Below are 115,458 nucleotides of genomic sequence, written 5' to 3'. Positions count from 1 at the left end.
TCCTAGTCCTAGCCCCCCTGCTCCAGCAGGTCGCAGAGAATGGGGGTGAGAGAAGACTCCAAACCTCCCTCCACCCGCTCATTGTAGTGTTGATGCATGTGTGTTCTAAGGTGCATTTAAAACCCAGGAGGGCATGGAGCTACCTGCCAGAGAGCAGCAGGTAAGCGCATGGTCCCTCCTGCTAGCCCTCAATGTCTACGTGTATTTAAAATTGAGAGGTGGGCAACGATGCCAGGGGTGGGGTGTACACCCTGATGGTACTTTGGACTCTGTGTATCGTGCCCACCCCCAAGATCCTATATGTATGTGTAATGAGAGTGTGAGTAATGTGAATGTCTAAGTTGTGGGATAAAACTGAGGCAGAGGCAGCCAGAAGGGGACAGGGGGGGGGGGGGGGGGGGGGGGTAGCCTCCTCTGCACCCTGGTGACATACCCCTACTCCAAGGCCCTGCATGTGTGGGTGGTTGTGGTGGAGCGGGAAGAGGGAGGCAGCTGGAGATGGGGAGGGAAGGAAGGGAGGGGCAAGTGACCCCTCCCTGGGGCCAGCTCCCCCGCTGACCCCAGTAGGCACCCCCATACTCCGCGACCCGCCAGGGAAAGGGGGCCCAGGCCCATCCAGACCGGGCCCAGTGCAGCAGCGCCGCCCGGCCCCACAGAGCCCGGGACAGTCCACACAACCCCACCACAGAGAAAACTGCACCCACCCCACCATCCACTCATCTTCCAGACTACATAAGACAATAAACACCCAGGCTGAGATCTTCCTCCACCTCTCCTGTATCTCCCCCTCCTGCAGAGAGAGCTCCTGAGGAGAGGAAAGCTCCTGCAAGATGTGACAATCTCCCCCACCAGTTGAAGAGCCCCCCAGGTGGCTCGACGCACCGGCGGCACCCTGCTCCAGGGCCGGGCCCCCATGCACCCACCCGCCCACAACCCCGGCAATACACCAACCAGGACCCAAGCCCCCGAGGCCCGGTCCGGGTCCCAGCCCAGAGACGGAGCGCCCCCAGAACCTCACGCCCATCCCGGACCCACCCAGGGGCAGCCAGGTTGCCAGGTCAGTAACCCACGTCCGTCAGCACAGACCCTCCCCTAGCCCCGCTGCACGCAGCCGCGAGGAAACAGTCACCTGAGAGCCAACAGAGCCCCTAACCGGACATGACCGCTACCCCGGGTTGAGCCCCCCAAGGAAGATGCCTCCGGGGAACCCCCCGACGCCCTAAGCCTGTCCCTACCCCCACACCAATCACAACAGTGAAGGCGGGACCAAACTATGACCCCCCACCCCCACTAGGTGATGGAGCTGATCAAAGGAGCCCAGAGCAATTGATCTGATGTGGTGGCAGAGGCTGTATCAAGACTAATGTAATCTAATAGATAATTTCTATATTGGTTAGAATTAAGATTGTTTTTATTTTTCCAGTTCATGAGGACTGTTTTCTTGGCTATGCATAGGGCAGTGAAAACCATATGGGCGATATTCTTTTCTGAAGTGACATTATCTAAGCTGCCCAACAAACACACTAAGGGGGAAGTTGGAATGTTACATTTCAGACACTTCGATAAGTCTTCACATATCTCGCGCCAAAACTTCTGAACTGGTGGACAGAACCAAAGAGCGTGGATATAATTGTCCGGTGAATTGGTTTGGCAGTGTGAGCAGTTGTTGGTAGACGTAAAGCCCATCTTGAACATCCGATGACCTGTATAGTGCACTCTATGTAATATTTTGTATTGAATTAATTGAAGACTGGGATTTCTAATTAGATGAAAGGTTTTTAAGCAAATCTGAGACCAGAAGTTTAGGTCTAAGTTAACTGATAAGTGCGCCCCAGCTACATTGTAGCTGGGCTGCACTGACAGAGGCGAGGCTGCTGGGCATTGGCACCACCGGGCCCTCTGTCTTGCCCAAGGACACAACGACCGAGACTGTCGGAGCCGGGGCTCGAACCGGCAACCTTCCGATTACAAGACGAACTGCCAACTCTTGAGCCACGATCGCCCCAGAGGATGTTGCTTGGAGGATGAAGTCTGTTTCTGTTTCTGTCTCTATGGCCAATCCTTCTGATTAGTTAGGGCACACCAGGAGAGATTCACAGGTAACAATGATGCTGCCAGCTGATCCTGCACAGTCAACCCGATAGCAGTACCAACCTAGAGAGACTAGCATTGTGCATGTCTGTACGAGGTGGGTCACACCACAGTTTCTAGCTTTTCCGAACACTATCAATATCACTGGATGACTTTTCATTGATTGGACTCGGTGCTCTGAGGCTCTGAAGCACATGCTATGCATCATGTTCCCATTTCACCTTATTTGGCTGTGCAGTCAACTAATAACACGATCAAACTAAGACACATTAAAAAGAGATAAAATTCAAGTTTTACGTATGTTTTTAGATTTTATGTCTGAGTAAGTTTAATGAGATAGCAGCAGTGACTGGTGATATAAATTGGGAGATGGGGAATGGTATCTGATAGTGAGGAGTAGTAGCAGCGATGCCAAGTAAGGGTTAAAGAAGTGATGGAATAGTCTATAATAACTAATAACTACAATATTTTTTAGGTCATGACAGTATATGCAGCCATTAACTGTTACTCATGATTTGTCTTGATGTGATGAAATGTTCGCAAATGAATGAGAAATCATCTGTCATTCATAAATGAAATGTTTTGTAGGATTTGAAATTTTTTTTACTAGGTTAACTAACTATTAAAATTGAGCTGAAGCAACTGACAGCAGCACAGTGTCCGAGAAACTGAATCTTGCAGGATGTTCTGGCCTTGCGTCGCATAGTTGTTCCAGTTTCTCCTCTCTGCTGTGCACTTTGTCATCAGCTGTGGGAGTTCTCCTTCTCCTTTTCCTCATTAGATTTTTGGTGATGTATGCAAAAAGTGGCTTTCTGATTACAATGTGCTGCTTTGAATATACATAAGAACGCACGTGCACAGTGGAAGTGTAATAAGTAGCTGCTTGTTACGGTCATGCCTGCTCGGCAGCTCACCACAAAAACCACACAGGTTTCATGTGCATGCAGTTATCAGCATGTTTTCTTAAAGTTCAGTGAGGCATATTTTGAAACCCTCCTCTTCTTGCTTGTTTATTACATTCATATTAGTGATAAAATGCAGTCTTTTTTTTCCAGGGTCAGGTCAGACTCAGGTTAAGCTTTTCTGAAGAGTTTCGGTTGAGGATGTGGTCTTGAGAAAATTTGACAAACTTTGATTTTAACACAGGAAATCAAGAGCGTGTGTTAACTCTGTTTGTACCCTTCACTGATTTTTGATTTTCCTCCACCCTTCCTCTCTCGATGACTGTAAGCGTGAAGCTCACCACCGTGCAGAGTAACATCCTGAACCCTCGATTTACCAGCAGGTGATCAAAGAGAAATGTCCCAACCCAAAACCGAGCCCCTCTCAAGTTAAAGGAAGTGGAGTCCTCTAAATAGCAAAGAAATCCTCGTCGAAGAACTCCTGTGAAACCCCGACACCGTCTCTCACCAGCTTGGATGAACTCAAACAACTTTAGCGAGCCCAAACATACATACAGGGAGTGCAGAATTATTAGGCAAGTTGTATTTTTGAGGAATAATTTTATTATTGAACAACAACCATGTTCTCAATGAACCCAAAAAACTCATTAATATCAAAGCTGAATGTTTTTGGAAGTAGTTTTTAGTTTGTTTTTAGTTTTAGCTATTTTAGGGGGATATCTGTGTGTGCAGGTGACTATTACTGTGCATAATTATTAGGCAACTAAACAAAAAACAAATATATACCCATTTCAATTATTTATTTTTACCAGTGAAACCAATATAACATCTCCACATTCACAAATATACATTTCTGACATTCAAAAACAAAACAAAAAATCAGCGACCAATATAGCCACCTTTCTTTGCAAGGACACTCAAAAGCCTGCCATCCATGGATTCTGTCAGTGTTTTGATCTGTTCACCATCAACATTGCGTGCAGCAGCAACCACAGCCTCCCAGACACTGTTCAGAGAGGTGTACTGTTTTCCCTCCTTGTAAATCTCACATTTGATGATGGACCACAGGTTCTCAATGGGGTTCAGATCAGGTGAACAAGGTGGCCATGTCATTAGTTTTTCTTCTTTTATACCCTTTCTTGCCAGCCACGCTGTGGAGTACTTGGACGCGTGTGATGGAGCATTGTCCTGCATGAAAATCATGTTTTTCTTGAAGGATGCAGACTTCTTCCTGTACCACTGCTTGAAGAAGGTGTCTTCCAGAAACTGGCAGTAGGACTGGGAGTTGAGCTTGACTCCATCCTCAACCCGAAAAGGCCCCACAAGCTCATCTTTGATGATACCAGCCCAAACCAGTACTCCACCTCCACCTTGCTGACGTCTGAGTCGGACTGGAGCTCTCTGCCCTTTACCAATCCAGCCACGGGCCCATCCATCTGGCCCATCAAGACTCACTCTCATTTCATCAGTCCATAAAACCTTAGAAAAACCAGTCTTGAGATATTTCTTGGCCCAGTCTTGACGTTTCAGCTTGTGTGTCTTGTTCAGTGGTGGTCGTCTTTCAGCCTTTCTTACCTTGGCCATGTCTCTGAGTATTGCACACCTTGTGCTTTTGGGCATTCCAGTGATGTTGCAGCTCTGAAATATGGCCAAACTGGTGGCAAGTGACATCTTTCAAGCCTATACAGCTTGGAGTAAGACAACATGCATGAAGAGGATGAAGTGGACAAAATACTCATTTGCCCAATAATTCTGCACTCCCTGTATATATACAGTTACACAGAATTACAATAATTACTCAAAAAATTTACTTAATTACTCCCAGGAGAAAGTAATTAATTACATTACTCGTTACATTACTTTCATGTTACTGTAAAATAGCTGAAACGCATTGTCTCAAAATTACTGTTTATCAATACAACAGTAGAACTGGGTGGGTGATATATATATATATGACCCGGAAGGGGTGTGTTTGGAGGCGAGGTCCCGCTCCTGAAACACAAATCCCTAGCCTAATCTAGAAGAACCAATTCTTGTAGATTCCCATCCCTACTCCCAGGCTCATAGACAAATGTATAACATTCATTTTGGAATTGAAATATTCCAATATTCCAATTCTTTTCAATTGATTTTTATCTTCTGTGGGTGGCATGAGTCTATTTCTTCAACCTCCTTAGACCCGAACTCTTCCATGGCATGCATTTTTAATTTCTCTTTGATATTTGGGCACGCTGGGCTCTGATGAATGTAAAAACAAAGAATTTCAATCTATACGAGTCTTTTTGGACTGTCAGGAAGACATCATGGACTTATTGGTGTTGCCGCATTTCTGTAGGTTTGGCTACAAACAAGGCATTTTGTTGCCTTGTACCTGTGACATGTGCAATGACAATAAAGTTGAATTCTATTCTATTCTATTCTATTCTAATAAAGCATGAACTTTCAAACATTGTGCATGGTTTTATATTTGTAATGCAATAGAGTTGTGGGTATTTTGTGATATTGTCTGATGTAAGCTTTTCAGTTGATTAAAAATAGACGTGCGAGACAGTTTGGCAATCTCTTGCTAAATATATGATGACAGTCCTACCTTCTAATAACACATATTTAAGAAATATTAAAGGCCTCAGTTTCAAATTGTGGTCAAGTCAGCCCACACGTGGAGAAGCAACAACCTCAGTTTGTATCTGAGGCCGTCTCTGCTGCTGCAACAACAGGAAACAACGTCTTCTCCCCTCCTCTCGTCTCACTGCACCCATGTCTTCCTCATTTTTATTTTTTATTTTTTCCATTGTGCTTTAGTAAACACCCCACTTTATAACAGCTGCTGGGGTCCCACACAATGAGGTTTATCAGACCAGTCGACAGCTGAGGCTGGTTCTGTTATAAGAGTGTGCGATCTACTGTTTGAATAAAATCTTTGTCAAATTTTGTGCGACGGTAGCTATTAGTACAAGCTCGAGCTAATTCAGTTTTGGTTGTTACACCAAAAATGAAAATTAGTCAAACATTATATTATCAGTCATCAAATTTCACAACATTAAACAAGGCCTTGTAAGATTGCAAGGCCTGCGAGTATAACATATCACATGAAAGGACATGGAGAAAGCTTGCCCTTTGGTGCAGGGGTTGCTCTCTGTAAGTACTCTTGTTATGGCTGAGCTCAGCTCGTGAAAAACAAGCCCCAGTAGCAACTGACTCTGCAGAAAGTTGGCAACTTCTGCCTCGGATCCGTTTACCCCACTCTGTGGCTTTACAACTGTTCATAGCTGCAGTGCTGTCGTTCCCAATCACTTCCATTTTGTTATAATTCTGTTCCAAGCTGGAATTCACCGAGTTCCTGAGAGTGACCCATTGTTTCACAAATGTTTGTAGAAGCAATCTGCATGCCTAGGTGCTTCATTTTATACACCTGTGGCCTTCGGAGTAACTGGAACACATGAATACAATGAATTGGAAAGCTGAGAGAAGACTCTGCAATATAGTGTAGGTCAGAGTTGCTAACAAACAAATAAGCAAATTAAAAAAGAAGAATTAGTGGTCAATGAAAATGATCTGTACTGGACTGAAAGTGGATGAAAAAGCAGCCACTGTCCAAAGAATTTCCTCTTCTTTCTTTTTTTTGACTTGTGTTTTACACTCAGAAAGCCGGGAGAACTATTCCACTAACCGCTTGGTTAGTTTTTACTTCCTTTTGTTTGTGTCTTGAGGTTTGAAGGTGGGGCTAATGAAGTTTCACATAGTTTCATTTTCAATGAATCTAGTTTTGAAGTCCATTTAAGAGTCCTGCCATCTATAATCTCATAATTCTCTCCAGATCTTATTTACTGCTTTGTGGTAGTGGACCAGATGTCTGGGATTCAGTACCTGGCTTACTCGTGGGCTTTTGTCATCACACAGACTGGTTTTGGTAAGTTGTTTTTTTTTTTTTTTTGCACAGCTCAGGCTGGCAGTTTGATCGTTTGCTTTTTTCTGTGAGGCTGAACCGAAAAGTCACTGAATAATTTCTGGGCTAAGCCACTTTTTAAAAGTCCTGATGGATAATCTCTTACATTTGTTATAATATGATGTTAGAATATACACTTTTCACTGCTGTTTACTGTTTATTTATATGTATGTACTGAATGTATACCATTGTATGGTATTACACAAGCCCAACTTTTTTGAAAATGCGCTTTTAAGTAAACAGAGAGTTAATTTATATAGTCCTTTTCAAGATGAGGAACAGTTACAAAGTGTTTTGCATAGGTATCAGTAAAAATCACCCAGGAAAGCGAAATGAACACACACAAACTGTGCAAAAGGTCACAAACCACAACCCAAATTTCTATTGAACAAAAGTTTTAAGCTACTTTTCAAAAGAGGCCACACAGTCACGGGTGCAAAGCGTGAGTGGTAAGTTGTTCTAAAGTTCTGGAGTGAAGTTTCGTCCCTGTATGTAGAATCACAAGAAGGACCCTATCTGAGGGCCTAAGAACCCAGCTAGCTTTGGTCAGACGAGTAATAAAAAAGCGAGAGGAGACAGAGATAAATTACAAATATATTCGGGCTAAAAATAAATCACGTGTGGTTCTTCTCTGTTTGTGATGCCTTTCTTTTTTTTTCCTTTTTTAAAATTTTCATCAAGTTTGCAGTGAGATTCACTTCTTGAAGCAGTATGAGGGTGAATCCGTTGTTCTTCCCTGTGAGATTGAACAGAGGTACCCAGCGCCCCTGGGAGTCTCACTCAAACGATCCTGGCTGGTTGAAGAAGAAGTGCTGTTCAAGTACACCAAGGAAGACTTTACAGTTAAAAATTCTGCTGACAAAAGCCGCATTAGCGTCAGGGGAGACCCGAGCCTTCATTCTGTGAATATCACCATCTCTCAGCTGAACGCCAGCGACACAGATCGCTACTACTGCGAGTTTGTCGTGGAAAATCTTTCCTCTGCAGATGACCGCATACGTGGAAAGATGGAATTCTTCCTCCTTGTTGGTGCTGGTGAGTGCAATTTTGTTTTTTATTCAAACTAGAGGGTTTTTTTTGTTTATTTCCAGAACTGTTGAGTATAAAGGCAAAAATCTCTCTACTCTTTTCCAAAGTAAGTATGTGGTGCTGTTGTATTGGGAATTGGACTTGTTTGTCTAGCACATCAAATCAAGTCGACTCGTCAGCTTCGTTGTTGTGCTCATCAAGCCTTTCCTAAACCGTTTTTGCTTTGTGGCAACGGCACTTTATCCTTTTGAAAGAAGCCATAGCCACCAGGGAATATGTCCATGTCCATGAAAAGCTGTACATGGTCTGCAAAACCGCTTAGGCAGGTGGCATGTGTCAAAGTAACATCCTCATGGATGCCAAGACCTGAGGTTTCCCAGCAGAACATTGCCCAAAGCATCACATCGTCTCTGTCATGTTGCTTTCTTCTAATACTTCATCCTAGTGCCATGTGATGTAAATGAAAACGTGATTCAACAGACCAGGTCACCTTCTTCCATTGTGTCCAGTAATGATGCTTTAGTGATTTCAGCAGTCGACAGGGGCACTCTGACTGGTCTACACACAACCAGCATCGACTTTCTTTTTGGCCAGTTTGAGTTATAGTACCCGTCTCTTGGAGTACAAAGCATAAGACGGTGTCTCAAACATCTTGAAAGTTCAGGTCTGATTTTAATATTTGAGTTGCCCAAGTTTCTTCTCTTTTCATAGATGCAGTTTTTTTTATCAACTTTTTGCGTAAGAATTTGAAATTAAATATAAATTTGCTCATTAACACACGGTGCCAGATTCATACACACAGCAACAATATCAAAAGATGAATTAAAGTGTGAACCTAGCTTTTTAAAAGTTTAGGAAAAATCCTTACTGTTGGTACCCCTGTCTGTTACTTCACGTTGTTTGCCTTTCCCTCTGGAGATGGAGCTGAGGACAGAGGTCAGCGGACATGGAGGTGACAGAGATGTGTGCCTGGGGTTCAGCCATGCTCCCCTGCCTCCCCAAACATGGAGGAAGGCTTGGCTTGGGAGGGATGACTCTAAACAGGCAGTCTTTCTCCTCTTTTTAGTTCCCAGAGGGTCCTGGATAACTTTTAATTGATTAGATCAGGTGCTACGGAGCACTTAAAGGCTCTAAAACATAACCCCTGTATTACAACAGCACCGTTTGCCTTTTTACAAGTTAGTCTGTGGGCATGTGGACAACTGACGAAACAAAGTCTGTAAATGACATCAAATGAGCCAGTGTTGTATGTGAGAGACAGCTTAAATAAGTAACTGTACAAATACGTCTGGTGACACTGCTGATATAAATGGGGATGTATGACTCATTGTCTCGAATAGTATACAGTAGTCAGGGATTTTTGTATCAGTGATGTGTGAGAGTTAACCTAATTATAAATAATGCAATAGACCTTTTGGATTGTAAAGAAATAAACATTCAATAATTGTTCAAAGATGCACTCGCCATTTTTCTTAATGTTATTACATTTTTGCAGATGGCAATAATGAATGAGAAATCATCTGTAACGTATTCACAAGTCAAATGTTTGTGAAGGAGTTTGTGTCGTTTTGAGATTTGGAGTATCAATCAAGAATTGTGCCAACTGTGCAATAAGTATGATGTTAGCACAGGGTCAGAGGTTCTGAACGTCTCTGTCTGGTTCCTCGTAGGATGCTTTGACCTTGTGCCTACAGGTGCTCAGTTTGGTGGCTCCAGTTACTCCTTTCTGGTGTACGCTTTGTCATCAGCTGTGGTTTTTCTCCTTCTGCTCTTCACTGGATTTGTGGTGATTTCTAAAGTGAGTAGCTTTTTATGTGCCACTTTGAATATACATATATACACGAGGCAAGAGGTGGAAATGTGTCACAAGTATTTCCACCTACACTGCCTGTTTGTTGCCATCAAGATCCTCTGCAGCTAACCACAGAAACCCCCACTGGTTTCAAAACTTTGTGCAGCCAGTTGGCACCTTTGAGTTAAACCCCCTCCTCTTCTAGTTTATTTCAGGTTATTTGAGCGCTAATAAAATGGTATTACAGTCATGTCTGAGTTAGGTTAACACTTCTTCTTAAATTTCCACAGAGGATGCTGCATTGAGAGAAAATGATTCATTTTGATTTCAACACAGGAAATCGTGAGTGTATGTTAATTCTGTCTTTTTTCTCCTCCTTTCACAATGACTGTCAGTGCAAAGGATCTCAGAGTATGAAGTCACATGAAGCCGATGTCTACGAGGAAATGGGTAGGGCAACACCTCCCAGTCAAACACAAGCACCTGCCCATCAGAGGGAAATAACAGAAGCTTCCCAACAAAGTAAACTTCACCTGGGGAACCCCTATGAATTTCAAGAGGTGCTCTCATCAACATCATAAACTAGAGTGTCCAAAAACACTAAACTCCAGTTAGTGTGCAGAATTCTTATATCTTTTAAATCTCCTGCATATTGCTAGACAGCTTGCATTCTGACATTTTTTTTTAACCTTATTATAAAATAACTTTGGCTGCTTTTGCTGTGATCATAGTGATTAAATGCTCTGTACATTACTGAATTTTATTCTGCACTCCGTTACATATCCCAGTATACATATCCTTTCCAGTTACTTAGCAGTTGTCTCAGATTGGAGTAGATAGTGGTAAGTTGATCCGTTTTAGCAGACAAAGAGCCAAATAATCTGTCAAAGGGCTTCGTTCTGGTGTGCGGTGACTCAACTTAGCAGGAAGCCTGAGTTGACAAAGGAAGTAGATAATCAGTGTTGCAATACTCGTTATCTCTAACTGAGGTTTTTAGGTTTTGTGAAGACAGACAACACAAAGATATACTGAACTTATCTTGTAGTACATTCAGTCACCTTTTTACACGTTAAACTGAACATTTGGGTTATATAACAGGAAGAAGGAATGAAGAATGCATGGTTACATTGTAACACTGGTTCTTTGAGTAAGTACACTAGCCAGTATAGGTGGAAGTAAGCGGCTACATATGGAATGTGAGTGAGTCTCTTCACTCAGAGAACCAGCATTACAATGTAACCATGCAATAATACAATGTAACATTTTGAAGGAAACCAGTAAGAAAATGTTAATGGAAAATAATCAGACGTGAATTGAATCTGGCGGGGTTTCATCTAAAATGAACACCACACCTAGCCCTGCACCAGTCCAGCACAGAGGGCTGCAAACATCACCACAACACAGAAAACTAAGCAGTTTATCCTAAAGCAAAATGAACAGCACAAAATTATATTTCAGCTAGCTCTGAAAAAAAGATAGAAATCTGTACTTGTTGCAGGGAGAAATGGGAGAAATGTTTCATCACTCATCCAACTGATTTCTTCAGTCTCAGTTGACCGCAGGTTTCCCAGCTTTATAAACCGAGCAGTTGCATAACATTCAAAACTAGCATCATTGCCTAACAATAAGCCATTTTTGCTTTTATTAATTTGAAACCGTCATGACCGTTAGTGTTGTCATCAATATAGTTAAATATAATAAATATAGTTCATGCAAACAGTCATGGCAAATTACCTGTTAACAATGAGAAACTGTTGTGGCTCAATTTTTGGCAGTTGTGCTGATTTTGATTGTTTTGCAACTTCATCTACACAACTGTACTGTTTATAGGATTGAGGACACTTGCGATGAAAGGAAATTCTAACACATATCAGAAATTTTACCGTCGTTGGGACAAGGTCGGTGAATACTCACTTCTCACCAATTGTGTCATGTGTTAATATGTCATTTTTTTTTACATGCTGCATCGTACTGTTTTCTAAATGTGTTTATTTGCTGTGGTTTACTGTAGCTACCACTGTTTCACTTACTATCCCAGATTTGTTTGTGTGAGCATTGTGTTGCAGTTTGCATTAAAGTCATTTTAAAGCAAATGCAGTCTCAGTTTTTTTTTTTTACTATGTTGCAGGTTTAAATGTTGTTTATTCCTTTGATCATACATTTGTTCTGAGACTCCAAAGCCTGATTTCTTTTTTTAATAGCAGTTGGGCTAAATCAGGTGGCGGTGGGCTTTTTTCTTTTGTTTTATCACTTAAAAAATACATTGCTATGAACATTTGTCTCTGTATGGTGCTATTAAGTTACGTAGCAGTCATCAGTTAGTGAGTGTCATTTAATTGTAGGTTTACTGGCTTTAGCTACTGGCACCAGCTAAACTAACTGTGTGTGTACAGACAGCCCTATAAAGACACAGTCAGTGGTTTCCTCAGATCAGGAGAAGTGAAGTGAGGCTGTAGTGCCCAGAATGTGTTTGTTTCCAGTTACAATGAGTTATTTTGGTCTAAGTTTCACTTCATGTACAACGCTCACCTCTGGGAGGTGAGTCTGTCTAACCCATCACACTCCGTGAAGTCGTACATAAATTAAATGTTCTGAAGGATTTTACATCACTTTGACTTTCAGTCAAGAACTGAACCAAATTATTAACTAAGAAAAGAATATTCAATTCAAGTTTATTTATATGGTGTCAAACCACAACAACAGTTATCTCAAAGTGTTTTATAATGCAAGGCAAAGACGGGCTGGTTCTTGTATAGTGCCTTAAACAACAACAGCCTCATTCACTTATTCATACAAGTATGTTTTGTCTGCACCTAAGTTCTAACATTTTCAGACATCCATACTCCAATGAATGTATCAGAGAGCGAACAGACAACCACCAAAGCTCCAATTAGTAGATGACCTGCTCTACCTCGTAAGCTACAGCCAACTCTGCAGTTTTAAGATTATTGGTAAAATAAATAAATACATAATAATAATAAAATAAAAATAATTAAACAAAATCTTAAAGATACAGTAATTTTTGAGATTATGTAATAGAAAAAAATGATGTACTCATAACTATACAATGATTAGTGTGTGATTATGTGCTACAACAAATTGATGTGCTCATAAACTAAAAAAAAAGAATCCATTTAAAATACACAGGAAAGAGCGCCGGTCTGTGGAAGCTGCTATGTTGTCCTGCTATTTTAAATACAGCAGCTGAGACGGACACGTTTTGCCTGATCTTGTTTTATGTATCTAGCAAGAGATCGACCACTTTCAGACCTATTGTACACCTTATAAGTTTTTTTTTGTTTCTTTGGGGGGGGGGATTAAACTGCTTTCAAACTATGTATGATCATTTAAGAATTGTACATGCTTATTTTCATCCTCATCATCAGAGCTGTAACACATCAAAAGATGCCTAAACATTATTATTACTTACTTTGAGACATGCCACCCTTCCACCTCTGGACAGCTGACAAGTGGGCTAGACAATAACTTAAAACAGCTGGTTTTAAGTTATTGTTATTGGTGCTACATAAATAAAATTGAATTTAACTGAACTGAATGGAATGTCCAATGTTAGATCCACTTCAAAGAAAGTTTCACTAATATCAGCCAACAGCAGCGCTTACTAACAAATGTTCAGGATACCATCACAAGCAGAAGTGAGCTTCTGCGACTTGTATTAGTTTTCACGCATTTCACCTGGCATTGCCAGCTGAGGTAAACAGCCGACTAACAGCCTGCATTTACAACAGATAAACTACCAAAACTACCACAGTGTGTTTTTCCCTACAGCAGCCACTGTAACTAGGATTATGCAATTAAATTGGAAGGGGTAAGAAACCAGAATTCAGTTGGCTGCAATCGAAAGGTGCTGAGATTTTACACATTGTACCTTCAACATAGCTCTTGGCTGTTACTTTGGAGCATTATAAAAATGTTCACCAGACCTTAAAATCTGCACGTATGGAATCACAAGTAAAATATGCTAAAAACAGCTTTAAAAGTTTGATTTTAGTTGCCCCCCAAAAAGCTTTTTTTCCCTTCTACTATTAAAAAAAACATACAAACAAAGAAAAAAAAAAAAAAAAAAAAAAAAAAACAGGACAAGATACAAAATAACAGACAAGAAAATTTGCAGTTTATTAATATAGTCCGAAAGAAGTTCCATGGAAACATTTTTTTTTTCTTCGGTGCATGTCTTTAACAATCACATTCTATGAGGAGAAAAAAAAGAACAACATTAAAAGCCACAACTTTGTATTTCAGTTACAGACAATTTCACTTTTTTTTTTCTTCAAAGTAAAGAGAAAGGCAAAGGCAAAGTACCCCCACTCCCACAACCCACCCGCCGTCCTCCCCTTAAAAAAAACAGACAGCCTTAAAAGTAACGGGCTTCTTTTTGTTTTTTCCTCAGTACAACCCACAGTGCTTTAGCAGAAGGATAAGCGCTCATTGGTTAAGGATTACACAGCATGACGACGCAATGTAAAATTTTGCTAAAACATTAGATGACAATGGGTGGGATGGGAGTGGAAGAAATTTCAGCAAAAAACACACACAAAAAAATGAAAACCCTCCATCAAACCCTGAACCCCAGAGTCTGAGTCGACAAACGCCGCAGTACAGCAGCAGGGTTTGGACTCCTCCCTCCCACTTGTGCATAGATCATGATCCATTAAAAACCAGCTTTATTCCTCCTCTTCAACATGCCTCTGAAAACCATCTGTTACATGTTAAGAAATCTCTCAGCTATTGAATACCTGTCACAGGAACTGACATGTTAACAGGCAGGAGAGATGATTTTAAAACAAACAAACAAAGAGTGTCTTGCACGTGCTCCTGAACTACAGGATGGAAACTCAAAGTCAAAACATACAAATGCATTTTCCTGTCACTGTCATAATGACAATCAAACCACTGATCGCGTTTAAATGTAAAGCAATTTCTACTTCAAATTTCACATGTAAAGCGCTCCACTTTTCTCAAAGTTGATTCTTAGTCTTATTTGGTAAATATGTGACTTGCTACGAACATTTTTTGTTGTTTTAAAGAAACAATGGTACTCTCTATATTCTGTTAAACTCATAAACTTCAGTGCTTTCTTGGAGTTTAATAGTTCTCAGTTGCTTATTTTCACACGAACATCAAACCTAGAAATGATGGAGTTGGTATCTGGAACCCTGGCCTTCCTGAGACAAAATCCACATCTTTTTTTTTTTTTTTAAATGAGTGTGCAAGATAGTGAGTAAACTGCGTTGCAGTATTACAGAAAACATAAAATCACCATGTAACACATACAGAGATAGTCCATCGATACTAAAAGAGAAATTAAAAATTGAAATATGACAACACTGATCAATCCCAGAGTTCTGAAAGTAGCATAAATCTTCATTTTGCAAGATTTTCATGTCCATATTTGATGGAAGATGAAATTTGTCCTTAAAAACAAAAAACGAAACCAAAAAACATTCCTGTTTCCTTGAACTCCGATAAATGAAATGCTTTGTAAACGACAGGTGGCTTTTGCAAAATAAAAAAAGAAAAGATAGGCACCTCTGAAATGAGTCTTATAACAAACTCACCTCCCACACTTTATCCCTTTCCGTCTCTCCATGAAGTTAAAATCGGGATTACTAGTCCTTCTACAGCTATCTATGGCCACAGTTCTTTGTTTTGTTTTGTTTTTTGTTACTCTTTTTTTTTTCCTTTTATCATTTTTTTTTGCACATTTTTCTTTTTTAATTTTTTTTTCCTATTTCCTTTTTTATATAATTGGAACAAAATGGTGCAATACTCAAGATAATCCTTGTATTGGATTATTCCACAATAAAAGCCACTATAAGGTAGATAAACTTTTTACAGAATGGAAAAACAAAGTCCTTGAGTAAACATGTACACATGAATTGTCACCATCGCCCCTCCGTACTTAGACTCGTTTAACTACGATTAGCTGAGTGAGGGGTAGAAGACACTCAGTGCAACGTTAGAAGATAACAACGTCTATCAGAATAGTTTTTGACAGATCATCAACAATAACAACAACGAAAAAAAGAAGATATAAACAGACACAAAATATAACGTACTGAGTGGAACATAACAGCAGGCCACGTGCCCTGTACACAGTTTCTTGAGCACACATTCATACAAACATCTGACTTTCAAGCACACATCTAAGATGACTTTGTTTTTTTCAAAGATTTTGTATTTGTAACTTAATGCAATACACATCTGGTGTTCTCTAAAAGCCCCTAAGTGTACCTGTCAGATGGAAAGAACAAAAAAATAATAATTACTGACTTCACATTATGTTATTGGCGTTCAATGATTCAAGTATTTCTGTTCAATGTTTTGTTTTGTTTTGATATGTTTGTGATTTCTTTTTTTTTTTTTTTTAATCAACTGGGTAAAATATGCATTAAACCAGGTGATTCAGGTTGGGCTTTTAGGCAGCCTAATTAACAAACAAATAACACACATATACAGTACAAACACTTCATAGTACTGTAATATGTCATCAAAACCAGAACGTGCATATCTGACTCCGTACAAGAAAGACTTTGCTTTCGATCAGTCAAGTATCAGTTTATACCCGACCCAAATTCTTTCCTTTGTCTCACTTATTTGCGGGGAAAATACATATTGCTCATTTTCAGCTGTGTTAAACCAAGACCTTTCAAACTAAAATGAAAGTTTCAGAGGTTACGATCCAAGAAGTCTGAAGAGGTGATACCACACACCGTACTCACAGTATATATATATATAGATATATATATTTATATGTAGTGTATACATATACTGCTATCTAGAACAGAGCTGTAGAGAGGAGAGCCTCTCGATGCTGGTGCAGCATGGGAAACCCCCTTCACTGTCAGGGTTCTCCAGTTAGTACAGGATGCTGGGAGGTCCTCGGCTATTGGGTCTGTCTGAGCTTGGATCAAGGCAGTTACAGAAACAGGCAATAGTGATTTTTGCTTGTGTGCTGCAGGACTGAAAGTCCTGAAAGGTAGCCTTTTCCCGTTTTCTTATTTTTATTATTTTTTTTTAATATATATTTTTTAAGCTTTTTTTTTTGTTTTTTTGTTTCATTTTTAAGACTTTGTACCTCTTGAAATGTGCCTCTCTGCTCCTGCTGATGCAGAATCAGAGAGTGAGGCTGATACAGTGGGCCCAAGCCACCTGGGTCTGTGGAAATGTACAGTTCAGTGGGCCTGCTTTGAGCAGGGCACAAACGTAAAACGAGATAAATACAGCATCCACAAAAAAAAGGCACCCCAGCCACCGCTCTGCTCCTTTAGATGTTGGTAGCAGAGGCTGATGACCAGAGACGTTTCAGCTAGAAGTGCAGAGCTTTTAACATATTATAGATCTTTTTTTTTCCATTTAGATTTTTTAGCATTTTTAAGATTTTTATGTCAAACTTCATAAAAATGACGTTAAAATGCAATTTCATTTTTGGTTTTAAAAAAATATGTACCCGGGATTACCCATCATCAACTGTGCACTGTAGCAAACCGGAACCCCCAACTGAGTAAAGATTTTCTCCTTAGCTTGGGGCATTCCCCACAAAAGCATAAAAAAAAATCTCAGTCGCTTCAGGGTGTGATGCTGCCGCCCTTTTGTTTGATCCCTCCTGTCCCCCCCTACACCCTCTGCAAAGGTCATCAAAGCTCCTCCAAACAGGGAACAGAAGTGCTCTCTATAAATATACAGTATGACACAGCAAATTTATATTGGCACAATACATTGGCATCTTTTTACATGCAATAATGTCTCCCCAAACAATAACAAGAGGCCATCTTTTTGGGAAGAGGATTCAATGCGAGCCTCTTCCCCCCAACAATAAGGATTCAGTTTCGAGGCATGAGGTCTGTACGTCCTGCTGCGTGCAGATGGCCTTCGAAGTTTTAGACTTTGCTCTCACAGTAGAAAGGACAGATACGGAGAGCTGCATCTCATACTTTGTATCATCAACTCCCCTACCCTGAGATCAAGCTGGACAGAAGCGTCTTCAGCTCAGAGAGAAAGGCCGACCTTTTGATAAAGTGTTCTAACTTTTAGATACATGACAGTGTTCTGGTGGCTGAGCCTGACTTTACAGAAACTGCGGCCAGTTTGAAGTGCTGACAGGAGCGCGTGGGGGACAATTGTTAGGATATGCCAAGCTCTGGGAGGAGTGCTCATTCCCAAGACAGCTTTGGCGTGCTGTAAAGGGCCCCAGCCTCTCGTCTTTTTGCATAGAAACAGATATGAGGGCCTGTAGGTGCTTGGTCAGGGGAGGGCTACTGGGTCTTCTTGTGGTGGAGGAGGAGAGGAGGTCATAGCATAGCAGCTAGGCAAAGGGCAAGGGGGGACAGCCTGCGGGCAGGTGGAGCAGCTTGGAGCGGCAAACACCCACATCCCCCGTCTGAGACACCTTTTTTTTTTTCTTACACATCTCAAGATACTACCTGGAAGTACTACAGAATACTGTCAAACGAAGAAAGCATGATCAGTTAAAAACAAATAGACAATCATTAACGGTCTGTAGTATTGATCCTCATTTTGCATTCAATACACAGGATGAACATACAGAGGCACCTCTGACCAAAGTGTTTCTGCATATGAACAGTGAAGGGCTAGTTCAGCAGCCAGTACTTTGTAGACCACTGCATGTAGATAAAAATAACAATATAACACACTGGAAAAAAAAAAAAAAGTCAAATGATCTTTTCCAAAAAATACAAAGTACACTGGCAAAAATTCCAGAAATATGACTATTACATCTTCCAGCTAAAGTGATCTTTGTGTCAAAGAACTGAGAGATGGGAGGTGGGGGAGAGGGCAGGATGACAGCAGGGTCGAGTGGTAGTGGGCCCCTGTTGGAGATGCCGTGTGTGCGGCAGAGAGCCGTGATTGGCCAGTCCCGGAGGATCCGTTTTTCACGCCAGACTGAGAGACGGTCAAGTGGAGCCCAGGAGGAAGTGCTGCGTTGTGGGGCTGCCGCTCGACATCCAGAGGACCACAGCAAAGAGGCACTCAGTGGACACTCCCCCACCTCACCCCACTCTGACTCAACCACCGACTGACCGGATTGGCTGTCCAGCGGGTGTCAGAGACCACTGACACTGCAAAGTCTAGAGCCTCCAAAGAGAGCAAGGATAACAATTTTTGGAGTAACAGTGATAATCACGTTGATATAGTTCAAAGAAGGGGAAAAAACCAAGAGTGAAGTTTTTTCCCCCCAAAAGTCCAATGGTACAGTTCAGTTTTGTTTCCCTTCAGCCTGCTACCAGAGGAACAACGCCAGACACGTTTCCATGGAATAGATACAGTACATAAAAGAGCAGTACTTTTTTTGTGTTGTTTTCATCGTTTTTGCTGCTCCTTTTTGATTTATTGGATTGCAGTTGAAGCGATTTGCTCTTCATAAGTGCTATGATAAAACCCTTAGAACTCAAAAAAAAATCTTAGTCTCTTCTGTTTGTACAGTACCAAACGCAAGGAACACTCGTAGGTCTACTGCATTAGGAGAAACCCCTCTTATTTGGTATTGTGCCAGATGCCCAGAACCATCCGATCCCGCTGTGGTTTCAGTCTCTGTTGGGTGTGGCTGTGGCACGCAGAGAGGAAGTGTGCATTGTTGTGTACCCCAGTGTCACTTTTTAGTACAATTTGCTGCATACACAGTTCAACAGCTGCTTCTTCCTCTTTGCAGAATTTTCCCAACAGTTTCAAGGGGACTGGTGGTCTGGAGGGAATCCAAGTTTTGAAAAATGGGGGTAAGGTGGGTTTTTTTTTTTTTGAAGTTCCAAAGTCTTTTTGCTGAAATCAGCAACATTCAAAACATAAAAGACAAACAAGAAAACAAAAATATTAGACAAACCAGCTCCGGTGGACATCGACTGTGGACGGAAGAAAGGTCTATGGTGTATATTGCACAATGTAACTGTCACTTGAAAGTAGAATTGAGGTTTTTTTCCTCCGAAAATTGGCCGACCATAAAGGCCGCTGGGCTTCATAACAAATCTGTCATTAGAAAATTCGACAAAGCACCAGAAAGCAACTGGGTTCCGATTTTAAAGGTGACCAGAAGGATCCGGGCTCACAGAGGTCAATGATTAGGTGCCACCGGACATACATATTCATAAGGAAATGGACAAACGCAGCAAGGCTGACAAATAATCTTCTCTCAGCTTATTCGTTGTGATGGGTGTCAAAACTTTTGCTTGGATTTAGGCCTACCAAAGAAACAAAACAAAAACAACAAAAAAAACAACTGTGTCAATCCCTTTAAGACAAATTAAAATAATACGTAGATGATTGGTAGTGCCAGTCACGTGGCGTGGCCAGGCCTTCTTACTGCCCGGCGACAAAGTCAGTCACCAGTTGTGTCCTGTACCGCTCGCTGGCTCAGAGGTGAAACTGTGCAAGATTTCAGCTTTTTCTTCAGTTACAAAACAAAAAAAAAGAACAAAAAACAAAGACGGCTTGGGAAGGACCTGGGCCAGAGAGCACTTAAGGCTAATATTAGTGCTGAGAAACAAACATTAACATAACTAGTAAAGGTCTTTGAACAACATCATTGGCCATGGATATGCTGGGAATGGTTGTTGTAAGTCTTATTTTGGGATGATTTTTTTTATTTGTTTTTAGGAGGGAAAAGGAAAGTCTCAGATGGCAGCTTTGATTGCTTCTCCTAAAAAGAAATCCTCCCACAGAATTCCATGAATACTTATGGAAAAACTAATAAAACAGTTAAAAGGTTTCTTTGTGTTGTGTCTCACTTCAGTTTTTTTTTTTTTTTTTTTAATATAATGCATTTTAAAAAATACCAAGAGGACAAAAAGGGCTGTTTTCCCTCAAAAACAAAACAAAAAACGGCAAACCAAATGAGAAAGGGACCAAAGTAAAACAAAAGGACTGGGGTCTGCAGTCTGTGGTAATGACCCCAACCTTCTGATTTACAATTCACAGTTCAAACAGTTCAAATTGATACTGATTATCACCACATGATTTGCTTGGGTTTTGCTCCTGTTCACATTGATTTTTTTTTTTTTTCTTTTCTTAATCCACCCCACCCTCCACCAATGGCTTACATGACATGGTGGCGGTGAGTTAGTTGGTTGGTTGGTTAGTGTGTTGTGGCATCATCCTACATGGACTCCCCACTCAGCAGATCTCCAGGCAGCAGGGTGTTAATAGGGGTGGGGCTCCCAATCACGCGTGCATCCTCTCCACTGGGCGGACCCCACAGGCTGGAGTACTGAGGCACACCGCCCCACAGCAGGTCGCCTCCGCTGGCCTTGCCTCCGCCGGTGCTGCTGCTCCACTGGCCAATTGAGTGGGACTGCGCTGCCCCGCCCATTCGGTTTTGATTGGTTCCCGGGTTGGCCTGCCAGCTCGTGGTGTTTGCCCCCAGCGACTGGCCTTGTGCAAAAAAGCGGTTCACTTCCTCCTCGCCAGCAAACTCCGCCAGGATTGTGGTATTTCCGAGCACGCACCTTAACGCACAGAAGAAGAAGAAAAAAAAAATTATGAATGGTTTTTACGATCAGGAGCAAACCAGACATGACAGATGATTGCTTTTAATGTTATTCAATTGTTTTTGTGCTTAATGCCAACATTACACTGTAACCACATTTAATGCTGCTGATAATGAAAAGTGGGTCACAAGGCTTGTATTTTGTTTCCATGGCAACAAACTATTAGCTAAACCGAATCAGGGAACTCTCATGAGACTCACAGAAATAACAACGTGAGCGTGCAGCCTAAACACGTGTCTCCACACTGCTCTTTTCCCATGATGAACTAATTATCACAACAATCTCTGTAATTTTGCAATACATCTGACCACGGTGTGACTCCCCACCCCCATGTAACTGTCCCAGACACAAAAATAACATTGCTTGGAATTATTGAGAATGTTGAACTGTTCTATTCATGAGAAAAGATACTAAAGAAATCAGGAACACTGTGTTTTCCCCAAGCATTTGTCTTTTTTTTCACTGTTATATTGCCTCAGTAAAAAGTGCCCTTTTCCCCCGTTTTTAAGTCCACTTTTGCTGATGTAAGAGACTTGTGCTAACGCTTACATGTGCAGGGACTTCTGGGCCTTGGCAGCCTCGTCCTTGGAGCTGTAGCGCACCACAGCATTCCCCTGGGTCAGGTTGAGATGGAATGTGATCAAGGGGCCGTGCTGCATACACAGGGTCCGCAGAGTTGAACCATCAATCTGCAGCAAAGAACAAGACATTAGCACACTAAAGTTGCAGTCACAACTATCTTACCATTTTATCTCAAACACAGTCTACCTTCTGTTTTTATTCCTTTTGCTTTGTTTCTTTTGTCATTGCAACTATATAAAAGGTTACACCAGCAGAAATCTACAACTGCAGATTCAAATTTGAGCGGACTAAACTCAAATTCCTTATAATGGCCCAAGGTATCAGTGAAAAACTAGCAAAAAAAAAAAAGAAAAGGAAAGAAAAAAAAAAGAAAAAAAGAAAAGCATACGCACTTGTGGGGTGAGATTCCTCAGCACCAGCCAGCTGCTGGTTCTGTTGGAGCTGTCTGTACTCCATGTGGTTCCCTCTGTAACACGGATGCAGACAGAGTTAAAAATTAAGAGTTTTCTTGGAATAATGATTTGCAGAAATACTTTCATTACAAGTTATTTGACTCAATGTCAAAACTGAATCTTGGTCAGGCACAGGCACGCATTGCAAGAAGCCTAGATGGCTTCTTTCTAAAGAAAGATAAAGTGAGTGTGTATCAATGTGACAGTGCCCTTCTAACAGAAAGAGAAAAATAGCTGTATTCAACATACAACACTCTCTGATATTATGAGACTTTTTCCAGAGCCCTGAGACTCTGGGCCTTGAAGTCTAAGAGCTCAACTACTAAGGAAAACATGACACCAGTTGCTATCTATTCCACACACTAAATTTATTTCCTCTTTGCTGCATAAAGTATAGATCTGTCATGTCAAAACGAGGTCACGCGAAAGCTGGTAAACCTCAAGATGTCAGTTTGGCAGGGTGTGTTCAGGCAACCTTTACAATACCAAGAGTTGGGTTGTGCTAAGTCGCAGCTGTGAACACCACACCTATGCATAGGCAACCATGTCTGTGGCTTGCGTGTAATACATCATAGAGATGTATTCGCCTGTATTCGTGGTCACGGCAATCTGCTCAAATGTCCTGATTTGTCCTCTGTAAATTACAGGCACTGTACGCAGCTTAAGCTCAGCAATTTCAAAGAAATTGTTAGAAGCAACCTGATATTTATTTGTTCATGAAGTAAATAGCCAATATTGCAGTTATGATGATGATACACTGTTCTTTAAAAAAGCAGTTTAACCCACATGATGATCATTAACTAAAGCTGAAATGAAAATGAAAACTAAAACTGGGCATTAAAAACCATTTTAGCCACCTGAAATAAATATAAATGAGACTTCAGAAAAAAAAGAAAATAAGAAAATTACTTGTAAAGTGTGTCATTAAAAAATAAAAAAGGAATAATGTCTTTACTTTATGTTACTATAATCAAATTTATAAACGCAACCAGTCTGAGCAGGCTTTGGGGAATCTGGTTATTGAGACTGTCTACATGACTGTGTTTGTATAGCTTGAAAAGAAACATCATATCGTTATAAACTTTCTAAATCACACAATCTGACTCTTCCTCGTGTAGTAAAAACAAAACTAAAACTAACACCGAATAAAAACTAAACTAAAACTAGACACAATAGATACTGAAATGAGAAATCTCACTCAGGAAACTCATTGAAACTAAAGTCAATTCAAAACAGAACGACACAAAATAAAAACAAGAACTGAAGAAAAATGTAAAGTGGAGTAATCACACACCTGAAGTGCCTGAATCACACACTAAACTGTCAATACTGGTGTTTTTTTTCTCTTTTTCCAATAGTATGCTTATTTTCAATAAAAACTCAGTGATGACGTATCAGATAGTTTCACATCACTATTTCTGATAAAAAGAAATTGAGTGCTCACCAGAGGAGTATGAGCCACTCCAGCCTTGAGACAGACCCAGCGAATTGCCTCCCCAGGTAGAGGAGGGCTTGGTGTTAGTGAGGCCTGGCGGAGGCCGTGATGGGGCTGTGGTGCTGCGTGGCCCCTGTGGGACTTTCCAAAGCTCGTGGGACAGAGAAGCTTGGCTCTGAGAGATGGGCCCTGGGGACCAAGTGGATTTCATGTCAGACAGTTTACCTGTACATGGAGAGCAGAAACAGAGAAAGAGAAAGAGGATACTGTTAAAAAATGTTTTTTAATGTATTTATTTTTTTTATATGTAATATGACCGTTCAACTGGATCATCTGGAACTTCTTTATAGTAGCTTCAAAATGTGGAAATGAACAGCAAAACAAGCCACAAACCCACCTGTCTTCAATTACACCATACTTTGCAAAAATGTCTACAAATAAAAACTTCAAATATCCTTTTTTAAGATTCATGAACACATAGGGTGTGTACCAATGTCACGACCAGTTAGGTGAGGCTTGTTTTTTTTTGTGGGTTTGGTCAAAGAGTTTTGGTAAAGGATGTTTAAGGCGCTGAAGGAACAGGTTTTTAGGTGTGACTGAGGTAAGGACATGTATAAATAAAGTTCAGAGGTTAAGTAAGGTTGAAGATAAGGAGAATTTCTCCATTTGGGCAAGGAAAGGTCAGCAGGTCCACACATGAGTGGGAATACGTGGGATGTGTACCTGAGGCATCTCCATCACAGGACGACAGTCTGAAAGATCTAGAGTAGCCACTGACGGGCCAGTCGCTGCTGATTGGAGGCAAAGAGCCATTCTGAAGTGGAGAAGCTGTGGCTATATGGTTGTAGAGAACAGTGTGGTGAGCAGACACAAACCCCCAAAAAGGTTAATTTCATATATGCTGTGCAGCATGATGGTGGGGGTCTGTGGTGAAGCAGATATGGTAGCATGGATAGGCTTGTGGAAGTGGTTACTAACGTATATTCATCTAACTTTACAAAGCGCGACTTTTCGGTGGGGCTATCGGTCGTACTGATATTTGGGCCCTTGTCTGTTGTCATACCTCCATTCCTGTCTCGCAGCAGGTAACGGTTGACGTCGTGGATGTTGGTGTTGATGGTGGGACCGCTGGGGACGCTGCCAGGGGTCATATTGGGGTCATTCTCGGGGTCGATGTTCTGAAGGCCTTTCCATGGCACCCCTGGGCAGAACTCTAAAACACACGCACACAATAAAGGACTGCTAAAACTTCAAGGTTAGATGTACACAAAGGTGTGAAGCGAGGTGTTACGCTGAATTATACTTGGTGCACTGCAACTGCAGCAACTGGGGTGCGTGAGATGAATTGCAAGAGGGCTTGCAGATAGAGGTCCACTCTGGACAGGCTAAGTTTAGCAGTAATACTGTTTAGCCTACTTTATATAAGAGCTGCCATGTAAATGTGTAAAATGGTATTGTGGTGAACCAACCTGATCTAATGCTATGCTTCGTATTTAAATCTTCCTCTGAATTTTGTAGACTGAATAGCTGCTTCCTTAGCAGCAGCCTTAATTGATGCAATTAAGCAATTACGACATAAGAAAAGTACTGTTTGTATTTTATTAGTCCAGTGAGATTGTACTGCGTTCTAGATAAACACCCGACATGTTCATAAATGCCTTTGTATCCAAAGATTCAGAGACTTTTTCACACAATTTAAAGAAAAACACCTGTCTGTTCTACACCTTTATACCTCTGCATCTCATTCTCACCTGGGGGCCAGTTAATGTTGGTCCCATTGGAGATCTTTTCACTGGGACTCTTGCCCTGGCCCCAGTCAGGGGGCACGAGGGGGCTGGTGGGAGACTCAGAGCTGGAGATTATATTGTAAGGGCTGTATGAGTCCTCCAGCTGAGGAGGCTTCCCAGGAGGGACCAGGGTAGAGGCAGCAGATATGGCACCTGAAACACAGAAGGAAAAAGTAAGAAAGTCACCTGAACCTAGTCCAACTTAGTAGGAAAATATACACATTTTTGCAAGTATTAATATTATAAATGCACATTTAACACCACCCTAAAAATGGTGTCTACATTAAGTCTATTTTTAAGTCTACTGATGCTCCTATTGAGCTTCAGTAGACGTAAGATTAAGATCTTCAATAAACATTTCCATAGTGGGAGAAAAAAGATGAAACTATGAGCTAAGAATAACTGTTTGCAGTCCACAGATTGTTATCTACGTATAAGCTGGAAAACAGATCATGTGTATGAAATGCAGAACCTGACGAAATCTTAAATGCTAAAATGAAAGTAATGCAGTAGTTGACAAGTCTGCGTCAGTTAACTAGTTTCTCAAAACATTACAGAAATTGTTTTTATGGAAAGTAACTGACATCATTACTGAGTGCTTTGTGTACTTCAGTGGTTTCAAACTGACACAAATATAAGACTGCATTTGTCTTCTCGAAAATCACAGAAATGTCACAATTATATTCAAGGATGTGACTGCAACACCTGTCATTGTTATTGGGTGGAACTATGACACCTCAGACTCAGGGATTCTTAATGAGCTTGCAAACAGAACGTGCGAAAAAAAACAAACGCACAGTCGAAAGTCTTGCATGATACAAGTGGCAAAAAGCTACTGTCAGTTGTTGAGTTACTCATTGGGAAACAAGTCAACGAGTCCTAAGTGTGTTAGGAGGTGTGGCGTTTGCAGTAGTGCCTTATAATCACTCCTCAACAAGTGAAGCATGTCTGCACAAAAATCTCAAGATTATTTTTAAAAAGGCGTTGGAAAGTATTTATGCAAAAAAACAACTTAACATTAAATGTCAGGCTGGTTTCATCTAACAATTTTCTCAAAGCCTCTACATTATGTGAGCATGCTTGTCTGTGTTATTGTGCAAAGTACCGTGCTTATTGAGGTTGTTCTCCAGATTTGAAGAGTTGCCAGAGAGGTTGTCCATGGAGTTGGAGTGTGTCCACTGGGACAGGCGGGATTGGGGCTGAGGGGGCTCCTTAAGGGACAGACCCCCAACCTCCATGCAGTTTACATTCATGTTTGGATTCAGTCCAGCTGAACACAAAACACAGGAATCTTTTGTTAATATTTGCACAAATAAAAACAAATATTTCAAACACACAACACAACGATACACTGTTTGATACATTGTGTTGCACATACAACTATAAGACAAAAGATGCAAGCATTTTGGCAATTGCACGATTTTTTTTTTTTTTTTTTTTTAAAGAGTTGCTGATTTATTTTTACTTCACATGACACAAAATCAGGTGCTACACAGGCTGTAATACACAATGAGGGTTCTTCTTTTATTTCTGTGTCATGGGAAAATTTGAGTTTTAAACAAAGTGACCATAGTGTAGTTCTTTCAGCCCCGTGTTGTTGCTAGAGCAGACTCACAGAGAGGGTATGTGCTGTAGGCGCTGGGCGACGACGGCGGCTCTTTGGTGTGCAGTGTATCGGCAAGGCTCGGAGCCTGGTGAGTGCCTGTGAAGGGGTCCAGGGTTGATTTGCCAGAGCCGGGGCCTCCGGCGGGGCCACCGGGGGGATGCAGACCAGTGGAGGAGGAAGAAGAAGAGGAATGAGAGGGAAGTTGTTGCTGCTTCATCAGCAGCGCTTGGTACAGCTGACGCTGGTGCTGCTGGATCTGCTGCTGCATGTTGGTGATTGTACGTGCAACCTGGGAGAGAAAAGGAGGACTGTCATAATTATGTATTTCAAAAGAAAGCACTGGGAAATATAGGCCAGGAGAGCAACAACATTAATCAAATTATGGATGGAAATAATGAAACAAAAGAAAAACAAAGAGGAAGTCGAGACAGTGGAGAATAGAAAGGAAAAGCAAGAGGAAAATAAAATGTTTCAATGTTATAGATAAAGATACGCAAGCAAAAACAAACAGAAAGAACAAGCAGGGGTGGTTTGCAAAGATAAGCTTAAACAGAAAATGTTAGATAGATAAGATTTACCTATATCTTATGGATCTTGTGGGTTATTTTTAACAAAACATAATTTCTTTTACAAAAAGGAGAACAAACTATCGCCTTTTGCAAAATGGAGAAGTTGTCAGATAATGGGAAGTAACAAGTTCCTGTGTTATCTAAACGTTTCAGCAACTCCTGTTGTTACAAAGCACATTCTTTTCGCTGTTGTAATGATGTGACAAAAAATAAGTGAAAAAAAAAAAAAAAAAAAGGAATAAATGAAGTTGGGTCACAGTACGATGGCCCACATGTAGTCACACACATGAAATTTTAAAAGACCTTCACGGTCATACTTTATTTGTAATGACACATTTATTGACTCACTTGCTGCTCTTGTTGTCTAATAGGGCCGGAAACATTGCGCTGCGCCTGCATCATCTGGTGCTGGATTTGTAAACGCTGGTACGCCTGAATCGATGAAGACAAATAAAGAAATACGTTGATGTAAACAATAAAAAAATCTACACTCCCTTTCTCATGCATTGTTAGATATCGTCATTTTTAAAAATGACATATTCATAGGAAGTAAAATCTAATTAAAAAGTCAAATCAAAAATGAAAATAAAGGTCCAGAAGACATATTCTCTCGCACAAGCTGTAAAGGTTAAAGCTGCGCTGCAAATGCAATGCAAAGAGCGATGGCACCTCACCATTTGCAGTTGCTGAAGTTGGTACAACAGGGTCATTTGTTGAGGGTTTATTGGTGAAGTTAAAAGTGCAGGGTTCAGACCAATGTTTTTTGCTGCAAACTGCAAGAGCTGTGCTTGGACCTGAAGCGAATAGAAAAAATGGAGGTGGAACAAAAGAGAGATGACAAGTTAGTCACTGCACATCACAATAACTGTACATAAAAGCACCTTCTGGCAAGATGAAACTAGCCACCGCTGCATTTGTGCAGGATAGAAAAGAAGGGAGGTGAAAGGTCTGGGAGGCAATCTTGCAATTTCAAGAGTTATGGCCACAGTATGTCAACCACATCACTGAAACTGCACATGAGTTTTTAAGTGTGATTTTAAAAAAAAGGTAAAAAGCGATCTACGCTGTGGAGATTTTAAGAGGACAAAGACGACATATTCAACAGAATTAAAATGAGTTAAAAAGCCCAAAATATACAAAATATACACGTGGGGGAAGAAAAGAATCATGTTCCTCGGCCATATCACAAAATCTTCAAGCTTTAAGCGATTGTTTATATGTGTTAGGACTTGACATAGTAGCACATAATAAATCTAATATGCATTATCATGTGTTTGACTACCTGAGGGGAGAGAAACGGAGGCACTTGAGCACGTAGACTAGGCTGGGAGGAGCTGAGAGGTGGCACTGGTGGCTGAGGAGGCTGCTGCTGCATGGCCCGGGTTTGTGCTGCTCCACTACTGCCAAACATTCCACTGGGTATCTGTATGCAGGAATCACAATGGTACAATTAAATATTCAAGAGTACTGCCATGTAATGGCAGTATAAACAAAAAAACGTCAAAACAAAAATACATAAATAAAAAAAAATTTGAAATGAAGAAAAAAAAAGAAAAGGTGAAGTGTCTGCAATATTGCAAAATTTGATTAGGTCTAGATCACGTGTTTTACAGCAGAGCATATACTGAGGGAAAAAGGTGAGAGCAACTGTTTGTTTGATCATAAAAATGTCAGAAATTGCATTTTTTAAATTGACGAAAAACAATCAGCCTGTAAAAGCCACTTGTTCAAATTTCTAACCCCATACTGCTGAAGAGGGCTTTCCTTTCAGTTTGAAAAAAGGCTGCTTGCAGTGCCTTTGTTTGGACTTCAAGGACATCCTGTAGTTTTTCTGGGCCATGCCTGCCTCTAGGGGTGATATTTGATAGAGCATAACTATCTGGTTTCAATGGGCTCTTCAGGCAAGGTTATACACAAAAGTGAGCAACAGAAAAAGGGAGATGTGGGAAAGCATGTGAATAGAGAGATGTGTATAAAACAATTTAACACATCTTTTGTTGCTGCTACTGCAATCTGTATATGGAAATCCCACAGAGAGCACTGCAAATTAGTGGTTGTGCACAGTGATACTGTCTGTATCAGCTGTCCAAGGGTGCAAAGCCCCCCCCCCCCCATACTACATATGTAGTATTTTATACTACATATATTTTAAAAAAAAAGAAAAAGAAAAAGAAAAGAAAACCTGCTTTACCTGTCTGTTCAAGTTTTGCATGGCCAGCCCCGGGTTGCCCTGTCCCAGACCCTGCCCAGGAAGGCTACTATTGGCCAGGGGGAGCTTCAGGCTGGGGGAAGGCAAAAACGGTGATGGGGGGGTGTCGTCTGACAGGACGCCATCCTAGACCAGAGGAAAATAAACAGTTAATGAGGGGAATAAAGGCAGATGAGTGCAACATCAAACATTACACGTTGACAATGTTAATTATATGTGTGTAAAAACATTTCTTGTACTAACCAAGACGTTACAATCTAAAAACCTTCCAATGTGATGTGTTAACATATCATAAAAGCTACAATCTAAGCATATAATTAGAGAAAAGCCTAAAGTTACAGTAAGGGCTCAAACCTTTCCTTTTGCTAAAGCATATAGTTAGGGCTGGATCACGTGACCCTGAATCCTCCCTTAGTTATGCTGCAATAGGTGTAGGCTGCTTGGAGAGTCCCATGATGCATTGAGTGTTTTTTCTTCAGTCACCTTTCTCACTCACTATGTGTTAATAGACCTCTCTGCACTGAATCATACTTGTTATTCATCTCTGGCTCTCTTCCACAGCATGTCTTTATCCTGTCTTCCTTCTCTCACCCCAATCGGTCGCAGCAGATGGCCACCCTTCCCTGAGCCTGGTTGTGCCGGAGGTTTCTACCTGTTCAAAGGGAGTCTTTCCTTCCCACTGTCACCAAAGTGCTTGCTCATAGGGAGTCATATGGTTTTCTCTGTACATATTATTCTAGGGTCTACCTTACAATATAAAGCGCCTTTAGGCGACTGTTGTTATGATTTGGTGCCGTATAAATAAAACTAAATTGAATTGAATACCACCATGCATTTATACCCGACGTACCTTGTCGAGGAAGGCGTTGCGTTCGGAGGGGTCTTTGGAGAGTGCGGAAGGCCGACACACCAAAGGCTTGTTCATGCCATTGCTGTAATCAGACATGCCCATGCCTCGCTTGTCCAGGTCTGTTTTCTTCTCTAAAAGAGCAGCTAGAAGGAGAAGAGGTGATTGCAGAGGTTGTGAAATCTAGCCAAATAAATATATTGTGTCACTATAAAAGAGAGTTTTATTTAATCTCATTAGTGGTAAAAATATATATTTTAAAGAAAAAGGTCCCTCAGTATTCAACCAAGCGGAACTGAAGAGAATGAACTGATTTATTCAAATAAAAACAAACATCTCAGAACAGCAAGCGTAAAGACAAGGTTGACACACGAAAATGCTGGTGTACTTACTCATAGCCTGGTCAAGGTTCATATTGTTGCTCTTCAATGCCTCCTCAGCAGGGTCTCTCTGTGAAGTACAAAAACCTTGTAATTAGCATAACCAGACTGGGATTAATTTGCCAGAAGAGCTGATATTTCATCACTTGATAGTTTTTCCAGCCTGAAAAGGTTTCATTTATAATGCCCCAAAATTTTTGTTTAAGGTCACAATAACCTTTGACCATTGAAATCCAATTTGTTCATTCCACAGCGCTAGTGCATGCTTGTGCTAAATCGTAAGAAATTTCTTCCTGTGTTGAATAAATATCAAATTCCTGGTTAGAGGTCATAGTGACCTTCATCTCTGAGTATCACTTTCAGAACTGATAACCTAAATAAATGATGCCTCGCAGCTAAATCTGCCACCAGCACAGAGGCATTAAAGCAAAAATTCCAGAAGAAAGCTTGCGAGTGCTTTGAGTCTGCATTGACACTTAATTCTAAATATGCAGGGTTCATACCGGAAAGCCCATGTCAGTGAGTTGCTTGATGAGACGGTTCATAATCCAGGCCTCATCTGGCTTGTTGCCCATCTTCCCCTGAAAACAAAGGAGCAAAAATATTATGAATTCAACATTACATGATGTTTCCAAGGTCATAAATGCCACTGTGACAGGCAAGTTCACTGACCTTGTTTGGGCACTTCTTGGGTCCATTGCTCCAGGAGTTACAAGAAGAGCTGCTCTCCTGGGGGGTTGGGCTGTTCCATACATCCCCATCCTCAGTGTCCCATTGGCTGGTAGACATGCCCATCTCTTCCCCTCCATTTCCCCAGCCATCTTGCATAGGTTTGGGGCCTGAAAGAAAGGGATGGGAAATATAGGATTAAGTTGTGAGGAATAAAAGAAAAAAAATCTTCAGTGCATTACTCGATACTATGTGTCCTCTATATTCACAATACCATTTCAGAAGCTGAGCAGCACGTAACTTTAAACACAGCCACTTGGTGCCACTGTTGCTACATGCCAGTCTGCACTTTCTCCCTACACCTCCCCTCTATCGTTTCCAACATTTAAAACCAACAGCACAAATAACCAAGCTCCACTGAGGCGTGGAATTGCTTTAATCCAAGCAACACTCCAGCAGCACTAACAAAAACTTTCAAAATTGGCACAAACGGTACAGTTCTGTAGAAACTTCCCGTTTGTGTTCCCTAACTGAAGTGTGCTGTGCAAACATATTATGGAGCTACTGCCATAAACAAAATAGTGAACCCAAAGCAAACCAGTGCCTAAGTTGACAATTGTGTTCACAGGTTAAAGCAGAAAAACAGTAATTTTGTAAGTCTGAACTAATTGATGGCACTGAATATAGCACTGGTGGTATCAGCTAATCAACTCCTATTATTAACATCTAGCATTAACAATAAATTCTGAGTGTTACCTGGCTTGCAAGGTGCAGAACCTGGGGGTCCACTTCCCCTGCCATAGGGGCCAGAGGACTCATGGCCACCGTCTCCCCATCCTCCTACCCCACCTGGGGGCTTGCCCCAGGCTGAGGTACCATTGTCCACAGCTGATGTTGGAGCTGCTGGCTCTCCCCAAGCAGGTTCTGACTTGGGCTGAACACTTGGAATCTCCCCCCAGCCTGGAAGAAAGGGCAATTAATTAGTTAAAAGAATGAAATCAGCTTCTTTACAGCAGAAATTTTCATCAATTTTAAAACATCATTAGTTAATCCTCTTATGTGCTTCCCTGAAAACAAATGGAATAATACCACTGTTCCCATCAAGGCCAGCATCACATAGCATGAAGGTCTAAAGAGACTAAGCTTTAGTGACATATCAATAAGTGATAGTAACCTTTTCTATTGTATGCTGTGGTTTTTTATAATTATATGCCTTTCACCACCCCAGCCTGCCAAGCTGTGTCTATGAATGTGTAGGTGAATGAGACAAGACAACGCAAAGCAGCAGATTAGGAAAAGCCTAAATTAATGACATCAGCAGAAATGGGCAGCTATTTGGCTTAAATGTGTTTTGGAAGTGTTCATGATGCTCCTTAGTCACTGCAGCACAAATTGCAGACAGCAGATGGCAGTGGTCTCATTCACAATTAAAACTGTTTGCCATTAAAGCTTTGGCAAATATCTATGCTTCACAGGGCTTTTGTTTTTCAAAGACTTACTAGATCTTGTGAAAGTGCAAACTTAAACCTACTATTAAATGCTGATGACAACTGTGAAGATTTTAACTTCTCTGAGAGCAAAAACAGTCACTTTGTAAATTCTTCAAAGAAATTATTTTTGAAAGGAAGGACCATAGTTCCCAAGCTTGTTATAATTTTCTCATTTTATGGGAACAGGTGAAAACAAAATCTCTTTGTCTTTGTCTGTCTCCCTGGCTTGTTAACAGACAAGAAAATCAGTATCCCTTGAATAAAACACACATATGCTGTTAGAAAGAAATACCCACTTTTGTAAAAGTCAGTTTGAAATTTTTAAACATTTCATTGAATATAGTATGGTGGGAGACTACAAGATCAGAAATCAAATTTTAATTCATTTTTGAATTTCAAATACTACTTGAATGTTAAGCAAAATAAGATTTTAGGTCATTAATGTCTAAGTCTTTTAAATACCTGGGTTGGAGTGGGTGGGTCTGCCTTGGGGCCCCACACTTGGATGTGATGCTGCATTGTTGGGCGACCCATTGTTGTTTCCATGGTGTTGCAGGTGAGTTGGGGGCTGGCCATGATGAGTATGGTGGTGCATATGGTGAGGGTGAGAGTGATGGTGATTGTTGTTGCCAGGTCCAACGGAGTGATTGTTGTTGTTATTGTTGGGAATAATCATTCCACCATTCTTACTTGGAGGGGGGCCGCTGTTGCCTGGGTTACTAGTGGGATTGTTACGATCCCACATGTTGACTGTCTTGTTGTAGGCACTGGGATCCCCCCAGGTAGATGTTCCATCGTCAATCTCCATCTTCCTACGAATGGAGGGAGGAGAGGGCTCTTCCCAGCCAGTAGGCTCCATACCTTGGTCTTGTTTGCTGACATTACCCCAGCTAGAGTTGTTCTGCTTCACAGAACTGGGACCTCCCCAAGAACCAATACTTCCACCTCCTCCACTACCAGTGCTGCTGCTGCTGCTTTCTTGTGGCTTGGAGGAGCCCCAGCCACCCTGCACTGGTCCATTGGCACGTGAGGTCTCCCCCCAGCTGCTATTACTCACAGCAGGAGTTTTGCCCCAGCCTCCTCCATTTGCTCCTCGAGGACTTTCCTTCCATCCACCATTTCCTCCGTTACTTCCTTCTCCTTCCCACATGCTGCTAGAGGAACCATTATTCTTGATGTCTGGCTCTCCCCATTCCCCTGTGGTGGAGCCATTAGAACCACCATTATTGTTGCCCCACTTATGGGCATTTTTGGGGCCTTCTCCCCAGCTAGTAGGCTGGTTTTTCACTAGGCCATTGTCCCAGCTGGATGACTTGTCCTCTGATCCCCAGGATGAGGTACCCCCATTCTTGGGACCACTGGAAGGCAAAGGATCTCCCCAGCCACTAGTAGTGCCATTCGGAGCTTTACTGAGTGACTGTGGGGGGTCACCCCATCCTGATCCTGTCTGGACTGGCTGAGATGCTGGAGCTCCCCACCCAGAAGATGAAGATCCTTCACTGTCACTTTTCCCTCCAGATCCAGGCCTCTGAGCAATGGTAGGAGTTATGGTGCCATTGGTAGATGAGGGTCCGCCATTGGAGCTGGAGGCTCCTATGGTGTCTGAGCTGCTACTGCTCTTTCCATCATCAGAGTTTGCTTCTTCCATCTCCCATACAGTGTTCTGTCGGACGGGGGTCTGTCCCCAACCTGTGTTACTCAGGACTCTAGGGTCAAGGTCTTGCCGTGGTAGCATAGGGGCAAATTCCATGCTGGAGGATCTGTCTCTACGCTGGGATCGACCTTCACTGCTGTCTCCGCTGTCCTCACTTGCTGGGGCTGTTCCAAGCTGCTGGCCCCAAGAGCTCAGTTGCTGGTCTTGGCCTGAGCCAGAACTACCAGCATCTATGTTGTCCCAACCTTTAGTTGCTTCTCCACCGCCAGAGGATTTTCCCCAATCACCCCAGCCACCACTTCCACTACTCCCACCACCACTGCCTTGGCGACCCCAAGCAGAGAGGCCTCCAGATGTTGTTGAGTCCCAGCTGGAGTCCTTGGGGGAGTCAGCTGCCTTGGTTTCTCCACTACCCCATACAGAGCTGCCGGTTGTATCCCCATTGAGCTGGGATGACTCAGTGGGTGACTGGCCTCCCCAACCAGTTAAACCATGGATAGGGCTCATAGGCTCCTGAGCTTGTTGTTGTTTAGTGTGGTTTGGTCCATCAGTGTTAAGGTTAACAGGCTCTATATTGAAGGACAAGTTTGTGTTGGTTGAAGGGTGCTGTTGCTCATTTTCTGTAGCACTCATCATGCCAACCCAACTTCCCCCACCGTTATCAGCACCTCCCATGTTCCCATTTCCTAAATTTCCATTGCCATTTATGCCTGGTGGAAGGGATGAAGAGCTGGACACCCCACTGGTACCACCTCCAACACTCTCATGGCCCAGAACAGGCCAGGCTGAAGGGTTGGCATTTGGGTTGAGATTCAAGTTAAAATTGGAAGAGCCCCAGTTATTGGGTGCTCCAACTCTGCCACTATTCATACCATCTTGTTTACCATCTGAAACCCAGCCTCTATTACCTACTAATGCGTTGGTTGATCCAGGTCCTGTCATCATGTTATTGTTAGCTTTGAGAGAGGGGTAGTGGGCCTGCTGGCCTGCTGCGCCTGTGGCCATACTCACAAAACTACTCCTACTGGTAGTAGTGACAGCACTGGTGTCTAGGTTAGAGCTGGTGGAGCCCGAGGGGCATTCTGGTGTTACAGGGTTGCAGGGGTCACTACTGCGGCTGATGGAGGGCCAAGCTTCTGTATCACTCTTGTCAATAATCACTTTGTCCCAGCTGTTGGCACTTGATGGGCTGTCAACTGGTACAGAGGCTCCCCAATAAGAGATCTCATACTGGGCACCAGGGCCACACTGGAGGGATATGTCTAAAGAGAAAAAAAAAAAAGGGGGGGGGGGGGGTAAGAGATTAAACAAAGGAGACAGATAGAGAGGAGTAAAAGTACAGGGAGGACAAGGAGGAGGGGAGAAAGAAAAGAAATTCATAAGTTTAGAGTAAGGAGAATCATGTAATGCAAGTTCACAACCAGGCTACAGTTAGCTTCCTGAACCAATTTTATCTTCTTGGTTAGTTAACGCTAGCTATCAGACTTGGCAGGATGAGATGGTCAGGCTTGCATGTTTCAGGATTTAAAACATAATCAGAATGCACAGCCAAGCGTGCTTCTTGTCATATCAGCTTCAGGATATCCATATATCCTTGCTCTGGTGCAGTCAGCCAAACAGAAACACTGAGATGGAGCCTTTGCTTTCTTTTTACATCGTTCTTTCCTTCTCTTTTTCTCCCCAGTTTTTACTTAACTTCCATTTCTTAAACAGAGGTTACTGATTTACTCCCTTTTCACTCTCTAAAGTCATTTATTTATTATTATCCCATCTCTCACCTATGTCCTATTATACTCATGTCTCCCTCCTCCATTTTTCCCCCCCACCACTTTCTTCACCCTGTCCCTCTCTCCCTTCTGCACTCCTCCAACACCCGGCAGCGAGAGACCCATCCGTCTCCATCGTGGCTTCACTGGCTGGGACTGTGAAGGGAAGCCCAAGTGGAACGTCGTTCATTTATTGGAATGAAACCAGGACAGAGTCTCATCCATCACTCCTTACGCTTTACTGGGCCTACTCCTCCTTCAACTGCACTGCAATAAGAAACCACATAACAGTTCCTCCAAGCTTGTGTGAATAAGTGTGTGTCTATTTGCTTCTCACTACCTGCATATACATAATACTGCACATGCGATTCTGTATATCTAGGAATTATCTGTATGACAAAACTGAAAATGAGGGATTGTCCATAGATTTTGTCCTTCTACTTATGATCTATGATCTACAAATCCCTCACCAAGCTACCAAATCGCAGCTTTTTACAACTCTGATCAAGATGGAATCACGCACAAGCAGATTCGTTAGGCACAAAAGCAGCCACCATCAAATGGTGAACTAATAATAGACTGGGTTGATGCTGCAAAGGGGTAATCAATCTGTGGGAGGCAGCTAATCAATAATCTTATTAATGTTAGTGGGTGAGAGCAGAGAGGCTATTGATCCAGCATCCAAACACTCTAACCAATAGGGTAGCTTCAGGCAAATGACAGAAAAGCTAATGAGAAGTAGGAGCTACGAATATCACCATTGCGCAGACCAACTAACCTTATTAATAATTGATAATAATAAACATTTGTACATGAAAACTAGACATCGGAGTTTGTTTTTTCTAAAGTCCACACTAAATGTAATGTGTTTCTAAAGTAAAACTGTATAGCTTAAGATAGAACCTTAAGACAGGAAAGAAGATCCTATCAAATTGTTGCCATCCTAACAAGACGTTACACAGCACAAGATATAGAAGGAAAAGTCCATTTATTTGAGGTGTGAAGACAAAGACACATATTCTGGCAGATGTATGACTTTTAGATACTTTGAACGTGCCACAGAGGCTGTGAATTACATTTTCACTTATCTCCACTTCCCAGGCAGCCTTATCGTTCAGGGTCATCAGACTGATGACACACACATGCACACCAACATTAATCTACAGTCAGTTTGCAATCAGCTGAAAACAGAAATAACTAATGAAACATCACAACAAAAGTAATCCCCATATTTGCTGTAAGTGTACTTTTCTTTTTACGTTCATTTAAAAGATGCTGGAAAAAAAGCCATGTGTGCCTATCATCAGAAAGTTTTTAAATTACACTTGCCATGGGTTTTCTGACTTCTGACAACAGCTTGGTATTAGGGGTGGGCGGTGTGAACGGTATACGGTAGAAATGATATAAATTTGGCCAACGGTAGCGCATGTTGATGGTGTCATCAAGCTGCACCTATTTTGGTCGACAGCATTGCAGTGGCTGCAAACAACATCATCTGCAAATTATGCTGGGCGACAGTAATAGCAGAGACAAAGCACTTTTGGAATATAGGGAAAGCCAAAAACTGCGCTTCCGTAACATTGATTCATTGCTGAATGAATCAATGTTATCAATCAATTCATGCTGAATTCCCTAACAACTGCTCTATTCCCATGTTGTTGCAGTATATTAATGACTAACCTCGTATTGTGGATGGATTATCTCAGTTGTTCTCCTGACTGAAGTTTGGTCCGTTTACAGCATCCTGCCATGCAATTGCATTGGTCCCTAACCACCAGAAACCCTCACGTTAACTTTTATTGAGTGAAAAAAAAGTTAGCGGCCATCCTTCAACTTCACTGTGCTAATGTTATGCTAATGTAGCTGTTATGCTAACGTAGCTGTTTTGCTAGCGATCACGTAGCACATCATTATATACCAGCTAGCCCAACTCCAGTAACCCTACAAACATCACTGCTGTTTAGTTTTCTGTCTTCATTAATGTTGGAATTGGTAGCAGAGCAGTACGTTTTAATTTTTTTCAGAAATCTCTCAGTCAGAACATGCTATATCATATTTAGGTAACTAGCAAAACTAGCGAGCTAACTTCCTGCTAACTTCTAACTCCGTTAAATGTAATAAATTCGATTTTCATGGATGCCTAGATGTTAAACTTAATTGTTACACTTGGTAAAGCAGAAATGCTGATCATTTTATTAAAGATGAAATAATTTAGACAGTTTTAACTCTCAGTGATGCCGCAGTGATCGTGTGACTTTGGGACCTGAACCAGACGGAGTTTAGGAACCAGATTACTCCGCAAGGCTCCTGACTACGGCAGCCATAATGCTCCGACAATCCATCAAGCTGTGCGCCTTCGTAGCTTACCAAAGTCGTACTAAAACATTTTTGACAGATTTTTGAGTGGCGTGAACCACATAAAATCAGTTTGAGGTCAGTAAGCACAACCAGAATTCGTACATAAGGCACACTGTCGATTTTTGAGAAAATTAAAGGATTTTAAATGTCCCTATAGTGTGTAAAATACTTAATACAGAAGAAAAGAATATATCGCGATATATATCATATTACCGCACATGCTTCAAATTATACAGTGATATGGATTTTAGGCCATATCGCCCAGCCCAACTTGATATAAGAAAAAAGTTTGGGGTCAAAACTCAGAAACTGGTAGTGAGAGCTACACCAGCTTATAAAAACATAACATTAATAATAATAACTTTATTTGTATAGGACTTTTCAAAACCCAGAGCTACTGAGCAGAACTGAGTTTAGCTTACTGATGCAGCCCTCCACAACATACTCAGTTTCTCTTCTGGCCCCTTGGGAAAGTTTATTGTGCACTCCTAGTTTAAACTGATGTAGACTGCAAAAGTAATTGGCCTTATATTAAATTGTTCAAAACAACTTTTTACTACTACCGTAGTCAGTAGGAAAACAAATCCTGATCAGCAAAGCCCACTGATTTACTGTTTTCTCTTTGTCCAACTGTACGTGGTCGATTTCCAAGCAAATAGGAGCACTACTTTATCACTCTGTGGACCCTATCCAAGAAGCTCAGGGGAGGGCAGTCAAAGTAAAACTATTTTGTTCAGTCAGTTCCTTACCACCCAGCATATCTTCCTCCTTCATTCGCACAATTTGAAAATAAAAGATTACTTGACTAATGTAAACTCTGCAAAGCAGTCCTCTTTTATCACACTCAACACCTTTGTCACAGAGGAAATGTACAAAGCTAATTTTGAACAAGCCCCCCCAAACCACACACATAAAAAAATATGAAAGAAAAGGTGACTCTCATGCACATGATAAAAGAAAGGAGGTCAGAGAGCGAGAGAATGGAAAAATACCTGAGAAGTATAGCAGCCTTCGTCTTAAGAGTGCTTACACAGATCCACGCAAGAATAAGAAACAGCAGACATCATCTTAGTACATCTGCAACAGGTTAGTCAGTGAAGCAAAAAAAAAAAAAATCCTTTTGCAGAGGCAGCACATGTGGACATCTACCTCAACAAAACCGGACCATTATTAGCTCCACAAAAGGAGTGTTTACAACAGGATTACAGGGTTGCATTACACTGCAAAGGTTTTAATGTTGGTGCATCTTTGCCAACATGTACGAGTGGACTAATGCAAAACAGCGTTCCTTTCTTTTCACCTTAATGTGCCTCCATTGTTCCCCTTTCAACTCCCTTTCCAGGCATTCCAGAAAAAGGTACTGCTGATTCTTGGCAAATCATTGATTTGCGGGAAGGGCATGAAAGCAAGCTGAATATGAAAAACAAAGGCAAGGGGAGAATTATTTCCATCTACCATTTGCAATCATATGTCAGTAATGTGTTGCTTTCATTCTGGTTGCAATTAGGAGGGCAGCCTATGATTATGCCTTGTGAATGAAAAGGGTCAAAAACGGAAAGGAAAAAAAAGTAGCATCTCTGTAGCTCTTCACGTTTCAAACGGACAGAAAGACAGCCTTTTTGTATGCGTGTATGTGGAGTCTAGCTTATTCTCACCTGCACTGAACTACAGAAATGGTGGACATCAGTTTAATAATAAAAACATCCTAATGTAGGTACACCGACAGTGCTTACTACAAAACACGGACAAGCAGCATCAACACTGCAGTGGAGCTGTGTGATACCAGCCGGAGTTGAAGCACAAATAAGCAAGAGGTGAATTCCTGCTAATGACACTAGCTGCCATCATGGAAATGGGCAATAAGCCAAGAATTAAATGCCTTTCTTCCCCATTTGAATGAAATAAAGGGCTGGGTGACAGAAAGAAAGAAGAAGAGTGCGGTAGAGAGAGATGGAAGACAGTCTGTGGGGGTGGGGAGAGGTCGGTACATACAGTGGTGAGGTAAAAGAAAGGGAGACAGCGAAAGAGAAAGCATGAACAGAATGAGAATAACTGTAGTGACAAAGTGATTCTTTTAGCTTGAGTGTGAGCAACAGAGGCAGCTCGGCTTCTCGGTTAAAATTATGGGATGACATAAACCCAAAATCAAAGGAGGAGGGAACCTTTACTAGTCTTTTGTCACCATACTGACCCTCTCCATCTCTCTTTGAGGAGAACTTTACGCCCACTCACATAGAGGACGGCATGCACATGTTTTTCCGGAAACATAGAGAAAAAGAAAAACAGAGGGGACGGTCTCCGTGGGGTTTAAAAAGCTCATCATTCATGTCTGTTTACCTCTGCTGAGAGAAGAGAGAAAGTAGAAGAGCGAGACCATAGTGACTTCTCTGGTTTCCCTGAGAGAGGCTGCATTAATGAAGCCACTAGGGGGTTCTCTCACTTGTGTGTGCCTATGTGTGTGTCACAGCTTGAGCATATGGACCAATCTATACCTCCGTGGCTTCTTTGGGGCCAAGTGATCTTTTCATTTGATTTTAAAAAACGTAGAAATAACAGATTTATTTTTTTGATGATGTCAGAAGAGGTAAACAACAATTTTATAAGATTATATCTAAAGAATGTAAAAATGCGCAAGTGTTCTAAACGTGTTTTGTTTTTTAAATAAAGCAACACCAAACAGTTTACTTAAGATGTGTTCAAAATCTAAGCTAATTTACCTAAAAATCAAAGGAAGCATTATGAAAGGGTCAAGTGTTTTAAACCGCACCCAGCAGAGTGCCTTCTGGCTACGCGTGCTGTCTGGGTGACCGGCAAACAGCTGTTGGGCTACAGTTCCCACAGTCTTAAGAGACCCCATTCCAGCACCTGCTACTGGGGAGTCTGTCTGGCTGCTGGATGCTCCGGACTACTTAAATGGTCTCCAGTCAGCTGGAGAGATGGGAATGGTGGGTGTGACAGGGGGATGGAAATGGGACAGGGGGTCTCTGTCTGGTGGGACAATTGAATGGGTTGAGAAAAGACGTTGTGTGGGAGGGTGGTGTGTCGAGAGCAGACTGCATTTTAGACACTGGGGATGGGGTGCTTGGATAGCCTGTTGGAATCTCAAGCGTTACAGATTTACACAGAATTCATATAGATTCTACAATAATTAAATTTGACTTTCCAAGCCAAATGTGGAGTGATCAAAAATGTGTCAAAGAAATAAATTTAACATCTTTACAGTGTACTTCTACTAACTAAAACTACAGTGTGAGTACACTCCTCTTTAAAGTGTGAGGCAGACGCAAGGGAGACGCATATCTGAGGGGACACAACTAGGTCAGACTAGAGTACTCTCTCTGCTGCACATTCATTATATCTATATACATGTGTTAGTGTTTGCATGTGTGCAACTACAAAAGTGAACCATCACATCACTGCCACCCTTAGGGCCTCAGTAACCTCACCAGAGGTCAGAAACACTGTCCTCGAAAACAAAATAGAAACACTGTCCCCGGAACAAAGTTCATCTGTAACTTGCAAAATGAAATGAAACTTTACCTCTATATTTGCAGACATTGTCTTTGAGATATAAGCATTTTGACTTTAAAAAAAAAAAAGATGTATTTATGATCAGGAAAAACTTCATTAAATCTATCACAGTCCAGTATTAACTTGTAAATCCAGCAAACATACATTTGCTGGGTTTACATTTTTAGGTGAGAAGTTTTTCAGATTTTCTGCAGCAAAAGTCATGTTTGAAATGAAAGAAGCCACAGACTTAAATAATTGCTCTGCATTGTAGACTTAACTTCAGTGTCCAATCCCTAAGTTATGTATCGCAGACGCACTGCAACAACTGGTTACTGGCTTCAGGCTATTGGCTGTGCAGACAGGAAAGAACATGTTGTGGACTGGATGCCCTCAGGACAAGGACATGAGTGGAAAAGGAGGTGAAAACCCAGCCAATGGCTACTTCTGTCACAGGCTGTTGTACAGAGAGACTCCAGGGGAAACCAGAGGTAGGTAAAGGCCAATTAGGACAACAAGTGCTGGACTAGGACAATAATACAGCATTACAACGTAACACACTCAGCCAGGGCATCCTAACGTGTCCAGAGCTCAAAGAAGAAACATATGCTTTCAAATCTAAAGGTTCTGACTTAATGTTTCTCTTAAGAGAGTTACGCCTGCAGCTAAATTTTTTCTTGGCCCACAGCCAAAGAAACACTGCAGTAAATAGCTGTGCATAGAGAAAAAAACATTATTACCAATGTAATAAAAAAGAAATTTGTGCCGACAGATTGAATCTGTTGAATTTTTGCCACCAATTTAATATATTTACTGAGTTTAAAAAATACAGTGATGCAGTTGCCTTGAATTTACTTTCTGTGAAAATTCTTTAGACAATATTAAAATGAATCCATTTTATATAGATTCTGTGTTTTTATATGATGTCATAATATTAGAATTATTTTTTGATCTTCTTATTTTCTTTTTTTTTTAATTAATTAGCTCTATTATTATATTTTTAAAAACAATACATTAAAAAATAAGTTTAAAAAAACTAATAACACTATTTGTGAAACAACATCAAATGGCTACATAGTGAAAAATAACATCCAAACATAGTAAATTGACTAAATAGACTGAAAAGCACAATTTCTGGCAAAGAGAGTGTCACTGGGTGGCTGCATAGGCTTAAAGCCTTTGTTTGATGCTGTGACTGGTGGCACAGACTTGACTACAACAACAACAGCAGCAGCAGCAGAGCATAGAAAGACCAGCTGACTGTAATGCTGAGGACTGTAGCCTCCTGGCTAGCTAACCATACACCGCAGCAGCTGCAGATTTGTTTACTGAGTAATCCGTGTTCGCACAGCAAATTTAGAGACAATAATGAAAACCAGCACAGAGCAGCATGATCAAAAGCTAGAGTGGAAAAAAAAGAGACAGGAGAAGAAGCTCAACAAAGATGCAAGCAGATGCTTGTGCTAGATTCTGCTCAAACAATGTGTGGTGTTCTACAGAGGTAGCCTCACATCTGTGTCTTCAAAGCTACGGCTTGTTACGTTGGAGGATGAGAAGTACCCTCACTTTTGCATCTGTGTACATTAAACAGATGGTTAAGATTCCTTTAATAAATAGAAGAAAAATAAAAAGTGACTGTATGAAAAATGCTCATGTCCAAAACCAGAGAAATATAGTTGTAATATTGATATAAATGGCCATGATTTAAGAACACATGACTTGCTTACAAATACACACAAACCACTGTATAATGAGCCCCTCAAGGCAGGTTCAACATTAGTGAACTTCAGGGCCAACAAAGAGTTCATTAAAAGCCTACCGCTGGTGATTTTAAAAACAGTGCACAAGGCTAAAACCACTTAACCAAGTTCTTCAAACACTAAAATATCCCAGATGGCCTTTGATTACAAAAAAAAGAAAGAAAAAAAGACATAATTGTCACCGTTATAAGTATCATTATTCACACTTGTATGTTTTCATACAAGTGTGCATGTTTTCAAAGCATGTCTGTGTTTTCTACGTGTATACGTAGAAAACACAGACATGCTTTGAAAACATGCATCCAAGTACCAGAACCTCATTACTTCAGAATAGCCACAAAGGGAAATGGGGAAAAAAGCAGCAATCAACTAAAAAAGTCTGAGGCCCATTTTAATATGGTCAGTCTACCCACAAAATTTTAGGTGGCGAGTCTTGTCATTACATTTGCTGACAGAGAAAGTGCAATTATAATCACTGTTTTTACTGTATTGCCAGTACTGCTTTTCTTATGCGTCTCTAAGAAGAAAAAAGGATGCAAAGTTTGAAATGAAGTTACATCTACAAATGCAAACATCTCTCTCTCATAATCCATCCCAAGATGGATAATGGTTCCTGAATGCTTTAGGAGGGTTTTTGTATATCATGTATATGTATTGTATTATTTAAACTCACTAAAATGCACATCTAACAAGGACAAAAGTCACAACATCACCTTAAAGCAACCACTAAAAAATATATATATTTATATGAGAAAGCCATTTGGCCGCAATGTTTTTTACTGGACTGACACAAACCTTGGTGGTGTTTGCTCGCAGTGGACGTGGTAGAGTTTGTGGTAGTGCTGCTGGTACTCGTAGAAGAAGAGTAAGATGCTGAGGGTGAAGAGGAGGAAGAGGAGCAAGAGGAGGAGAGAGTGAGAGTGCTGAGGGCTCCTGCTGGCAGTGGCTGGCCTCTCTTCAGTAGCTGCTTGTGCTCCTGCTGACGGAAGCGCGGGGGCACCTCTCTGGGTGGGTAGCGAGCACTGGCAGAGGACAACTGGCACTGTTGCTGAGGGGGAGTCTGAGTCAGGAGCTGGCTACTGCAGGAGGCGCGCTTGCCATTGCCAGAAGAAGAGGAGGAGGAGGAGAGGGGCAGCGTGGGGCTGGCGGGGTGGTGGGATGGGCCGGGACTGGGCTTAGTGGGAGCAGGCTCTGGCACTGGACAGATACAATACATGGGCACACAAGCATTCACACACAGAAAGACAGATGCAGGTAGCAAGGTATTAATGTCGGGGTTAAGTCACTATTAATACTACACAGAGCAGAAGATATTTATTTGTCTGGGCAGTACCAACACTGAAAAAGGCTGAAAATATAGAGCTATTCTTTTTTTAATAAGAGAGCTGTCAACCTTTTTAACAGAGCCATATGTATAGCCCACAGCATGCCAGCACATTAAACTTGTCATCTTATCAAATTATATCCTAGCATATTTAATGGTCTTAACTACAATTAATGACACTTGAAGTCTGATGAAAAAAGCTTTAAAGACAGTTTACTAAAAATAGATGTTCATGCAGTTTCTGTAAATTCAGTGCATTTCATTTTATTTATGGTACTATCCAGGTAGTGAGCAATCTAACCTTTTCTCTGCACTTCTCCTGTGAACTATCACCTGAAGTTAACTGCCTCATGTAGCCTGTTGTTGAGCATATGTTACTGACCCAGATGCAATCTATGAAAAGGTCAGATTTTTTCTGCTGAAAGAACACCAACACACAAACACGACGAGATACCTCCTTTTCTCCTAATTAAACTCGCCTCTCTATCTCTTCTTTTCCCAGCACAGACACGCACACTTACACACGTTTCCCTTCCCTGCTGGTTTGGCCTCAGTCTGAACCTTTCCCTGTGGTTACACTGACCAGCCAGCCATCTAATCGAGTGTTAGCCTGAAAGGTGTTATTATTAGTAGGACTTGGATAGTCAGCAACCAAACAGATTGGCTTTGCTAAAGTTTTCTCTACAGGGTGCTGTAAGATTACACACTTCTTTATCGTCATGGGAACTGAGCAGCTTGTTGGTGTGAGTCTGTGGCTGTAGCATGTATAAGTACTCTACCTCACAATTTCCTGCTGCACAGAAATATTTGCTTTCATACTGACATCAATAGCTTGTAACTCAATAGCTGCTGTGAATTACAGTTTTTTGGTCCAAGGGAAAATACATGATGAATAGTTGATGATGTTATTTTCTATAGTCCCTGGATAGACACAACCATTCTACACAACAGCTGAGACTGCCTTGACTCAAGGGAGTGGGAGAGGGACAGAAAGACAGTTCTTGTATTTGTAGAGGTAGGATGGCCAGTTTGTTCGAATGAAAAATAAATGGAATAGAAATTAATTAGTCCAAGCTGCAAATATCCTATTATCTGTATTTACTTACATTCTCTTTCTTTATTACTTAGTTAATTAAATTAGTTATGAATTTCTTATTCTTATCATTACTGGCTGCAAATGCCTATCTACTTAAAAATAATTGAGTGATCTCATCTTCTTATATTGCGACCAAGCTAAGAAAAACTTTACAATAATATTTGCATCCAAACATTTTCTTTTAACTATCCGGTATACCTCCAAAATTTAGAATTTAACAGGAGGAAATAAAACAAAAAGAAAATTGCTCATTTTAGTTACATTAGGCCAGAGCTGTGGCCGCAACTCATTATCTGAGATCTATACTTGGCAACTAATGTTATATTTTTATATTCGTCAAAGAACAAACCCATGTGATTGATTTACTAACGGACAACACCCTGGCATGTCCCTTTAAAACTAAAAAATGTGCTGTGTCCTTCCCTACCTTTGCATTCTCTCTAGTCAGGGCACTGCTGGGGAATTCCCCAATATCACTCAGCTCTTTGCCCAAAGAGGGTCTCGTCCCTTGGTTGGACAGACTCTAGTAGTTGTTCTGCTACTGAGATTTGCTGTGAACTAGAAGGCCAGTGCTCCAACCAAAGCTCACTTTGGTGGCAGAGCAGAATAAGGCTTACCAGTTTGCAGGTGCAGTCTAACAAGGTGAAAATGGAGGTCATCCACAGAGGCGACTGCTTTTATTACTCAGTTACATGTCACTTAGCAAATAATATATTTGCAGAGAACCACTTAAGACCTACATTTTCAATATTTAAACATTATAAATGTAAATACACAAATAAACCTATAATAAAATATAATGCAATACGCTCACCTTATTGGGTGTGTTGACAATCATGTTTTTGCATTGGTAATTAATAAACATTTTCTATAGTGATAAAAAGATTCAAGGTCCTGTTTGCCAAAATACTACACGTGTGAATTGGTTGAATATGTTCAACTTCAATTTAAAATTAAATTAGATTCAATTTCAAATTTTACTCTGAGAGTCTGAGAGGGAAGAGCTCCAGTGGGGTGAGATGGTACTATAAGGTCACTCAGATAAGATGGGGTCAAACTGCCCACTGAGATCACCAAACGCTGGAAGGTTATTGCACTCTGACCATAGTTGCTTGCAGCTATATTTAGGGGTTCAGTCTCTCTGGTATGAGAGTCTAAACTACTCCTACAGCAGGCCTATACTGCAGTGGTAGTAATTAACCACACAGTGACATGCACACACCAGCCAACATTACCGCATAGGAGGTTAAAATAAATCAGAGTGCAGAGGTATTCGCTGTGGCTGCCAAAAGCTTGTCCAAAAGCACAGCTGAAAACAGAGGCCCTCTCAGGGTGCCTACCTGCTGAAACACACTAACAGCAGGGGAATTTGCATTGATCTGTATCAGAAAGAAATACAAATTACAACCACTCACTAATATATGTTTTTTTCCTGTAGAGAGTATTTTAAGTATTTGTATTATTTTTATTTGAAATCAAAACATAATGATCTTTAAAAAAAGAAATTAAAAAAAAAATCCACTTCCCATACACAAAGAGTGTTATTCCACAGGCATACAAACGCACATTTAAGGTAAGAATTTTATATTTTGCATAGTATTTGACACATACAGGCAAAAAGACACTTTCATAGTTGTTTTCATCCAATTCAATTGAGTTTTTAGAAAGAGAGAAAGAGGGAGCCTGTGAGAGAGACAGGGATAAGAAGAACCTTCCCCCTTCCAGCAGTATGTGGTTGGCTGTTGGCTTGGAACTGCAGCTGGTGACGCACATCTGATTTAATTCAGCGCTGCCCGCCTGACATTGTCTCAGCCAATCGTACACCGGTATGGTGAATACACGCCGCCCTGCCCCCTTCCCTTTCTGTTCTACCCACTGTTTCCACCCGTTTCTCCCCTCATCTTCCCACCAGCAGGTTACTTCGTAGCCCCAGTGCTCACTCACTCTCTTGCCATTCCTTTTTTCCATGCCTCCTTGTCTTTCACTGCTCACTATGTTATTCTCCCTCAGGGCCTTTATCCATCTTGATCCCTCATCTCTAGCCTTTCTGTCTCTTTTCACCCATGCCTTGTTTCTGTCTTTTTTCCTTGCCATGTTCTTGTTTCCACTTCCTTATCCTTCCACTCTGAATCTCAACCTTTCATTCAACCTGCCTTTATACCTTCTTTCTTCTCTCTTTGGTCTTTCTTCAAACTCCAGCCCAAAGTTTCTACTATACATCTTTTGCTTCCAGTTCTCCACATTTCTGTTACAAAAAGGAAAATCTTTTTTTTTTGTCTGATTAGCTACACACACACACACACACACACACACACACACACACACACACACACACACACACACAACACACACACACACAACAATACAATCTGTTTGTTGTGGTAGTAACAAGGGTACTTTAAGACAATAAATGTCTTTCACACATATACAATAACTATTAAACTTTTTTTTAAATCATGCTGTCAAAACTTCCTTGCAGGGAAGCTTAAAAAAACATCTCTTCTATAACACTTCCAAACTGGATAATGTGTAACCACCCTCAGTGTAATCTGTATTTAATAAGTACATCAGAATTGAGAATGAGAATTAATGCTCTCCTGAGAGGGAAGTAATGTGTGTGTGTGTGTGTGTGTAGACAGACAAAAATGAGACGGCAAAAATGGCTGTCTGAGTGCGTAAGAGGTGAGAAAAATAGTACAGACACTGTTCCCCTCTACCCTGCACAAACATAAATACATTTAATGAGACACGTCTTTTATTTTGCTCAGAGAGATTCCTAATCCATGATGGATGGTTAAGTGCTTTTGAAGAGGTGGGGGGGGGGGGGGGGGGGGGGGTTTACAGAAAAAGAGAGCCAAGGAGAAAAAAATAAAATAAGAGGTGTGTGTGTGTGTGGAAGGTGGAGGGGGTCCCTTGGATAAGTGTATAAGTATAAAAGATTAAAAGAGGAAAGTGAAGCATATGCTGGTTCACTGGGAATGGCAATGAAATTTACTGAATAAATTCATAATTTATAATTCACTGTTTATTAAGCTCTTCTAAAAGGTCCAGTATCTTTTCTTAGAGATTGTAACTCAGATTAAAAAAACAAAAAAGCAAAAGAAAACATTTTATAAATATTCACTCACAAGCAGGATTTAAAAGAATCTGAAGACATATTTACTGGGCATTTAAAATCAAACTACAACTTTTCGACAATATCTCGATAAGAAACTAATTTTTAAAACTGCAAGGAAAGACAAATGGACTATTGGAAATAACTGTTTTACTAGCAATTGTAAATACAAAACTATTTGAAACTTCAACTAGTGCTGTGAAAACCAAATTTAGGCTTTTATGATGTGGTGGTCTGGCCCTTAGTGCCTCTAACTGAACCTGAAAATGAGAGCCAATTAAGTAAGCATCTGTATCAAGTGCCCTGCAAATTCCATTAAACCCTCCAGCTCAAGGACTCTCTGCAACCTCGCACCAAAGTTTTAATTAAAGCAATTCTTTTCACTAAATGGTTAATTACACAATCAAAAGGATCAGTGGCTTAAGAATAGTCTGCAAAAAAAACATTAAAAAAAAAACAAAAAACTTCAGCCGCAAACTGAAGTTTATAACAAAATCACATATAGAACTGAAAATCCACGAATGAAGCACAAAAAGAGGGTATCTGCTATTATAAAGAACTGATTTGCTCCTTGAGCTTAGTGCCAGGCAGTGCAGGTTCACAGATCTCTTCTATTGTCTGCTGAGCCACTTTATTATGCAGCCATGTTTATAGAGGGGGGAGGGACAGACGCAACGCACAGGCTTCTATGCCCTACACGGTGCCAAATTTCTCAATGTAACAACATCCAAGAAGCAGAAAAGGTAAAGAAAACCCCTGGAAGGTTACAAAGTGCATTACACACAATAACTTTTTACAAACTGTGTTCGACTGTGTGTGCTGCAGTGCTTCCTCTTTGCATATGTAAACAAGGCAAAGAAAGAAAGCATGTCTATACCCTAGCAAAAGTAGTGGAACACAGACTAAATTTGCAGGCAATATGTAAGCAGAGGCACTAACACCACAATCACCACATCAGAGTCAAGTCCCTCCCCAGAAATCTGATCAGGACTCCTTTCATTACACTGCTCTGTGCATTTCATCTACAATTCTCACAATTGGCACAATATTCTTGTTTACCTGGAGACGCCAGTTGCTGTAATTTGTTACTTTCTATAGCAAGTGTAATAAATGTCTAAATATAATCAACAAGCATTGTGAGTATAAAGCAGATGGCAATGTTCTGCAAAGAGACGTTGGTTCTACAAAGAAATTAGGTTTGGCTGTTTCGATGAGATGACTCTTCACTTACAGGCAAATGCATGTGCGTGTGTCCGATTTTGCACTCAAATGGTCAAGTGGGTGTGTCTATAGAGAGCCCCATCTGTCTGTATAAGAAAAAAAAAAAAAACCACACAGAGAGAGAGAAAATTCTCACCCCTCACCCATCCTATAAAAGGACCACTACTATAGAGACTGACAGTTGCCTAATGCACCTCCATGTGCCTGTTGTGACCCCTTCTCCCACCACGCCTCTTCTACACTCTCTCCATAATTAGTGCCGCCATATTCTGGCTGTGCCAGGTTCATCTCAGCCGTGTCTCACCTGCTTGTTAGTATTATGACAGAGTGGCCTCAAGAACCCCTTTTTGCTTTTTAACCCTAATACCAGCCAACTTCAAACGAGGTAAAAAGCCTTAACGAGATCGCACTACACCTCTCTCCGAGGTCAGTGCCTGAGTGCAACGATCGGCTGTGAATCCCTCTGGCTCTGATAGCTCCATAGTGTGATTCAAGGTTTGTAAACTTTTAAAGGCTGATACATAAATGAGGAACAAAGTCTGCCCCAGTTATAATGTTAGTGTTATTAGAGTCAAGGGAGCTCAATTTGAGTATCAGTTTAACAATCTGAGCAGAACTCATTGGGGGTCTACAAAAGAATGTTTTCATACATAGGTATTTTATGACTACAGGTCCCAGACATTATTGCCTTACATTTTATACAAAAGACCACTTACATGGGTGAAAAACAAGTCAATCCCCATAGACGTCTATGCCCAACTATCTAAACAATCAAGTACAGAACCCTTAATTATTAATTCTGCATACATGGGAGGCACCCATAAAGTCTTTGGATGAAGTATTGGCTGCTGAAGGTCAGTTTTAAGTCCGACTTAAAACTGGGCTTCCCAAACCTATGGGTCACGGTGATTATGGACATCATTGAACTTGAACTGTAAGTCAGCTACAAGTATAAATTGCCATATGGACAAGATCACCTTTTTGGGGGAGCAAGCTGCCATATGAGGGGGAGACCAGACAGTTTTACAACATTAAACAAACAAATTGGCATAGACCTCGCGCTTCAAAAACAGGCTTAAGTGTCATTCATATCCTTCTCGATACATCCTATTAATCTGCCTGGTATTTGACATAAAGCAGCTCTCCGGTGGGGGAGAACAAGGTGATGGGGGAGGTATGTGAGGCTCTCTTGTCAGCAGCTTGTGAGTGATCATACAACATGAATACGGAGGGAGGAGAGCATTGTTTAAGTCTGAGCGTCCCCCTTGTTTTCCTTTATCGCTTCCCTTGGTCCATTCCTACATCCCTCACTTTCCCCTAACACTTGACATTCATGTGGGGTGAGCACACAGGGGGTAAAGGAAAAACAATTATGCTTGGCAGTCATAAATCCACAGGACGTAATTCACAAGCTATTCACTATTAATTCATTCAGTGTTTAGAAATGTGTTTAACAGCGGAAAAAAAGCAGCCCAAATGTTAAAGTAAATTAGCCTCTAATTAGATTGCAATTCATGAAATTCCATTTGAGCTGTGTTGACGCAATTAATAGCATGTGAAATTGCGAATGAATCCAATGCGGTATTAAAAGGACACACTTGTGTTTATGTGTGTCTGTTGCCACTTTGAAAACATAATGCTGTTACCACCATGGTGACACCGTGTAAATATGTTTCTCCTCGGATGCGGTCGCTGGGACACGTAGAGGGTAATGAAACAGGCGGAAGTAACAGCATGGTCAAAGAGGAGAGTGAGGAACGAGGTACTGACAGACAGCACATTAAATTTCCAACCTTTCATCAGGGAAAAGCACACAAGCAGGAGAAACAGAGACTGCAGATTTTCTGATTATCGGAGAGTAGGAATGTAAGAGACACAGCGTGGTGTTCCTTGTGGCTTTTTGTTTCTAAATGTAGTTTTCTAATTTTTTTTTGTTTTGTATTTTTGAGTTCTGTTTGTCTAACTTCCTGTTTGGGCCATGTTTTCTTACAAATTCAATCATATTTGTATGTCCGCACATGTGTTTGTGCATGCTAAGAGCAATCTTGGCAAGGACATTATTATCTTGGCAGTTTTGCAGTTAAACAATGTAAGCTTCCTTCACTGAAAACATATTGAAAGGCTCCAAGTCGCTGCAATGAGCACGTTTTGATGGCTGTGGGTATCAAACTCACTACGTACCCTGTGTCTCTGTGTATGTGCACATGCTTTTGTCAAGGTTAGTAGATATGTGTAGCAATCAAATCGACTGATTGTGATTGCAGCAGGAGCAAAGATTGTGATGAAGGTGCGTTTGTGCTGGGGGTGAATAATCAGCGTCTCCGAGGTACTGGGGGACCAAGAGGGGGGAGGATGGAAAGGCTCTGTATAGGCAGAGGTCCAGCCTGTCTGTGCGTGTGTGTGTGTGTGTGTGTGTGTGTGTGTGTGTGTGTGTGTGTGTAGGAGGGAGTGGGGGTGGGTTGGGGCAATGGGACACTGCCTCCTGGAACCTTGCATTCTGTGAAGCTCCATGCCTAATAGGGGGCAGAGAAGTTAATTCCAGTGCGCCGAAGCTTTATCTCATTTTCATACATATGAACGCGCCAGGCCGAGATCGATTACCGCAAACAAATTGAAATGCCTGGGACCAGGGAGGCCTGCAGAGAGGAAAGCAGCAAAAGGCAGAGAGGGTGGGGAGTGGTAGTGTGTATGTGACTATGAATTTCTGAAAGTGTATAAGGAAGACAGAATGCACTGATATGGATGGAAAGACACAAATCACTACCGCATACCGATTTCCCCGGTCTTGCGTGCATACACGCGAGCAGACACACACACACTTACACCTCTATTATTTAGTGTCATGCATGAAAACCCATCTCATTCTAGTCGATGCCACGTTCCTTTTAAAAGCTATTGCAGATGGGAGGTTATAAGCAAACTCACAGAAGTCCTGATTTCTCGATTAGTCTTCTTTCACCTACTTTCTTTATCTGTCTGTTTGCATGACTACCCACTACATAAACGCAATCAGTTTCTCATCCCATGTCCTTTTCCCTCTCTATCTCTCATTAAACACACCATAAAATAAATCTCCATGTCATTAGTCCTCTGCTATATTAGTGTCGTCATTGACTCTTGACGGTCATTTTTGGCACTTGTCTGCTGCTCGCTGCTTCATTACTTCCCTTCCTCTTTTCCTTTCTTCATTTTTGCTTTTATGTGGAACCAAAACAGCTCGTTACACTTCCTATTTCTTCTCTCTCGCTCCCTTTTTTCCCTTCGTAACTGTGCCCTAATCCATGGGTTTCTCTCCTAAAAAGAGTTTTCCCCCCTTCCCTTCTTGGCATTTCAATTGCTGCATCACACATCCAACATACACAGTTCATACAGCGCAGCAAGAAAATATGAAGACTGTGCTATGCTTTTCATTATTTAGACATTTATTTGGCACACTGGCTTTCAAATCTAACAATGGAAACATCAGTGTAGCAGGATGTGCTTTATATATAGTGCCTACATTTTAAAGCAAGTTAGTAAAAAGGGCTCCTGAACTGAGCAGCACAGTGAAGATGGCTGTAAAACATGCTTTTCAGAGCACCACCGGTGGCTATAGCACATTTCTGCTCATGTATATAATGCATCTAATTACTTTCAGTGCACTAAATTGGAGGGTTTGGTTTTTAATAAAAAAAAAAAAAAAAAAAAAGCAACAGCTGCAGATTTGCAGGGCCAAAACACATTACTGGTCAAAAGGTATTGCCTCATATTTAAATACAAGATCTCTGAAGACAAATAGGAAGATGCACAAAGAAACAATGCAGGCTTTCACAACACAAAACAGCATGTGACACGTATTGTTGGCCACATCCTGTGGTTAGGTGGACGGCTACAGCCTAACAACATAATCTTTTCCATGCTCCTTGTCTAATGCATTATGCGGATCATTGGTAAAGTTTGAGAAAACAAATAAACGTGCAGCAGTCCTGCTTGCCTTTAATGCGTCATCAGTGACCAAAACATACATTTTCTGTTGTAAATGCCAGCATACATGTGTGAAAGTAACGTATATTAGTACAAACTGTTTCTGGAAAAGATCTCAGTGAATATGTCCTGTGTACAAAAAAGAAAACCCACTATAAAATGTGCCTCTTCACTCCTGATGTTCTTTGTTAATATTTGTGACAAGCCCCCATTTGAGTACTATGCAAGCAGAAGTCATACAAATGTTGAATTGAATTGTAGCCCTAGAGGAGTCTGATATTTTAATCTCTCACTGAAGCAGAAGAACAGTGGCATTAAATGCTTATTGAAATTGGATGCATTCAGCTTTGTAGGCAGCTTTGAAACTTGGTTAATAGGTCAAACTCACAGACAGTGCAGTGAAACACAGGGAGGGTAATTAAATAGGCAGGTCAGAGTCCAAGGCAAGCTGTGGTGACCTTTGTTAAAGCCTCACAGTTTCACCCAGATGGCCAAACTGCTGCTCAAACTGGCAAAGTGCAGGTGCTAAGAGACACACTAAGAAAAAAACCCAGACAGGATGAAATCTTCTGCCATCTTCAATCCAACACTACCATGCATTAACAGAAACCTTTAGTTTAGGTATTTAGCATTAACAGCATTTTTTTAAGTGTCAACACAGGAATAACCTCACTGTGTTGCTAAGTGACAACAAAGCGGGAGGGTGTGCTTGATAATTATCCTCGTCCATGATGTATGAAAATTCAGGTTTGAAAGCAGATCGCAAATTATGGAGGCAATGGAGCATTTTAGATGTTCTTAACTAACAATTGTTCATTCCTTTTAATGCAGACAGCTGGGACACAACGCTTCCATATTTCATTTTATACCGGTATGCATGTGGATGTAAGCTACTGCATTAAAGTAGAACTCTATTTAGAAATCTATTTATAAAACAAAAGCATGCAAATCTATTGGCTGTACAGATTGTTATACATGTCTTACTTAAACAATCCAAATTACAAACTTGTTACAGGAACAAGAACGCTGAGAAACTATTTTAACATCTTAAGAAATTGCAGAGGGGATATGAGGACACTGTTCCTTTAGTTTTGCATTTCAGCTGAACACCATTTGCTTCTTTTATCCCACTCATCCTCTCCCTTCTTTCTATAGCCCATCCCCCCATCGCTTTACCTACAGCACACTCAGTGAGCTGTCTGGGTCCCCTCACGCCTCACTGCCTGGTGCTCCTGGCATACTGAGCGTCACTCTGCATTAAAACGCCCCTGTATTTGCTCTAATGAGCGTCTGCATGTGTGTGTGCCGAGTCAAACAGCACAATTGTGCATGCATGTGCAAAATGTGTGTGTCCATCTGTGTACAAGAATGCTAAATGCTACGTGTGTATAATGCATAAATAATGTGTGTGCCTTTATGTATTAATCAGAGCTGATTAATGTACATCAGTGGCTGGAATGTAGTGTTAGAAAATGAAGTATATGAGAGGGTGTAGTTTGTCTGCTCATGACACTCACCTTTGGGTTTCTGATCAGCAGCCTGCAGAGGAGAAGAGAAACTGATTTAGGAAATGAATAGTTTAAGTATGATGTTCACAAATAAATCAAACGACTAGTGCTACCGAATAAAGTGAGCCTATCGTTTCAAGACATCAGTGAACAGAAGTAGCCATTTGGTCCTTTAATGGAAATTTGCTGCCTACATTTCAACAAATCAACCATTAAGCACTTACAATAAAACCACTCCATGCACAGGGGCAACTTAAGTGAAGGCTAGTATCCTATCTATTTTAATAACAGAAAAGTGTGTGTAATGGATAGCACTGAGGTTTCTCACGTGACGTCATGCGCACACTGTGCGAGACATATCGGACATGATACAATCACTGTTTGTTAGGTCGCTGGATGTTTGGGCTGTTGCTTGGTGAAATCAGTCATAACTAAGGTGGTACTTTGGTTGCTCACAGATGGCCACGGTTGCCTAGAGTTTTTCATGTTCGTCTGCAAATACTTGCCAGCTAGAAGTGGAAGTACTTTATATACCAGAAATGGAGAGGGTTCATCTTCACAGTAAAAGCTGTACTTCGGCGTTGCAGCCAACATGTTTCAAAGTGTGCAACTTTTATTGTGAGGGCAAACTGTAAATTTCCATTGTGCATCACACTTTTACGGTTTCAGCACAGCTCAGAGAGTAGCTGGTCAGGCTACAAGGCTGCCACTTCCACTCAAAACAAGACTGCAGCAATATGCTAGCAACCACAAGGAGGTTTTTACCAAGAGGTTGGGGAATACATGTTTCCCTAGTGACAGGGGGTCACTGACTGGTCCAAAGGCCTGTCTGACTTGCCGGTTATTAACTTGACCATCACAATGATTGTCACATGTCCAAAAATGGTGGACAAGTCAGCATCACTTGATTAGCACTCACATGTCTGCAAAGCCTTAATAGGGGTTTTATATTCACCTTTTTCTGAGCAATTTCCTTCTTGGTCTTTTCTTCTTGTTTTTTCTTTTTCTTTTCTTCCATCAAATGGTTCTCTTTCTTCTGTTGCTAGCTTCTCTCAGCTGTTCAACAAGAAGGGGAAAGAATGATGAGTAAAAAAGAAAAAAAGAAGAGCACAATTAAGGAATACTTCTACACATTATAACTGGTATGATCTGCATTGTAGACTTTGGACATCAAGAGTTATTCAGAAACATCTTGGCCCCACACTGTAAAATGTTTGTTTTGTTCATTTTTAAACTTTAAATGAACTTAAATGGTAATGCAATATTACTGTTACTTTTTTTTTTTTTTAATTTCAGGGGATTTCAAGCATGTTCAAAAGCACACATTAACTTGTAGTACCTTCCTTATGAGCCATTTGTAAGTCAGGGCCAAAGTGCACTCAGAGAACGTAAAAAAACAACAACAACATTTCCATCTACAAGCATCACTGCATACAAAAAAATCAATCCAGGAACTTGTGATAAACACTTTCCCTCATGATCAGAAACTAAAATGTAGAAGGTGAAAGAGGAGGACTACTCGAGTACAAAAAGGAAAGGGACAGAGGGGGAGATGAAGTGAGTGTGAACAAGAAGGCTTAAAAACAACAAACGAGTCAAGGGGAAAAAAGAGGAAAGGATTTAAAGGAGCAAAAGGAATAAAACATGAAGGCCAACAGACAAAATAAAGCACGAGTTCTTCTAACGAAGATCTCCTTTTAGTGGGAGTGTGGTTCCAAACTAGCTAGATAGCTAGCCTAAGGGCTCAGGGGAAACTAAGTACTTCATTTCAGTCTCCATTTGCTTTGGCTCAGCTTTAGTGACAGCTCCTGGAAACTATTAAAGGCATGAGCTAGAACACAGGCAGTGACTGTGTGCATGCTTTTAGGCTTCACCAAGTGCAATGGACATCAATGCATGTGTCATATTCAGTGAAGGGAATAAAGCATTTTTTCACATACATACATAAGACTGACATTATATCTGGTTTAGTGAAACAATTAGCACAATAATAATCAATATGATGAAAAATCATTAGTTAAAATCCCAATGTTGATAAATGTGTGTTATCGACCACAACTGAACAAAACACTAAATATAAAAAGTGCCTACACAAGCATGGATATGAATCAAAGTCTGAATATATGAATGAATCATAACTCTCCTAACAGAAGACTAATGGAAGGCCTGTCTCCCACTGTGTTGCCCACTGGCAGTGGGAGGGAGCTGTCAATCACAAAGACAGGAGAGGCTTCAATGAGACAGTCTGATGGTGCAGTAATGTCTCTATGGCAGCAACGGAAGAGGAATCATATAAAGGGGTTTGGGCAAACATACAGATCTTGCATTACTGCTCCTCCAACTGTATTTTTTTTTTTCAGAATCAGAATCCTTTATTGATCCCTGGGGGAAATTATTTTAGCTTCCTTGTTCCTTTTCCTGCTTCATTGTTCTTCCTTTCTCCCTTACATTCACGCATACACTCAACACAATCCCATTTTTCATTGTGCTATCTCAACAGCTCACTGAACGCTAGGGCTGTGCGATATGACCAAAATCTCATATCCCGATATAAGAATTCTATCGTCCCGATAACGATATAAATCACAAAAATTTAACATTTTCTGTAAATTCTGTGAATCTCGGGCAGCTCGACTTGCGTGAAGTGTTTCCAGCTGCGCGTCCTTTACCTGGAGTCGACTGTTTTAACTAATGCGTGAAACTATACATTTTTAGACATAAGTTGTAACGGCCGCCGTTTTCTTTGTATTTATTACACGGCGTGCTGCGGGTAAAAGCCTGTTCTAACGTTTGAGTCTAAGGTTTATTTTTTAGCACCTGGCGGCTCTTTTTTACTTCTAATCCGTTAATAATCTGCTCTTTCACGTGATTCTGTTTATTTTGAAAAGTCTCAACAGGATCTTGAGCTTTATTGTGAAAGGTTTATGTGGAACATAAACAAGCGGACACGCGATGGTGTTACCGTCGTTGTTGCTAATGACAACGCATAAAAACAGGCGCTTGTCCGTCAGTAGTGTGGTTATTTACATATAAGAGAAAGAGAGTACTTTAAGAAATTAATATAGCCACTACAGTGACCATCAAAACGATGAAAAAATATTACCGTAAACAGTTTATTTTGCCACACCACGAAACAAACGATAGCATAAAATGAAACGATAGATGTTTTTATATTGTCATCCGATATATATCGTTATATCAAACAGCCCCACTGAACGCTGCCCTCGGGGAATAAATAGGGGTTCCATTATGTGTGGATGTGATTGTGTGATCCAGTGTGCATACAGATAACGGTATGGAATATGTGCACTGTGGATAGGAGTGGGAAAGTTAGAAATTTCAATACTGGGATTTCTACATTTGACACAATACCAATAGATTAATGATATTCTATTCCTTTTTCGTGATGTTGATAATGCTGCATCGATACTGTGAAAAATGACCACTGAAACCACTTCAAATAAATGTGCAACAAAAAAAATTCTATTTTGACAACAGTGTGAAGTGATCTTACTCTTTATTAATTCTCTTCCGTATTTGAGACCATTATTAAGTATAGTATTAAGTCTCTTTCTGGCCACCTAACAAGAAAATAATAGAAAATGCTGCACTGCTATAAACATCTAGAATAGGAATAGGAAAAAAGTGAATGAAAAGCTTTGCCGATGGAACAAATTGGAGCGACTGGAGGAAAGAAATGGACAAAGGAGTTTTAGGTGACAGAAACTATTTTTGTTTTCCTTTCATTTGCTAGTGACAGAGTCTCTTCTACTACAGCTCCTCCTGATAGTCTTTATACACAAAAGATTGCACTAGTGTCTGTTTACAAGTATTGCTGTCACTATGAGGGTTGGACAAAAACTGGTCCAAGTATTAAAACAACAAAGTTATTATCCTGATTTCCTATGTGTCACACTCTGTAATATCATTTAGGGTAATGTCCTAACAGCATGTGAATGTGAAATCAGAGAGCGGGCAGTTGACTTTTGAGCTTATGTAGTCATCGTCAAAGTTAGCTTCCATCCTGACCTCTGTTGACCCTACATATTGCATTACCTGCCTCTCTCCCCCTTTCTCAGTACTGCTGACAGCAGCACTTCTTCAGCAGTGATTCTGGGCTGTATCGCTCTCTGCCACACTCCCCAGCATCAGGTTTACCCCCTCTGGCAGTAAGACTCTGCAATTAGGGAAACATTTCCCATTTTGACATTAATGACCTACAAAGCCAGCGTGTGTCACTTAAGGTTCTCTTAAATTAAAGGGACTTGCAACACCACAGCCAATAACCAGCAATCAGCTCATATTCTTCCCCTTAAAAAGATATGGTTAAATGACATATGGAGATTTGCAGATAAAAAGACAAAAATCAATGCAAAGGTGCATTTAACCCAACAAAAAAATAAAAATTAATGTGTCTCCATGTTGTAACTGCAGAGCTCAATTGTGTATTATAACTATTATAACTGACTACTGACCAAACTGACCACTGGAAACTCATGATTTCATATCCAAGCAGGATCCCCCTTTCTTACTATGCTAAATACAACTGCTTAATATCTCTATATGTGGGGATAAGTTACAGAGGAGGAGACATGACAAGAAACATGCTATTATACAGGAAAGAGGTTAGAAACTCACTACACACACACCAACCATGCATAAAAGCACAGACACACACACGGGACCAGACAGTCTGATGCCTGTCTTCTTCCGCCAGGGATGCAGAAAAGAGGGAGGAGGGATGGAGGAAAGGGAGGGAGCAGGCGGAGGATGAAAGCAGACGCAGAGCAATACCAATTAAGAACGACAGCCGCCAGAGAACTAGACAGGGCACACAGAGAAAGAAAAAATACTGCTGGAAAAGGGCAAAGACCAAAAGAATCCTCACTGGAGAGGAGTTGGAAACAAAACTAAATGAAGCTCTATTGAGGCTGGCAGACCAAGGAGAGACTGGAGGACAGGGGTGGAGTTTGAGGGGGGGGGGGGGGGGGGCTGAAATATTCGTACACCTTGATCACTAGTGTCAAAAGAACCAGACAGCAAAAATAAGGTTGAGGGCAAAAGATAATGCAAGGCTGGTAGAGAATGGGAAAAATGGAGGATAACTGTGCTAATGTTATTCTCTGCGTTACAATGAAAGGGAGACACAGGACTTCAAAAGAAAAAGAAGAGCAATCAAAACATGGAGAATCATGTTTGGAATGGCTACAGACAACACCACAAACACAAGAGTAGGAAGAGGAGTTTCCTCTCTTGGGGCAGGGGGAGAATAACAGAGTCAAGACTCATGACCACAGATTGTGGTAAATCTGCCACCGCTGCCATTCAGAAAACCACCCATTCCTGTCGTATTATGGAAGCTATGAGACTCTCCAGAGCCTTATTACATGGAACATTTTAGGCAGCCTTTACCTGGGGAATAATTCCTCAATACCTGCTAATACTGCAACACACCCCAACTAATCTCCACAAATGTGTGTGGGAGTGCATTTGTGTTTTCTCAACCTGAACAGCTTGGGGAAAACAAGCCTGTAAATTCCACGGTTGGTAAGTGCTAATAACAATCTTCTTGTGTTTTCTATCCTTCAGTCTCAGTGAGTGCTCGGTTTGTAAGCATCCTGTGCATACAGTGCATGTCGGCTTTGCTTACAGCCGGTGGTCAAAATGGTCTATGAAAACATACAGTGCACTTTATTGCTATTAGACTAGGCTTGCTCAGTGAATTGTGGAATACATATTGTATGTTGGTAAAACCTGTAAAGAAGAGATGGCCCCTGAAGAGCAGTGTTTTGGTTCGGCGGGGGGAATACTGGGGAGGAAGAAATGTCAAACAACCACATATTAGGAGTCAGTTGTACTATAAATAACAGCTTTGAGGTTTGCTTCCAGAAAATTCTCTCTCACAGTCTTGGCTGCTGCCTCTGCCAAGCAGATATGAAACTTTAACACAGTGGCAGCTCATTAAACTGAAAAACAGCACAATACACAAGACTAAGCAAAGCCTGGTCCTTGCCATCGCCACTGCTAAAGCTTAGTGAATTCAAGAAGAAGCTGTCAAGCTGAATGTGTTGGTGTATGTGTTTATTTTTGAGTGCTTTCTATAGCTTGACTGCACTGTCGGCGTACCAGCAATTCTACCATTGCCAGTGGCACTTGTCTCTGTCAGCTAGTACATCTGGCTACCTTACCCACACCTAAATGTTATTCTAACCTGAGTCATAAACTGAGACTTAACCATCAAAGAGTCCTTTGAAGGTATATCAGGAAGTGAGGACTAACCAAAATTTCCCTACTTTCCACCAAATGATCACACACCCAAGGCTGAAAAGACAAAGTTCTACTCAGAAAAGATTGATATTTAAGCACACGGGCATACACAATGTCCCATCAGCAATTTACTGACTGCCAGCAGTATAAGCAATCAGTCAGTCTCTGAAAGTGAGAAGCAAGCCTGCAAAGAGATGCAGGAACAATGCCTAGAGGAAAAGAATGGCAGAAAAAGCCACAACAGCTCCTTCTGTTTGGACAGCAGATGAGATACAGATATTCTGACACAAAAAAAATCCTACATCTATCAAAGTGAAATGAAACATTAGACCTTTTTTTTTTTTAAATTTAAAGTAAAAATTGGCTTAACTGATCTAATAAGAATAAATACCCACCCTAGGTCTATGTGGCCAATAACAATCCTCAGAAATGTCTTGCAGCTATTGGTTGAGAAAAAACTGAGAAAACTACTAATAAAGATATTTAAATATGAAAAATACTTGCAAAATGACATTCCTGCTGCCTTCAATGGTTTGTGCCTACTGTACTATGCTAATTTGCATATCAGCTATTATCTTGTTTTATATGTTTTTATTCTTCCTACCTTTTAATACTGTTCTTGTTGTTTTTGTGTTGTAAGGTGACCTGATTTGCCACCAACAAACATGATTTATTTTTATTTCCTATTGTTATAATTTGTCATGTATTGAAGTGCAAATTGAGCTGTGAAAACCACTTTACATCCATACATCAATAAAAGTAAAAGCAGACGGATAAAGTTCATTGATTATATTCAAGTTTGTGTTCAGGGGTAAGAATTGACGTGGATTATCAACCAAAGCCATGACCCCAGTGAAGGGAGAGCTAGTGCATGCTAGTGCGATTTACACTGCCATAACTGAAAGCTTTGTTAGTGCTGTAGGGACCAAGTCCTGTTACATAATGAGGAAGGATGTCTGTTGATTTTGAGCAGGAAATGGGAATATTATATGGTTGCTTGTCCTGCATATTCTCTGTCAGTTTCTATCTGATGCCAATCTCCTTCTGTCCACGTCTCTCCAATTAGCTAACATGAAGTAGAGGGAGGGACCGGGGCCTCAACCAAACCTCGGCACATTGAACATTCCCCTGGATCCCTGCCAAGACTCTCAGGCAGCAGCTCGATGGGTTTCAGCTTCGCTTCCCCCATCCCCCTGCTTCCACCCAGTCCTAGCTTACCCTTGGTGGGCCCCTAAAGCCCCTGCCCCCTCAATTGGCACAGAAGTTAGATAAGGAGGACAATTACACATCCACCTCCCTTTAGTTTGTATGTGTGGCTACTAATCACAAGAAGATTCCTTAAACTGCCACCTTTTACTCACAACTTAAACTAATTTCATCCATGCCTATTTAGAGTGCATCTTCAATTTTTGCAAATTCACAAGAAATGCCAGATATGGGTATGAGAGTGTAAGACGTGGAGATCACATCTATCATAACATGAGATCACCATCTTATACCAAAACAACAGTAAAGCCTGGTCTACACGATGGATGGATGTAACCTAAAAAGCTTTGTTTTCTAGTTTACATCCATCGAAGGACACTGTAACCATTTATGACTTTCTGGTGCTCTGTTATTACAACTGCAAACACAAAGTACAGACACACTCCCCCCTTAGGGGTGTGCCCACATAAACACTACTCATTTGGTACAATGGCTAAACCAAACACCATTGCTTGGTAAATCTAGATCCTGCCCCCCTTGACATTAAAATAGCAATACAGTGAGCAGAGGAAGAGGTTAATGGCTTTTGGCAGCCCCCTATTCAATCCAGCTGATTCTACTGTCAATGTACCCTTACTTGAGGAGCACCCTGCGGCGGTGTTAAGCGCGTTATCTATCGCGACTGTGCCAGTTGTTTGAAAAGCCTCATAATCACAGGCTCAGTAACTACCACACTAAAGCCTGGGATAGGGTCAATGACAGGGGGAGAGGACTGACAACAGAAGCAACACACAAGTCCAACTACAGGGGGCTTCACCAGGGCCACAACAAAATATCTGACAAGGAAAATAAACTATTTTACCACTGTACAGAAAAATGCATGGTGGATACAGTATATTTACACTTGGCCCTGCAGTGGAAACAAGGCTAATGATAGTAACTTACACTGGTGTTCATGTTTTGTCTGCAAAGGGTCAACTAAGGATAAGCAACTTGGGTTTCCTTTCAAATAAATGATCCTGCCCCTTTAGTGATAAGGGGCTGCAGATGGAGTTACTGCCAAGATTTGTCCTCCCGGCATTGTTACAATACACTCTAATCAAAACAGTGTCTAGATGCCAACAGCCTAAAGCCTGGTTAGATCCAGAGCCAACATGGGTAATGTGTTTCCTGCCTGCAATGCTGCCAAAAAGGCAAAAGAAGTAATACAATTCATTGAGTCTGAGCCTCTGTGAGATGAAATTTCTCATTTTGAATCCTTTTGCATTTTGGGACTAAGGTAAACGTCACAAGACCGAGCTAATTTAATTCAGAAATGTTTTAATGACAATAGGACATATACCAATATTTATGCCACACTTTCTGCATATTTAATACATTTAGGTTATTTTTATACTACAACTGTTACATTAACAGTGACAGTGGGCTAACCACTTTCCACACATAAATACAGTTCAAATGAATTGAAGTTTTTTTTTTTTTAAAGTTAAAAGTAAAAAGGAACCAAGCAAATCTTTAACACTGTTTTCCCATCGGCAGTTCAACTTATAATGTTTTGCTTATGTTGACTAATTCCAGCAGGGCAGACTACCTAATTTACTGCTGCAGGTGAATGACATTAAGCGTATTTCGATACATGTTTCGATACTGTTGGTATAGTACTTTCCCTTCGTGCTGGAAGTAGGGAATAAACTCCCCAGAGTGTCTCTCTCTGTCTGCTTTCATTAGCAACAGTTGCTAGAGTTGCATGTACACAGAGACTACTGCACTGCTCCCTCAGTATCACAGTACAGTGGACAGTGGCATGCAAAAATCAGTGCTACACCCCCAGATACTCCACACTGCTCCTGACTGCTTCTGGCAGAAAACCTGCACCTTCATTGCAGCATAACATGCACTGCCTAAGGAGTGACCCCCTCAATGGTGATCTAAGGTCCATGTGCAATCCCAAAATTTACCCTAGTGCCTTAAACCACTTGCTGTGGTTTAAGTGCTAGTTACAGTTGTGTCTGGTAATGGTAAAGGTAATTGCATGGTATTTAAGAAAAACTAAACTCCCTCCTCCTTTTTGTTCCACGGTGAAGAGCATCCTATTCTTTCCACTCATTTTGGACACCCCCCAAAACATCTTTTCAGAGCTATCCCCTTACTGCATGCTCATCAGCCTTGAAGGACCCTTAGCTCTGGGCAAAAAAGGGCTGTGTGTTTGTGCCCGTCTGTCAGCTGGCCGTCTAGGGTGCACTCAAGTCCTGATTAACAACTGGAGGGCATTACTTAATGGCAAAGGTATTGAGCTAGACATAAATAGTCACACAGTCCCATGGCCAAAAAAATGAAAGGCATTGCACATGTGCAGACACTGGCTGAATATGCCACAAAAATATTTACATTCACAGACAGTGCATATATCCATCATACACAAAAATAAACCATCCCCATCTGACTGCAAATGTACGGTGTGCCACTACAGCTTGGGCACATTTTTCATTTCATCACCTCACTGATGTGTGACGGTAGAGATAAGACAGTGGTGACAGAGATGTCAGAGGAGGGGTGGAGGAAAAGGGGGTTTGAAATTGAACAGGAAATTATGTACTTCAATTAAGACACGCGGTGGAGATATTAAAAGCTATACTCCAGCGCCTGGGGACAGGATGCACGAGGGGGGGAAGCAATGGAAAGCGACAGTTCAATCCGAGTTGGGAAGGAGGGGTGTGGAGGAAAGGAGGGAAGAGAGACAGGACAGCTATGTTTAATAATGTACTAAGAATTAGTGTAGTGGAATGTACAATGGTGTACAAGATACATAATGTGATACAGTTGAACCACAGACCGAAGCGTAGCGAAAATTGGGAACAAATGGGACTGTGCCTTTGCCACATTTAAGAAAAGTGTAACTACATCGGATAGGCACGAATTAAAACATTTAACGAAAATATAAAAAGGTGTTACAGCCCTAATGCAACTCTGTGCTATCTGCAATCAAACTATAACTATAAAATTAGCGCCCCATTACCTTCTAATAACCACACAGACATTGGAAAAGGCAAAGCAATTCTCCCAGTGGCTCCAAGAAACCATCACATTACACACTCACATGTACATAGTGTGCTCCAGCGCACTCAGCCAATCATAAAAGGGCTATGATATAACACAAAAGTTCCCAACATATTCAAGACCCTTCAAATAAATACACTAAAATTAGTCATCAAACCCGTGTCTAAAGGCACATCTAAGAATACCTCGGCTCAATCAGTGTTTTCCTTTGCCGAAGAATGCCCTGCATAAACAATGTGAGCAGAAATCTGGGCAAAACAAACACGCTTAGTAAACTGTTAATGGATGTTTTAATGATGTAGTACTTGAGCGTTTGCCGGGGCATTACCGCTGTTGTTAACCGGGCTTAGTCTGTATGTCAATGAGACTAGAGCTGAGTGATATACTTTAGCTTAATTATAGAGGAACACGGCGATTTTCATTTTTCGGCTGCCGCTACAATTTTTGATTGCCAAACGTTGATTAACATTATTCATCAGTTTGCCAAGAATCTAAAAATATATATAAATAAATTAAATGTATAAACTTACCTTGCTTTAATCACAGCTTTGGCAGCTTTCAGTTAAGAGTCGATGCATGGCAGGGGGGGGAAATGCATAAAAGCATTCTCCGATGTCTTTTCTAAAGTTACCCGTAAAGAGATGGAGCAGAGATTTAGTCGTAATTAAAGTCAGACTTGGTAGATAAGCCGACTGCTGCTGTAGCAGCTTGGTGACAAGATACCGAGGTAAACAACGGCTACTCAGCCAGATATATACACAGCAAGTACGGTAATTTATGCTTTGAGCAAGAAGAAAAAAGATTAAAAAATAAAACCCAAAACACATACGCTGTGAAATTATTTTTACCAAAAAACAATTTGTTAAAACGTCACGATTTAACGGGGGGAGGGGGCGGGGAAGCGGACGAAGCACCACTAATAACAAAAACAAAAAAAATACGAACACGATTAAAATGACTTTTAAAAGCAGCTAAATTATGTAAGCTAACGTTAGCTGGTTGGCGTCGTAAGTCGTCGACCGTTGCAAGGTTTTGCAAACCAGAGAAATCAGGCAGTTTTCGTTAAAAAAAAAAAATCGCCGATGACTTCTCGCTGAGCAAGCCGACGGCCGTCAGCCAGCCACCCAACTTGTTTTAAAGTGCAAAAGATTTTTGTTGTTGTTGTTTAAGTCGTCGGTTGGACGACTAGCGACGGACTGGCTACCGCAAATGCAAAATGAGTAGCGACTCCGGGGAAATACATTCTGTGTTGATCCAGACGGCGGAGCGGACACTCATGGTAGGCGTTCAGTGAGCTCTCCTTGACAGTGGTCTCGCAGCCATTTTGTTCAAACTAACAACACTGCAGTCTCCGTCTCCTCCTCCCAGGGAGCAGACAGACCAGGAAGTCGCTCCGGATACGTCACTCCCGACCAACCAAAACACTAACCCCGCCCACTCGCCCCGCCTTCCTCCGGTCTTCAAACCTCCCGACTGGCCACCGAGGATGGACCTTTTTAATACAACCATGCGACGGACAACCAGGAAAAAAACAAAACAAAAAAGGGACAGAGGCAGCCAGCTCATATGTCCAGGGTAATTGCTGAAGCGTGCAGCAAGCACTGTGTGCTTAAAAAAGAAACAAATGTGAGACATGTCATGCTGTGGAAAGAACATACATGAAGAAAGTATAGGCATTTTGAATTATATACCCAGCAGATTAGCTATTTAAGTCTTAAAGTTGCTCCAATCAGTTAATTTTAAGAATGGATCAAATTACTCAATATAATAGCAAAGACAATGTTCATAGTTGCAAACCTACTTTTGTTAGTAACCATGTGTAATCATTTTAGCCTCCTTTTAACCTATAGTTTTTGTTTAAAGGGCCACATATTTTACATAAGATTTCATATTTTATCTAGTACAATACATTATGTGATGCATAACTAAAATGGTAAATGTGTATAAATTCCATAAGCAACTGGCAGTTACACTGTGAACTTTATTTAAGCAAGTGAAAATAAACCCCCCAAAAACTGGGGTCAGAGAGCCAGCCCCGGGTTGCTCTTACCCAAGATGACCTTTGTCAAGAATCTCTTCATCACATGATGTCCAGAAACACTGGGTGATAATTTTAGGCTATTCACAACATGATGGATGAGGTCGCCCTTGTGCACCCTCAGTCGCGTCTGCAGCCATCTCACAGAAAGAAAACGCAGCCCCTGTCCATTCTTTGCACTCCTTTCTCATGGAAATGACCGCTCCATGCACACACACACACACACACAGACAATGTGTGGTGGGAACAGGTCAAGACTGTGTTCCACAAAGAGGAGGGCTGACCAGTGAGAATGCTCCTATACATCGCAGGGAGAGACTACTAATGAGAAAGCCAGGGGCCCTGGCCAAAAGTTTTTTTTCTTCCTCCTTTTCAAGGCAATATGCCCAGAGCTATTAAATCAGCAAGCTCCAACTGAATGGAGAAAGCAGATGCTCCATGCTCAGGGGTTAAGAGAGGTGAGAGCAGAGGGGAATGCCTTCAGAAACGCCTTAAGGCAAGTGTAGTGCAGGCTATTAAAAGGGAAAATGCAGGAATTCGCTTGTAATGTGTGCCATTTGAATAAGCTGTGTTCCTAGTAATCATTTTGTCCCTGAATTAATATAATACGCTTACTTGAAGCGTCAATTCAGTGATTTATTAGGTCAAGAAAACTAAAGTGCATTACTTAGGAGATATCAAAGAGACACAGAAATGCATGCAGCACAAAGGACAGGTCAGACTTGAGACGAAAACTGTGGTTCGACACGATCTCAGCCATCAAAGGCAAGAGCTACTCAGGTGTATGTGCATTAAGAAAAAAAAAGACAGGGAGTGTGTCTTTCCTTGAGTGCAGACATTCACATGTATTTTATGTGAGTGTGCGCTCATCCCTCCCTGTTCCACATGCGCTCTCCAACTCATCACAGCTATTCTTTTAGGTGTCTTTGAGATGTTTCTTTGACTTCGCCAATTTCCCTAATTGCTTTCACATTTAAGAAGACTGCTGACAGAAGCGAGTCAATGGGAAAGGTCTGCCTGACATTCTGATAAGAAACAACCCAGACGAGCTGTAGTACTGCAGTGGTGGCAATCGCTCACTTCTTCTCTTCTTAGACAATACACCTCTCCTCCTCCTGCTGCTCTCGCCATCTCCTTCTCCTCTCTCCGTTTCTTTTTTTTTTTTTACTCCGTGCTCTTCTGCCTTTTGTTTTAATTCCAGTTCAATCACGAGCTCTGTTCCGCATAAGGTTTTAATTTCAAGCCTGCTGCCAGAGTCTGCCACACGCGCACACACACACACACACGAGTGCATATTCACCCAAGTATGCATGTGTATACACCAAACCACAAATTCCTATGCTTACCGCGCACACTTACTCACGTCACAAGCACGCATACACACTTGTATGTTACAAGGCGACATGCAAATTTAATGCACGTGCTCTCTGGCTACGTCTTATCGAGACAAAGTATCTCCTACTTGAGACTTGAGACTTTAATATGCGCACACACACATTATTAAAACGCAGGCGCATCAGACAAATTACATAACCAGAATCCCGAACTGTATTTTTCCTTCTGAGATCAAAATCTAGTTTATGAAAGATCAGGTAGATTTATGGGATCATTAAATGAATTCATAGCACTTACAGTCTATGTTTCTTTGCCTTACTCAAAAATACAAAGCACCTCTTCAAAGGTACTACCAAGAGCTTTCATTTTGTGGAATTAGCTAAACATGATCTGAGGATTTACCAAGTCCAAAAGCAGGTCTCGGTGTTAAAACCTCACTCACTACATAATGCAGAAAAAGAGATTTACAGTTTGGTGTATGATGTGGGGTAACTGATGACTTGGTGATGTCAGTATTTTGGTATTGATTATGAATACACAATCCTCTGCATCAGTCTGGACTCTATGTATGTGAGTAATCAAAATGCAGACAGCGAGCTACTGTCGCTTCTCTCAAAGTGACATTTCCAAAGGCATGACTTGACATATGCAAAAGGGCCGTCATGATGATAATTCTGACAGGAAGAGACCATCTCCTAACTGCCCATAAAAGAAGAATGTTGCACAGTGACTCCTCCAGTTCTGCCACTTCAAGGCGAAATTTGCAAGTGGGTTGCTTTGTGGTTGAACTGAAACATTCATGGGAAGCTTTTCTCACTCTGATTAGCAGTGCTGATTGAAGTGCCTATCCATTAAATACACGCACAGAGTGGGAAAACCCTGCTGAGTTGCTCATTGCTCATCTCCAAGGTCTGCAGCATTGCATTGGGAGATAAGGAAGACTGCTAGTAGCTAAAGGCATGCTAGTGCAGGAGAAGAGGAGGAGGGATCCTTTTCATTAACTTTCATTAAGACTAAAGAGCGAATTAGTGTAAGAAGAGGTCTGATGTACAAAAGTCGTGCTCTTTTTAGCTGTAGCCACATACAGCATGTATGAAGTTCATGAAGACACACAAATTCAGTCTAAGCACTGGCAGCAAGTGTCTCTAATCCTCTGTACTGCTCTGTACCCGTGTACTGCTTTGGGTAGCATAATAGCAAGAATAAACAGAAAGCAGCATCTGGTAAAGGGTTTATGCTTGGGGTGGGAAAGGGGTTATGCAGTCTTTGTGTGTATGTGCTGGTGCTTTTAAGTGCACGCCTGTATTTGACTGTGTGTCTGCGGTGCATGTGTGTGTGTATGCATTTGCATGTGTCCATATGTGTGCTGTATGCGTGGAGGGAGGGAGGCAGAGCACAGCAGAGCAGAGCGTTGCAGTGCAGGCAGTAGGACAGCGTTTCTGAGCTGTGGTAATTTCCCCCGAGACAAGCGAGCAGGTAAAGGCCAGCAAAAGAGGGAGGGAGGGAGAGAAGGATAGATGAAGGCTGGGATAAAAGGGAGGGAGGGAGAGCATCAGCAAGCAAGTATGTCAGAGAATAATAAGGAATGATACAGCAGTGGCAGAAAAGAGGGCAGCACATTCGCCCAATCGAATGGGCACGGACTGCATTAAAAACGTTTCAAGGTTGAATTTAGCCGCTCTGATTGTCAACACATTACCGTTAACATTTGTATTTCCATTTCAAATGCCTTATCTTGTTAATGAGTGTTTCTAAACTGAGTCATTGTTTTTGTAATGAATTCATCTATTAATTACACATGCGCCGTTTTCTGATGACCTTGCTTTATTTTGTTACAAGCTGCAGACCTTAATATTAGCATACATTAAGCCCTGCTTATCTTTCATCCCCAAAAGCTAATACATCAAATTATCACCCGAAAAAAAAAATGCATCAAGCACAATTGTGTTTTGCGCACCAAGGTTTGTGTGTGTGTGTTTGTGGGTGAGCACTCTCACTTATTAGCCCCTTCCCCCTCCCTTCTTGCAAACTCATTACCAGCATATAAGACCTGCATGGATTTTATGGTGTTTTGGGAACTGACTGGTTAATCAGATTTATTGCACACTTAAGCTTAATTGATTGCCTTTATGGATTCAAATGAATAATTAAGTACTAACAAGCCTAGTTTCTGTTTCATCATTCTGAAATGATGATAATGACCCACAGAAAGGGAAAGTAGTAGAAGTGTCAATCACAAAATGCCAACATAACAATATTTGCTTTTCAGCCTGTGTAATCTACTGATCATAATAATGCTGTCAAAACACCGATACAAGCACGTTTTCCACTTAATCTCATACTAGTATTGGCCCAAAGCTGGAAATTTATTTTTCTTCACTTTTCACTTTGTATTTAAAAAATGTCTACTAAAAAATGAAGTATTATAAGCAGTTATACAGACAGCGAAAAGACAGCCAGCGCCTCACGATCAAGGCGCCCCCTGAACAAAGACAACATATCCTGACCTTCAGATGATCTTCATCAGATCAATACTATCATCGGCACAGACAAGCGGTCACAGATTAACCCAGACTCCTCTAACCAACCCCCAGCTCTCAACGCAAACACGTGCGCACACACTTTTCTCTCCCATACACAACAACAAACGTGCACGCATCTTTTTTAGCAGGGCCCTGGGTGTATTGACTGGTTTGTACTGACTGACACGCAGAAACACCACACGTACGCGCTTGTTGATTATACTTTTCTGGCTGGCTTTTATTGCACAGTATAAAGAGTGAAAGGGTCCTAATGTAGCTGTATCTATCCCCAGCTACAGGAAGGGGAGAGGGCGATCTACCCATTGCTGCCCTCATCTTGTTATGATTGCAAACATGTTGCAATTAAAAAAAAATTAAAAAATAACTGACTTGCTTGTCAATGTAATATTATATGAATGACTGTTTCTGTATTTACATGCGTGTTTGACATTATGGAAAAGGGCAGAATAAAGCCCATATGGATATACATATACAGGTCTGGCACTGGATATCATTTTCCCCACACCTCTATACAAACATTACATTTCCAGACACAGAGAAGAATATGCATATTTGACACCCCACCAGCCATTTACATGGAATATGTACCAATGAGCAACACAAGCAAATTGATATCTATATGTCTGCGAGTGGCCAGAAGGCAACTGACTTAATCCCAGAACCAATGTAAATGTTGGTGGCATATCTACAGGCAAGAGCTGATATTTAGAAGTCCATTAACACAGGGTGGAGATGGGTTAATTCACTGTGTGTAGCTGGAGATCCGGAGGGAGTTTAGGGCATACAAAGAAGAAGGAGGAGAGAAATGGATTATGGGAGGGAAAGAGAGGCGAAAGAAAAGAGGGTATAATGCAAAGAGAAGAAAGAATGAGAGGAAAAATACAAATAAATGTGGAGGGAGGTAGATGTGTATATAAGCAGGGATGGTGTGGTGGGGGTGCTGGGGATGGCAGTCGGCTGAATGTGTATGTGTGCATAGTTGTTGTGAGCATTGCTGCCTGCTATCATCCGCCTGAGCCTGGGCGTCAGTTTGATTAATGCTGCTTTCCTCCAACTGACCTCCAAGGTCACTGGAATAGTGGGTACTCAGCCGCTCCCATTTGCTGCTTTACCAGAGGGGGGTAAGGGCCATATAATATGCTCCTCCAGAGTTTCCTCTGTTTTTCCTGTTTCCACTTTCCTCTCTGTCCCTCATTTAAGCTCTATCTCTCTCTCTCATCCTCGCCGTCTGTCCGTCTATCTCTTTTTTCCCTCCCCACCCTCGTTCTGTCCCGCCTCTCTTCGGGCTCTCTCATTCTGGTCCTCATCCATCTCTTTCTCTCTGCCACCATTTCTCTTTCCCTCTGTTTGACTCTTATGTGCTCGCCACCAGCACTCTCTAATCTGAAATGCAATCAAAAGTGGCAATAATGCAATGTGTTTGAAGACGCTGGCGAGAGGGAGAGAGAACAGGCCGGGAAAGGGCCATTAGGCCACCGAAAGAGGTTTAGATAAACACATTCACATTTCTCACACATGCTCACCTCCACACAACCACCACTTCCTCCCCTCTCTCCGTTCACAGAAAGACTGCCAAGGTGAAGGCATATGAATAGAGTTGTCCTACACCAATAGACACTTGGCACTGACACACTTCCTCTGGCAGAGACGCTCATAGCAAATGCTACTTATTGTGCCAGACGGCCTTTCCTGGCATGAACCTGACAAGAAGGGAGCCATGTACATACAAAGAGAGGAAGAGAGAAAGACGAAGGCTGAGACATGAGGAGGGCAGTGAAAAAGTTAGTTTTCCTTCTACTCAACTCCCCAACTCTATCAGTTGTTCGTTTTTTGTTAGTCCCCGATTAACCTGATAATTTCCCAGCTTTTTCTTCCAGTTTTGTATTACTAATCTCCTTTTGCCCCATCTATAGAAATCCTCACTACATATAATATATTGTCAACACTTATCCTCTGGACAGTACACAATATGTATTCGTGTCGGTCTCTGTGTGAGCTTTGTTCAGATCAGCTTTACTTGCTTGAAACATAGCCTGTTCATTCGTTTCTGTGAAACCTGTGGGTTGGCACAGTGGGGAGTCCCGATGCACAGGGCTCTTCTAGGTGTTTTTTCTTGGAAGCCATTTCTTTTTCCATTGTATTATAAACCTATTTTAGTGTTCTTGTGGATGTATGGGTCAAACTGAACCTCCAGATTGCATTTCATCTCATGAGAACTTGTAACAGTACAACTACACAAACAAAATGCTTGCTTTTTACCACAGTGCTATTTTCAGACTGAGCACCTGTACAGCTCTGTGAAAAGGAAACTTGGCATTTGATGTACAGGTCTTTTTATCTGTCTGTGTGCACCACATGGCAGATCTTTGTAAAAATGTACATCAGATGTCTTTACTGGTTCAGTCCAAGACCTGACTGATGACTTTAAAGCTAGATTGGGCCCAAATTTTTTCTTATTAGGCTGGGTAGGATCTTGTTCAATAGGCATGGGCTATCAAATAAGTCAGTAGGTCCAAAAAAAGGTAAGCAGATTCCACATCATACGAAATCATCAGGCGTTGATGAGATTTATTGTATAAAATGATGACTTTTGCATTGCCAGGTACTGAATTGGTTTGAAAAATATTCATTTCTGTCTACTAATTGTTCAGTTGTCTAGAGAATATTTAATTCTTGGATGAAACACTAGACTTTTCATGGATTTATGTAAATATGTTTTTGAATACATAATGAATAGATAATACCTGTTTCTTAGTTTATAATAATCCAGTTAATGCACTTTCTGACTATGGCTGCTTCTTAATTGATAGTGCATCGCGCAGCTCTCTCTCGGTCCATTCAAACAAATAGCATTTTGGATAAGGTCTCATTTTTAGACAGTTATTACATGTATTCACATCGGCACTGACTGTGATAGGGTTTTATTCCAATCACGTTTCTCCTGTTGAAAATTCATTCATGTAGCTCATGTTTGGGTATTTTCCACCAGTCCAGTCAATGCAGTTTATTTCTGTTCAAAACTTTTTCATCTGTAAGACAGACCTGACTAAGATGGCATCCAAAAGTGTGTACAAAGAAGCCAGCAGTATAATCACAGCCTGGAGAGTTAGCCCTGGTGTGCACCATCAATTTGTCTCACACTCTGTACCCTCCATCCCCCACCTCCTTTCCTTTTTTCTCTGTCTCTCCATGTTCCCTTTTTCCAGTCAGTGCCTGAGCGTGAGCGACACACACACACACACACACACACACACCGACACTCCTGAGCATCATGAATCTTTCATGCGAGCGGGCTGTATAATCCCTGAGGCGTGCTCTCTGAGACCTATACACACCCGCCTCCATCACCTTGAGAGAGGGAAAGCCATCACTGGGAATGAGGGAAAGAGACAGAGTGAGAGAGAAGGCGAGGGATAGAGATCGAAAGATAGATGGAGAGACATGGAAGGGGGGGGGGGGAGTGAAGTGGAGAGAGGAAAGGATGAGGAGGAGGATGAGAAGGAGGAGGGAGTGCAAGGGTGTGGGAAGCAAAAGACAAATTGAAGGTGTTAAGTAGGACCTGGCTGGAATTACCTCCCTTCTTTTGACCACTGAGGGAGGAATAAAAGAAGAGAGATAACAATGGGAGGTTGGTTCTCTTTCGTCTTGGGTGCTGGAAAGTCAAAGTGTATCATTTCAAATCTTTGTCTGATGGAAGCACAATGGAAACTGAAAAATGGATGGCATCAGGATCTATATGTCTTCTAAACTGCCTTTTAAATAGATGCCCACATTATATCGACACAGGGCACATCCATGCTTACATACAGTGTACATACACATTTGTTACAATACACCTTGTTGAATGGAAAAGTTTAGGCACCCCAAAAAACAGTATTCTTAATGCACATTTTGTGACAATTTCATGGGCTAAAAAACAATTATTGTTGCAGTGTGATTAACTAGTTTGACCTCAGTTGACTTTTCAGAAGTTGCCAGGCAGCTGAAGAATTAAGAATTCATTAAGAATTGTCAACAGATGACAATTCAGAGCCTGATACTCTTTAACCGTATGCTAACACTCAACAGCCATGGGATCCTCTAAACAACTAATTGGAACATGAAAATTAAATGATGTAAAGCCGAGTGAGTCTATCAAAAGAAATTTAAAGCACTTCCATCTTGAAAGTGGCACTCTTCAAAAATTGTCTTTAAAAAAAAACAGTGGGTACATTTGGAGTTGTCAAGAAAAAAAATAGGTGCTAAAGGCACAAAGGGGGAAGAAATTGCACACTATCAGACACAATAGAGCCTGTTTATTGAAATGTTGTAGCCTTTGTGAGAATATTGAAGCTTAAGAGGGTGCACAGTGTTGCAGTCATGGAATGGTCTAGAAGACCAAGTCAAACTTCAGATAAGTTTGACTTTCTGCCTGCTGGGCAGAAAGTCAAAGCTAAAAACTGCAGAGAATCCACAGGAAGCTTTAGCTGAGACAGGACTGGCAGTGCCGCTTCAACATATCGTGCACAGCAATGATGCACAAAGACAGCCTACATGGAAAAATCATCTGAAACTAACCTTACCTGCAACCGAATCACAAAAGTTGACGACACGGCTCTGCAAAGCAACATTTGCGTACGCCAGAAATGGTTTTGAAAAAAACAACTTCTGTGGACGAGAAAATGTTTAGAGCAGCATTTATTTATCAGAACACCTAGCAAGCTGTTCAGCATGCAGGTGTAAATGATCTGCATGTGGTTATGTGGCAGCGGCGGTACAGGAAGCATTGCAAAGATAAAGGAACATCGCTCCTCCAAACACCAGCTAACTGTAGACACAATGACTCACAGCTAGCTGTAAGTACTATGTGATGACCACACTTACACATGCTACATTTACAGTTTAATCCCTTTAAGACTGCAATAAAATGTAACTTTACACTTAACATAAACCAAATATGAATTTCCAAACTATATTTGAAATTCAATCTGAACATGAGAAATAAAGCTCTACAATTTTTATATGAAAATATCAAACTTAACCAGCCTATTTATTTCTGCTTTTACCACAGAATCAGTGTAATTTGATCTTGTTCAGTTTCTTAACGCAAGAAAAGCCAAACCCACTAAAAAAGAGAAAATGATGTCCTCCTATAAGAAACTCTGCAGTGGTAGACAGCTGAGAGAGAAACACAGACAAAAAAGGAATGAGATGTTCAAATCTGTTATTATAGTCCCTTCCCCCCCACATACAAAGACCAAGGTCATCATAAAGTTTCTTCAAAGTCCAGTTTTTTTCTTTAGCTCACTCTCAAGAGAAATATCATCAAACCCAATATATGAAAAAGACTGAGATGCTATCAAATAAAAATGGCTTAAATGACAACAGGGTGTTCATCAGTTGGACATCTTGCAAGTTTCCTAATATGATATTTTTTGATGAATGAATCTTTATTGTTAACACATAAATTCCCTGCCTGCTACGCGCTTTATGATATAACGACAGCATACTCACAATAGACAGTTTGCTTACCCTAACACATGGGATGATAGACAGCGTTTTTTCCACCTTCTCTTGTGTTATGAAAGCCATTTCTTGTTTGCCATCCTTTTTCATCTCAAGCTTTAGGATGTGTTCTAATAAATACACCATATTAGTCCCTGCAATAAACTCCCACCACAGTTTATCAGCTTCATATCGGCTTGCTTTGGAGTGAGTCAACCCGACTGCAGGTTGTCTCGGTAAGTTCCTAATGGAGTGACAATGGAGAAATCATAGAGACTGGACAGCATAGTTGTGGATGTTGCAATAATTACCTGAGATGACAGTCAACACAGCAGCGGTAAGCACCTTCTCACTGGCCTGATGAGCTTATTATGCCCCCCAACCTTCACACCCCATGACCCTGATTTAATTTGACACTGATTAATAAGGCTGTACAAGACAAAAAGGTGGCCCGTGCATGTGTGTAGACATGTGTTTGCAAATACGGCTGTCTCCGTGCATATCACTGAAATCATGCTGCAGATAGATAAGCATCTAAGGAGAAAAAAAAGATACTAATGATACTGATGCATGTGAAGTTCCATATATCTCACTGGGATGTCTCAAGGTCAGAATGAACGAACAGCTGAGGAAAGGTTGAATAAAGGAGAAGAGCTCCTTCATATACAAATGCATGCAGGAACAACTAATAATATGAATACTACGTCAGGTAAATGCGCAGGTGTTGGAGGGTTTTGCCTGCGTTTTTTATGTTGTTGATGCTTCAGGGTGAGCATATATAGGACCTATACTCATAGGTCTCCCGTCCTTCCAGCACACACACACACACACACACACACACACACACACACACACACACACACACACACACACACACACACACACACACAGTTGTCCCTTCCTTGGTGGAACAAAATGGAGGGGGCAAGTAGGTTGAGACTGAGGGGTGGGGGCCGTGGGTGGTGGACAGTGCAGTGCCAATTTCACGCCTCCACTCCTCTCTGCCTCTTTCAGCTGCATGCTGTATGCTCCTTCTTCTCCCTACCTCAACTCTCTGCTTCCCCCATCTATAAACGCACACAGCCTTTTCTCCAACGCCTGTACCACCCACTCCATCCATCCTCCCTTGCTCCCGCCAGCCTCTCTGCTTAGGCTGGAGTATGACAGCCCAGTTGCTTAGGGGATGCTTGTCTAAATAATAACCCAGAGAACAGAAAAGACCAAAACTGTCATGGTTCTGCAGACCCGGTGTTTTGAATGTTGTTTAATCATTACTGTTGCATTCTTAGAGTGACTTTACTTTCCTAGTTTCGTTTTCTTGCGTTTATGAGTTTTCTGATTATTGTCTTTATCTCTTGTGGTTCGGATTGATTTCCCTTTAGTGTTTCCCTTTCTCTGTTTCTTTTTCCTCAGTGTCTCCTGTGGAAGTCAGTGTCTTGTCTCCGTGTTTATTTACCTACCTGTGCCTGTCCACCCTCTTCCCCTGTGTCTCGGTGTTCTGCCTTCCTTCTGTCTTCTGTTCTTCTCTGTGTTTCATCCTTTGTCTTCCCAGTCTGTTGTGTGTTTGCATGTTTGTTTATTCCCGTCTTAGTTTTAAGCTTGTGTCTCGGTCTTCGTGCTACTTCCTGTCTTATTTTGATAGTCCTTGTCTCATGTGCATTGTATTCAAGGTTTGCTTCCCCTGTCTCGTTATGTCTAATTTGTTCCTGCTGTGCTCTCACGTGTTTCCACTTCCCTAATCATCCCTCAGTTTATATATCGTCTCTGTTTTCCTCGGTCCTTTGTCAGAGCAACTGTTCACCGACTCCTGTGTCTCTCTAGTCCTAGCGGGCCAGGTTCCCTAGTGTTTTCACAGTTTAAGTTTTGACAATTAGTTCCTCGTTTAGTTTGGTTTTCTTATTTGGCTCTGTTTTGAGAATCAGCCTGAATAAAGGGCTCGCCTTTTGTTTAAGTTCATTCCTGCCTCCGCTGTCTGCATTTGGGTCCTCACTCTCCACTCCACACGATCTGCCACCCGCAAATCTTGACAAAAACAGAGTTCCCTTAGAAAGAAACAAGGTAGGAAAAAAACGAAATCACCAGTAGAGTAAAGCACCACATGAGAAACCTTGTCTCAACTCAGCCCTTCAGCACTCACATCCAGCTCTCAAGATGGATGCCTCGGTGCATTCACTTCTCATGCTTGGCAGCACAAGGACAGAAAGAGGGCACGAGAAAAAAAAAAAAAAAACAGCTCAATTTGCATTCGCAGAGGTAACATTTGTTTATCGCATGTATGACACCCCTCTTAACGACCCCACCGCTGATTGAAGCAAGCTTGCTAATTAAGCATTAATTACAAAACAATAGAAGTGGCAATTAGATGGTAGCATTTCAATGTGTAATATTCCCACCTGGGCTATTGTTAACATAGCATTATTACCATCACCGCCTGCTGTGGTTATGGTTATCTAAACAGTCATAAACGTCATCTCGCGCATACTGTACCACCCACAGTTGCCGTACAACTAAGTAATATGTTTTCTCTCTCTCTCTCTCTGTCCCTGCCTCTCTCTCTCCCTGTGTGTGTGTGTCTCTCTCTTTTTCTAGTGGCAAATATCAGCCGTTTGTTTCATCGCTGGGTTTTAATTGGTGAAAGCAGTGGGATTTACACAGGCACGCAGGCGGCAAGGGTTTTCCCTTTGTAGTGGCACAATGTTTACAGTCCTGCTGCAGAGCAGTCTGGGGCCGTGTGGACGACACCTTTGTTAGTGCCCCATTACATACAGGGAGAAAGATAAACCCTGCTGCTCTTTTGCAACACATATAAATGCTGATATATAGGAAAAAAAATAGAGACAGATTTGCACAGAAACACACATATATGTCTAACAGTGATGAGGAATTCAAGAGATACTGCTAGAATGACTGGAAAGTGTTGGTTAAGGTGCGTGTGTGTGTGTGTGTGTGTGTGTGTGTGTGTGTGTGTGTGTGTGTGTGTGTGTGTGTGTGTGTGTGTGTGAGTGCTAGACAGACATGAAGTCACTCTTGTGTGGACACCTTATTTGAAGATATAACCTGTGCAGGTTGATGAACACAGCAGATTGGAGAGAAGAAGATTAACAAAAGTGGAAAAGACGATGGTCAGCTGAAGTGTTTGACTGGAGTGTTTTTGACAGCTGTAAGGACAGCAATTTGGAGATACGGAGTGCGTGTGTGTGTGTGTGCGTGTGTGCGCGCGCGCAGTCATGGTACGATTACAAGTTGGATAGAGCAGAATAATCACTGAGCAAAAATACCTATGGTGCAAAAAAATGTCAAGTGCAAGATTTTCAAAGTGAAGCAATCAACATCGATTCGACACAAATGTATAAGGCTGCACAGCAGCTGCTCATCAGTCTAAATTATTAGCTTGATTAACACTGAAAAGGAAACGATTCATGCAGTTAAATAAAAACACTAAAGAGAGATGCAAATTGAGCAATAATTTCTAAATACATTATTGTAAAACATGGAGAAGCTGTATTCAGTAAACCTCTTCTTCATCTCCTTCATGAAAAAACCCCAGAATGAGGATTTCACACATGAGCAAACTTTGCTTTTTCCCTCCATCCCCAAAAGGCATGAGTCTGTGCCTGTGGGCTAACTAACCGATGGGAGTATCATCCCACTCCTGATCTGCTGTTCCCTTTGGCCCATTTCCCCCACCCCTAAATTAGTTGAAATTTCACAAAGCGGGAATACATTAGGGAGAGATCAGGGCAAATGGCACATTATGAATACTGTCAGTAGTGGCCTATTAAAGAGGAATCAGACATTATCGACGCCTATGTATCTGGAGAACTATCTCAGTTAAGTTAATAATGTGCAATTAATCATAGGTCACTTAGCGCAGGATGGGGTATGGGGACTACAGTGAAGGCAGGCCTAATCTGCTGTCCATCCGTCCAGAAGAAGAGAAAGATAGATGGAGGAAGGCTGGCAAACTGCAATCTCGAAGGATAGCTGGTTAGAGTTTTTGACAGCTGGCCAGCATGGAAAGATAGAGGCTAGCTACTTATCAAAGGCTTTTTCAAATTAATACAGATAAGCATTTTTCCTCATGAAGTAAAAATATGATTTCTTGTGACATTACTGATGAACAGAATCCCATTTGGCTAGTTTGTAGTATTGTGGGAGAGGTAACTGAATGGTTCAGTTATTGAAAGACTAAGGATAAAAATTCCTGGCGGTAGTTTGTATTCTCTCCATATTTAGGTAAGTTTTCCTTGAGTACTCAGACTTCCAGGTACGTCTGGCAATGCTTCTGCTGCTTAATTTAGATTTACCACTGGCAGAAATGCTACATCATGACATACTCTCGTTTACTGATGACTCTTTGTAGAGCCTACCTCAGCTTTCAGAGGCACTTATTTCTGTCTGAAGAGCCCACACAAAAGGTAGAGCGCCTTGGGGAGGCTTTGTTTGTCTAGGCTGTGCCTTCAAATAGAGCCAAGCTGATGAATTTCACACAGCATGGCACTGTGTTCAATAATGATGCAGGTAACTACCTACCCCTGAGAAGCCCTTGTCCCAGACACACTGCAAATCCATTTTTCAAATGCATAAAGGTCTGGAACCAATGGTGTTGTAAGCAAATGCCATCACTTTAGCAGATTACTGTTAGCCTTGTATGTTCACTCTGACAGGTTTTTCATTTTCATTGTCAAAGACTAAAATGGCTGTTTTCCAGTTTAATCTAAAAGTGGGCAAACTAATAAAGAAACAACAGAACAAAGCAAAAACAGAAATCAAGTCTCATTTCTGTTTATCTGTGTTGATTTTTTTAGTGATCGCTGCGCTTACTTCATGGGAGTGCCGTGAGCAATAAAACAGAACGTGATCAGACGTTTTAATGACTTCTGCTGAGATTTAATGTTTACGACAGATATTAACCTTTACTATCCAGTTCACCAGTGTTGACAGATGACATGTAGCCTGCGTGATAATCAGAATGGCATTCATTGACCAGAAATGGTCACAGGCCACAGTTAGCACTCTGATAATAAATCTACAACAAGGATAAATTAAGGAAGTATCTGCTTCAACTACAGGAAAATTTACGCATCATCACTTATTCTGAGCAGAGAGTTTAAACTCTCTGCAATGATAACATTTACAACCTGATATTTAGTTTGCACAGTGCATTCTCCTAGCCTCCTGCCTACTGAACTCCTCTCAGGACAGATGTTAGCGATGATGATCAGGACTGTGGTGACTTTGATCACGTTTTTCTGACTCCTCCCACTTAACTCAGCCCCAACTTAAATCAGGCAGTATTTTTTAGCTCCTGGCAATTATTTGGTGGGACTGCTACAAATGATCACTTCTGAAACGTTCAATTTTTTCTTGTGATAAAATCCCGTTGATTTTGATTGGAGAGCGAGGCCTCGTTCACCTTGTCTTTAGTGGTTCAGTGGCAAAGTCACCACTTGCTGACCTCTCCTGCTGTACGTTCAAGGTTGTGAGTTAAAGTACAACATGCAATATTTTTCACAATGACACTTTTTGTCATTATTGTCAATTGGATGGCTAGATGGATGGGTGTATATGGGCTTTAGCTGTTAATGTGCTATATTAGTAAAATTAAATTATATTGTATTGAATTGAACTGGATGGATGGATGATGGATGGATGGACTGTGCATTGCACATAAACACAGTTTTTATAAATGTTTTTTTCTCCTTATGAACTCAGAAAAAAACTTTCATACTGCAGAGGAACAGCTTCACTAAAGTGAGGTAAACGTTCCTGAACAGTGAGGGTGGCTACACTTCAAATACATAAACTTGTATGACAAAAATTATTTCAACCACTCAGAGCAATTCCATTAGATACAGAGTAGCTGATATTTCAGGTACAGCACACTTGTGGCTCATTAAAGTAGCTGCCCGTGTGTTTATGCGTCTATAAGCCATTTCCCTTCAACTTTGCTAGCCAACCTTTTCACCTCCAAGTTTTTAACTGCACCAGAGGCAAACTACAGACTGAGTTGGCCAGTAGCAACAATAATACTGCGATTTCTACAAAAATTGCATAGTCTAGTTACTAATGATGCTGCTTTGACAACATGTAGCCAAATCTAAGAATTAATTAAGGGAAGCCACAGTATTATTATAACTATATTAATACTCTCTTCAAGTTCTGATTAAGCTACATATTGTCCAAAACCGGCAATGACCTACATCAGCGGTCCCCAACCTTTTTTGCGCCACGGACCGGTTTATGCCCGACAATATTTTCACAGACCGGCCTTTAAGGTGTCGCGGATAAATACAGCAAAATAAAACTAGTACCGGTACCGAAAAAAAGAAAATTTATTCATAACACACATGAAAAGACCCAGGAAAACCGAGTAAACGATAAAAACGATAACAAAATAACGCTGAAAACCGATAAAAACCCTGAAAACTACACATTTCTCACCTGAGCCTCAACTCTTGCGGCCTGGTACCAAACGACTCACGGACCGGTACCGGTCCGAGGCCCGGGGGTTGGGGACCGCTGACCTACATGACATGATAATTGTTTAAACTTTCAAATTTAAAAATACAGCTGTGATGACAAAAAGAAGTTCTCGCTAGAAGGATTTTAGTCATTAAACCTTACACCAACGGGGTCAATATTTATGTGGGTTTCAAAGGCACATGGCTACTACATTCATAGCAAACTCATTAGTCATTACTCATTGACAAATGACAAGTTATACATCAGATAATTCCACTAGGATAATCTAGAAAGGACAAAAACCCACAGAGTTCATGGAAAAGAGCTCCCTGTGTCTAATATCCAAGTGGATGGGTTATAAAAATATCCATGGCTGGTATAGTTGTCATGAAGGGTTACTAATGATACCTACAGAGACAGAAATGTTCTCTGACTGGACACCTCTTAAGGAAATAAACATCTCAGACGCTTTAGAAGTGTGTGCTGCAAACATTTTCTACCTAAAAGGTGAAAAAAAGACCCAATGAATTACATCAGTCTGTCTAATGATGAACTGTTGGATGAACAAATGAACTGGTGAACTAACCAGACAACTCTTAGTGTTCTTTGGCCTCTTTTGAAGGACAAAAAAATGACATTAACGAACATCATAATGTAAGTTGAGATCAGCAACACTGGAAAGATATCATTTCATTTATTTTGAAAGGCTTTAATTATGAAAATGGGCTCTTATGAATTATGTGCTGTAGGTATAAAAATATGGTTACATACAGACAGGGGATACAGGAGCACAATGTAACATCACAGTAGGATTGAAAGAGAAATTGGAATTGAATCCACTGGTCAGTGAGAGGCAGTATGTGATGAGGGATTGGGAGAAAGTGTGAGTGAGAGGTGGAGAAAGAGAGGCGGTGAGAGGAGACAAGCGGGGGGAAAAATTCACTTCCACAGCTGGCTGATCTAGGAAATCCTGCAATCTCTCAGAAGCCAGAAAACAGAAGCAGATGAGCCATGTCTCTCCATCTCTCATTCCCCCCTCTATCCATCCTCCTCCCTTCTTTTCCCCTCTCCCTCATTCTCCAGATGAGTTGGCTCTATATTTTTCTTTCTCCCTCACTCCTTTGTTCTCTCTCCTCTCATCCGCTTCTTCTTTTTGCCTCCATCTCACTGCGCTCACTCTGCCTCCAACCCATCCCTTTTCCTCTCTTATGATGTCCTGAGCGGTTTGACTAGTGCTCACGCCAGACTATAGCCCCCAGTGGGCTCATTTCACACCTCTGGGCATGATGCCAGCCAGTCAGCCGCTCGTGGTGTTACAACTGACAGACAGACGGCTCTTGGCACTCTACTGGCCCTGATTAGGATGCATACAGTGGACTGAAAGGGAAAAAATGGGGGTGAAAGAAATACTGGAGTGTGGCAGGTTAATTTTCCCCCCATTAAATGAATTGGGTGGGAGAAGGGTGAGCATGTGCGTGTAAAGCAGAGTGGGTCCAGTGTTTGAGTGAGTCTTAAAAATTGTGCACCTAGAAATGCTGAAGTGTGTTTTGGGGAAGCGTTTTTTGTCAGATTGTGTCTACCTTTGTGCATATGTGAGTGTGTGTGTAATGATGCAGAATACCAAAAGCCAGTGATACAGCCAAAGCCTTCAGACTCGCTCAGCGTATTTCATAGCAAGCCTCCCATTACCAGTGAGAGCTCACTACTCCCCGTGAAAACAATAAAGACAACTCTCTCCATGCTTGTAGAATAATAACTGAAGGGGGATGTCACGTATTACATAGCAGGTCAAGTACGGATGAGCATGTGCATTGTATAATGGCAGGAGTAAACGGCGCACAACAAGGACAAATTGAGATGCTCTAACAAAGCAATTACATCTTCTAATAAAGCTGTAATTGTGTTTCATTATGGCGAGACGACATCTATTTGCATCATCTTTTATTCCCATGCTCGGTGAGTGGTGCCTGCTCACTAACCTCTGGCTGTCTTAAACAATGCTTATTATGCTTAGGGTGGTGATCACACACACGGAAACAACAAACACGGGCAGTGCATGCATGCACACACAGACACACACACAGACACACACGCATAGAGAGAGAGCCAGACAATGAAGTGAGGGAAGCCTCTAGCCTCACAGCGTCGATCTCTCCATTGAGAACCTGTAATTATAGACCCTGTCTCAAGATAAATCTATTAACGCCAACATATAGCTTTTAATTTAATCTGTAGCTAATTAAAGTGAGGGGACAGGAGGGAGGGGGGATGTTAGGAAGAGGGGGAGGATGGGTGGAGGAGGTGGCGGAGGTGAGACAGTACAGGAGGTGTGTGTAGCAGTGGAGGCAGGGGGATTGTCTCGGTCCCTGGGTTCTGCCGCTCGCTGCGGAGATGATTGAAATGAATTCCGCCGGCAGTTTGGTTTGGCTTGGGATCTCTGATGTTGGCTCAACATTACAAAGCATCACCTGAAGCTGTAAGACTGACAGGTGACACTTTAATTGAAATAATTTAGCTGCTCATCAAGGGAGGAAGCCTGAACCTTGAAGCAGGCAGGAAACCAACGTGTGTGGATAGAAACAGGAGTTTGGACGAAGAAGAAAAATAATGGAGCAATTTATCTGGAAGGAGCTTTTTCTCCGTGGCTCGCGGATGCGTGTAAAAAAAAGTAGCAGAGTCCTGGAGCTGCTGACTGAGTCTCTTGTTGTATAAAAATGGAAGCGGAGAAAGTAATTCTTGGCTGTACTTTTGCCATGCCAACAACCTAGTTATAAGACTGCTTTGCAGGGAAGCCAAATAGATGCATTTTTAATGACAAGACATACTAGATATGTGTTAGATGAACCTGATGGAGACTAGATTGTGGATGTATGTCATTTCTTTTGCATGTTGTTTTATTGAAGACTTCGTCCATATCTCATGCATCTCCGCTGGCTGCAATATAAAGCCCAATACTAACTGAGATCACGCGGGTCTTCAATAAAGCCATTGCTGCGGTTTACGAAGCGTATTTCCGGTCGTGCTGATAATCTGCTTTTGCGATCTTGTAACACCCCCACCGCCCCACCTTCCAACACACACATTACTCTGAGCTCCCACGTCTCCATATGATGGTAGGGAAACCCACATCTCACAATATGAGAGACAGTAGCACAATTTTGAAGTAACTTTTAAGAGCACAAGTTTGATTTCTGTCTTGTACTTTTGACAGAAGTCTGAGGTTTTTGGTGATGTTTCAAACACTAAAGCCGTTTGTAGACTGTCTCAAGCATAGAACACACAACAGGAAATTCACACTAATGGAAAAACTCTGTTCGGTTTAGCACCTGTGTAGTGAATGCAGGAGGCAGAATACATGACACACAACTCCCACTTGCTTTCTTTGAGTTCTCTGCATAGTTACCTGCTCTTTTCTTGCATGGGCTCAATTACACATCACACATACTTTGTAGTAGGGAGCTGGCAGGGAAAAGACCAATGAATGTCTAATCCGACAAATTCAGGCATTTTTATATGCAGCTCTGTCAAGAACAGTACATGTGTGACAACCTATGATTATTACTGACGCTGTAAATGGCTACTTCTAGAAATTTCACAGCAGAATATGATTTATATTCTACTTAGTAATGACCGAGAACATGTGTTCAGCATGAATCAGATACACATTATCGAGCAAATTCTTTGGAAACTAAAAGTAAAGTTAGGTTTCTTTCAAAAGTAATTTGCAAACTTCAAACAGTGCACACCGTTCCATCAATATTTAGTGTAACCACCCCCTGCCTTTGAATGCTGTGAGAACCATAGAATTTGCACTGCTTGGTCTTCTTGTCACTGAAGACAGATGCTTCTGTATGGTTGAGGTTTCATAATCTCATCAAGAAGTCACGTCTCCAGTCTATGCGTTTCTCAGCCAAGGGTGCCATTTGTCACTTATTCCTACTCTAGAAATGCCCTTCTACTTTTTGCAGAGGATGCAATTCTGCTGGCTGCAAACCAAAATGTTCAGCTTGTAGCTGAGTGGGAAGATGCTGCAGTTCTATGCACAGCTTAAGTTGGTTTTATGGTCTTGCAAAGGTAGAATGCCCCCTCTTCGGCCCACTTTTCCAAACAAAATCTGGCAGATGTTAACGTCATCCGCTTCCAGCAATGTGCAGTCAGGGTATTGGAGGACTGTGCAGAATGGTGGGGTGCACTGGGGTGGGTGAAAACCCCTCTCCACCCTCTGTCCGACCAGAATCGACACATTTGTGGTACCATAAAACAAACTATAGCAGCTTACAGTCACTAGGGGGCAGTGTGACAAACAATCAGTCTGTGGGCTACTCTTGTTTGTGCTGTTACAGGTCCTTCAGCCAGCTACGGAGAAGAACAAAGTTAAAGCATAATAAAGAGCTAAAGAGTGTTAAAAACTTCTCAAGATGTATTTTTTCTTATTCACTTCAATTCAATGTTATCTATATATAGCTCCAAATCACAACTGGTGTCTCGAGGATTGTTATGATAATTTTATCAGCTGTTGACCTATATGCACCATCGTCCAGGTTGAGATACACGCTGTTGGTGTTTTGTATGTTTGTGTAGACTATAACATCCTCTGCACAGGCTTTCCATAGATGGACACAAAAGCAGTATTATAAATTAGCCAAGAGGCTACACTCTGTGGGAAACATGCTGTATTGCTTCCTCAGGGTTGGGGCTGAGTCGCTGCTCGAAGTGAGGCAGTTGAAGTATCTCTGAACCTTGTTCACATGTGAAGGAAAATGTAACAAAAGACTGACAGGTGGATTCGTTGGTGTGACATTAGGAGGAATGTAGTGCACTGAAATGTGGTGAAGAGCGAGCTGAGGAAAAAGTTAAACCTTCTAGCAGTTGATCTTGATCTCTGTTATGAGCTCATAGTGACTGAAAGAATGAGAGTCCAAATAAAATCTCTGGAATTGTATAGAAAAAACAAAATAATGACTAAAAGAAGAAGAAAAACTACTGAATGTCAGCTCTCTCTACTATGGGCTCTCATTACTTGGTCTGAGGACACAGTGTGTGATTTTTTGCTGCGCGCACACACACACACACACACACACACACACACACACACACACACACACACACACACACACACACACAAAAGTACAATAGCACATTTTATCCCACTGATCACATTGATCTTCATCTTCTTACTATGTCTGCTTTTACATTGACTGCAATTTGAAATCTGCTCACATTAATGGCTGATCATTAGGAAAATACACAGGAAGAGTGAGAATCAAGTCCTTAATTAAGGCAAACTGATTTTTCTTTATCTCCGTTGTCACTTTCATTTTTAAGTTGATCTCATTTGCCAGTTTGCATTTCCAAAACCACTATCAGGATCTGGCAACACAACCATAATATCAAATAAAAAGAAATAAAAATAGCGTAACAAGAAAAATTACTCAACAGCTGTTCATCTATGTCACTTTAAAATGATACCCATGTATCACGTATAAATTACTGAAGCTGGAGATGGCTGAAGGGAAGCAGGGTAAAGCATCGTATGGATGTTTGGCTGAAAAAGTTGCTTTTCAGATGTAGTGCGATAATTAAAGTCACAAATGACCTCAATGAGGACATTAGTTACTTCATAAATTTAGGAGAAATACACACACACGGAGACACAGACGTCGAGTGACTAACGAGAGATCAAAGAAAATGTGAGAAAGAGAAGGAAAATGGGAGAAGAGAGCCTCAAACACTTCCAAGATAAACAGAACGACGCGCCATCTGAACCTACTTCAGAATATATACATCAAACAGCTACACTGCTCTTGTGTTCCCAGCAAAGGCTTGAAATACTCATTTAATACCCCTCTGTATCATAATCCATATGGACACAACATATTGAGGGATTATATGTGTGTGTACACAGAGCACATAACCATTCTCGACAACCCTTTCTGCCCTGGGGGATCGTAAAATGCTCATTAATTCCTTAAATTAGCTTAAATGCCCTTATTGAACAGCACCTTCATGATTATTTTTTGCTTATTAACTATTCCCTAAGTGGGCTGCCGAAGGTCCTATCAGGTCAAAGCATGTGTGCATGTCTGTGTAGGTGTGTGTGTGTGTGTCAGGGGAGGGAAAACCAGTTCAGACTCAGTCCTACTAAACCCCTCACCCTCCTCCCCTTTCCCCATTTCTCTCTCACGCCAGGCACAGGGACCCATTGCAGTTGCCTTGGTGACGCTGGCTGGCAGCCGACAGGAAAAGAGGCTGGCAAATAGAAAATGTCAATTACTGCTGAAGATATGTAGATCTGAGTGAGACACTGCTGCAATGAGAAAGAGTGGGAATGAAGGAAGAGAAAAAGAAGGAAGAGAGGACGTAGACCAGAAGAATGGGTGGGAAGAAAAAAAAAAACACCCGAAAAGAGGTGTGATGTTAGACAGCGGCAGGAAAAAGGATGAGGACAGGGACGGAGACAGGTTGACGGGCAAAGATAGCAAAAGGTTACAGTGGATTGTTGAAGGAAGGAAAGTGGGGAAGGCAGGGAAGGGATGGCGAGGGCGCGTTAAAGCAGGAGATGAGAGGCTGAACGGAGCCCTGTCTGCTGACAGAGAACGTCTGTCCACATCTATTATAACACCTTTCCTTTTCTGAGGCTGACTGAAGCTGCATGGGTGCATTCATTATTCTCTCTCTCACGCTCTCTCCCAACCTATCTTCCATCCGCCACCTTCAGCAACAGCCTCTACATCTGGCTGGCAATTTGATTAAGTCTAGGAGATAAGGTCGCCAAGGAGAGAGGAGAGCAGAGCTGCTGGGGGTGGGGAGTGCAGGGGGTGTTAGGCCGATTCTGGAGTAATCACTGTATTGATCTCTGAAAGCATGTGGCTGGTGTAGATTATGGGACTGAGTTAGGTCCATGATGAGTTTTGGAGTTTGAGATAAGTGGTTATATGTATACTTACACGTGCGTGCGTTTATAGATTTAAATCCAGTGCAGTTAATTATACATGTATGCATGCATATCACACATGGTATACGTCCACCCTATCTGTATGTGTGCATAATTATCCTCTTTATGTTGGTGTATGCATTTCTGCGGTGTGTATGTGTGTGTGTGTTTGCATGTGCTTCACGCAAATGAACATATCCTTTCTGAGTATGACTAGTCCTAAGTTGAATTAATGCATTCCTACCCCCATTCCAATTTCCAATGGAGGTCTCTTGACCTCCCACTCTGCAGACACATAATGGTCCATTTGGGGTTTAGCAGCAGGCATTACCAGGAAGCATGGAGACACTAAGCTAGACCGTATTTCCATAAGACTGGGACATAGAGGCCCTTCTATACATACATTACGTTCTTTGTGTCTGAGAGGTCTCATATGGGGCTTGTCTACACCCATGCAGAAGCAATTGTATACACCCACAGCACTCCATAAACACCCAGGCACAGAGGATGGGATGCATATGCAGCATGATATGAAAACACATACACTTCTATAGGAATCGTCTCATATGTCGTTTAAGCAAACACAGGTATATATGCACATTGACATGACACGCACACAAAGATGGTAGCACAATGGGACCTGCACAGCAGCTGCAGAGTGACTGACACTGATAAGATCTGAAGGGCAACAAGCCACCACTGCTGTCACGTTGTAGCTTTGCTATCGCACACAAACATTTGTAGTCTTTTATGCCAGATGATGTTCCTCAGTTATGTTTTGGATTTTAATCTTATTTTCTCTTCAAACACAAAAAACAGCTTGGAGGGAAAGTTTTTGCATCCATGTGGCTTATTGGCTAATTTAGCCAATTAAAATGCATGCATGCTACTAATGGAGAGGTTTTCTGGGCAACCAGAAAAACGAATGAAAAGTTGCACTCCCACCCTCAGAGACCTGCCGGTCAATGTCATTGGAATAATTAATTATGAGTAATTACAGTGGTAACAGTCGGGATAGGGTAAAAACTCGGGAACTGCAATCTTAATTCATTCATGTCAAAACGTATTATTTCATTAGAGGTGAAACTTCAGCTCTGTGCTTCAGCTATTCCATATAATATTTCCCCAGAAGATGGAAAAAAAGGGAAAAAAAGAAATAATGTCTTTAACTGAACAATATCACTGAAATCAAAAAGATGAAAATGTTCAATTTGACTTTAGATGTATTTCTTCAGTTTTACACAGTGCCAGGAGGTGCTTAAGATGCCATTAACTATTAGGGCTGGACTGACATCATCAAATCAATAATATGCGTAACTAAGTATCACCTCAATGAACACATTCCTAGGGCTCACTTAAATCTCTCTCTCCTTTTTTTTAAACATACACACACACACACACACACACACACACACACACACACACACACACACACACACACTATATACACAGTGCACATCATGCTCCACAAATATCAGCAAACAGCTGACACAGCTCTCTGTTGACCCACTTCTGATAGTATCATCTTCAAAGAGAAGGGAGCAAAAATCAAAAGAAAAAAAGGGGAGAAAGGAGGAGAAATGGGATTAACATGAATAAAGCGGAGTAATTGACCGGCGTTTCTCTATCTAAGGCACTGTGCAGTGTTGGTGCTGTGTAGGTTAAGGTTGCCCAAAGGCAAAAAATGCTCTCCATTCATTTAAATTTACAGGCTTTTGCTGTTTGAAGCCAGCCACTCATCTTCATTTGGGATTCACACACAACTGCCCGTGGCAGATGGCTGTTTCATCATCATCACACACACATGCTCGCACACGCATACAAACGCATACAAATGCATACAAACGCATACAAACGCACAAAGTTGATGAAATAAGGTGGTATCTGTGTGTTTGTGTGTATGTGTTTCTGGATTGTGGATTCCAAAATATTATTTTAGCATAATTGGCTGACAGAGCCATTTGGAGTTAATTGGTTGGCTGACAGTCTAAACCCCAGGGCTTATGGGTATTGTAGTACGGATAATGCTGACAGTCTGCTTGTTCACACAGCCTGACTGAAACAATTATCTAAATGCTTGAATTAATCTATTTCTGGTGTTTTTGTTTATATTAGTAAGGAAAACAACAGTAAGGATGACTTAGCATGAAGTCCCTTGTTTTACTTGTCACTAGATAGATAGATAGATAGATAGATAGATAGATAGATAGATAGATAGATAGATAGATAGATAGATATCTATCTATCTATCTATTGTATGTGTATGTGTCTATGAATTCAACCTTTTGCATAAAGTTTTGAGCAACCACTCATTTCTTTTCACCTCCAACGAGCCAACCTTTCTTTTGGAGGTTTTTTCTTTGGACATTGGCTGCTTTTTCAATTATTTTTAGGCAATGACCTCAGGGGATGAACCAGTGCTGAACCAATTTTAAACTGTATCTTAAGACACTTTGCTACTACCAGTCTGACACAAAAACAGACAAATTGTTCCCATTTCTTACTTGATCCCTAAAATAATGCTAAAGATACAAAATTTGATATAACATTGTATTTCTGCACCAAAAAGGTTCGAAGAACACTTGACATATCTTGGCATGTTGCGCATTGTATTTTAAAAATAAACTGAGAAAACAGGATAAATGGATGATAAAAGTAGTGCCGGGCCTAAAACAAACAAACAAAAATACAATCTGCTGCAGATGAACAGTATCTGAAAGTCATGTCCTTCAGAAATAGCAAAAGCATCAAGCAAAGAGCTGATACGGGAGCTAAAAGAGATTTCAATTTAGTCGATCCACCTCATTGGCAATGGTTTCATTTTTTTAACATGGCAATGATCCTAAACACACTGTCATTCATGGATTGGCCTCCCCAGAGCACGAACCTCAGCATGATTGAGGCAGCCTAGGATCACCTCGAGAGAAAACAGGACAAAAGGAAGCCAAAGTAGAGCTTTGGAAAGTCCTTCAAGAAGCCTGGAGAAATACTTCTGAGATGTACTCAAAAATGACAAGAAAGCATGCATAAGAGAGTTCAGGCTGTGTTAAAGGTTTGATTATATATTCTATATCCATTTAAATATCCAATTCAATTTCCATTTCAATAAATTGCTGCACCTCTTTCCAATTATCCTGGAAAAAATGTACAAATGTGAGGGGTGACGTGAGACTTTTGCACAGTACTGTCCATTCACCTTTTCATGTAGCACAGGAAAACCATATTTTATAAAAACAGTCCTGCCAATACTGAGGTAATAAGTCAAGTCGAGTTGGTGAGGAATAACAGGTGGATCACAAGTGAGAAAGGTTTGAAACAGCTGCCTTAAAAACCCTGTAAACAAATCAATTAAAATATTTATGTGGCCATAAGGAGAAGTATACGTCACATAAAAAGCAACCAACTATTTAAAGTCTTGTTTTAATCATAATAACGAAGGAATTAAGAAATTGTTATACTGTGAAAGTTACTCCTGTTAGAAAACATTTTTATAAATTTATACATTACTCTCTTGAATATCTTTAGGAGATTTAAGGATTTGTTTTGGCAGGCGCTCCCTTGATGGAGGATTGATGTTTAAATTGAGATATCTGCAATAGTGAGTGCAGAAGTCTAGGTCAATAGCAGAGCGAATCTGCTATCTCAGTATCTCAGAAATCAAAGTAAAGAAACTCTTACACCAAACTGTGCCCCTGAGGCAAACTTCAACTTTGGCAGAGCTACTGTATGAGAGATGCTGCCACCTACAGCAGAAATGTACCAAATCCGCGCCTGGTAATGAATTCAGCTCAGCACACAGCAGCAGAGAAAAACCCTCCGGCAAATGCAAACAGAGGTTCCCAAATCTGCTGCAATAAACCTCAATCATACGCTACTTAGGCTGACTGACAGTCAGTCAAAACTGAAGCACGAGTCCCTCGATTAAAAGGGGAAACAGAGTTGAAGAAGGTGAAACTGAAGTCATTTGTTTAGTTTGCTTTTCCTTATTAAAACTGTAAAATTTCTAAAAGAACTTCACGCTCACTCATGCTAAGTTGATATGAGGGAGTAATGAACTGGTGCCTTTCTCTGTGCTCTGCTTTTCTCACCAGCCATTCGTCTGATCCAGTTCACACTTCTTGGGCTGATGGCTGGGGATTCCAGGAAGTGGATCAGTGGCTGCTTCATGTTTCTTGTTCACAACAGCTTAAATGAGCAAGACAGGCATATGCATGGCAGCTCAAGAACATAGGGTTCACCCGAGGACTGACAAACTTTACCGCAATGTCTAAAACTGTGCCAACCCCTATGACTGCAACCCTGGTCCCCTTAAACCACCAATGGGCAACTGAGTCCAAAGCCATGTTCACCGATACTGCAACCTTTTCTAAACATCACCAGAAGAAAGTGCATGTGAGAACACACATGAATCAGACATCATCTGGTTTATAGTAATGTCAGCTTCCTAGCTGTGATGGTAATATTACAATGTGTGCTACATGTGAGAAAGGACAAGTGTGGAAATAATCCCAACCAGATTCTCCAAAAACTGCCTGAATTTTGAGGAGAATTGGTTTCTGCTGTCTGTGATGTTAAGTAGTCTGTGTTGGTGTGGGTTAGAGGCTTCCTGTTATTTAACATGAGATTATTTGCTCAGTATGAGTGCAAGACAGAAGGAGAGAGTATTTGTGACACTATAGAGACTTAAGACCTTTCCCAACCTACAGGGATGCTGGTTGAGACAGTGGGTGGGGGTTAATGTGCACTCTTTAGGGCATTGCAATTCATTCCCCATAATGCTTACTCTATGTGGCCCAAAGCCGCCCTTCATCATAGTTGATGGGCTAGAGAAAGACACTGGGACTTTATCTCCCACTTCCAGCATAAAGAAAGAGACTGTAGGCTCTACCAGCTGGAGAGCGTACTGTTTACATACAGCGATAAATGATTTAGTCTAATCTAGTTCATGACAATAAGCATATGGCTATCAGCTGAACAGCTCAAACAGAACTGAGTCATAATCTCTGCCTGTTTTCTTAGGCTTTTTATAGCACACATGTACACGCACATCTATGTCACAAGTATTGTTTACATACAGAAAGCCATCATGATGCTATAGCAAAAGAGATTAAATTTATTAGGAATCGAATAAAAATAATTTGATTTACTTAACGTTTGAATCTGCTGGCTGGGCCGGTTGAGTGTGGAGTTTGCACGTCCAAGGACATGCATGTCAGGTTAATTGCTGATTCTAAATTGGCCGTAGGTGTGAATGCAAGCATGAATGATTGTCTGTCTCTCCACGTTAGCTCTGTGATTGATTGGCGACCTGTCTAGGATGTATCCTGTCTCTCATCCTACCACACCTGGGATAGACTCCAGCCGCCCACAAACCTTAAGTTGATAAGCAGCAAAGAAGATTGATAGATAGACGGATGATTTAATCCATTCCCGGGAAAACAAGGACAAATAAAACACCTTGATTTTTAAGCTATTAGTAATTATTCTGATCATGGTAGATCCCCGAGCTCATCCGGCATCGGCACAACCATAACCTGGATTGCAATCTGAGCCCAGTGTTCTTTAAGTATTGCAGGTAAATTCTGGGAATCCAAATCAGCAGCGTATTTTGCTGATATAACCTATTCAAAGAGCAATGAATGACTTAAATTAAGTGCTCAAGTTGTATGCCACAATCAGACCACGTCTCATTTTAGCCAGGGACTAAACTGATAAAAAAAACCCATCTTTTTCCACTGGGCAATCCGGGCTTTTTCCCTTTCATACACCCTGAAGTGTGTGTACATTTGGGTATAAAGGCAATGATTTTTTTTTTTAAAGATGTAAATTGGACTTTGTGTGGTTGCGTACGCCTGTGCCCAGTGTTAAGGAAGGCAGTAAATAATTTGCTAGGCATGAATGTGAGATATTACCTCAGGGCGAAACAAAAGGACAAAGCAGACACAACGACTAGCGAAAGGTCAACGGGAAGTGAGGCACTGGGAAAAGGTCGGCTGGTACCAGTAAAAATGAGCTAGATGTGAAAAAAATAATGTGGTAGAGATGGGAACATCATGTTCACTAACCGCAGTGGAAGGACCGGGCACAGAGGCTTACTGATGCCTAAAGAAAAGAATGAGCAAGTTGATGAGGGGCTGCAATAAGTGTGAAGCTGACATGCAGTACTCATGAGTGTGTGTTTCATGAAAGCCAGCCTGAGCTACACTTCAGTGTTTCTTCTGTGTGTGTGACTTAAAAAATAAAGAGAGCAGCAGTGAAAAGGACCTGTTTTTGTTTTTTTTAATGAGCACAAGTATCAGTGAGCTATATATAGACAACCAGACAGATAACGATAGCTCCCACAGCACAGCAGTGCAACATAAATGATAACCCAATGGATACACACAGGGCGCTAATGACATTAAATCATAAACACACCCTCGAATTAATCTATCACCTTCATGTTATTCCTAACACACACATACACACGATTAAAGTGCTAACTCGGAACATGATTTACATCATTATGATTATGACTGTCATAATTACGAGCGCTGTTATCACTCTCATTATTAATAGCAATGACACTATTATTAGCCTGTCTGCTGGTGTGCTACTTAGTCTGCAGGCTAATTACTGCGTCTGACTGTCCAGGCATGGTGCTGGTCCACAGCTCCAAGGTCAGGAACCTTTTCCTCCTCTTGTCAAGGGGCACTCACACTTACTTAATTCTGCCACTCATAATCTCTTTTAATCTGGCAAATGATAGTGAAAGCTTTAATTCCCACCCACACAATTTATTAGTGTGTGTTTGTGCCGCTGAGACCCAGTAGTGCATTACTGTCATGGCTAATCCAATTAGTGTGGATGCATCTAGCCGGGCCCAAGGGGAAGAGCAGACTGGGGGACTGGGGGAGCAGGTACAGTAGGGGAGGCATGTGGGAAGATGAGGCACCCCGCTGCGATGAGAGGGAGCCTCCTTTTCTGTGGCTAGTGTCTTTTTTTTTTATCACTGCAATGATGGCCTGTAAATTAGTGTGTGATCAAAGGAGGGATGGGGACAATGCTGAGCCCCTCTTTGTATAATGTGTGACTGCATGTGTATGCACTGTAGGTGGATGTGTTTTGTACACCGACCAAAGCGCATGTGTGTGTGATTGTTTACACAGCTGAAGTGGTGTGATGATGAGGTCCTTATGGAGCAACACAATTTCACAGACCATAGAGCTGAGAGGGCTTTGGTGCCCATAAATGCATCAAACAATTTGTTTCGTTCTTTCTTCTTCTTCTTCTTCTTTTTTAGATCATCCGTAACCACAAAGGTCTAACTGGGATGTAAAGCTGTTTCTTAGTAAATGTGAAAATTATTCTGTGGGATTAAAAATATAAATACAAGAAGTTTTTAATTCATTTTTTTAGTACATTATCTACTGCCATTGTTTCCCAGGTCCTGATGAAAACCTGGAATAACATGCAACAGGTGATAATTTACAATATTAGCCCACTATAACAGAATATGTGTGATTTGAATTGTATTGAAAATAAATTTTAAAAAGTTGGTTGAGTTAAATTGAGTACTGCATGAATTTTATCACACATATAGTAATGTCACAGGCCACACATTAACTGGTAACTATGCATCCTCTGTCAAAATAACTACAAAATCAGTTGTTTCAACTACAGTGTGCAAGAAATTAGAAAAAAAAAGCATGTTCCACCGGAAAAAGTGGGTTAAATAAACAATAACAAAGTGAATTCCTTGATAAAAGTAATTATGATCCTCACATATCTGCAGAAATATAAAACATAAAAAGGAATTTGAGAAAACAAACCAAAAAAAGTCATTCAAGCCCAAATGCATTTAATTTAACTCCTCCCAGAGTGGTTTCAGCACTTGTTAAAACTGAAGCTTTAATTAATGATGGCAGGAATTGCCCACAGGGAACAAAAAACACAACAGGATGTACGACATTGAAGAAAGAAAGCATCTGTTTCTTATCCTAGTAAATATAACGTGACAACACCCCACTGTGCAATATGCTTGGTAATGTTGTTTCTGTTTGTGTGGTTTAATAGTTATTGCACTCAAGATGAAAACGTCCTACTTTACAGGGTACAGTCATTTATCTGCTGTTATCCTCAAAACTTACATTCAATTTTCCTTTTTTAACAAGTACTGGGTGTTAAAAATATACTAGTCACAAATTTACAGACATTAGCACTCACTTGCTAACTACCACATTTGTCCTTACTAGTCAACTTGCCTTTTACTTTCCATGTGAAAATGAACAGTAAACAGCTCTTAGGATGGTGCTAAGGCATAAAAAGTGATAAGTGATAGAAGAAGAGAGTGCATTTAGCTCAGGATGAGGGATTCTTGTAAGGTCTTTGCTGAAAGCATCCAGTGTGACTGCTGCAGACTCATCTCACATCTGCAACATATATTCATTCAAGTGTACTGAAGAGATGAAAATAAAATAAATGAATGGGTATACATCTGTATATAGTTCAAATGTAATTAATTCAGTTAGATGATTAAATGCCAATGTTAGTAAACAAAAGTGAAAGAAATGGTCCTACTTGAGTGGCTTCCAACATTTGACACCATCTTCATTTTCCTTAGACCATGATCAACTAGCTCTGAGTTGCCCCCAGACCTTATCGGAGAGCATGGCTACCATGAAAAACAGCTCTCAAACCCAGAGGAGGGAGTCTGTTTAAATGACTATAAGCTACTTATTGCATACCTCAGCTTGCTAACCTGATTGGTATATGTGCCACTTAAAGAGTGTAAAGTGTGTGAAAAAGTACACCTCATGATGCAGTAGCTTGTAGAAATTCTTTACATAATTAACGTGAAGTGTGAATTTTCTGTATGACTTTATCAGTCTCTCACATCACTGTGGAGGAATTTTGGTCCACTCTTCCTTAAAGCCTTGGTTCAGTTCTTTGAGGTTTGTGGGATTCATTTATGCACAGCTCCCTTAAGGTCCCACCACAGCATTTCAAGTGGGTTGGAACTGGCCATTTCAGCACCACAATTCTTTTCTTTTTCAGCCATTCTGTTGTAGATTTGCTGCTGTGTTTGGAATCTTTACCTTGTTACATGTCCCAGTTGCGGCCAGTCTTTAGATGTCAGACACATATTTGACTCTGGAAAACTTTGGTGTGCAAAGGAGTTCATGGTTGGCTCAATGACTGGAAGGCGCCAGGGTCCTGTGGCTGCAAATAAACTCAAATCATCTCCGCAACTGTGACTGACAGTTAGTATGAGATGTTTATGCTGATATGCTGTGTCTGGTTTCCTGCAAATATGGTGCTGTTCATTATGGTCAAACATCTCCAGTTGGTGTCATCTGTTTAAAGGACATTTTTCCTGAAGTCTTTGCCTTTATTAAACAGATCAGTAGTGAAGAGTAGACAGGAACAGGGAATAAAGGGAGAAGGGGAAGACATGTGGCAAAGGGCTGCAGGTCAGACTCTTACCTGTACTGCTGCTTAAAGCATATGGGTGCCTGGTGACCCAGTGAGCTAAGCTGGAACCCCTGTCATGAACTCCAACATTTAGTCTGAGACAGCTTTTTTTCCCCAGAGCATTGCACAGTTTGACCTTGGGGTAAATTTGGAGGACGTCCACTCCAGGGAAGACCCAAGACCTTATAAGCCGTTTTCCACTTGTGAATAATCCTTCTCACTGTAGAAAGATGGATTTAGAAATGTCCTCATAACCCCTCTGAGAGTGATGGGCAGCAACAATTGCTTCTCTCAGATCACTGCTGAGCCTTCCCTTCTTGCCATTGCGTTAACAAACACCTGAATGCTCCAGGCCGGCAAAATGCCAAAGATTCTGCTTTTATAGAGGTGCTCAGCACTTGCTGATGATCAAGTTATAAGATTAGCAGCACCTGGCTACTGAGGCAGTAATTTATCCCAACTACTACCGCAGCCCCATTAAGAGATGACAGGACAGATACTTTGAGAATTTATTACAATTTTATGATGCTCAAAAACATAAATTGAAAAAAGAAGAAGAGTAGTGATACTGAATCTTTACTGTAGGCAAGCTCCACAATGAATGAGAGATAATATCTTCATTTCAGATGCTCATCTTTAATTGACTTTAGAGATATTAACATTAGTTTTTTTGCAATGTTCAGATTTAACCACCTTAGGACTAATAGAAAACGAGTTGTGAGATGAATGCCAAGGTTCTTGTTATGGCACATTTATTCAAAGTAAAAAAAAATTAAAAGAGCTTCTTGTCTAAATAGAGTAAAAAAAAAATCAATCAAGCAAATGTATCTATTTCAGCTAAAAATGATTGTAATATTTTCATTAAGAACTAGTGGCAGTCAGTCTAAAATAGAAGACCCAAAGGCCGGATGGTAAAATCTTTTTTTCCCCTCAAGAGTCTCCGGTAAATATTTAAATTGTGACTTTTCTCTGAATTCCTGGCAAAAATCATCATAATGACAAAGATAGTGTAGTCAAAGTGAGGAAATGTGAAAGAATGCGGCACGCACTTTGGCTGATAAAAGACACAACCAAAGAGGGGTCAAGCTGTTTCTTGGCAGACAAAAGCTATTTCAAAAATCCATTAGTGACTCAATGCACCATCATTATCACCAGCTGCTTAAGCATACAATATCCTGGCTTTGACTTTTTTGTCTTCTTGGCATTTTCCTCTGAGGTGAGTTTCAAAATACCACATGAAAAAGGAAAAGTGGAGGAGAGATTTCTTAAATGGAAAAAGCAGAGGTGGTATTAAAAGCCATTTTTATGCCTCTGCTGAAACGACATAAAGTCCTTCCATTAGCTATCACGTCGGCTTTGTGTCAGAACACATTTTGGAGCTTGTAGAGTATTATGTGGCACGGATATGTCTGTTTCTAGTATACTGTAATCAGACTTCCACAAAGGAAAATCAGTTTTGACATGTCTGAAATAGAGGGATACAAGCGGCCTTGGAAATCCAGTTACTAAGAATAAGGCATCTGCTGCGAAACAAAAAGCACAAAAAGCAGTGGAGACACATGAAAAGGATACAAAACTAGTAAACTCAGTAGCACTACTTTCCATGACCACAGTTATCTAGTAATTTCAGAAATCTCTGATCTGCATCTCAATCCACTTGTCTCTGACACACCATTTATCTTCCCTCTGTACTGGCATCCTTGAGGCTGTGTGAAGTTGCTTTCAGATGTAATAACTTTAAAACACCATTATGTTAAACTATGTTAGAGTGTTGTAATGTAATGCAGTGTTGTAAGGGAATGTATTGCTCATTAGGCTCCATATTTCTACTACAGAGGTCTATTAGAGTAGATTTGCACTGTTTAATATGATATTTCATCTCTCTCACACACACACACACACACACACACACACACACACGCACACACACACACACACACACACATATTTAAATTGTGGCCATGTTTAATAAGAACAATCACCACTGTAACCAGTACCGGTAAAAAATTTTTTTATTCATAACACACAGGAAAAGACCCAGGGAAACCGAGTTCACGATAAAAACAATTTAAAAATAAAGCTAAAAACCGATAAAAACCCTGAAAGCCAAGTATTTCACACCCGAGCCTCAACTCTCACGGCCCGGTACCAAACAACTCTTGGATGGTACCGGTCCGTGGCCCGGGGACCACTGGTCCAAACTATACACAGCAGATGAGTTTAAGAAATAGAAATAGAAAAGATATCAAGCAAAGAACTGGCACGGGACCGGAGAGACGCATCTTGTCCTTTTGCGGATCCATCTACTGTTCACTGAAGCTTCATCAGAAATGATCTCAGTGGAAGGATGTCAGGCAATAGACTGATGTATGTCAAATTAATTCAATTCAATTTTATTTATGTAGCGTCAAATCACAACAACAGTTGCCTCAAGGCACTTTATATTGTCAGGTATAGACCCCACAATAATGCAAAGAAACGTGAGAAATCTCCAACGATCATATACAAAAACTGGACTGAAAATCAGTGTCTATTCACATTCAGTCAATACTTTAAAACAACTGCACATTTTTTGTTCTTACAGTTTCTTGTACCTAAACAGAAAAAAAATATAAAATTGAGGTGCCATCTGCTTCTATGCTTACTTCTACATATGGCTCTGGTACTCTGAGCAGTGAACGGTGGATTTATTTCATCTTTTTGTTGGAAATAAGACCTAAAAACAAACATGAAAAGGGGTAGTGGCTGTTATTGTTATGAGTGACTATATTCATATAAAAAAAAACTTAATCTAAACCTTTGTTAACATAAAATTTAAAGGTAAAATTGTTATTACAACAAAGATAGGGAATATTTGAATTACAGTAGAGAACTACGGCATACTATAAGATGTAGCAATGATGGATGTGGTTGGTCAGGCGGGGTCATAGATACCTGGTCTGAGAGAACACAGGGACTGACCCGGGGGAGTTAAACTCATGCTCTCTTATGAAGGCTCGCTCTAGAGCTATTTGTGCTTTGTGAGTCGAGGCTCATTAAAAGACTGCCAGACTCTCTCAGGATCAACAGAATGGTGTTGAGAGGGCCAGTGCGAAAACCCAGAAGGTACAGGCTTCTGATTATCACATACAAAGTGACCATATCAAAAACATACACATATTCACACATGTAGATACATACGAGCCTAATGACATAGCCAGTATGCATTTCTGTGTAGCTCTCTCAAAGGAGTTTCTGTGCTGGGCTTACAGTTCGCCTGTGAACGCCAACCCAATGTGTGCATGTGTCTTGATCATGTCTGGAATCACAGCGCCAGGTGCTGTCACACACGGGGATCAAAAAGGATCAAGTATCAAGAAGCTACAGGACAGGTCAGACGAGAAGAAAAAACAGAAGAGAAATAGAGGAATGGAGAAGTGAGACAGGACGAGAATAAAACATGAACAAGGAGACTTTGTTCAATCTTGAAACAGAGACACCTGTCAACTCAGCAGATATTTCTTCGTGTGTATGAAAACAGCCAAAAAGAGTCAGGCAGTCAGGCAGGCAGTCAGGCACCACTTAGGTGCCTCAGAAATGTTAACATTTGTTCAGCCTGGATAAAAACACACAAACAATTTTAGGAGAGGGGGGGGGCGCTGAGATACTGACAGAATGAGCAATGACACACATGCGTTCAGCCTGTGGGCTCTCACACGCTGGAGACACACTCCTATCAGAGACACATGAAAAACACACATATACAGACATACCCAGACACAACCTCATTTCACTGCCCCGTGACACAAAATGGGATTTCTGTGTTTGAGCAGAGGGGGTCCAATGGCTACAGAGGGACACATGAAGAGGTGAGCGCTTTATAATCACTGATGCCAGATTGGATGTCAGCTGCAACATAAGTGACTATCTATCACCAGCGCTCCACATGTGAAGAGGCCTCTTTATAGATGGCTAGACTTCAGACAGCACAGAAAAAAAGCCTCCTCCCTCCAGCCCACTCCACTGCCCTGCAGGAGGGATTGCACACAGAGGCTTGCATTCATGCATACATGCACAAGGCAGACACACACAACATTCACCCATATGGTTGTAAACATTCATGGGCATGCGGTGGAGCGGGAACGTTTAGAAACACACACTCATTTGCATTGCAACACTCACACGACTCCTTCTTCAAACACATCACAGATGAAGCCTTGGGCCTCCTCTAAGCGCTCACACACAAACACAGCCACGCGGTGCGGTTTTTTTAGTTCTCGGGTAAGTGCTGAAAAACTCACTGTACTGCTGACACTCGCAGAGAGCCGCAGCAGAACTGTCATCAATTTAAGTGGAAGCTGATTAAGTAGTTTTCTAGAGCTGTAGTGATTAAAGGCAGCCGAACGTCTGGATCCCGTGGGTTGCAAAGTAGGAGTCTCCGTGGACCGGGTTTGTCTCTGCAGAAGCTTAATCTGATTGGGATCTGGGCAGCTTAGAGGACAGGTCAATGCCTCAGGCTCTTTGTTGTGTTCTTCAAGGTGTTCCTGGGCTTTTTTGCAGTGTGGTGAGGCATATCATCATACCTGCATGCAACCGAGTTGCATGCAGGTATACTGTACACCTCAAAATAATATCCACATGAATTCTAGGAACCAAGCAAGTATATAAATAAAATTTATTCATATAACACTTTTCAAGGCAAGGAAACAGTCACAAAGTGCTTTCCAAAGGTAAATAAAAACCAGCACGTCACCTCAAACATGAAACGCCTGTCTGAACAGCTACTTTGTAAAGGAAGCCACCTAGTCAAGGGTGTTCTTCCAAAGTTTTCCAGCTAAGGTTTCAAATGCACAATGTGTTAGCTTTCAGACGTTAGCGTGCGGAATCGCAAGAGGACCACATCCCTCCATAAGACCATTAAAGTAAGAACCAAGAATTAAACTGATATGGAAGCCTGGCAGGTAGCCAGTGCAAAAGCTTTAAAAATGGAGCGATATGAGAAGATTTATTTGAGTGGATCAAAAGCCTCACAGCAGCGTTTCTGGACAGGCTAGAAGCAATTACTAGATGCTTTAGACAGACAAGAAAGTGGTTTTTCCAGCTGAACATTTACCTGTAAAAAAGAGAATCAGTGTTAATCACTTCACCTGTTTCAATGCCGACTGACTGGTGCGATAGTCAGTTTCAGTTCAGACTTTCAGGTCTGTGTTTTTGTGTTTCCTTTAATGTTGCATCTTGGAAATATTTGACCTTCCCAGAACAAATTTCACTGTATAACATGTGAGTGTGTGCGTCTAGCAGCAGCAGCAGAGGTGGCGACAGATGCTAATCTGTACGGAAAGCCATTATCTGCGTTTCCTGGGCCATTAGACTAATGCTAAGGGATAACACAGAGAAGTGGATGAGACCTGACGCTAACAGGAGCTAATCATCGAGACAACCTCTCACTGTGAGTTCAGCTATGACACTAAATATCCCTCAGAGGCAGGAACCTCAGGCGCAGGCAATCAGATAATTACGAGAGCCTGGAGCATTATATTAATAAAATTTCAATAAATCGTCTCAAATATTTGAACTAGCGTGTGTGTGTGATTTGATATGACACGCGAATGGCCTCAGAAGTGCTAACACCCCTTTTGTCGCTGTTAATTTTCAAGTCTTATATTAACCTTTCTAACTCGGTCTTTTTAATGTGCTCTTTTTAAACTAAAAAAGGAAGGACGCCTTCATAAATATCACAGCTTTCAAAAACGGGAAAATATCAAATGATGCACAAAGCCTGCTAAAAATGATGCAGGTGAATTCATTACAAGTCACAGCTCCCCCAACCCCCAAAAGTTCCCCTAGCAACAACCAATTCAGAGTATGTGTTTTTTTTTCCTCTTTGCCAAGCAATGGAACAGCACGGTAGCTCTAATCTGCATATCACCTGATCTGACCAATGAATCGCTTCCTGTTTAATCATTCCATTTGACCTGGCAACCAAAAGCACCTGGTGAGCTTTTGACTGCCGATGAGTAAAATAGAATACATCCCTGGGACCGCCGAAGATCAAATATTGAAGAAAGAGCTAATGAGGCAGATTTCTGAGCCTTTTTTCATTTTTTAATGAGCCACTACTCAATGTGGGTGACCCTGCTGCTTCACACTGCACCAAGGTTATTGAATGCACCTCCATGGATTCATCAAGGCTACAATTCAATATTAAACAGTCACAGGTATATATTTACCCAGGGTAAATTCACTGTCTGGCCCCCATGAGAAATAAACTAAATTGCATAATAAAAATAAAATTTAAAAAAAGCGGGGGGAGGGTGAGTGTGTATCAGGTATTTCACATCTGATAAAAAACAGATCGCTCATCTCTGCATGTGCCAGTCTCTGTGTATATGTGTTTGCCACCTCCTCCTTCAGACAAACAAAAAGAAAATGTAAAAGATGATAAAACAGCTTCCCCGTCTTTTGTCATCCCTGCATAGCTAAGTCTTGGCTTCATTTCAAAGCCAACCTGACGGATGGCGGCCTGGCCAGAAGGCAAAGGGAGGGCTGCGTATGACTGAAGAAAGTCTGAAGAAATATGGTGAGCTCGCACACACATGCATACACCAAAGCACGCACTTCTCTACTGAAGGAAGCAGTGGTAGGCTCCAGCACGAGGCTACAAAGAGACCCCACTGAGGCCGAGCAGACAAACAGAGGTGGCCTTGGGCCGAGAGAAATGATTGAACTGATGAGGGAGAGAAATTTCAAACAACCTCCAGGAGGAAAAGATAAAGGGATAAGGAAAGAAGGATGGGGAGGAAGAGGAGTGCAAGCAGGAGGCAGTAGCTCCTGTTTAGCATACCAGTGTCTTCATTAGACCTTGCAGGGCTGACTGAAAGACTTATAAATAGATGGAGGGAATGAGGAACTTGAAGAAGAAAAGAGGAAAGAAGAGGAGGGGTAGGAGGGTGGAGCAATGGAGAGGGCCCTTATTAGCAAGGTCCGTCACCTTTTGGCCTGCCCGCATCTCCTCATCTCCATAATAGGCTGACCCCCTGTGTTTCAGGCTCATTAGAAAAGCAGACAGCAGGGCCAAGCCTGTCACCTCTCCACTCCCACCGGAGACCTTGATGAGACAAAGATAAAAGAAAGATGAACGGAGAGATGGTCGGACAGAAAGAGCAGGATGAGATGGAAGGTGGGACCCCAGGTTTTGAAGAAGCCAAGCCAAACAGCTAGACTGTTTTCTCTGATGGAAACACAATGGGGAAACAGGGAGGAGCAGGAGGGTGTGTGAAAATAAATCTGCCTAGAAACAGTATTTTGGTAGGACTAGAGTGCACAGAGAAAAAATAAATAAATAAAAGTCTTGTGTGATTTGTCACCGTAAGCCGAGCATACAAACCCAGTGAGTTCAGTTAGTGCATCACTAAACAGACAATCCGATATAAACCCAGAATCATGCCCACATCTGTAAAAGCGTAGAGAAAAGTTTGTTGGAATGAGACATGAATGAGTTGCATAAAGTGCTTTGAGTGCTCAAGTACAGTAGAAAAGCACCATACAAAATCACTCCATTTACCAAATGTGCAAAAAGGCATTTCTTCCCCTCTTTTCTTCATCTAAAACATTCTTTAAGAGACATTTTTGTTTTCTCAGACTCCCTCTCTGGCTTTCACTCTCAGCAGTTTAGATACAGGCTGATTTAGACTTGAGCAGGAAATCTTTGAACGGTCTACAACGTAAGTGGCCAAAGTTGCTGCCGACATTTATGTTTGTCCTGCTGCGTTACATTTAAATTACCATCCGGTCGTGTCCCGGTGTTTCATATTCAATATTTTATTTTATTTTTTTTTAAATGCCAGGACTTTTTTCCCTCCAGGGCCTCCACTCTTTGCCGTGGTCATTTCTTTCCCCCTCCAGTTTTTCCAGTTCTTTGTACAAAATATTATCACAACTGTTGTGATATTTTCAGCAATCTCCCTCCAGGAATTTGCTGAGATTTGTGAACCCCTATATTGATGCTATGATGATGATTCCTTATACTGAGGTGATGATTGTTATTCTCTCACTGATAAACTAAAAAACTACAGTGAAAAAGTCTCAGAAATGTGCAGGATACAGGCTCCTTCAACCTGATGTCCAGTTACATTTCTCGTGAGGTTCAGGTACCTTATATTGTAGATTACGGTGTAGGGTTCAGGGGGGTTTACAGTAACATCATAGATAAATTGATGTATTAGATTTACCAATAAATAAGAAACTACATTCAGGAATCTTTTTTTGTTTTGTTTAACAAACCTCAGTTAGCATAAAATTATACCTCAGACAGAATAATCTGACCATATATAAATCATCTGGAACTGTGTCATCAGCTATTTGAAGATGTAAAAATTGAGCATATTTTCAAGATTTAGAAAAATGTCAAGAAGCTTTGGCCGTGCCTTCTCAGACCAGATCAGGTGAGCCCTATGAAACAGCAGAAAAAGAAACAGTTCATAGAGGACGTAAGATGTGACCTTGACTGTGAATCCTTCCTGGTGGGAAGGATTGAAGCAGAGGGAGAGAAAAGCCACAGCAGGAGAGCCATATATTTTACATTTTTGTTTGTGCCTATAGTGCCTGCTGCAGCCTTAATGGCAATAAAACAAAGCAAAAGAGTTTCCGAAGATTGTTCTTGACAGAGGAGTGTTCCCCTCTGTGTATATATACACCCCTCCTGCTGCTACTGTTAACACAAACAAGCCTACAAAAAAGCATGATGCTGTAAATGAGATAAAGCAGTTGTCTGACAGACAGTCTGGTCACTCAGGACACTGATAGCTTGTTTGGGATCCTCTCTGGGGAGCCCTTGTTTTATTACATGCTGCCCCTGCTATTGATTAACCCAGCATCCCTACGCCAGACTCCCACCACAACAGAGCCAGAGGTCACGAGAGCAAGGTCGCAAGGTGACAAGGTTGGCGACCTCATCTAGCCTTTTCACTCATGGCTGGCGATCAGTCACCCCACAGCTGATTGACCGGTGGGTTAAATCATTGCTACGTCTTGCCTGCGGGGAAATCATGTCTGATGAAATCACAGCTGCCCCACAGGAAGAAAATCCTACAAGAACAGCATTAGCATCAGGGCAAAAATACTTCCTAAATAGTATTTGAAATAATAAATGGAAAGCATGTATTTATATAAAAAATGTTTTTTTTAAAATAAGAGCATGATCTCTTGCTAGCTTTCTTTGTTCACTTCAAAACTTGATCCATTTCTGAATCTCTTGCTTCCATCTCTCCCTTATCAGTGTGCATCATTTAAATCTCTGTCCTCCTTTCCTGTGTAAATTCCCTGCAGCCCTCCCTCATCCAACAGTGTGCTCATGTCTGCACCCATACCAATCCGCTCTGTGTCTTGTATGTGCATTATGGCTGCTATGCACACACACACACACACACACACACACACACACACACACACACACACACACACACACACACACACACACACACACACACACACACACACACACACACACACACACAGGCTGGGATCCCCAGAGAGCCTCCCTGGCTGTACAGTGTATCGACTGGCTTTGGATGGTAGGTTGTTTGGGTTTTCATAGATGTGAGCGACGTAGAGTTTCTTGGAGCTCTTCTCCCCACAAAAGTGACTTTTCAATAATTTAACAATAAAATCTGCTGCATTGTAAAATAAAGCAATACAAGAAGAAGAAATATAAGGAGTTCTTGCACAAAACAAGTGTAATATAGAGCTGCAAGAATGCTCTAAATTTAAAAATCCATCCATCCATTCTGTTTCACTTCTAACTCAGAGTTAGGGGGGGATTGGCCCAGCTACAATAGGGCAGGAGTCGGGGGAACACCCTGGGCAGGTCGCCAATCTGACACAGGTTGTGATATGACCTCAAATAAAATTTTTATCTCAGTTCTGAATAATGAACAAGTAACAATTAAATACAGCCACTCACAGACAGACAGACAGACAGATAGAGAAAGAGCATTAACAATTTTATTAGACCATCTGTCATAAAAACTAGAAAACCCAAATATTTCAAAGCTTTTTAAATCCTTTAAAATGATTTATTAGGCAAATCAACTGAATTCACATTTAGAAAAACATTTACACCCAAATTTGAGGTGAAACACATGAACTTCTCCGAGAAGTCAGAAATTAATAAAGCATAACATTCAACCACAAAAACAAACTCTTCTGTTCAGTAATGCAAGTAAATAACCGTAATTTGGCTTTTTAATCAAAAAATGATGATGTGCTTTAAAAACATTTCTGCTTTTTTGAACAAAGTAAATGTGAAAATTTATGGATAACAACAATAATTATTTTAGCATTAACAATATAATTTTATGATTTTATAATTTTTAATTTTCAGATACGGTCTTTCTGCATGTTCTCCTCGTATTCAGGGTGTACCCCGCCTCTTGCCCAATGACAGCTGGGATAGGCTCCCAGCATTCAGGTTCTGAATGTCAATTTTTAATTCATTTTCAATTAATTGCCCAGCCCTAATTAAACATATAATACAATCAAAGATGAGTGTTCCAAGAATGGTGTTTACTTAGTTGGTGCGATGCCATCGGTGTCTAGAGTGCTTTCAAATTGTTGTTCATTTCACATTTAGTCTAATGGTACAATATCAAAGATTGATGTAGCCTCCCATCATACCACCCAGTGGGTTGAGATATCCCATTACGAAGCCTGCCATCCTTGGCTTAGAGTTTTAAAGCCTGACGAGTAAGAGGTACATCTGACAGCAAACCCACAAGCTTTCCGGTGATGACATCCTGGATGATGCTCCTTTCTGACTCTTGGACCATAATTTACAAAATGGACTTAATGTTCTTTTCAATATGACCCCAAAAATGGTAACTGAGCCCATAAATTCAACAGTAAAGTGTTTACTGATGTCACAAAGCTGTGGGGATACAACTTTCCATACAACTAAAAGTCTTTTTTCTCCCACTTGGGCTGCCCCCTGGAGGCCATTAAAATGAGTGCAAGTTAAGGCACTTCTAGAGTATATACAGAAAACAAAAATAAAATATAAGTTAAATAAGAAAGGCCAACCGGTTTATATTCTCTATAATGGGGAAATGTTTAAAATCAGTTTACTGGTCGAGGGCCACTATATTCAACATTGTAATATGGGGATTTTAGGGTAACTATAGCATTATTAAACATTTTTATAGCTACGTTAGAGTCAGGTAGCAGTTGTTAAAGGTCAAATGAAGGTTTTGCTTGAACATCTTTCTCTCTAGAGCCCCATGTTCCTCTGTAACACTGTCGCCCTTCATGTCCTCACTACATCCATGAATCTCCTCCAGCTCCATATTCAGCCTCCTTTGTCCTGTATACCCACCATCATTCCTCTGTACATGTCCAACCCATCTCAGCATTGCTTCTCTAACTTTGTCTCCAAAGCTGCACCTGTGGTTTCTAATCCTGCAGGTCGGTCTTCTGTCTTCTTGTCAATGCCACCATCTCCATCATTGTTGCACCATCTGACACCATTGTGACCACCGTTCCTGTTTTAAGACCAAACTGGATATAGTTTTGTTGGGCTCCAATTAAAGCGCTGTAGTACTGTTCACATGTAAAATTCAACATATGTAGTAAATGTAACGCTCTCTCTTTGTAATGAATCAGTACAATATCATATCATCTTCTCCATATTACCAACTAGTGCAAATATTTTGTGTATTTGCAAGAAAAAACCCAGTTTTGAACATCTCCAGCTTGTATTGCCAAACAAATAATGACAAGAATTTCTTGCAAAATCTGCTGTGCATAGATCTGCATTCATACATAGTAACCAAATACAATAAACCCTTTATCTACACACACAAGAATATGCCTCTCCTTCACACACACACACACACACACACACACACACACACACACACACACACACACACACTCCAAAGCAATGCACACAGAACTAATTGAGTGGATTTCAGATTTCACTTCCTCACAACTGATACACTGGAGATCCCTAAACAAATTTATCCAGCTTTTACACAAATCTCTCCCCGGCGTCTTAGATCCGTGCCCCACCCGGCTCTCCCGCTCTTCTTCCCCCATCGCTCTCCCTCCCTCCCTCCCTCCCTCTCTCTCTCTCTCTGTCTGTCTGGCTCTTGGGAAGCTCAACCATTTACACTAGCTGACCTCATTGAGCCACTGATGGAGATGGAAGGAGGTAAAGAAAGGAAGACAAAAAGACATATCTAAGTATATGTGTGTGTAAGTCTCCTCACCCCTTCCCCCTCTCACTTGGCTGTTTGCTTTAATTTGCCCTGCTGGCCGTGTCTGTGAGCTCATAGTTTATTTTGATAAATTGAAGGGGAAGACCCACTAATAAATCAGGGCTCATGATGAAGAAAAGCCTTAAATAGGGTATTAAGATTTATATCAGACTCCAGTAGTACACTGACAAGTACACAATTGCTCCTTCTTCTACCTGTCTCTCTTTTTCACGAGCACACTGATTCCATCTTCTTCTCTTGCTCTCTCCTGCTCTCTCGCTCAAGTCAAATTGTCCTTGCTTCTTTCATGGCACTGAGAGGATGATTTGTCATCAGGGCTCTAGAAAGTGTAGGAGTGAGTGGGGAGCAAAAAACGTGAAGCAAAAATGGAAAGGGTGAAGGGGAGAGAGGGAAAAAAATGGAGTTGGAGAGCAGAGGGGAGCTCTCTGCTGCAGTCTTTCTGTTATTGGCTCAGTGGCCAAGTGTGAATGCAACACACCGGGCTTCATTACTGGAGCGTGACGACTATCTGTGCAACAGAAAGAAGGATGGGGAGCGTACGTGTCTGTGAAGGAGCGTATATGTGTGCGATCTACATTTGTAGCGAGATGCAGGATTGAATTTGTGTGCCTGCGCTAGGAAGCATGCATATATACGGGTGTGTGTATGTGGCTTCCTTAGATCTGCAACGTGAGCACACACACTCACAGTGACTTATTTACTCCAGAGGCGAGGCTCTAACCCCAGGTACAGAGCCCTGCACAGAATAATTGCTTTTCTTCATCCCTCTGCATCATGCCGTCTCTTTGTTCCTAACCGCTCACACGCAAGAAGCGAAATCTATTTGTGAGTGAGAACGTGCCAGCATGCAGATGAATAAATAAGAGTGAGTCTGGCTGCCTGCGAGTATGTGCATCTGAATGAATATGAGACTCAGCCTGTGTTAGTGTTTAAAAAATATTCATACTTTTCCGTCTTTATTTGCTGTCTCAGCCAGAATTAGATGTGGAGATAAATATTAATTTGATCTTTTGTGTAAATATGCAAAACATTTTGAATGGCTTAGCAGAAAGACAGTAAGTGGATGGGAACCAGCTTACCTATCTCACAGAGTTACCTCCATCTTTACATTGCACACAGTGTTGAAATGGATATTAATCTCAACTAACTCTCAGTGAGACATAATAAGCTGCTTTGCTTGAATGTGACACTTTTCCTTTAAGCTGCATTAGTGTCGTCTGTGTTTTCAAATATGCTTACATCCTCTTTGAAACCATGCAGCTATGCAAATCTGTAACAATTACCAGTTCAGCATTCCACCATCAGTTCATTCAGTTAAAAAAAAACCCAGCTATCTGGTCTATTAGACTGTTGAGTAATGCTTTTAACTCCGTTCCCATAATTAAACCCAGTGTACAATTGAACACTCAAAGGCGGGTTCCTTGCGTTGCGTAATGATTGCAATTAAGGGTCACACACAATGCTGGGGCTGCTTTCGGAGTCGCCGCGCGTGACGCTGGCAATTAATTGAAAATGCAAATACACAAGCTGATGAATGAGAATAGTGCTGGGTCTACACTGCGTGAAAAGACTATCCGCTACACTTCACAAGGCTGGAGGGGGGGAGGGGGGTGATGCGCCTTATATTCTTTCAGAGAGGAAATCAAACCAATTGGATATGAAGCATCGCCGTGCCGCTGGGGAAAGCGTGTTGTTTGCTGAGACAGTGTGATACCGAAGACCTCAGGCGCAAACACAATAAGAAGCTGATTAGACAACAACAACAGGGTCATGGAAAAATGCTCTTTTTAGTTTAGATTTGCAACTTACAAAAAAAGAGAAGCTCCTTTATCTTACTGATATAAG

The 115,458-nt window shown here is 41.3% G+C and overlaps 2 protein-coding genes across 8 annotated transcripts; one reads left to right on the top strand and one right to left on the bottom strand.

Annotated features, from left to right (window-relative positions):
* Positions 1-6,155: 6,155 nt before the first annotated feature.
* Positions 6,156-11,853, top strand: LOC113024024 (uncharacterized). The gene is made up of 4 exons (XM_026170591.2): positions 6,156-6,903; positions 7,621-7,974; positions 9,639-9,766; positions 10,156-11,853. The coding sequence occupies exons 1-4, from the start codon at positions 6,843-6,845 to the stop codon at positions 10,339-10,341; spliced, it is 729 nt and encodes a 242-aa protein (XP_026026376.2). The 5' UTR covers positions 6,156-6,842; the 3' UTR covers positions 10,342-11,853.
* Positions 11,854-13,873: 2,020 nt separating this feature from the next.
* Positions 13,874-77,624, bottom strand: tnrc6c2 (trinucleotide repeat containing adaptor 6C2). Of its 7 annotated transcripts, XM_080302822.1 has the most exons (24): positions 68,352-68,810; positions 67,641-67,731; positions 57,536-57,636; positions 56,590-56,611; positions 45,149-45,550; positions 33,768-36,221; positions 32,572-32,775; positions 31,819-31,985; positions 31,650-31,727; positions 31,159-31,216; positions 30,770-30,912; positions 29,902-30,045; positions 28,993-29,133; positions 28,385-28,504; positions 28,059-28,142; positions 27,151-27,430; positions 26,641-26,805; positions 25,500-25,688; positions 24,812-24,961; positions 24,472-24,582; positions 23,758-23,973; positions 22,254-22,327; positions 21,829-21,968; positions 13,874-21,237 (listed from the first exon to the last, which is right to left on the bottom strand). In XM_080302822.1, the coding sequence occupies exons 3-24, from the start codon at positions 57,596-57,598 to the stop codon at positions 20,889-20,891; spliced, it is 5,754 nt and encodes a 1,917-aa protein (XP_080158948.1). In that variant the 5' UTR covers positions 57,599-57,636; positions 67,641-67,731; positions 68,352-68,810; the 3' UTR covers positions 13,874-20,888. The 7 variants fall into 7 exon arrangements, with proteins under 7 accessions (XP_080158948.1, XP_080158947.1, XP_080158949.1 ...); XM_080302821.1 differs by having other exon boundaries at positions 67,641-68,810; XM_080302823.1 differs by lacking the exons at positions 67,641-67,731; positions 68,352-68,810 and adding an exon at positions 60,637-60,776.
* Positions 77,625-115,458: the final 37,834 nt, after the last annotated feature.

The sequence above is a fragment of the Astatotilapia calliptera genome, chromosome 6 (genome assembly GCF_964374335.1).
Source record: "Astatotilapia calliptera chromosome 6, fAstCal68.1, whole genome shotgun sequence".
Lineage (NCBI taxonomy): Eukaryota > Metazoa > Chordata > Actinopteri > Cichliformes > Cichlidae > Astatotilapia > Astatotilapia calliptera.
The sequence above is the reverse complement of the archived record's forward strand: the minus strand, read 5'-3'. Positions and strand labels throughout refer to the sequence as shown.

Excerpts from the sequence above, each read along its gene's own strand:
- tnrc6c2 (XM_080302821.1), bottom strand. The coding sequence starts at position 57,598 with ATGGAAGAAAAGAAAAAGAAAAAACAAGAAGAAAAGACCAAGAAGGAA. Across the intron at positions 28,505-28,992 it reads CTCCGTTTCTCTCCCCTCAG|GTCCAAGCACAGCTCTTGCA; the intron begins GTAGTCAAACAC and ends TATTCGCTTCAG. Across the intron at positions 24,583-24,811 it reads GCTGCGAGACAGGAATGGAG|CCACAGCTTCTCCACTTCAG; the intron begins GTATGACAACAG and ends ACAACCATATAG.
- LOC113024024 (XM_026170591.2), top strand. The coding sequence starts at position 6,843 with ATGTCTGGGATTCAGTACCTGGCTTACTCGTGGGCTTTTGTCATCACA. Across the intron at positions 7,975-9,638 it reads CTTCCTCCTTGTTGGTGCTG|GATGCTTTGACCTTGTGCCT; the intron begins GTGAGTGCAATT and ends GGTTCCTCGTAG. Across the intron at positions 9,767-10,155 it reads GATTTGTGGTGATTTCTAAA|TGCAAAGGATCTCAGAGTAT; the intron begins GTGAGTAGCTTT and ends AATGACTGTCAG.